Raw genomic sequence first — 143,009 nt, 5'->3', positions numbered from 1 at the left:
CATCAGGGACATGACAAGGAAAACCGTAGTGAGGTGTCGCCTCCTCACCCCTGTTAGAATGGCTGTCACCAAAACCACAAGAGACAGCAAATGCTGGAGCACTGTTGGTGGGAATGTAAGTTGGTGCGATCATTACTGAAAACAGTATGGAAGCTGCTCAAAAAATTAATAAACTAATTAATAGAACTACTATATGATCCAGCAATCCCACTCTGGGTATTACATATGAAGGAAACAAAATCATTATCTTGAAGAGATACCTGTACCCACATATTCACTGCGACATTACTCACAGTAGCCAAGATATGGAAACAACCTAAGTGTTCGCTGAGAGAAGAGCGGATAAAGAAAATGCGGGACACACACACACACATGCAAACACAGGCACAGGGGACTATTATTCCGCCATGAGAGAGAAGGGAGTCCTCCTGCCCGTGGCGATAGGTCGGGGCGGACCTTGACGGCGTTGTGCTAAGTGAGTCAGAGGAAGAAAAACACTGTATGATCTCACATGTGAAATATTAGAAAACCAGACTCATAGGAACAGGAGGACAGCAGGTGCTGGGCGCTGGGTGCTGGGGGAGATGGGATGTTGGTCAGAGGGAACAGACTTTCAGTTACATCAGATAAATAAGCCCTGGGGATGCGCTGTGCAGCGTGGTGACCACCGCTAACAATGCCATGTTGTATTCTTGAAAGCTGCTAAGAGGCTAGACCTTAAATGTTCTCACCGCTCTCACCACAATAAAAAAAAAAAAGGTACTTATGTGAGGTGATATGTTAACAAACCTTATTGTGATAATCATTTTGTAATATAGACGAGTGTCAGATCATCACATTGTACACCTGAAACTCACACAAGGTTGTCTGTCGGTTATAGAGCAACAAATCTCGGGGCAGGGAAAGAGGGGTGCGGTGGTGGCCTGCAGGTTCAGTTATCAGGGGTAGAGGCATTTAAGGAATTTGGGGTTAAGGTGCCTATGGGTGTAGCTGAAAGAAGGGGCAACAGTCGCGCCCCGAGGCCTCGCGGACCAGCGGCGTGTTCAGAAGGTGGAGCAGCTCCAATGCTGGCAGGTGGGGCTCTTGGGGGCTCAGGGGTTTACCCCTCCCAGCAGCAGGAGCGCAGACAGGCCGCCCTGTGGGCCGAACTGTGATCCCTACGTCTCGGTGGGCGGCAAGTTCCAAGCCTGTTGATACAACCCTGACACCAGTGCAGGCCGTAATAAACGGGGCAGGCCAAGCCACGGAGGCAAAGGACCCTACGCCCAGACTTGACAAGCAGATCCTGTGTATATAAACACACAGAACACACATGTTCATAGGCCTGCAAAAGTGACAATCGTTTATCCATTTTTCCCGAGGACTTAAGAAAATAAACTGGATTGCCTTTCCAGCTCGTTGCTTTTGATAAAGTAACATAGATGTGCGCAGATAAATACACAAGCCTTTGCAGCTATCTGAGGTTTGCCACAACAGTTTAACTTTGTAAAACTGACCGTGACCATTGACACCGAGACGGGGTCTCCACAGAAGTGCGTCTGGCAGGGGCCGCACCTTTCAGTAGGAGGACCGCCACCCACTTAGCCCGGCTTAGGTGTGTCCGTTCTCCCGAATTTGGGGAGTTGGGCCAGTGAAGCCCTCCTCCAGGGCAATAAAAGCCCTCACACACACGATGTTCTTAACAGTTACCTTATTTGGAGATGTCATTTAAGAGAGTTATGATTTTCTGCCATATTTCCTTAGGGAAAAAGTAGAAGTCATCCGTAAAGTTATCCATTGAAACCCCCAAACCCTTTAGGACAAAGAGAAGTGATTTTAATGATAGCAAAAGCAATAAGCTCTAAAATGAATGTATAATATGGTGAGTTATGGAAAATTGGGAATTCTACTCTAAGCCAGAGAAAAGGGAACTTGTTTCGATTTGCCCATCTTATTTCCTTGGAACCAAGCTCGCCCTGCGAAGCCTCCACTCGGGCCGAGGGGGCAGGCGCTCCTCATGACGTTGGCCTAGGGAGGGCTAGTTCTCTTTATGGCGCCCGAGCTTCTGTGGCTGCCTGGGGCCCTGTGAGTGTGTGGCTGACTCTGGCTGAAATACAAGACCTCGGTCCACATTCTTCCTAGAACGACCTCTGTCCTTAAGCACTTGCTGGGATTCAGTGTGTCCCCTGGAAACACGTGACCTGCTGCTCGTCCGTTTCTGTTTTTCGGATCCCTGAGTCCGCCCTCCCCTTTTTCATGTGATTCCCATCAGACCACCAAGAAACATTAGCAGAAAGTCTAATAGAGCTGGATTGACCCTATTTTCCAAAAACGGTGGGAGAGTTCCTTGGGATTCATGTGGTCCTGCAGAGAATTAGTTTCTTTTTCTGTTAATTCACTTTTTGCGGACATATCTCCTCTAAAACCGTAAAGAAGTCGTCTCTGACCTTTATCCTCCATCGACATGTTCATTCCCAAGTTAGGTAAACCAAAGTGAAGAATTTGCGGTCAGCTTTATCCCGGAGCTTAGGGTCTGTTGCACCGGTAGACAGGCGGACCAGGGCCTGCGGGGGAGGTTTGGTGTAAATGCCTGATTCTGCTGCTGGAAGCACCGCCCAAAGCGGACAGTGCTCACCCAACGGAGCAGGCCCGGGACGCCGGCTGTGGTCGGAGGGGAGACTGCGGCAGGGACGGGGGCTCCTGCACACAGACATAAGGACAATTTGGATGCTCCTGGCTTTCTTGGAATTTGCCTGGAACCCAAACTCTGCAAGGGGAGGAAGCCCAGGTACCTGAGCAGACGCTCGGTGGTTTTAAGGTGTGGTCCTATCTTTATGCACAGAAATGGAAGGTCTGACAAAGAGAGCTCACCTCTCTGGAGAGACCCAGAACCGCCTTGTCTGATTTCAGCCGTTTAAAAGAGTCACCCCTACAGGGATGATGGACATACCCTGACCTGAACCTCGGATAGAAGGCTCCAGAATACAGCTGGCCCTCATCAGAGTCTCTCTTATGGCAGCTCTTCTCCCTCACCCACTTTGGGAAGCTTTGCTGTCCTCCTTGATTCTGTCTCTGCCGGTCCCCTGCCACAGCCTCTCCTGGACATAGTGCCCTTCAGGGACCAGCTCGCCCAGGGTCACCTGGCTGGTCTGATCAGCTCTTTTGGGTACTTACAACCTAATAGTTTCCAAGTGGGTCAGAACCCACCCTTGGCTGGCAAGGCGTCTGTCATCAGACCAACCAAAAGGAAGAGCTAAAGATTCATGTCCCTTTTCTATACTATCTCTCTCAAGAGCGAACACTGGTTTCTCTATCAGTTAACTTCAAATACATATTATTTCACAGGACTAAGAAATTATTGCTTATTGTGCTATGTAGGAGAACTTATAGATTGCTCATGCTCCTGAAACTTCCTGGATGAAGACATGCCTGAGTGGGAGGCACCCGATATGCCCCTCCCTGGCCTCCCTGGCCTCCTGCCGGTTCGTCCTGCTCCCACGGCGAGCGCTTGTCCCCCAGGAAACACTCGTGCAGGAAATGTCTCCCAACACTAAATTCACCTTGACTTTGTTCTACACGAACACAGCCACCCATGGAGTAGCGAGCTTTCTTCTAAGAAGTTTCTATTTTGTGACGGGGGAAAAAAATGGTACTTGATCACTGCTAGTCTGATTCCTGTGAGGTCTACCCCCATGAACTCAAATATCCTCCTTACCTCACATGGTCTCTTTCTTCTGTTTTGTTATAAAATGAAGACTTGTGTTACCGAACTTCTAATCGTGGGACAATTCCATGAACAGTAGGGGTATAGAAACGGCTTTGGTCCACTTGTTCTTAAGTGACTCCTAAGAGCTTGTATTTATACAGCCCTGGCCTGGTGCTGAAGAATGTAGTTCCCCCCGCACAAGCCTCCGAGGCGTGTTCCGCAGAGGAGCAAACGGAGGCGCAGAGCAGATAACAAAGCCTCGGGGGTTGCAGAGCTGGCACGTGGCAGCCGCTGGGTTTGATTCCGAGTTGGTGCCAGGCCCCGAGCGTATGCCCTCAGCCGTCCCCTGGCAGGGTTAAGCCATCCCTCCCCGCAAGCAACCAAGAAGCAGCCCTGAACCTCACAGCCTGCAGTGTCTTGGGGCCATAGGATCAAGGATTAATGTGGCTAACCTGGGGTGTGCCAGTCCCAAAGCGCTAATCCCAAAGTGACGACCCCGAACTAGGGAGCAGAAGTGTTAAAGCAAGTGCAGCGGCAGAGAGAGGCTGCTCTGCGAAGGTTCCACAGTGACTATCAAGATTCCCGTTTGAAACCCAAGATGCCTGACAGGTGCCCTGGCCTCAGGCCTCTCCCGAGTTTCCACACGGCCGGGGTTATTTACACTGCGATGACAGCTTAGGGGTTTGTCTTGTTCCAAGTGCACTTCATAGTGGGAAGTTTGTGGGACCCTCCCCGCCCCACCGCCCACCCTCATTGCCTTCCTCATTGCCTTCAAGCCCAGCCCAGGACACAGCTGCAGGAATCCCCTGCCACCAGAGCAAAGCAGGACAGACCCAGGTCTGTGTGAGAACTGGGGACACAGGGAACCGCCCGCCCGGCTGCCTCCAGGCGCTCTGCAGGCTTTCTCAGCACTTCAGACCCCTCATTCTCTTCCCCGGGGAGGTCAGTTTACAAATGCAAGGACTGCTCATTTAGCTTGAATGCAAAGATGAAAACAAAGCTTCATTATGCCAACCGGGGTCTGCTTTCTAGCATCTGTGAAGAGAAAATTCTATTCACTAAGGTTTCAGGCTAGAACGTGCCTTCAGGCTAAAGTGTGGATTCCTGGGAGATGTTACAAGGATTTGCTTTTATTGCTAAGACTTTTCTTTGCTCCGAAACTCACCTACTTTGTGAAGTTTCAGTGTTGAGCGTGTGCGTTTACACAAAGCCCGCCTCACCTTTCTCTAAGGCTCGCAGACCATCTTCCGGGTCCCCCTTCACACGCAGTCTCCAGTCGAGCCGTTTCACCTCCGGGTGGGTGAAGCACACATTTTCTTACTGAATCCTTTCAGCTGTTGTTTTCTTCTCATGGTGCCCAAAGACCAAAAACACAATGAGAGAAAAGTGCATTCATTTAATTAAAATTTAAACAAGAAAAAAAAGAATAGATGATCTGACATGTTCAAAGTCTTAGGGCTTTGAGTGGTTTTTCAAAAATGAATATGCTATTCTTGTTATTGTTGTCAAGTTAAGGTAAAAGTCGAGACTCAACTGGTTCCTCCTACACTAATTCGATTGGCATGTATTCAGTGTGTCAGCCTGGGCGTTCTGCCCAGGGGACACAGGGGTGCACCCGCGACACTGGCACTGAGCAGGGAGCACGTATGCGGGTGGAGGAGAAAGGCGTGCACGACAGGCCACTGTAATAAGAGCAAAAGGGCCCCACGGTCGGTGGCCGGCACGATGGGCACCACAGTGATGGCTGCCAGTGGCACCCCGTCCTGCATGAGGTGTGGTCCCTCTGTCATGAGGGGGAATCGGCCTCCCTCTCCTGAGTCAGGGCTGCTCCGGGACCGGCTGGACCGACAGGACTCGGCAGAGGTGATGACCTCTGAGCCTGGACCGCAAGAGGCTCGCCCTTCTGCACCCTCCTCAAAGCCAGCCGCCGGGCTGGGAACTCGGGCTAGACCGTGACTGGTGAGAGGTCACAGGCCACCGGGGACGAGAGGCCACGTGGATGAGAATGGAGCCACCCAACTGGCTTCTCTTCTAAGTCCTGCCCCAACTCAGAGGCACAGTATCGCAGGTAGGGAGCCGGCAGTGGTTGAGAGCCCCCGAGACTTGGGTGGTTCATCATAGAACAAACAATAACTAAGCCACCGCGGTGGCGACCTGCACAAGGGCGTGAAGAGAAAACACGGTCAACTCCACCCGCCTCATCTGAATGCGTCAAAGAGGCTGTGGTGTCACCTGTGACAGAGGACCTCCTCGTTGAGGCGGTAACTGCTGAGCTCCCGGTGCAGGACACAGTGAGCGCCCGCCTACGTGACGTTTACCTGCGCCAGGTGCTCGGCCTTACACTCATCAGCTCACTCAGGCCTCACGACAGACTTCTGAGGCCGGGCTGCCGGTACCGATGGGAAACAGAGGCTCCGAGGGGTTAAGGAACTTGTCCAAAGTCATGCAGCTAGTACCACCCTTGGCCCTCCAGGCCCTCAGGCACCAGTTGAGGCTTTTAGCCTCCACTCGTCTCTCTGCCTAAAGCCGGTGGTCAGGTAGCAGCCCCTGCTCTGTCCCTTAGCTACCAGAACCCTGTTGAGGGAAAGATTTTGCTGATGAAGGCACATTTGGAAACCACAGCCAAGAGGATCAGCCAGGTTCTGGGTTCTGCAACTCGATTGGCTGTGTCCCTGAGGCCCCAAACCACGGGCAGCTGGACGTCCCTGAGCACATGCCTCCCTTTCTGTCCCACCCCCTTTCCCACATCAGTGTGGCCATTTCTAAAGGCTGCAGGCCCAGTGACACGGTCTGATCCCAGCGTGTGTGTGACCCTCACGCAGGGCGGGGACGTGGGGAGGGTCTCTGCCACAGATTTGTTACATTCTGCACCACGCAGAAGACGGCCGTGGCTAGAGTATAGCCCCGTTATTTAGTACTTTGAAGTTTTATTCAGATTTTTCCAGGAAAACCCCTTTTTTTATTTAAAACACCATTTTAAAGTTGTATTATACGCTTATTATCTGGGGACTATATCAAGAACGGCCTGTAAAATTTGGTGACATTTGCATCTGAGGGTCACACTGATTCCACAGGGTGTGGCAGCCCCGCCCACACGTGTGTTCTCTGGACCTTGTACCCAGAAGACATCTCAACTTAGCAGAAGTGCAATCGGCTTAGAAAGTTTTCATTCCTTCTTACGGAAATTGGACGCAATTCTGTCCCCTGGAGGAGGGTCCAGCGGGGAGACTGTCCCCCCTCACGGTGACCAACACTGAGGGGCTCAGGGTTGTCTGCGGCTGCTCAGCAATGACGCAGCCTCTGGCGGTGCTGGGCTCAGGCCTCAGGGTCGCCCTGGGACCTTCCAGGCCTCCTGGAACGAACCCTTGAGATCCCGCCCCCTCCCCCCGGGTCCCGCCTCCTCCCTCTCCCATCCTTCCCCCTGGGTTCCTGTGGCAGCCCGCGGCTGGTCCTGCTCTCCCTTCGGCTGAGCCCCTCACAGCTTTCCGTGCAGGGAACTAAGATAAAGAAACCTCCGGGCTGGCGATGGGCCCGACCCAGGGCCGCGGAGAGCCTGCCTGGCCGCAAACAGACCCGGTGCTGCCCCGGGACCGGGGAGAACCGCGTTCTCCCTCTGGCCTGACACGTCATCACGCAGCTTCTGTTGAGTCACCTTTACCAGGTCAGGATAATCGCACGTGTTCTCTCAACTTCATGGATTAATTATAAAGATTAAATGAGAAACAGCAAGAGTACATGTTGACTATACCGTGCGCAGTGTCGGTATCATCTCTTAAATGGAAACCGCAGGTCATATAGAGCTCATTTGTCTCATGGAGCTGTGGCTTTTTGTGCCTCTGTTCGTGTTATCTCTTTGATAAGCGATGAAGCAGGGTAGGTTTCAAAATATTAATGTCAAGCCAACCTAATTTTTTTTTCTAGTGTACTACTAATAAAAGCCAGTTCAAATTTGTTTTGCTGCCCAGGAAGAAGCAATATGTTAGACGTTGTAATCTTAAAACAGAAGGTCAGTGCCCGTGGATTGTCCTCTGCCTTTCAGCAAACTCCTCGCTGCCAGGTCGCAGAGCGACCCAGCGCGCCAGGGCCCCCCAGCTGGCGGCCGGCGCTCAATGCATCTGCTCGGAGCCCAGGGAAAGCTCCCACCCAGCAGCGGCGACTGAAGCGGGGACTGCGTTTCATGGGGTAAGGAGTGGCCACCAGCCCTGTGGTGGGGACAGCAAGACCCTGGTTTAACCACCGGGTCCGAAGGCAGCAGCCTTCTGTGTCCTGAGTAATGCCGCTGGACCGGAAGGCCCAGGGCCACAGGCCTGCGGCTGCAGAGACGGGAGTGCTCGTCTGGGAGGAGGCAGAGCCGAGGAAGTTTATGTTGGAAGCTGGAGTCGACACGTGTTTCTTGGCTCGGAGCGGCACCCACAGAAGGGCGGCTGCACCAACCGACCCCTGCGGCCGCAGCAGAAGGTGGATCTGAGCCTGCCGCTCGGAGCGCCCCTCCTCCCAGTCAGGCTTCCCTGCTGCTGGAGCGGAAGGTTTCTGCGGCCAGTCCCGGCATTGGCAGGAACGCTGTTTTTCTGCTCCCGTCACGTTGTCTTAAGGGACCAGGGGTCGGCGAGGGCTGCCCGTCTCCGCTGGACCCGGAGCAACTTTCGGGAGAGGCTGGCAGGGAGCTGGGGCCCCAGCAGGGGAGCCCCAAAGCCACGTGGCTCCCTTGAAACTTCTAGAACATTTTAAACCTCCATTTACTGTATCAAAAACTTTTCTTTTTTCTAGTTTGCATTCTGAAATGCTTTACCATTTTAAAGGGGACGTCGTCTGGTTGAGGAAATTCAACAGGCCCACCCTTCGTTCTCTTTGTTGCCCCTGTGCCCTCGGGCTAGTCCTTGCAGCTGCTGGGAGGGAAGTAGGAAGGACGCGCTGCTGTCCTGGGAAGAGAGGTCCCCAGGGTGGAGGGGCAGGGCGGACCACGGTGTGGGCTCAGCAGTAACAGGAAGACCCGTGATGTTTTCCTTGCTCCCTGCATCTTTGCCCATCTCCTCAGCATGTGTTCCAGCTGGGGAACGCCGGCACACGTTGGCACGGACTGCTTGACACTCTTACTTAAAGGTTTCGACATTGGGATGAAGTCAGGTCATGGATTTGGGTAGAGGCGCTCTCTCTCTGAAAATGAGACAGATGCCGCCTGCCCAGCCGAGTGCTACCCCGCGCGAGGCTGGCTACACCTCGCCCAGGGACACCGAGCTCCGCAGGGCGGACCATATCTGATGTCTTTTTCCCGGGCCATCTATTTCTGAGTGAGCTTCAGCAATTTCTGTCTTTCGAGGAATTTGTCCGTCTCATTTAGGTTGCCAGATGTTTCTATCTATAGTTATTGATAATATTCCCTAATTATCCTTTTTTTAATATATGTAGACTCTGTAGTAATATCGTCTTTCTAATTCCTAAACTTTTCATTTCATTGATTTCTCATACAGCTTTTCTGTCTTTTATTTCATGGGTTTCTTCCCAGGTCTTAACTATTCCTGACTTCTGCTTACTTTGAATTTGATTTTCTCTTTTTTCTCCAGTGTCTCAAGGTAAAAGCTGAGATCATTGAGTTGACCCCATTTTTCTTTTCTAATATAGATGTTTAATGCTATCAGTAGTCTTCCAAGTACTGCCTTTTCTGCATGCCCCACAATTTTTGATGTTTCTGTTCTTATTCAGTTAAAAATATTTTCTGTCATTCCTTTTTTATTTCTTCTTTAGCAACTGTTTATTTAGAAGTTATTTATTTTCCAAATATATAATTTTCCAGATGAATTTCTTTATTAATTTCTGATTTAATTCCATATAATCATAGAAATACTTTCTATGACTTTAATCCTTTTAAAGTGATTGAGATTTGCTTTATAAATGAGGAGATAGTCTACCATAACAAATGCCCTTGAAAAGAACGTGTATTCTGGTTTTGGGTGTAACATCCTATAACTGTCAAGTGGGTCAATTTGGTTGATAGTGTTCATGTTTCTTCTTCCTGATTTTTTTTCTCTTGTTCTATATTGTTGAGAGGGGTTTTGAAATCACTGAGTATAATCTTGGATTTGTCTCTTTCTTCTTGCTGCTCTCTTGGTTTCCGCTTCCTGTATTTTGAAGCTCTCTTATTAAGTACATAAACATGTAGGGTTTTATATCACCTTGATTATTTGACTCTTTACCATTACGAAATTACCCTCTTGCCTCTGATATTTTTTCTTCTAAAATGGGCTCTGTTTAATATTAATACAGTCACTCCAGTTTTTTTTTTTCTGATTAGCGTAAGCTTAGTATATCTTCTAGACTTTTACTTCTAATATCATCATGTCTTTATTACTTAAAGTGTGTTTCTTGTGGACAGCACATAGTCTGGCCTTGCCAGCTGCCATTGCATCAGCCCTGACAGCCTTTGCTTTGCATCGAGGCAAGACCCCAAGAACTCGTCGTAGTGCCCCAGAGTGATGGGCTTTCCTAGTCGACTGGTCAAACTGCGTCATGACCCATCCTGTGTCAATTCCAGGTATTCGTTCCTCTAATTTTTTTGGATGTTTCTGTCTTTCTTTTTTTCTTGCATCCTGTATTTTTTTCATGTGTACAGGTTGACCCGTTCTCTGCTGAACACTCGAGTGGACTCTGCGGGCCACTGGCTTCTCTCTCTGTGAAGTCCTCTCCTCTCTAGCACATCGCACTGTGAGCTCTCACAACCTTGGTCTCCTTGAACTGAACTCCGACCTCTTTATTCAGACTCCAAGCTCCACCTGGTTCCTCTCTCTGACCTGCATCCTGGAGACCCCCAGCAGTGAGTTGGGGCAATTATAGGCCTTGCTTCATTTGTTTCCGATTTCTCGGGGATCACTGTCTTTCTTTGCTGGATGCCCAGGGTCTTGAAAAAAAATTTGTTTCCTGCATTGTTTTTGTTTTCTTGGTTGTTTGAGGTGGGCAGGTAAATCTGTCCCTGCTACTCCATCTTGGTTGGAAGTGGACGGTCCAAGAGGGAGAGCCATTCAGTCCAGAGGGAGCAGAGGTTGAGCTCAAAGGGCAGTGGGTGAACCTGGAAGGAACTTGGTGAGTCTCCCACTAGGGAGGTATGAAGAACAGTATGCTTTTATTTTTTTTAACTTGATTTTTATTGCTGACTCTATTACGGATGTCCCCATTTCCCCCCTCCTTTGTCCACCTCCACCCCCCCCGCTCCGGCCTGCACCGCACTGTTGTCTGCGTCTGTGGGTCACGCATCTGTGTTCTTTGGCTCATCCCTTCACCTTCTCTCATCCGGTCCCCTTCTCCCCGCCCTCTGACAGACACCAGTCTATTCCATGTGCCCATCCCTCGGTTTCTGTTTTGTTTGTCAGTTTATTCCGTTCATGAGATCCCACATGTAAGTGAGATCATATTTGTCTTACTCTGACTGGCTTACTTCACTTAGTATAATAATCTCCAGGTCCCTCCGTGCTGTCTCATGCTATTATTTCTGAAACAAGTCCAAAGTATTTATAAGTTGAATTAGGCCACTTGGTTATTAGGTATTTTCATCTTTCCTTAGGCTTTACATGCTCTGTGATTCCCTTTTCTGTGGAATTTAAAGACACTACATTATGGGAAGATAAATTATTTTTTTAATACAACCCCCAACAAACAAACTAATAAATAAAACCCCAAGGGTGTTTGGCCAACATTTGGGCCCCCTCCAAGAGGTACACTCTCACCTTACAATCAGGAGTCCAAACCGCTGCTGCGGACCCGCTGCCACACCCCGCACCAGAGCAAATCGCGTCACCTAATTCCAAACTGAGAGACAGAACTCTGTGGCCAATTTTCTTTATACATAAGGATTATCTCCAAATAGAAAGAAATAGAAAGTTAAATCTTTCTGCAGGAATAATAGATTTGCTGCAGGTTTCCTCCTCTCCCTGTGGAAGAAGAATGAAAAGGCATCATGATTTTGTACTTTAAATCAAGGGACGCCCAACCATGCGCCCTGCTGCTCCTGCAGAAGGTGGCAGGGTCTCTCTGACCAAGGAGGGTCAGGTTACAGCCACTCAGTAACCTTATTCCAGTGAGAGAATTGGGAAGATCAAGGAAGGAGGAGCCCAGGAAATTGGAAATGAGGGCGGTCTGTGTTGGAAGAAGTGACGGGAAACAGGAAAAGGCTCTGAGCTGTCAGAGAACTCTCGAGCATGTTGATGACAAGGAGGGCCAGATCTCCGAGGAAAGAACTCTCTCCCATTTCCTTTGTTGTTAGAAGTTAGACATGTAAACATAGGGTCGGTCTCTAAGGGTGTTTCAACTGCTCCGAGCATTTGTTTGATTTAATGGGACACTGGGATGCAGACATCTTCCAACTCAGCCTTCAGATCACAGGATGCTCATACCTCCAATCTGCGTCATTCGTCCTTCGTTTCAGATCGCACCCAAAGGAAAGATCAAAGAGTGGGCAGGGCCTCAGGGAGGTCCCCCTCTGAGCGGGGAGGAAGTTGTCCCAGCGGGACCTCACTTCCTGTTATCCTGCTGTTTGTCAACATCCCAGGCCACCTTCCTTCCCGGCCCCACAGAGGACATCGACACACATGTGGAGGCCAGTTCTAGATGCGAATGGAATGGAGTTCTGGAAGGATGTTTTACCTTTAAATCTTAAAAAAAAAGAAAAAAGCATGAGTGACTGGAACATTAAAATAATCCCATAATCCCAGGGCATTAAAAACAAGAATCTGTTGGGGGTAGATTTTTCATCGCAGCAGGCTCCTGGAAGTCTCTTTATCTTCCGGTCCCCTGGGAGACCAGCCTGCAGAAGTGGCCTGTGTGTCTCACTCCCTCTGTACTCGCAGCTGGTGACCTCGAGCTGCTCTATGCTGGTACCTTCGGGAAGGCTTCCAGGTACACCTTGCTGTGGCTCGGCTCACCCCCAGCCCCTCCATCTGCTCTCACTCCTGACGGTCTGTGTTTGCAGATGCTGTAATCCATGGGCGACCACCCAGTCAGTACCACACGGGGGCCCAGTGGTGGCTCTCCGCCGAGGCGGCTCCCCAGGATGTCCCGCCCATCAGGGTGACAGTTTAACTCATGTCATTGAACACAGCTGAGCTGACATCAGCAGGCAGAACTATACGCTGAGACTGCTCCTAACTGACCTTTCTTCCTCACTCATACCAGCCCGTACTACTCATTCATGTGACGACTCCAGACATGGCTTGAACTGGTTGGGAGGAGAACGCAGAAAGCAGGACCAGGTAACGTCAGACCTGGTGGGAATCTCAGGGGGGAAAAAAAGTCCTCCTTGGGGTGGTATTGAGAAACCTTGAAGTTCTGAGGGTTTTCCAGAATACTCTGACCACAAGAAGTAGAGCACAATTGGGGATAAGCCCTTTATAGTAAATAATGCCAAAGGAAAGACCCCAGAAGTTCTGAAATTAGTAATAAACACCTAAAAGTATAGGTAACTCAATTTAAACTACAAGCTTTACTCATGTGATTCCCATCCTGGCAGCACAGAACACTATGCAGGGTGTGACGCCCATCCACCCCACCCCCGGGTATGTTTTTATATCCATGGAGTCAGGGAGGGGGCAGTGTCAAAAAGCAACACTTCTGAACTCATTTATAGTTTACTCATCTTAACAGCATCTCATCCATTTGGGGAACGTTACATGCCGCATTTATTGTCCATAGGGTTTTACGGACCCCTTTGCCCTCTACTTATACCGAGGAGGCGCTGCCCAGGGTTTGGACACCCCTAGTCTCTTTGGCACAATATTGATGAGGCTCCAAGATGAATTCTGGGACAACGTGAAGGCTTCGAGGTTCACTTAGCTAGGGCTTCCTGTAATCATGGATCCACTTAGGTTAGATCGCAAGAGAACCTGACTCTCAGAGGTGCACGCTTTCATCCTTGATAAGCAGATTATCTTGACTGACATCCTCACGACGTCCCCTTGAATCAAAGACAGGGGAATTATATTCTCTTTGAGCTGTCACTAAGCCGCCCCTTGGCTTCCAGACAAAACATGAACGGAGGTTACATTTCTAGAAGTGCAGTAGGGAGCTAGGCATGGACAGAGCAGAGACCGCGGGCCGGGTGCAGCGGGTCCCCAGCCCGGAGAGCCCCGGGGGCCTGGTGACAGGCACAACTGCGAGCCCTGGCACGACCACTCCCTTAAGCGTTACCCCCGGAGGCGGCATCTAGGCCTCAGCGGTGATTCAGCTCCAGGCCCAGGGAAGCAGCAAAATCGGACAGAGCGCGGGCGGGCGGGCGGGCGGGCGGGCTGCGTCAGGGCCAGCTGCGCGGGCTCCTGGCCCCTGCCCCGGCGCCGGCGCCGGCCAATCGGTGGAGACCGCGATGAATATTCTATTGAGATCCGCCCCCCCACCTCAGGTGAAAGCCCCCAGGACAGAGCACCCAGCTGGCTTTCTCTATGGAGCGCTCCCAAGTCTTCCCCACCCCCTCCTTTCCCTAGGGCGCTCCCCCCACCCCCCTCCAGGACCTCTCCCTCTTTTGTCTCTCAAGACAGTCTCTCTCTGCACACCCGCCCCCCCCCCCCCCAAGCTCCAAGGGCCTTTCTTTTGCTGAAACTTGTTTCCTGAGTCCATTTCTTCTATGGTGCACTTCTTCTACCTCTGCGATTTCATAAATAAACTTCCTCTTACAGTTTGAGTCTTGGCTCTGAGTTCTCCTCTTAGCCAGAATTTAGGGACGGAGGATGCTGAACCGAGGCTAAGGCCCGGTGCCGTTTTTCTGCCGCTAGCAGAAGGGCTCCGCTTTTTCCAAATCGCAGCCATTCCAAGTTTATATTTGTCTAGACAGCGCTAGGCGCTTTTGCTAGCACTGCCATCAGCATTTTTGCATGCGCACTGCTCTTACGAAATAGACATTGCCAATTATTTAAGTGTTTTTTTAAAAGTTAAGACATTTGTTTTAGTTCTTAAATTTCAATATCTCATTTTAATAAGAAAACATATTTCACATCAAGCACGATTATTCAAATGCCTAGACGTCTATATTTATGAGAAAGTCACAGCACACTTTTGCATTGGTTTGTTTTATGGGTCTTAATAAGCTGACTACTAATGGCCGGTGTTCGCAATAAGCAGCCTTAGGCACCGCGGAGAGACGAGAAGCTTCCCCACCTGTCCACGCTGGTCAGGAAAGCCACCCACACTGCCCAGCCACTTCCTCTGAGATCAAGGGGGTCACCAAATATGGTGTCGGACCATCTCCCCAGGTACAGCAGCCTGACCCGGCCTCCGGCGGGGCGGTGAGCCTGGCTCCCGCAGCCGCGTGGGAAGGAAGCCGGGACCCTCGGTGGGTGGTAAGGGGCCCGTGCAGACGCGCTCTCCTTGGGAGTGCAGCGAAGGGGGCCCCCTGGGGGAGAAAAGCCTGTCATTGTGTTACCTCTCTCCTTAGTCATGGTTTGGGAAGAGCAGGGGAGCAGCAGGTGACCGAAAGGCAAGAACAGACAGTGTCTAGAGCAGAAGGGGCTGACGGTGGAATGAAGGCAAACTCGTGCGGGGGGGCCAGGGGGACAGTGCAACGAGGATGGGGAGGCCAGGTCCACGGGCAGGTGCCACCTGCAGCTCCCCGCTCCTGGGAAGAGGAGGCCACCTGAGGCCCTGAGGTCCTGCAGGAGTGGGAAGTGAGGACCCGGGCCTGAAGGGTTGGCGCTCGGACCCCAGCCAAGGCGAGGCCAGAGCTGCCGGCACGGGATGCCTGTGCTCATCCACCTCGGGGCCGCACAGAAGCGGGCAGCCCGCTCTGTCCCCCGCGGGCTTTCCCAGGCCACACGCCTCTGGTGGAGATCCCCGGGGACCCCCGGGAGCTGCGGAGCCCGACAGAGACGTGCCTGTGAGGCCGCGTCCGCGTGGCAGTGCAATGCAGTCCGGGGAGCTGCACACAATGGCAACGTCCCTAGAGAGCCAATGACGATTGTCTTTCCTGCTTGAGAGCTCGGGGTGCCGGGGGCTGCCGCCCACATGGGCCCCTTGCCAGGGCTCGCCGTGCCGGGCGGGCCGGCCCCTCAGTGGCCCCGTCTCTTTCTTCCTCCCTCCCCAGGCTACCGGCAGGAAGGGGGAAACAAGGTGAACCGGAGAAGGAAGAATCCAGAAAAAGGAGGGGGCACTGAGGCAAAGACTTAAAAAGTAACAACCCCCGCCCTGGCCGGGTAGCTCAGTTGGTTAGAGTGTCGTCCTGCTACGCCAAGGCTGCGGGTTCAATCCGGGTCAGGGCACATGCAAGAATCAACCAATGAGCACATCGATAAGGGGAACAACAAATCAATGTTTCCATTTCTCTCTCTTTCTGAAGACAATAAATAAAAATTTTTAAAAAAACCCAATTTCTCCAAATCATGGGACACACTTTCCCTCACTTTTACATAAGCGCCCCCTAATCGGGTGGTTACGACAGGCACCAGGAGTGGATGCGGCTCCGTCGCCCCGCCTGCGTGGGCAAGAAAACTCTGGGCGATGTGCTCCCTACGGAGAGGACCGAGGAGCACTGCGTTACAGACTCGGAGGCTCCCCGCAGCCACGGGCTGCCCCTCTGCCCCGCAGACAAGCCGCAGGGCAAATTTGGTTTCTCCTCTACTCTCTGCCTGGACAGGAGGTAGCTCCCGCTCCCAAAGCCATTGCAGTCTCTGCCTCTGGGAAGCCCAGCCAGCGTGCAGGGTCCCACCTTCTGCTCCCTGCGCAGCCCGCGTGTCTTTGCCTGCCCGGGCCTGGCGTCCCCATCTGGTCAGTTGCCCAGCAGTGGGCTGCAGGGCAGCCCCCGGCCTCTGAACACGAGCTCCGGGTTTCCCCGCCCCAAGCCGCTTGCAGCCAGCAGCCGGCGGGGCAGCCAGCGAGGGGGCGATGGAAAGTCAGCTGACGCGTGGAGGGCTTCCAACACAAATTTCCCTTTCTCGCCGCAACTTTATAGAGCTTTGCAAAGATTCACATCAGCACTTCTGCAAGCCGAGCTTCCTTCTGAAAAGAATCTAGGCTGTCAAAGCTCTTGACTTTTATGCAGTTATTTTTAATGGTTTGATTGATTACCCAGCACATGATGTTCCGGTAACCCTATCCCAATCCATAAGAAGAGGGTTGAACCCATGCCAGGGTTTCAGAGAAGTCCGTTGGCCACATTGGCCAGAGCTTTGCGTAATTCACCTCCTGTTCAGGGACCCACTTGGTGTATTTTCTCCTGTGTTCTCAGATTCTGACCTCTCTTTTATCCTGACATCTCACTGCTGGTTTTTTACTGCATTGGAGTACGTTTACGTTCTGACTCTCCAAGGCAGCGTTTCCATAAAGCATCTTTCTAGCCTCTGTTCATCAGTGGACCTCCAGCAGTGAGAGCTGCTTGCCTCGGCTGGTGGTAATCCCGCAGGAAAGGACGAAAGTGAGAGTTATTAGCAAAGCGACAGCCCCCTATAAAAGTGCGCCAGGTTCTAGCAAATTCCCGAAATATTTTATAGGCTGCTGACCTCATTGTGCTCTCTTTGGTTTACTGTGCGATTACTTTACTTTTCTGTGTTCCTAGGATAAAAATTCAGAGCTCTTGAGTGGGAAAGGCAATTTCGTTGTCGTGACCTTAACCTTTCAAAGTGAATCAAAACTATCAGACTCAATATTGGGGTTTCCCTGAAATGATAGCGTTTTCTCATGTCTATGCCAAAACAAAAACTTGACGAGGAATTATTTTGATTTAGAGGTATGATTGGTCATATACAATGTGAGCTCTTTGATGGCAAACTGATGCATAATTATCCTTTGGTCTGGACACCTCAGAAAGTACCTTTCGTAACGGAATGGGACCTAACACTAAGGGCTTGGCACCCTCCCAGATCCCAGGAGGCCCGCGGCCGTGGCTCGTGCAGCAGCCTACCTGGGCTCCCCATCTGCCAGGGTGACACCTGCTCCCCTCCCAAGACCCCCTGTGGCCAGGGTCTTCTGTGGGCCCCTTCCGCTCCCTGCCCCCTCCCGGCCCTGTCTCAGTAGACTTGGTCATCCTGTCCAGAATCCCCACTGGGTCCGGTAAAGTCCTGATGCCATGACGCGCCTACCTCTTTATTGCACATGCAGTTTGATACCTGGATTTCACTTTCTCAACCTGGGTTTCCCGATCTCTGTACTATCGACGTTGTGGGCCAGATAACTGCTGGGGGAGCTGTCCCGTGCATTGTGGGATCATCCTTAGCCACTACCCACTAGATGCCACTAGCAACCCATCCCCTGTAGTGACAACCATGTGTTGTCAGACAAATGTCCCTTGGGAGACTAAATTGCCCCTCCTGAGAACGATTGTTCTAGACTCTAAGGTCAGGAAGGGATGACAATGTTGTATTTATTTTTAAATTCCTAGCACCTAGCAGGATCCCTGCTCTATTGTGGGCATTTGGTCGTATTTATTGAATTCTGAGGGTCAGCTGAACCAGTACATGTTACAATTAATAGTCAATAAGTGTTAACCATTCTGCTACTACCTGGAACTGTCTCCCACCTGAGCTCTCATGATGAGTCACACCTCCTTCCTAACTTCATGGTGAGGGCTGTGTGGTGCTGGTGCCTGGCACCAAGGGTACAGCATTGGTTGACTCTGGACTTGGGCTGACCTCTGACATGGGTCATGATTGTTGAAATGCTGGCCTCCAGCGGACAGGTTTGATCCAGACCTCTGGTAGCCCGGCCGCTGGACTTGAGTTACTGGACCTTGCTTCTGGCTTCCGATGGCGGCTCTGGCCCGGATCGCCAGCCTGCAGACCACTCACGTCTCCTGACTTCCAAAAGGGATGGGCTCCTCACCTGCTGTAGACCTGGCCGCCCACCTGTTCCTCCTTGGCTCAGCTGCATCTCATGAGCGAGCCCATGTGCCACCGTGACCATTTTGCCATTTTCTGGGCCCTACAATTAGTTTTTCTTTTTTTGATTATAATTGTGCAAAACCTGCAAGATTTATACATTCACCCTGGCCCTGTGTGTCTCAAACTAAAGAGAGCGAGTTGGAAAATACCGTTTTCTGTTCAATTGAGTTCAGGGCCCTGTACCATGTAAAACATCCTGACGGATATTTTTAGCATCGAACGTCTTTGGTGCTTTATCAACCTCGCTTGTGACTAAATTCAGCAAGCCACACATAACCAAAAGTGGCGACTCGATTGACTATTGCCACGTTAGGAAATTATCACCACAGAACCCTCAGAAACTCTGGTTACTGTGGGCCTGGCTCGCAGCTTGGGAAATACCAGTGTCTGGGTGACACCTGCTTTCCACATTGAGTGGGCAATGTGACAAAGTGATCCCTGAGCAGAGGAGTCCACATGGACCCCTTTTCTCCTTCTCCTAATGTAACAGGGCACAGCCAGGGCCCCCCAAAGGGTATTTGTAACAGGGTCCAGAAAATGGGGTGTCCAAGAAAAAATATATTCTCCCCACCCCAGGGCGGGCCACTATGGGGGATGGGAGCCTTGAGCAGGGCCATTGAGAGTCAGTTTGCATGTCAATAACAGGAGAGCTTCATTCCTCATATGCAAAGAGGGTTATTTTGCATATCACCAAAGCTAATCAGGAAGGTTTAAAAGACTTAATACAGAATGTAACTAGAGAAGAAAGAGGAGAGACAGGGGCCTGCAGGAGAGAAAAAGAGACACAGACTCTGGGGAACAGTGTGAAGACCACCCTGGAAGAAAGAGGGGAGAAGGGACTCTTGCTGGTGGGCCATGAAAAGGTGCCACATTGTTATGGATTAAGAGCTGGAGATCCGCGGTGACGCAGCGGATGGTGCTGGGACCCGCGAGAGGCCTGCCTGGCCGAGCCCCAGACTTCTGTTCTTTTTCTTCTGAAGGACGGTGCCCCTGACTGGCCTGACTGGCCTGACTGGGCAAAGCGGGGAAGGCAGGACGGTGTGTCTGTGCTGGTGATTGTTTTAAAGGGATTTTGAGGTTTAAGGGCAACATTTAGCCATTAATCAAACCTGTATAACTTTTGAATAAATAGTTCCTTTTCCTTTTCACCAAACTCTGCCATTCAGAGCCGTAATTCCAACGGCGACGGGCAAAGGACCCACACCCGAGGGACCCCGAGGAAGGGGGGTGCCCTTTCAGTAATAGCGTCTGGGCACCCCCTGCACGGGTCCATTTGTTCGGGAACACTGACAGGAGAGCAGGCCTCCCGCAGTGAGGAGCATGGTGTGAGCAGAGATCACAGGCTCACTTGTCAACAGGGCTCCTCCGCGCCCAGCATTTCCCGACCTCGGCTGCTCGTCTGCTGGCGTCGTTCGCCCGGCTGTCTGCCCACTCGTTCTCCAGCCGTGCAGCTACGCTGTGTTCAGTGCCCACGGCGGGCCTGGCGCTGTGTGTGTTGAGGCCTGGCATGCAGGCGTTAGTGAGAATGGCACGTCCCCTGCTCTCCTCGAGTTTTGGTCAAGTAGGGAAGACAGATAATAACAAATAATCATGCAAATAAATCTACAATCAGCACTGCGGCCAGCTTTATGGCGAAGGCAGGGAAGGCTCCCCTGAGGAGGCGTCGCTTAAGCTACATTCTGAAGGACAACAGACGTTCACTAAGCGAAGTGTCAGAACATTGGGAGCAGCTTAAAATGCTTCCTTCCCTCTGGGAGTGGCCTTCAAAAATCCTCACTCAGGACATCGGAGAGCAGCCCGGGGGTGTATTTCCTAAAAGCAGGTCTGAGAACTGCCTTAGACCATGCATCGTTAGCAGACGGGAGGCCCCTGGCCACTGAAGGCTCTGTCCAATGAGAAGACAATTAGCGGGGCCCAAGACCCACAAGCACGTCGGTGCGGAGGCCAGACAAAGGGAATGCAGGTTAGAGAATGTCTGACCTACCCCCCCAACTCCAAAACCCTGCTTCCTGAGCTGGGCCCCAACATGCCACCATTCTCTTGGATTCTTCCCCTTCTAAAGATAATTCCCATTTAAAATAATTTCTAATGCTCATCCCCTCTAGTCAGTGTTGGTTCCAGTCCTGCTGGATATTGGTGAAGCTTATTTATCTTTATGTTCTTTGTGCTACTTACTAGTATCTGTGTGGGGCCCTGCTGCCCTGTGAGAGAGCCGGCTTCTCCAGAAACCTAGGGCTTGCAAAATTAGCTGTGAAAGTTCATCCCAGAAGGGGTGTCCCCGAGGTCTCTCTAAATATTTATGAGCGAGCAATCAGAAAGCAGGGTTTTGTTAACTGATTACTTCTTGCTTTCTCCCTTGCGTGGGTTCCACTTCGAAGCCAGCAGGACTGAATCCGTAAGCGGGGAGACTCTGGGCAGCTGGGAAGGCTCTCCCGCTTTGCCCCGGCCGGATCACGGCCCGAACCACTCAAGACCCTGGAATGCATGAACCCCGTCACCGGACACCTGTCATGCTGCCATGAGAGCACAGAGCTTAATAAAATTGTCTTCCTCATGTACATATCAAACTTAAAGAAAGGAGCCGAGCAGTAAGTTTCAGAGGCGCTGACTCTGACCTTGACGACCCACTGAAGCGCAGGATCCAATGAGTCTGTTTGCAGAGTAATAAATACAGCCCTTGGAAGGTCTTTTAATGCATTATTGAACTGGTGGCAAGAAGAAAATGTCAAAATACTAAAAACAGACTGAAGTTAAAAATCTGGCCCCCAGTCCTCCAGAAGTTTATTCATTTCTCTGATTTTATACACACAGAGGTGACCTCACCCTGTCACATGCAGCGGGAGCAGAGTAATATGAAAACAATCAGATGGGCTGCACAGAAGTTCCGAAAGCAGGACCTCAGGAGTGAGGGCCGCGGCGGGGGAGGGGCGGCCCCAGGGGCGCGGCCCCAGGGTCTGCGGAGCCGGTCATGTCCGTCAATGCCCGGGACAGCTGTACTGAATCAGATCTCGCTGACTTATATTCATTAACATTTGTAGAATTGGAAGAGTATTTAAGGGATCTCTTGTTCAGTTTTCAAAATTTGTTCTTCAGTTGCTAACATTCCTTGCAGACTTTCCAGAGGATTCCATAGGATGAGGCTGAGGGGAAGGCAGTGGGGGTCAGGGCCAGGCTCCAAGCCTCCTCTTCAGCCAAACACAGCATGTTTTTATCTGTTATTTATATTAGGGGGCTGAATTCAGATCATTTTTTTTAATGCTTTTAAAAACATTACACTCCCCAACCCCTGGTGAAGCTCAAATGTACGGAAGGGTTGAGAATCGCCCAAGATCACATAATTAATTACTGGAAAAGTACAATGGAATCTTGCTCGTCTGAGTCTCAATACACTTTGCAGATTTTGAAATTTCAACCTCAATTTCAGATTTCAAAACTCTCTTGATTAATCCCTCAAATGCTCCTTTGCAGTCATGTATAAATTCATGCTGTGAGTTGACTGGAAAAAATTCAGTAAAGACTCTTTTTGTTTTAATTCACTCTCTACCAACAGATCCTTGTAATTACCAATCGACTTTATTTTCTTAAGCACAAAGCCTATAGGCACAGACCCAAATAAAATTCTCCAGCTTGGAATCCATCTGAGCATTTATGTAATTTATTCCGGGGAAGGAGAAGAGGCTTAGTTAACATGCGAATGCTGACTGATTGGTAGTGACCGACTGAGAAAGATGCCGGGGCGGGGTGGGGTGGGGGGGGAGCCGGCTGCCGCTGGCCACAGGGATAATGTAGCAACAATTAGCAACGTCTGCCCGTGGGTGTGGAATGAGGTGAGGACTTGGCCCCCTTTGTTGGCCCAGGGCTCTCCTAAGTACCATGCTTTGGCTTATATTATCTTAGAATTATCCCTTCTTCCCAATTAAACTATGTGTTTTCAAATTTAGGGACCGTGACTGAAACGCCTAGCAAATTGATATCTGTAAATATAGATATATTAATAAATATTAATAAGCGTGATGGAACTGAGCGAGTTGAACTAAATCAAATCAAATTAAATCAAATTGAATTAAAGGGTTTATCTCCAAAAGAACATCAAAGGAACACTCAACAGTGAACACACATCTACTTAGAGGCCAAAAATATTTACAGCAATACATTCTGGATTTTGTTTGAGACTATCTCCCAACAAGTTAGTTTAAATTGGCACGGGGTTTCCAAAAAATTTTTGTCTGTAGGTTATCAAAGCATAGCGTCTTGGAACAAAATTAAACTTAAACAAAATTAGATGTATTTTGTAACTGTGCTGTGCTTAGCTGCTGAGTTATCAGTAATCATGAAAAACTGGGAATGTAGATAATGGGAAACCAAACCTCAGACAATTTGAAAAGAATGATTAGAAACAGGAATGACTAAGATTGCAGAACAGAGCTAGCGCCACAGAGATTTGTATGCACCATGAGGACCACAAGGATGGGGTTTGTCTTCCCGAGATGTTAATTTTGAGTCCACGCTCTCTTCCCAGAGGCCTTTGCTCTCCACTCTCCTCAAGAGCTGCCCATTCCCTGCACAAAGCAGAGAGTAGCACATTTCTGAGTCGCTCAGGCTATGCGAGCAGAACACCGCAGGCTGGAGGTTTCGACAGCAAGCCTGGCCTCCCCCAGCGCTGGAGGTTGGAAAGCTCAGATCGGGAGCCGGCACATCAGGTCCTGGTGAGGCCCTTGTCCTGGCTGTGTCCTCACATGGCAGGGGAGGGACAGGGCACAGCCTCTGGTGTCTCCTCCCATTAACATAAGGGCCCCACCCTCATGACCCTTCACCCCCTGACACCCTCGCATTGGGATGAGCATTTCAATACACGGATTCTGGGGCTGCACCAACCTTCAGTCCACTGCAGAGCATGAGGAGAGGGCCGGTCCAGTCTTGCCTGACTCTTTCGAAGAGGGGACATCAGCGAAGGAGCAGAGGAGGGGAGGCAGCAGGGGTGCGAGGCAGCGGGGAGGGTGCGGTGTGCTCCCCTCATCCTTGGGGCAGGGCTGGCCCACCGACCTCCCGGCTGCCCCCTGCCTGGCCCCCTGCCTGGTCCATGGCTGGCCGAGACTCACTGTCTTACTTTGACCTGCAGACCTGTTAAACTGGCTTTGCTGTTTTCTCGCATAGGTTTCCAGTGCAGACTGCCTCTAGGACTGTTATTGGGGCTTATTAGACATAAATCTCAGTCCACCGTGTGGCAAAGGTGTACATGGGATTTTCAGCCTCACTGCCCTGACTGCACTAGGTGGCAAAAGCAGAGTGCCAGTTCTATTCTCTGGGGTGATGGCTAAATTCTAGGGGGTGTACATTAAACCAAGCCATCGTGCATGTGGGAGGGAAGAGGGACACACTAGCCTCAAGGCTGTCTGTCCAAGTAGGTGTCTGCTGAGACCTCTCCTCCCATCGGGTGGTGGATATCTGTCCATGTAAGTCCTGTGGACTGGCCCCCTGCAGACTCAGGGGCTCATCTCTTCCTTCTGTCCCTCCACTGGGTACAGGGACAGTTTTGCTCCTGGCTTGGGAACCTTGACGAGACTTGCCCTATCTGCCTGGTCCATCCCCAAGATCTAGCCACTTGGGCAGGATTCTAGGGGAGCCTGTGCACATGTCCCCCTGATCTCTCTGGTCTACCCTAGGCTTTTTTGCCTTTCCAGGAGGCGGGACACAGGGCCACCGTCCAGGGGAAGGAGAACTAAGGCCAGCCACACTTCTCTCAATGCCCGAGCCATCCAACATCTTGTGGATACTTGAATTCTCTGAGTCCCAACAGAGATGCCGGAAATTCAAGGCCAGAGGAGAGTGTGGGCTCCATTACTCACAGCTTGATCTTTAGAACCAGGATCTGTGTGAGGCACGGAGCCCGAGAAGTATTTGTGAAATAAATTCCTACCTGACTAAACGAATGAACATCTGCTCTTCGCCCTGCCTGAGACAGGGAGCACAGCAGAACCAACCCCGACGTGGAGGGGAAAGGAAGAAATCTTGGCGGGGGAGGTGGGGTGGCGGGGAAGGACCAAGGTTAATATTCCCTAAATATTATCCCACAATGTATACTTTGACCTGACTTTATAAGGAATTCAACAATAAGTCTCTGCAATTTAAGATTATGCTTATAAAATAAATTAGACCTCGCCTAGAAAATTGTTCCCTGTCGACTAGGATTTATGGTGAGTTGGGTGTTAATCCTTTAAGTGGTAAATGTATTAAATACAGAAGACTGGGTAAGAAGAACTTCACTCCCATCCAGCCGTGCGAGCTCCTTGGGCTCAAGCTCCTCATTGATAAGGAGGAGAGTTTGACTTTTCCTTTGTTCATTCAACAAAGGAAATTGGTTGTCTACTTGGAGAAGCTGGCACTGGCCTGGGTACAGAGATGCTGGCTTCCAACCTAGTGAGAACGGCAGCCGTTAACCAAACACCTAACTACAAAATACGCTGAGAGTGGTGAAGACATGCAGAGGACTGTGAGAACCCAGATCCCGCCCAGCCCCAGCGTTGTGTGACCCCACAGTGATCCCCACTGTTGCCCAGCCCGGGGACTGCATGAGCTCAGGGCCGGGAGGCACCGTTACGGGCATGAAGGGACACAGGGGCCCAGTGGCCTGCCCCAAGGACACGTCTCCCAAGGTCACCTTGTCCAGTCCTTTGAAGCCTTAAAAGGAAAGTGAATGTCAGCTGAATTTAAAATATTTTCTTGGATGAGAATGAAACATGTCTCAGAAAAAGTTTTACACCATTAAGTTCTTCCTTTGCTCTAATCTAAGTCTTTCCAGTCACATCGTTAACGCCATCTGTCGATGCTCATCCCTCTCAGGATGGCAAACACCTGCTATCACCACACACCAGCTTCTCAAGGCCAGTCCGTGTCCTTCTTGCACCTGCTCCTCCGCAGACAGAGCTCCTGTTTCTGAGAAACTCACCTTAGACACTTCTCCCCACCCCATGAATTCCTTCCAAGGCCCTGCCAACGGGACAACATCAAAATGAGACCTGATTCTTTGGAAAGGCTTTCGCCAAGAATAAAAAGAGTATTAACGCTTAACTTCCTTTTCTGCTCTTTTTCTTTTTCAGTTCTGGACAACAGCACATCTTGATCCTATGACATCTCAAATAGCAAGTATACTGGTTAGAGAATCGTTCATTTACTCACATATAACCCCCGCCCCCTAGGCACTAGCATACTAAGTTCCGGATGTCAAAATAAGATGACAAAGTAGTAATGACCATCCTGCTGGCAGCCATAACGGTGCCCGCCTGGGGAGCAGATGGCGCTTTGGCAAGGTTTATGTTAAATTTCTGAGATAATCAGCGCATGAGTTAGTTGTCATCTGTCTGTACTGCTAACTAACTTGGGCCTCCAGAAATTTATCCAAATCAGTTCAGACACCAGAAACAAGGGAACTTTTTGTTCAGCATCAATTTCATTATGATGTATTTTTTAAAAGGAGTCTCTGGATAAAAAAGGATCTTTTTCTTGGTCTGTTTTTTAAAATAAAACTATACTGGAAACTTTGCTATTTCTACAGTATCACATTAGTCCTTTTCTAATTCTACTTTATCATTTTTCTAAGAATACTAATACTGGACAAACAACGTTGATAGAGATTTTTTGAAGATTTCTCAAGTCAAAATAAAAGTTATAAACAGAGGAATTAAAACCGAGGAGAAAGAGAGTGTTTTACTTTAAGCAGCCCTACTATGCTATGTAATAGCATACTAACACAAGATTTATAAATAGAGGGCGTAAGAGGCCAGGAACAGGCCAGGAACAGGGCAGCTTCAGGTTCAAGGGGTGGAGATTAAAACCCACTGCAATTAAAAAGGCCCTCCTTCCTGTGCAGCATCTCTTGACGGACATTAACGATCTAAATGCCAGGTCTTAGACTGTGGAGTTGTTCACAGAAGTCCTCCTTGTCTCTCACCCATCCCGGCACTGTTGCTCACGAATTTAGGCCATAAGACATCTGATCCATTCCAATCCCGTGTTGCTCAGCACATACTGTTGCAAGCTACCTTTCTTAATTTGCGCTTAAGAATTGTCTTGGGGGACCCCACGGGGCAGGGAAGCTGTGACTTCTCCTCTTGTTCATGGCCCTCCTAAGTGTAGCAGTCCGGGCTGTTTCAGTGTCACGTCTCCAACCCCGGCTGGAGCTGAGGCGTGCACAGAAGCCAGGCTCATGACTAGTTTAACTGTGACATTACGGAGTAAATTTTTTTAGCCACCGCTGGACCCAGGTGCTCAGATTGCATCTCTGGGAGTCCCTGTCTCTCCATCTCCAGGCTCTGCCTTCTTTTGTGTTGGCTTTGAGATATGTCAGGCTCTCTGTGCCAGCTGGTGGCAAGGTGGCCACGAGCAGGATTAGACTCGTGCCCTAGCAACCGAAATGCCCGGTGGAGAGATGCTTGTCAGCCTACCTGGGCCGTGGGCATTCTGCATCCCAAAGGGCGGAACACTCTCACGGGCCCGACCCTTCTCACTTGCCCACTCCTGGAGCCAGAGGATGGGCAGCTCCACCCAGACCGCACAGGCAGCGGGTGGGATGCTGGTGGGTCCCTTTGAGACAAACAACAGGGAGTTTCTCTGCATAACAGAAAACAGGTGCTGGAGAAGCCAGAATAGCAGGTGGTCGTCAGGATGGGCTAGGCTGATGCATGGTAACCAGTAACCTCCCAGTTCCAGGAGAACACGGCAGAGGATGGTCCCTTGCTCTGGCCACGCACGCAGTGAGCATCAGCGGGAAGCTCTGCTCTCTGTGGCCACCACCGTGTCTAGGATGGTCACGGGTTCATGGCAACACTTTTGCCTTCACAACACCCAAAGCAGGGACAGAGGGGCTGGAGGCCTCACATGCACAGTGACGTGCTTCTGCCTGAGGGTGACGCACATCACTTTTGCTGGTAGGACAGGTGCTTGGACAGCGGAGAACTAGGCCATCGGGAAGAGCCCCAATGATGACTGCTGTCCATTTACAATAAAGGCAATAATGTCCATGACAGGGAAGAGCCTTGGGCCCCACGGACGCCACCTGCAGTGGTCACACCAACCTTACCTCCCCTCGACAGGCTCAGGTGGACTCCTGCGGCCACAGACCCAACTCAGAGCGGACCCAGCTCAGTGGCCCCTCAGCCTGTCTCTCCTTCCTTGCCTTTGTTCAACCACAGCCTCTCACCTCTCTACAAAGATTCTCCTCCCACAAAAGAGAAAAGAAACGTTGGGGTTGATGAGGTGTGTGATTTTCCTCACCATGTCTCCGTTTGGAAGGGCCCCGTGTCCCGCTCAGCTCTCGAGCCAACGGAGCCCCGTGTCCGGCTTAGCTCTCTGGGCAGCACAGACACTGAGAGCAGCCGGAGGCTCTGGGCATTTGAGTAACGCGGTGCCTTTAATAAGCAAAGGGCGTTGTGTCTTCCAGTGTGAGTGAGAGTTCACAGTTCATTTTTGTTTCAAGTTCGGCAACAGATTTTGATTATTTGAAATATGAGGAAATAAATATAAGTAGACTGAGTTCTTAAAAATCCTCTTTTTAAATGGGCCTTTCCACAGCCTGCTCTGTGGGCAGCCTGTCCTCACTGCCACATGCCCGATGAGAGCAGTGCAGCCCACGGGTCCTATGACAGTTTTTACAGACTCGCCCAAGCAGCTGTCATTAAAGGGAAGTGCCCGGGAGGCTCTCCCAGCACGCAGGCCGGGCTGCATGCTGGGTTTACAACGTCAAAAAAAGTTACACCAGCAGCATTCACTCAGGGCTTTCCTCCAAAAGGCACTCTAAAATGAAGTTGGTTTTCCTGTAGAAACAGGCATCTATCACTTTATAATTCCTATCTTATATACATATATTTAATTTCCACATTTAGGAAATCATTTATGATGGTGTCAAAATCTAGGTGGTTTTCTTTAAGGAGGCTCCATCAGCAACATTTGATAAAACATTAGGAAAGGTCTCAGGGTATCTTGGTGGCTTTTGAGGGGAATGCTTGCTTTGCACTGATTATTATAGCAGAAACCAAGGAAGTATGAACCTTTTGTCAGCTGAGAGCTGCCCATATCGGCCCAGAACAGAGGCCATGAAAAATTAGTGAGTTTAGGATTTCAGACTGAATTTAGATTTTTGTTATTCCTCCATTGCAAAAATGTGGCTTTTGCTTTTTTTCACAAGGCAAAGACAGTCTTCTTGGCTCCAAATGAATAGAATTTTAGTCAATGAGATATAGATGGATCATCAACATAGGAATCAAGTTTCTATTAATAGGTGGGTGGAATTCCAATTGCAGAAAGAGGCTGCGTAAACGCACTTGAATTTTAATCAAACCCAAAACATCCGAACAATGGCTCTGAGTGATTAATGAGCCCATCACGATCTAAGGGGTTCATCCACCATAACATGGCAAGTGACACCGGAAACCCGCAAGCATTTATGAACACATGGTTGGCTCTCTGAGTCCAGAGAACTGAGGGTGGATTGCTGTTCGTCAGATAATAGTTGCAATTTATTGACTATTGACTACATCCAAGGCGCTGTCTAAGCACTTGAAACAAATTATCTTGCTCCATTCTCACAGTGGTCTTCTGAGTAATTACCTCAGTTGCACACGCCCTACTGTGTAACTCTGGGGAGTGAGTCAGCCTCCCGTGCCCTGGGTTCAGTGCATGGAAACCGCCTAGCACAGAGTCCAGTATTCACTCACCTACGTGCCGGACACTGTCCTAGGCACTCAGCACCTCAGCACACCACACATCCCTGACCTCTCGGAGGTCCCATGTATGATGGTTAATTTTACATGTCAAGTTGACCAGGACTTTGGCTGACATCGTACTCAGTGGGGAAAGACCAAATGCTTTCCTTCTCGAATCAGGAACATGGCAAAGGCGTCTTTTTTCTCCATTCCTCCTCGTCATTACAGAGGAAGTCCTAGCCAGAGCAACAAGCAAGAAAAAGAAAGAAGATACATTGAGATGGGAGAGGAAGAACTGTCCTTTTACAAGGCATTCTGGACAAGGCAAGGTTACAAGGACAGAAAGCAGGCCACCTGGTGAGAGGGCTGGGAGGGGGAAAGAGGAATTTGGGGGGCTGATGGAACTGTTGCCTGTTTTAATTACAGGAATGCAACATGACTATAAATTTGTCAAAATTCAGAAGTATACACTGGACGTTTTTAAAAAGTGAACAAAAACCTGTGGCATATGCATGCAATGGAATACTATTCAGCCTTTAAAAAGAAGAAAATCCTGTTGATCGTGACAACATGGATGGACCCAGACGACGTTATGCTAAGTAAAATAAGCCAGTCACAGAAGGACAAATATTGCACAATTCCACGTCTCGGTAGAATCGAAAATAAGTTCTTGAAGCAGAGAGCGGAAGGGTGGTTGGCAGGGGTGGAGGAAGGGAAATGGAGAGGTCTTAGTCGAAGGTGCAGAGCCTGTCTGTTACAATATTGATACGAGATGAAGAAGTCCTGGAGCTCCACGGCACAACGTAGTGCCTGCAGTGAACAACGCCGTATTGTAGACTTAACATTTTGCTGTAAGTGTAGATCTCATGTTACGTGTTCGTATCACGCACACGAAATAATAATACATGGAGAAGGTGGGAGGAAACTTCCGCAGGTGATGGGTCTGTTTGTGGTTGCGGCTGCGGTGGTGGTTGCACAGGCGTACCCTTGCACGCAGCACGTTGTGCCCATTAATTCTACGCAGCTTTGTGTATGTCCCTCATGCTTCCACAAGACGGCTTTTAAGAAATTTAAAAAACAAACCCAGGAAGAATGAATCTGACCTCGGAAGGGGCCCTGGCACTTGGAAAGGACTTGTCAGAACTGTCTGCTAAGGACGTATACACGCATGCGCTAATAACAGTCACCTTGGGTGGCAACTCTGATGCAACGCTCAGTAATCACAAATTACTATTTCCCGCTCAGTAATCGCAAATTACTATTTCCCGCTCAGTAATCGCAAATTACTATTTCCCGCTCAGTAATCGCAAATTACTATTTCCCGCTCAGTAATCGCAAATTACTTCAGCGTTATCCCGACTCCAGAGAAAGCCGACTGGTCAGCAAGCTGCGTCCCTCTCTGGCCACCATCTGTTTCTCATTAAAGAACGAGAACATTCTCAAAGGACAAACGGCATCGAAAACGGAATGGAGCTGCGGTCACCAAACAAATATTTCCGATACAAGGCGGTGCAGAAATGTAGGGAATGGGGTTTAGAGAGCCCCAGAGCCCAGCGCCTCAGCGGAGCCAGAACCGCAGAGGAGCCGGCCCGCCCAGCCGCCACCGGGCACGCCGTGGCCCGCGGTGCGGGGTGATTTCCCCGGGCTCCGCAGCAGGCCCGCTTTTCCCGCGTGGTTCGGGCGCAGGCTGGGAACGCCGAGGTGGGCGAGGACCGCTCGCATCGGCCATCCGAGCGCGCCCCCTGCCACACGTGGCCCCTGGGAGTTAGTTGAAGTCAAGAAGGGCCGGGTCAGGGGTGGGCCACGGAGAGAGCGCGGCCTGCGTCCGCACAGCCGGCGTGCGGAGGGCGCCGGCGGGGCTGCTTCGCTCCCCAGCGCCCCCGGGGCGGACGGGGGAGCCCGCCCGGCGCTGAGCCGGGCCGGGCGTGCAGGGCCGGGGCGCCGCGCACACCCCCGGCCCCGGACCGACCGCGGACGTTTTCTGGAGCAGGACTAGTTCCCACGCAGGGCTTTCGGACCCTCCGCGAGTCCCCCACTGAGCTCCGCGACCTCTGCATCCCGAGGCATCCACCCACTTCCACACCCTCCCAGGGGGGCGGGGCGGGGCCGGGCCATCGCGCTCCCGCCGGGCGGGCGGCTGTGAGGGGAGCGTGCCTGGCGCCCCCTGAGGCAGGGACGAGGGAGGTCGCACGAGGTGGCTGCAGGGGGCCCCTGGGACCGTGGCCCTGCGGTTGTCAGGGTGTAAATCTGACTGAACTTGGCGACTAACAACCCCACGGCCTCTCCCTTCGGCCGCAGCAGCAGCAGCGAGCAGCAGCGCGGAGTGCGGAGCAGAGGCTCAGCGAGCCCTTGGTCACCGGACTAGGAGAGGACCCGGCGCTGAAGGGACCCCAGCTGTCACCCCCACCCAAACTGGGTTCCCCGGCGGCGGGGGGAAGCTCCGGTTTCGCGCAGGCCGCCCGCTCTCCCCTGTGCCGACCACAGGGGCCCGGAGAGGGCAAGGCCGGCTCCTGTCCGAACTGGCCCTGAGGAGACATTTGCCCGGAGGGGGCGGAGGAGGCAAAGGGGTTTGAACGCGGCCAGGGCAGGCGCCCTCCGCCCGACAGGTCGGGGTTGGGCGTGAGCTCGCGTCTCATCGGGTTCCCCAGGGAATGGCCTCCAGGGAGGACGACGTCGGCGGGAGAGGAGCGGCCCGGCCTCCCCGCGGGCCTGGCGGGCAGGGGCTGAAACCAGGTGCCTGACTGGCCGCCTATGTCGGGCTTCGGGCCTCCGTTTAATTGTAAGGCGACTTAAACTAAGTGCCCTTTAAAGCGCCCACCTGCCCCGGGACAGAAGGGCGTTTCCAGGCCCTTTCTCTTGAGACGGGCTCTCTGCAAAGGGCCCTTCTCTCGCGCTCGCCCACGCTGCCTGCCGTCTGCGCGGAGAGTAGCAGGCGGCCGTGATAAGGCGCCATTGCTTCCCAGAGCTGGCGGGTGTCTCTCCGGGTTCACTCTGTTCCTTCCTGCGCCTCCCTCTCTGCCGCACGGGCCGACCTGCTTCACCCCCCTCACCTGGCTCCCGGGGGGCTGGGCGATGGCGCCCACCTGCAGGAAAGAGGAGGGAAGGCACAAGGAAGCGGGAGGAGGAGGAAGCCCGGCTCCCTGCCCGCAGGGCTGCGCGGCCCCCGGCGAGGTCCTCGCCCCCGCGCGCTGGACCGGCTCCCAGGGCCCTGGAGTCTGCTCCCTCCTCCCTGCTCTGGCCCCCCAGGCTCCACGAGGAGAGGTGATTGGAGGTAGGGCGGGGGCGGGGGCGGGGGGGCGCTGTGGGGGTTGCTGCCGAGTTCCAGGAAGACACTCCACGCGTGGGCGGTGCAGAGGAGACGCTTTCCCCAGGCAGGCGGATGCCAGTGGGGGTTCTAGGAGGAGCAGGCCCTGCGGCCCTGGGTGCCTGAGACAGGGGGACCCCGCGAGCCGGCGACGAGGCAGGGCCTGGGCGCATGGAGGCTCCCAGCTCGCCCCAACCCGAGCCCGATCCCCCAGCCCACCCCGCCCCCAACACACAAACAGGGCCTGGGGCAAGAAGGTGTTTGCCTTCAGGGGCCCAGATGCCGGGGCCGTGGGTGCAGCACGAGTGACAAGTCACCTCTCCTCTCGTTCACTCAGCAAATGTCAGCTGAATCCAAAATACATGCCAGCCGTTATTCCTGATGCTGCGGTCTCCGGGTGACCCAGGCAGCCTGCTCCCTGCCCACAGCGAGGGGCTGCTCTACTGGGTCTGGGCTTTTGAAAGAGAAGCTGGGGAGAGGGCGGCCGTCAGGTCTGTCCCAGAAACACCAAATCCCTTCCGTGCGGCGTGAGAAGGCCTGGCTACCGCCTGGGAACTGAGGGGGCACCCAGGCAGGAGAGGGGTCCCCAGGGCCCAAGCTGGACATGCTGTCCAGGGCTGCCCAAGGTCAGACAGAAGAAGACTGACCTGTGGCCGCTGGATTTAGCTGCCAGGACAGATGGGGCCTGGAGAGCCAAGTGTGACGCAGAGGTCACAGGTGCCGGGGGCGGGGGTGTGAGGAACACTGGGGGTCGAGGAGGGGGGCGGGGAGGTGGAACAGAGGTGACTAACTCAGGATCTCAGTTCAAAGGAGAGTGTGATGGGAATAGTTGAAGGGGGACCTGGGTGATGAAAACACATTTTTAAATTTAAATTAAAAATAATTTTTTTTTTAGATGAGAAAGACTAGAGTATGTCTGAATATTGGGGAAGAATCTTTCAAAAGGGAGAAAGAGCCGTTGTAGGAAATGAGTCTCTGAGCCATGCAGGGTACCAGGCACTGGTCACCCCAGGTCCCAACAGCCCCTCCCACACATCACTTCCTGTCCTGAGGTGGTGTGGCCGACCGTACTAAACCCTTGACCCTCCGGGCATGGCTCTTCTTGGCCAACAAACAACTTCTGCTTGAGAGGGTACTGTTCTCCCAATTTGGACCCAGAATTTGTGTGTGTGTATGTGTGTGTGTGTGTGTGTGTGTGTGTGTGTGTAATTTGTCACCTTCCATTTCTATATTAATTTTATTTCACTTTTGTCATGAATCCTTGAGTGCTTAGCTCTCATTATGATTTTTAAATGTTGTACATTAATAATCTTACAACTAAGATTGAAAAGCACACCTCCCTTCACAATAGGTGCGCTCTGGGTTCTCACGCAATTTCAATGAGTGGAGCCTAATCGGAGAATTGGGACATGGCAGGATTGGAGAGAGATTTTACTTCTTAAACTCCCCTTTTACCTCCAGTGGCGAAGTCGTTGCCTCTCCAAGAGATGGTTTTAAGGCATCTACAGTGCGTCAGGTGTTACAGAAACATGGGCTGATTCTATGGGTAGAGTTGCTTTACGTTTGTGTGTCGTGGCTCAGACCTGTGTCCCATGCCGACAGACGAAAGCACGTTCTAATTCCATTCACCTGCACAAATTCCCCACCCTGGTGAACTACCCAGACGTGTGGCCTGAATAGGTCAAAAGGAGGAAAAAAATGAGTCAAAACTCATCTGGTGAGACCTGGAAATCATGTTTTCACTGAATGGTGACATTAAATGTGCATGAAGCCGCCTGAAGAGCATGAAGGCCTCTGAGACCACAGTGCAAGCGAAGGGCCTGCCCAGTGGGAACTCAGGCTTCAGAATCCAGCCCAACAGGGAGTTCGGGGTCACTGGTTGGAAAACAAATGAACTCAAGTAAGAGAAAACAAACATCTACTAAGTAGGAGGTGAGAGTTGATACTTTGCTTACGCCTTCTTTGGGCCTCAGGAAAGCTCTAGCCCAAGGCCACACAAACTTTTCCTTATGGGGTAAGGCCATAGATATGTCAGGCCTTGTGAGCCACATGAGGCTTCTGTAGAATATTACTGCATTTCTTGCTTGTCTCTTTGTTTAGTTTACAATCCTTTAAATTCACAGAAATCACTCTGAGCCCACAGGCCATGTGGAAACAGGGCAGGGGCCTCCCCTGGCGATTCCGACATTTCCAGGTGGGTCTCAGGCCCTTTACAGACAAACACCTCACTGTTTTCCAAGGAGACTCGCATGACAGTTGAACAAAAACTCTTCATCATATCGAGTCATTTCTTCCCTTTAATTCCCACTTCTGTCTACTTCTGATCTCCAGAGCTGGTGAATACTCTTCTTCTTTGGAGCCTTTGAAACAGAAGGAGGCTCCTTGAGGAAACCCGTTACTGTCCTCCTAACTGGGTACGAAGCAGTTCTCGGGCCCATGGCGTTCCTAAAGCCTGGCTCCCCAACTTCACATGGTGCTGGCAGCTGGAGGTGACCACTGAGGACTCAGCTGAGCTGGGATGTGACTGCGTTGGGGCAGGATGTTGGTAATGATGCCACCTATGCTTGCTTGGTGTCCATGTTTTTATTTTGGCTGCTCTATCATCTGGGGTTTGTAGTGATTTCCATTAAAACTTGGAAACACTTATTTTTAACAAAAGTTCAGATTTCTATAATCAAATACAGTCCAAGAACCCAAGCAGGGCTTGAAAATAATTTCACAAAAGAATGTCAGTGAGCTCTTTGCACTTCTGTGAAATTAACATGAAATCCTTCAGAGGGAACATGTCCTTTCCTCTCTGAAATGAGCACAGAATGCGCCATGTAGTTAGGAAAAGTGTGAGTTGTACAGGAGAGAGAGCTCACTGCTCCTCTGCGCTGGTCTAATCTCTATCTTTTCCAAAGGAGGCCCGGGACCAAGGGGGTTTGTGGATCAGACCAAACGACTCTCCTCATGCACATGCTAGCGAGTTATTTACACCGAGGAAAGGCATTCAGGACATTGCGCCCTGCTGGCCTCTCCCCCAGGCCTCTCCTCCTGGCCTCTCTTTCTCCTCTCCGACGGCCAACCGGTGGACCCTGAAACCAGAGAGGAGTTTGGAGGAGCAGGTAGGAGAACAAAAGGGAGCAAGTTACGTGCTTATGAGGAAACTTCATTTATATTAAAAGATCTTATCTTTGGCTTGGCATTTTTAAGTATGTTGAGTATTAATAGAGTGAAAAATAAGGTATTCTTTAGATATCCTTTAAAAGAAATGAATAATTCCCCTTTCATGTACAAGAGCTCCAAAAGCTGCTAAAGATTCCTGTCCTACTTTGCAAATGAAAACACGAGTGGCATGTGAACTGGGTGTCCAGTCTGTGCCCTAAGGAATCCTGGTGTTCTCCCAGGTCGTCAGAATGCTCTCATGGTCTTCACTGCTGTTCTCTGCACAAAGTGGGTGGCGGAAGCCGAGGGACCTGCCGGCAGTCACAGCCCCACCACAAAGACCTGCCACGTTGTCCCTTGCTTCCTGGGAAGTTCCGTCCTCAAGTCCACAGGATACATCAGGCTTCACCTCAACACAGCACCAGGCCTGACAATGGCTGACCCCAGGAGCTGGGACTGTGTCCTGCCGTGACTTCCTCTGCATGAGTGGTAACGCCTGTGGGCCCCAGGAAAGCCTTGGCCCCAGCCCCCACCCCATCCTGCTCCTCTCTCATGGAGCCCTTTATGGGAGGAGGCCGAGCCTACCCCTGCAGAGCTGTCGGGTGACACAGAGAAGCCACACACACGAACGGACACTGTGTTTACAAAAGAATTAGGATAACATCTTAAATAAACCCTCCTGTGCTGCAGCGAAGAGGGGTGAGACACTTCTGTTTCGAGGAGTAGATACTGAGATAGGCAGGAAAGGGAAAAGGAGTTGTTTTTTTTTAAAGACTGGATTTTCAAGTCAGGCCTTATAATCTAAAATTAATCTGAGATCATACTGGATCTGTCCCCACAGAGGCAAGTAGCACATTTTTCACACAGGTATGCAAAGGTAGAAGGCACTCGATTTGCAATTGGTCATTTGCAACTGGTCTGCCGTCCATGTGGCAACGTCCCTAGCACCCCACGGTCAGCGGCACACACAGGAAGAAGGCGACACGTCCCATTGCTGTCTGATCGCCCGAGAAAACACATGCTGTGGGCCCTTCAGAAAGACGTTAACAAATAGCACCTCCACTCCAAAAAGTCTGACATACACTTTTCTGGTGAACAGGTACAAATTTAGTGATTTTAATCAACATTCTTGCAGAGAAGTGCGGGTATGTATATGCATATATACATATATATATATCTCAAAATGAGAATTTACAAAGAAGAGTTGATACATTTGGTCTAGCAGTGGGTAAGTCCATGGGATAAATCTTAAGCAGGATATATTTCCTTTGGTGGTGATTTTAGTAATTCAGTTCTATTGCATAGAAAAAGACCCAAAGCTTAAAGTGAGCTAGCCTGGGAGGAGTCCAGTGAGAAAAGAGAAAGCGTGTGGCATTCCATGAAGCCAGCCCCTGCTGATCCCGGGAGATGCGAGGCGTCCGCATGCTGTACCTAAGGAGCGTGGAAATCGCCCAGACTCGGTGGGCATCCCCTGCCGCTGCGGGCTTCGGCGGCCTCTGGGAGGCGCTATCACAAGCAAAACGAGTGGAGAAGCACAGTGAACAGCAATGGTGAATCCTGCGCGCGGTCCAGGCCCAGAAGTGAGGCTGAGGTCCAGACTGAAGATGCCCCAAGTATCCAGTGTCTGTCTTGTGCCCTTGTTGACACCGGGGCAGAGGGGCTTGGGACACAGTCTTCCTTTTCCCGTGTGGTCCCTCGTCCAGGTTCACCAGGGGGGCTGGGCAGGGCAAGCTTTCAGGATGCTCACCCCATGGTTACCACTTTCCTGGGATGGCGACCCCACACTCGTACCAGCCCACGTAGTAATAGGGGGTCCCAAAGCCAATTTTGCCAAAGCTGACAGGCTCCTGGCGATACTGGCGATAGTAGCCTGGACGGATAGAAGGAAAGAGAGGGAGAGACAAATGCATTGGTGATATTAAAATTTATAATAAGAAATAGGTATTTGGTCTTCATCCCCATCCCTGATACAGAGCTCCTAAAATCCTTGGGATTTCCTACGTGACAAGATCAATCAGTACAGGTGTGCTGGTATTCGCAGCAAACCCCTTTTGACCACACCTGAGTTGATGTTAATACGGTGACATTTGAAAAGCCCCCCACCACAGGGGCTGTCACCAGAAGAACTGTATCATAAGAGGGTTGGAACTTGCAGTCTGACCCCCCTCCCCCAAACTCTGGGGAAGGAAGGATGAGTTTAGCCATCAATGACCAATGATTTCATCCATCATGCCTTGGTAACAAAGCCTCCATAACCCCCAAAGGGCAGGGTTCCGAGAGTTCCAGGTTGGCGATCCCATGGAGATTTGGGGGAGCAGCGCGCCTGGAGCAGGCCCGTGAGCTCCATACCCTTTCCCACATACCTCGCCCACGCATCTCTTCCATCTGCCTGCTCCTGAGTTCTATCCTTTTATAACAGACTGGTAATCTGGTAAGTAAAATGTTTCTCTGAGTTCTGTGAGCCCATCTAGCAAGTTAACCAAACCCGAAGAGGAGGTTTCAGGAACCTCGGACCTACAGCCATTGGTCAGAGGCACAGAGGAGAGCCTGGACTGGTGCCCGGCACCCGACGCGGGTGAGGAGAGGCCCTCCTGTGGCCTGAGCCATGACCCCGCGGGGTCTGCTGCTGCTCCAGGGAGATGGTGTGAGAATGGAGTTGAACTGCAGGACACCCAGCTGGTGTCGAAGAATTGCTTGGTGGTGTGCGGGGGAAGCCCCCACTTGGAATTGGCACTAGAATCATAGCATCATAAATGCCCAAACAGACAGGAAAAATCCTCATCCTTACAACCTCCTTCAGACAGAAGACCTCGGACAACTTGGTCTTATGAACCACGTGGCTTCCAAATAAACAACCATTTTTGGGTGGGGTCACAGTGACCTCTGAGGCTTATCCGGAGCATGATTTGTGCGGGTAATCCAGGCCCCGCCCGTGTGGGACACCTGCAGGAAAGCATTCATCGGCACCCTTCCTCCCTCCCTCCCTCTATCTCTCCACAAGAGAAAGTGGCCTCACCCATCACTGTGGAGCTCTCACCACAGGGCACGATACCCACCCTGTCCCCACAGACCTCAGGGCCTTGCGATGTGCCCCAGACCCCAAGGCTCCCCAAGGTTTACTTCATGGAGTCTCTGGAAGACCCTTAGATCTTCTAGAGTGCTGTGGCATTTCTGAGCACCGATCCCTTGGAGTACAGGTGATGTCCCAACCTCCTCATAAAACTATTTTTGGCAACTCAACAACAGCTCTCACCCTTTGGCGCTGTTGACTTGCTGGATGGGAGACCGCCTGCCATTCCTCCAGCAGGTGTACTGACTAACCAGCACCTTCCTTCAGAGCCAAAACCATGACCCCAGTCAGAGAAACACACTAAAACAGATCTGTCTTCTCTTTCTGGTTATGGAAAGTAGGGATAAGGCCTTATACTCCATTGTATCCCTACCTTCCCTAGGCTCACCCAATTCCAGCATGTGGTAGGAGTATTTTTTGATTTTTTATTTTCATGATCTGAAATGCGGCCAACGCGTCTTCAGGTAAGGCAAAGGCATGGAGTTTTCCCCTCGTATCAACCCTGCTCCCTCACCCCCAGAGCAATGTGTCAGATCTTCGTTCTCATTACCTTGAATGGGAGGGAGGGCCTCTGTGTAGGACTGAGGCCCGGTTCTGCCATCCAGGTGCGAATCCACAAACTGGCAGTGGTCTTCGCCTCGTCCCCAGCTGTCCCCAATGCTGTAGAATGTGTCTGCGTGAAGGAGTAAGACAATCAGTGACTGCTCAAAAAAAGCCGCAGCTGGTTTAAGAGCTTGCACAGGCTTTGGGGACTGTGTGAATGGGGTGCACTCCTTAATCTCCATGTCACGCTTTCTACGTTTGAAAAACAGCGGTGATGGCACCAATCTGTTAAGTGTCCGTAGGCCTCAGAGACGTCCTGTGTGCTAAACACTTCACAGGTGTTCATTAAATGAAAACCATTGTACTAACATTACAGGCAGTTTCAGCCCATGAAAGCAGACCTTTCTAGTCCTTGGTTTAAAAAAAAGAACAGATGAAACTAAGCTCGTCAGAGAATGCATTGTGAATAATGAAAGGTGCGAAGGTCTATGAAAAAACGGAAGAACTAGTTTCACGTCTAACTAGTAGAGCGTCCGTCCGGCGGCGGGGACACTGTCCGCGGTGCTGAACCGCAGCTGCACAGTAGGGCAAAGTGGGTTTTCTGAGCAGGGGACGCCGGGGAAGGCTGTGCAACCTCTGTTAGGAATTCCAAGTGGCGGGAGGACAAGGGCAGCGAGGAGGTGGGGGGTGAGCGGAAGAAGAGCAGAAACAAACAGACAGGGGTAGAGGGGGGGCGCTGGGAGAGGCGGAGACAGGGAGAAACCGCCCGAGCGCGGGATGAGGGAGACTGCGTCCCGACATTGTCCTAGAACGATACAGCTGGCAAGGAAAAAACCAAACAACAGCAACAAAACATCCCATGGCAAAGTATAGACCAGCTGAGGGTAAACTGAAAAAAAAATGAAAAGTTGTACAAATTTTGAAACTAAAACAGATCTGTGTAGGTGGGTGAGTCAAAGCCAGGTGGGTCCCAAAGGCATTTTGAAATGTTAGTAGTTCAAAGTGTGTGTATTATTCTTTGTTTAAGTCCACACCCATGATGAAAACAATGTAATTTTTATTTGGACACAGGACAAATAGTACTGCAGATGTACATTTCACCATCCACCTTCTTTTTCCTGTAAAGCTATGCCAATGGCAGGGAATGAAGGGGATGTTTTCCTCAATGCTACCAGCTTATACTCATACCTATTATTGTTGAATTATTGGCAAAAATTATTGTCCTTTAAATTTGTAAAAAGAATTTTGGATTTCATTCCTAAAGTGTAGTAGATTTAAAATATATATTTCTGTGCCAACATGAAAACTAGTCACCCTAAAATAGAGCCTGCAGGACCGGTTTGTAGGTGAGCCAGACCTAAATACATTCTTACACACCTGGTATGTCGAGTTAGTATCTCATAAAATCGAATTTTGGCATCCCCTCCCACAGCCAACCATCCTCAAAGGCCTACCTTTCAAGTTGTCGCTGAGGTAGATCTTATACCGCAGTGAGTTACAAAGAATGACTCCCACAAACTTTTTATACCACGTCCGCTTCACGTACTGCCGGCCGCGGCAGTCCGTGTAGTCAGGCTCATGTTTAAAGGCAAATGGGATCCAGATGGGCTCACCGCCTTAACAAGAAAGAGCACACCAAGTGTTTATTCTCACACAAAGTACCAGAAAATCTGACCTATTTGCTGGGCCTTCCTCTTTTCTCAGGGCTTTTCTGAGCCAAGTTTTCCCGCCTCCCAAAGGGCACCCCTTTCTCTTTCCTCTTCTCTCTCAGGACCAAAACACAATTGGGGAGTTCCTTTTACCGGAACATAGTTAAGGGACTCTCAGAGGAAGAAAAAGGCTTTAAGCTCAAGGAAAATAAGCTATAATGGCAAATTTGATCCCCTACGGTGTTTCGTCCAAACCCCCGCCCCCACCAAACAAAGTCCCTCAGCTTTGGTTCCTGCTGTTCTCTTCACTCACAGGACCTGTCCTCAACTGAAGCAATAGAGCTTTCTCAGGGTTTGCGGTTTTTTTTAAGTAAAAGTTTGTTGTATATTTAATGCATTTTGCTATCTTTTCAGCAATTTAAAATATTCAAAGGGAGTTGAATGCAAGTAAACTTATTCATTCTCATAGATGTTGGCCACCCATAGTGATTCTTATAGATATTGGCTGCTATGGCCATATTAAAACATTCCCAGATCATTCCCTTCCCGGGATTAGGGTGAAGGGTGGAAAGAAACCATACAAGTTGTCATAAAATTACGAAAATGCAAAAATGATCCAGCATGTCTACTTGTAATAAATTCATATTCACTCTTCAACTTCATTGCTAAAATATCAAGTTTATCAAGAGGAAAACATACCCGGTGGCCTCACAACAAGCAGAGGATTGTCTGTAGAATAAAAGAGAAATAATTGACTTCATTATCATACTTCACAATCATGCAATTGTTGAAAGGTTTATTCTAATTCAAAGGCTGAACCACACCAGAGTAGGTAAAGAAAAATGTAAGGTTTATTTGAGAGATGACAACATTTTTCTTTACTTTTCATTTTCTAAGCTTTTCCTTTTGAGAAATACTTCCTTACTTATAGAGCTGCTGTAGGTCTCTGAAAATAATATTTTGACATTAGGTACTACAAAATAATTGAATACTCATTATGTTTTAAAATGTGTCCCTCTTGGGAAAACAGTTTGGTGGATTCTTGGAAAGGTAAACGTGCATCTACTATATAATCCATCCATTGTACTCCTGAGTATTTACCCAAGAGAAATTAAAACATGTCCATACAGACACTTACACATGAATGTTCAAAACAGTTTTCTTGTTCATACTCAAAAAGCAGAAACAACCCAATATCCATCAACAGGTGAATGGATAAACTAATTTTGGCACCACCGTGCAGTGGAATAAGAGAGAATGAACTACATTTGTATCTTCCTACTCTCAGATTTTGGACCTCAGTTTCTTGCTAGATGTTTAAACCTAAATTATGTGGTTTTCTTCCTATAGATTTTTATCCTGTTAATTCCGATAGTTGCCAAAAGTCCATTTTTCTTCAGGAAATGCAACCATAAACATAGACACCTTCCAAGCTTTAGCACAGTAACCACAGATAATGGTTTTCTCTTACTCCTTAATTATCTTAACTACTAATGACAAACACACTTCTTAGATGAAATAGGTGAAAATGCTTTTGAGGTCATTTGCCTCCATTTCCAGTATGAAGCACATGCTCACAAAAGATTTAATTTTGTTCCACATACGTGATTCAATAGATTTCAAGTCATTACACTGAAAAATATCTTCTAATGGCCACTGTCCTAGGATCAAGCTACAGGTAGGAAATAATATAAGCGAACAGAGGCTTGGGTTTCCGCCGCAGTGTGGAGTGGCTCAGCGGGGCTTCCGAAGCTGGCTTGGCTTCGAGCCTCAGCTCCCAGCTCTCCCGCTGGGCTCGCCCCAGGCAGGGGCTGCCCCCTGGGAACTGCCTCAGGGCCAGCTCCGTGTGCTGCCTCAGGCCACGCGCATAGGCATGTGTGCTTAGGGGGCCGTGGAGCGCTGCCCACCAGCACACAGGGCCCTCCTCTGAGCGCTGTTGCCTGTAAGACTGCGTAGTATTTCCATTGAACTCTCCACAGTAAGGAGAGCCATCTCATCTCCTAGTAAAAGCAGCATCTTAGAGACTTAAAGGATTGTTAGAAGCAACTGCCTCTCAGGCCTCAGGACATTTCTGCTCTTCAGCTGTTTGCAATTAAAAAAAAAAAAAATCTCTGCAACTAATTCTCCTCCAGCTAGATTCCAAATTATCTTCCCCACATGGTCAAAAATTAGATTTCCCCCCTCTCATTGGAATTTGACTTTGCCACCTTCCAGGCAATTCCAATAACGACTACTTTCGATATTATTATCCAAGTTTTTCCCTAGCAGAAAGAAAATAATGTTTATTTTATAAAGCGATATCTAATGTGACTTCATTAAATAGAGAAGTGAGGAATTTACTTCTTCAGTTTTTATTCTATTGTAGTCATTCTTCCAAATTATTTGTTTTTGAGAAAAGGAAAAATAAAAAAAAAGAGGCCGAGCCAGCTGTACCTGATTCCGTAACAAAGGAGACGGAGGGGCTAATGGGGCCGTAGCCATGAGGGTTCTTGGCTTGAACCTTAAAATAGTACCTGAAATCGAAAGAAAACACTTTTTGAAAGAGACACTTGTTTACGTTCTATGTCATGAAACCAACTCCCAAACTACCGAGCCCCTACTCTGTGGCAGAATTTGATTCCTTTTTCTTTTTTTAACTAATGTGTACATCACTGCTAATTCTTCCTATTTCTTCCTATATCTTCATATCCTGAACTTTCTCATTTTCTAACAACTTTTCAAAATAATACAACCAACAGCACAGACATGCGGCCAATGGGAGCAGAAGGGGCGTATCGGGCACATAAGTGACTGAGGGAGATTGTGCTCCCTATGGCATCAGGGGGGGTTCTGCCCCATGAGACATGGGGGGTTCTGTCCCTGGATGCAATGCTCCTCTCCTGTCCCAGCTCGAGGTCCACAGCGCAAGAGGGAGAAGCTGCAGCAGCAAAACATGCGCAACAGAAATCACATTTTAACTTCATGCGTCCCCCTGGCCTGCGTGTGAAAAAGCAGGCTGCGTGACCGGGAATGATTGTCGGCAGAGGGAGGGTGACCCCAGCCGGAGGCTGATGTCCTCAGTGAAGGAACATGACCACAACGTCGCGGGTGCACCACACGGGCTAGCATTGACTCTGGAGCTTCAAAGGAGCGCCGAGCGTCTCCGCCTCCAGGACAGAGAAGCCAGCCCAGGACGGGGGCGTGGACAGGCCTGGAGAGGCTGCGCTGGAGGACTAGCCTTTGTCTCGGAAAGGAGAATGTGCTCAAAAGCACGTGGTCTGAATCAGCTTGTCCACTGAGAGGGCGGCTGACAAGTCACCTGGGTTGGCGGTCCTGAGACCTCTTACTTTGCCCTCTGTGGGCAACAGGACACATGCAGGGGCTGGGCAGTGCTGGTGACCAGCTCCACAGGTGTTGACAACTATTTCTCTGCGTAGCTTTGGGGTTTCCTCCTCTCCTGCTCTCCCAGCCCCTGGCTGCTTCCGGGCGCAGAAAGAAGCGGGGAGTCCTGTGCATGGGACTCTCCGCCACTTGGCCGCGTTTGTGCCAGGTCTTTCCCGGTGGCTCTGGCCAGCAGGAGCTATGCTTCGAGGGCACAGACTCTTTAAGGCAGGCATACAGGTTGTATGCACTGATTAAAATGCACATCCCTGACGGTGTGGCTCAGTGGGTTGGGCGTCATCCTGCAAAACACTGGGTTCCCGGTCAGGGCACAGGCTTGGGTGGGAGGGCCAGGCCCCCTCATCAGGGTGCATGCGAGAGGCAGCCGATCGATGTTACTCTCGCACATGGATGTGTCTCTCCTTCTCTTTCTCCCTTCCTTCCCCTCTCTCTAAAAAGAAATAAATAAAATCTTTTTTAAAAAACGCACTGACTTCTCAAAAGGTGAATGATGGACCTTGAGAGAGCAGAGTGTGTGCGGCTGCACCATCCAAGCACAAGGCTCTGAGCGTCTGGGGCCCCCAAGGGGGCCCATGGCCTCGCAGTCACACCAACAGTACGAGATGTTGTGTTTGATTAAACAGAGAGCTGGCTGAAATGGTTGAAATAATTAAGCCACTTGGTAAAATTAGGCTTCTTGTAAGCCTTTCAAGAAAGTCATTCAAGTCTCATTATGGAGAGAATCCTTTTTAAAATTTCATTTTAAAAAAAGGCTCAATTAAGAACATATGAGTTTCCAAATCTCAATTTGCCCAGCAGTTCATGTTTTCCCAATTACACAGACTTTTATTCAGTGGTTGTGGAGTTATTTAAGGCAAAACTCTGCAGGCAACTCAAGCGGTGGGTTTGGCATACGTTAATGATACTGGTTAAACTTTACAGATACTTTTTCTTTTCCTTAAAAGAAAAGGAAGAAGAAGAAATCAAAGACTAAAGGACACATATTCCAAGGCTACCTTCTCATGCTGCCACTGGGACCTCCCTGGACCCCTTTCCTGAGCTCCCAGCTCAGCTGCTACGCAGCTAAGGAGACGGCGAGGGTGGGGCGCAGCGATGAAGGGGACCCGCTCCAGCGTCTCTGTTGCATCCATGCGTTTTACCACTGAAACCTAAGTCCGTGCCAAACCCACCTTCCCTGTCCGCAAAGCCCATGTGGCCCAATTCCAAAGACATATTTCCACTTGAACTTCACCTAATGTGTCAAAGTAAATTTAAATATGCTGAGCTGAGAAGCAGCATGGAATTATGAAAAAAATGAAGTTCCCATTTTCAAAAACCACATTAAGCTTTTTCTATGAGCTAAAATATATATTTCATACTCTGAATAGTCTCTACCTCATCCAAGTAATAGGAGCAACCCATGCCTTGCCTTCTTATATAAGCCTTTGGCCCCTTCCTTTGAATAGACTCCGCCGTGACAAATCTCTGCACTTTAAGTGCGGATTAAAATACGCAGACTCCAGAAAGCGCGCTGGCGCGGGGCCGGGTGAATGGTGCGCACGGAAGGTCAAAAACAAGATTCGGCTCTAAAGAACAGTAGCTGGCTTCTACGCCCTGGCTCCGCGTGAGTCCGTGGACTGCTTGTGTCCCCTGGGCAGGGGACTCTGGAGTCGGTTCCTGAGGAGCCCTGGGGCCTAGGACGACGGTGGGAAAACAGACTCCGTGGAGCAAGCACATGGATTCCTGCAGGGAATCCACCAGAGGCGCTCCGCAGTAGGGTCGCGCGGGGGAATGCCATCCTCCCGTCGTGGGGTTCCTCTCCGGGGCCGGTGGAAGAACCCAGTGTGGGCGGCGCTCCCCATCAGAAGAAGGAAGGTGGGGCGGGGCGACTTCCGGGGAAGGCCACCGTGGCAGCTGCTGTTCCAAGCGTGTCAGCCAGGGGGCAGGCCACGGGCGGAGGGTAGGGCAGGAGCCTCAAGGACCCTGCAGTCCTTCTCCAGGTTACTGGTGGCTTTATCTTTCTTTCCCCGGGAAGCTGATCTGACCGCCCTGTGGTTCCCACGCTCAGAAAACAATCCTCTGACGTACACTCATAGCGCCACGTGCTTCTCCTGCAGAATACTAACGAGTGGAAGCTTATGTTTACGTTGTTTCCGAACAATCTGCTTCCTCCGCCAGACTGTGCACAGCGCCACTGTGCACTTTACCACCCCTACCCCCCACAGTCCCCCTCCGCGACCCTCAGAGCGCGCACATCATGTTGCCTGGCGCAGAGCAAGTGCCAAGTCCTTGCTGAACGAGTCCTGGCTCATCCATACCTGTGGAAAGTGTGAATAAACCACCATCCCGCATAACCATCACTTCACATCATTCAAATCTCAACATCAGCTTGGCAGCAAACACTGTGGAAAGAGCCCTGGGCGCAGAGGTGGGGCACGGAAGCCTGGGCCCCATTCGGCTGCAGGGGCTCGGGGCAGAGCGCCGCGAAGGCCTCTTGCAGTGTTTGGACATTGAGGCTGTGCCGTCAAAGCGCTGTCACGCTGCACGCACAGAGGTTGGGTGCCGCCTGATCTACCTTCCTTCCTTCCTTCCTTCCTTCCTTCCTTCCTTCCTTCCTTCCTTCCTTCCTTCCTTCCTTCCTTCCCTCCTTCCTTCCTTCCTCCCTCCCTCCCTCCCTCCCTCCCTCCCTTCTTTCTTCCTTTAATTAGTTAATTTTTCACCACTATTAGGGAAAAGTAAAGTGTTTTCTCAGTTTCTTGTTTTGCTACTTGCTTTCTATCTGCCAAATCCTGAAATTCCTGATAGTTTTTACAAGCTCAGCTCAGGTGAACCCACGTGGCACATTAAAGTGCCTTGAGGGAAGGTCTCCACCAAGGCAGAGGTCTCTCGGTACTCATGGCTGTGGTCCAGTTTTGATGCCCTTCAGCGCATCTCTGTCTGAGGGCAGGATTTTGTTCCAACCTTCTCCGTGGTCCTCTCACCATGTAGAAAGCAGGAGACCTCGGCCCACAGTCCTGCCACTTAGCGCTCTTTGCTACATGTAAATATGGTGGCTTGACATGACAGCATGTGCTGGAGCCATTTGTACAGGCTTGGGCTTGAGCGAGCTGATGGTTACGTATTTAGGAATTCTGAATGCTCACTGGTAGCTTGGAATTGGCCATGGTGGGAATATTTACACTAAGAAAGTGGCAAACACCAAAAACCAGGGCATTTGGGTTCTTCCCAAAAAACTGGTTTATAAGCCCAGCGCTGCTTGTTTGGTACTCTGCCCATGTTCGCCCACAAGGGAAGCTCTCCTGATGGTCATTGCTATCAAAACCAGATAGCACGGAAGCAGAGAGGCACACTCCCCCACTTGGTACCCCTAGGAACGACTTTTGCACGTTTCCCACTGAGGGCTGTAACCCCTGGCTCCCCAAGGGCCTGCTGGCCAGCCAGGCAGCCACTTGCCCAGTTTTGGAAGACGTGGGTGTAACCTATACTAATGCATAAAATGCATCTTTCTTGAATGATCTAAACTATTACATCATAGAGTTTGAGTACCAGCTAATTAAAATGTTCATCAATTACTGCTCCATTAATGTGACATGTGAAGACTGTGCTTTCTAACACCACCACATGAGTGCCCAGAAATAGACCAATTCCTTTTCAACCCACAGGACAACTTTTCTTACCCCAAGGGTAGGTAGTGTTTAGTCTCTGGAAACTAGGGAACAAAACATCACATGCTAGACTAACGGTCACAGTACATATAGTAATTTCTTCCAAGAAAAATACGTGTCGTACGGCAAGTGTTCACTGATATTCTCTGAGAACTAAAGGAAGAATGCAAAAGGAATCATAAAACCATTGTGACTGAGCCTTCCATTTTCAGCCTCAGGATATCGGTAACCATGGACGCAGGTCTCATTTTCGGTTTTTCAACGACAGACACATCATACCTTGTGTTTGGCTTCAGGTTCTCAATGGGCAAATGAGTTACTGATGAAGCCTGAGTGGACCACTTGTTCCTGATGAAGTCTTCATAGGATGCACTGTAAACCAAGTAACCTGCACGTGGAGAAAAGGAGGAACCCAGTGAGCATCAAGGAATCACATCTTGCAAGAGGTGCAGCCCAGTCGGGGATGGTGGGGAGGAGGCAGCCGCACAGAGCAGCTCTGCAGGAGGGTTCCAGAAGGAGCCAGCTGTGGGCTGGCTGTGGATGGGGTCCAGCATCGGGATCTTCTGGGGAATTCAAATGCAAGTAACAAAACTGAAGGCGCTTCCTGAGACGTGCTAGGTCCCTACTCCTCCTTCTCCTTACCTTCTACCTTCCCCCTCGTCTCAGGACGAATCACCCCTCAGCTCAACTGCGCAGAAGAAAAGAGCAGTGGCTGCCACACAAGTATTTGAGACTTTCCTGGCAGAGACATCTACAGCTGGCCTCCACGCGAAACACAGGAGCTGTGGAACGCCACGTGCACCTGTGTGTCTGAAAGAGCCGAGACTTGTGGGCCTCCTCACCCATTTGGCGAAGGCGCTCCTTGGATTTCCTGTGGCTGACGCCTGCGCTCCCCCTCGCCCTGGATGTCTAATGGCAGCAGCCAGGCAACTCGTCTTTCTGCCTTACCTGCTATTAACAGACCTCAGGGGCGGGCCCTCAGCCTCGACGACGCCTGCGCAGTCTGCCTCCGGAGGCCGAGCGGAGTTCCTGCCTCAGCGGCTCGCCCCCCTCCCGCCGGCCAGCTACGTGCTCACTCACCCCTCATCTGCCCATCCGCTCCTGTCTGTACTTCCCCCCCTAATGCCGATGGGGGCTCTGAGCATCTGAGCCCGGACACACCTGTGACCACATCTCCCGGGGTGGCTTTGTCCCATTCCACAATGACAAAGGAGTGGCAGCCTTCCACGGCGACAATGGTGATGTTGCGGGGGACGTGCTGTGGAGGCTGGTCATTCTTCTTCAGGTCACTCGGGATGATTTCATCCAGGCTCTCCACTTGGAAGTGGTCCAGCGCATCGGTTAGGGAGCAAGGGGCTGCTGGGTCCTTATTGAGGTACGTCACATATGGAGCTGTAAACGGAGACACCCCACCCAGCTGCTGGAGGCTCTCTCTGGAGGCAGACACATAGTGCCACTCCATGGAGTCTGCAAACCATTGGATCTCTCCCCACTAGACAGAGGTGCCAAGGCCACCAGCCCTGGTACCAAGTTAGGAGCACATCCCTGGCTCTCTGTAAAGGATCCACACCATTACACCTGTTCACCTGTGGTTTCAAAAGATCCCATTGCCCCATAAACATGGATGACTACAGCCTCAAAGCAACTCTGAAAGATCCCCAGACCACAGTCTGTGTAGCATAAGTAAGGTCTGCAGCCGCCATTCCCAAGCCGCAAGGTTTGCAAGAGTATGAATCAGACCCGGCTGCAGTTCTCTCAACACAGTTCATTGCCTAGACTATCTTGGGACCAGAAAGAAATACACAGTGATCAAGATATGGACCCTCTAGCCTCAGCCCTGGACGGCCCTCCCCGGGGCTTCAGGGACCCCCAGAACCATCTGGCATGTCTGCCAAGGCCAGGCTGGACCAGCCTTCTACAACATTTCTGCTCAGTACAATTGTAGCTATTCACATTTATGAACAGCTTCAAGGTTTTTCTACACACGTCATCTCAGTGGGTCCGAGGACACTGGCAGTCAGGCCAGCCTTGGATGGATTTCCCGTGCCCCAGCCAAGTCTGTGGACAGAGTGGAGGCCCATGAACAAGGGCCAAACAAGAGACTCTACCTCCAGCCCGCAGGCCTTTTGTGACACATGCTGTATAAGAAGTTACAAATGCCAGGGAATCGGAGTTGAGTTTCATACGCACAAGACTGCCGAGTGCTCTCACGTAACAAATTTCCAATACTTTCTAAATGTTCCATTGCCTCTTTGGTTCAGTTCTCATTCTCAGGGTCCATCAAAACTACAAGGAAATTTTAGCTCCTGTATTTCCCAATAATCTGTATCAAGTTAGACCTTCAGAGTTTGTGCATGGATCTCATCAGGAAGTTTTGGGGAATAATCGTCTATGCTTTATAGAGTTATAGGCATATAAAACTAGCCAGACAATGGTAAGCCTTTCAGCCTTCCGAAGAGTTCTTTGGAACAGCTAATAATAGTGCTAAAAGGATTTCAGATTCTGTCATGGAACTACAGAGAGACAGTCAGGTTTGGCGACTTCAGCCAGGCTGCTGAATGCCACGGGCCAGCATTAGCCCGGCCACAGGAATGCTACCTCACACTAATTATCCTGATTCTTCAAGCTCATGTACGTTAGACACTCACTGCTCCATCTTGGCTGGCAAGAGCTGTTCTCTGCTCATGGCAGAGCATTTGTTTTGGAAACAAAACGTGTGATGTTAGTTTAAGCTGTTGCCAGTCTCTACTTAGTCATATATTATTTTTTTCCACTTAGTACTATACTAATCTGTCTCATTAGTGAAGTTCATTAAGGGCACAGAAAAGAAGACTCCCAAAGGGAGTGAAACACAGTTGAGCAAAACAGAATTTCCTCTCAAAATTGTTTTCGTGACTGACAAAAAAGAGTAAAGCGGATTTCTAGGCCCCCGGTCCCCGAGGCTAATGAAAATGACAGGAAATAACTAGAGAAACAACCCCTGCGGCTCAATTCCGTCACCCGCTCACCTTTGAGGAGGAACATGACACACCACGGGCAGGCAAAGCCCAGAGGACGTCTCGTCTAGAGAAGTTGGCTATGATAAAACTGCCCGTGTCCCCTGGAGCTGACGCTTTCTAAGTGACCCTCACTCTGAGGCGACACCAGACAGTCCTCTCCTCTCCCCTCTCTGTCAAATTCCCATCGCTCCCTGCACGCGCCTGGCTCCTGACTGCGCAGAGCAAGACCACGTGCGACTCCCGGTCGCCCCGAAGAGGAACTTCACTCTGGGAAAGCTCTGCTCCAAACGCGCTGCCTCGGCCGGCCTGGAGATTAGCTACGCTCTTCTTCAAAGGACGAAACTTGAAAACCCGTGTTTCTCTGATTAAGAAAGTTCTATTTACCGACAAATCGTTTCTTTCCAGCCAGATCAAACTCCTCTTCAGGAAAGGAGTTGATGGTGCCTTCGGGCGGAATGACCTCCAGCGTGGCCACAGCCTCAGTGGTGGCGGGCAGGGCGGCGGCCGCGGGCCTCGAGGTCTCCACGGTGTAACCTGAAATGATGTGAAGGTTTGCGATCGGGCGCTTCTGGGAAAGGAGCGCTGTGTGCAATCTTAGGAAGGTACATTCCTAAGACCCAGCTCTCAATTAAAGCGTGCACACACGGACCCTGAACGCAAGTGCCGTGCCCAAACATCATTTGTTTCTAATACAACTGCATTTCTCCCTGTTTCAGTCCCCTCAGAAAGGCAGCTGCAGAGAAAAGGAGGGAAAGGAAAAAAGAAACATGACCAGAAAAAGGAGGTTTTAGCATCCAAGCTGGGGCGAGCCTTCGATTTCATCCAGGTGAGCATGTTCCCGTCACTGGTCCATCGTCATTCTCGACCTACGTAATTTTCCCTTTTAGAGCTATGAAAGATTCACATCAGAAAACAAACTTGGTTTTTTTTTTCCATTTATCATCTTTGGGCTTTTTTTCTGGGGAGAAGGTGGGGTTAATTCTGCCAAGAGAATTCTTTAACATTTATTATTTTTTTATTGTGGTTCTATTACAGTTGTCCCAATTTTCCCCTGTTGCTGAATTCTTTAACATTTAAAAAAGAAAATAAAACGCTGTCTCCTTTTCAACTGCTCAAAGATAATAAGAAAGGTGCATAGTATTTTCAAAGGTGCTACGAAATCTTCCTTTGCTTTCTGACATGGGATGTTTTTCTAAATATGTTTTTGTTGGAAAGACTAAACCAGTATATCAAACTTTATTATGATTCTATCAAAGGTGTAATCATAATAAATTTGTGATTTAAGACCATTGGAGCGACAGATAATAACCGGGAAGGTGACACACAAAAGCGAGGACCTTCTGAGTGGAGAGGCCGGCACCAGGGCGGGACGAGAGGCCTGCATGAATTTCTCCACCTGCAGAGGCAACTTACGGAACACACAGGAGAGTCAGAGGGTCACAAGCACACCGCTGCCACTGGCGACCACCCACTGGGAGGCTGTCCAAGTATGTATTTGTATTCTTCATCTTACAAGCTTACCCTTACTTCTATGAAAAAGATTCTATTATTTAAAAAATTCAACACATCTGTAGCATTGCATTTGTTTAAATCCTCCCTTGGGGATATGTTTTTATTCATTCTGGACAGAGAGAAGGTCAGAAGGAGAGAGAAATATCGATGTGCGAGAAACATTGGTTGCCTCCTGTACACGCCTGACCAGCGATTGAACACACAACCATTTCAGTGGACGGGATGATGCTCCAACCAATTAAGCCACCCAGCCAAGGCATTGCATTGCATGTTTTAATGCAATTAGAAAGAGAGAGAACAGGGGAGAATGAGAAGGGCCAAGAGAGGAAGCTGAGACGTTGGTTAGTTGTACAAAGAGCTGTGAGGGCCAGAGAGGGGACAGCAGCTCACACCTGCTGGCTCCCGAATTTCTGGAGGAAGGAGGGGCTGGAAGGGACAGGCAGGAAGCACAGGGCACCTGTTTGGAAGCTGCGCTATCACCAAGCTCACAGTTTCTTTGGATCAAATATGTACTGGGGGTAATTTTAGAAGCGTGGGGTTCAACCACCCTTCCCTAAGCACGGCCACCCAGCCCGGAGTCCTGAAGGAAACTGCAGTTCAGATCATCCACTTAGTGATTAAAATAGGATCCTCCCATCAGGAAAGAAGTTACCCAAATGATGTGCTTAAAATCAGTGAGTACCTTCATCGTAGACCACATAGGTCTCCTCCGTGGGTACCACCGTGTCTGTCTCCAATCCTGAGAAATCATCTAGAGGAAAAGGAAGGGACAGAGCCATCAATGCTCTGGGCTTTCTGGACTCGGCTGAGAATTGTGCCCAGGCCACGAGGGTCATTCCCAGTGGCCATTTCATGGGAACAAGTCCTCCACACCGGGCCTCCTGCGCTCGCTCAGCAGGAAGAGCAACCGCACCCGGAGGGGCCTGGACCCCTCTCCTTCGAGCCCAGGGTGGGGCCCCCAGATGCCCTCCCGCCACCAAAGGGAAGGCCCTGCCCAGCGTCCTGGCCCCCGGTGCAGCAAGCTCCTTCTGATGGCCCTTCCGGCCACCTCAGCGCCCCTCAGCCCGCCAGCCGGGGGAGGACCCCAGGCTCATCCTGTCACAGGCCCGAGGACGGCCGTGGTCAGGAAGCCGCAAGGAGCCTGCGGAGAGAGTGGGTGGCGGGTTCTCAGGGCAGGGACAGGAGTCCTCCACCGGAGAGCTCAGGACACCCTCACTCTCTCCAGCCCTCGGCCTCTCGCTTGTTCCAGAAGCAGAGTGACTTCCTGCCTCCCTGACAGTCTACCTTTGCAAAGCACACTGACGAGGGTCCCCTGGGCCCTGCGCATCCCTCCCGCCTCTCCCCCTCTCCCCCGACTCAAGAGATAAATCTGTGCTCATCAGGTGGCTTAATCTGTAGGGGAAGTTTGGAAATAATATTCCAATGACTACAATTTCTCTTTACAAACCAGTTGGGCGTTCCTTACACAATTACTGGACCCACAGAATTATCCCTTAAGTACAATTTATAGAATTTCATATGTGGTTTTTTTTTTTGAGTCTTCCAAGAAGCCCTAATTATAAGAACCTAGTTATCCAATATCGTGAGCATGAATAACAACATGGTCAGACAAGGTGAGTGATTTAAACAAAAAAAGAAAAAAAAACCACACACACACAAACAAAACACATTTTTGCCACCATTATCTGGGTATTTTGAACAGAAGTGTTTTTGGAGAAAAATGCAAAATAATCAATGTTTTATTTTTCTACTTGGGGGAAAGTAGATGCAGTTGTAAAAAGGGGAACACGTCTCCGTAGCTGATAAAATTAGGAGGCAAAAATTTTCTAAGTCAAAACAATTCCGAGGTATGGTGCCCTGTGGACCCGAGGCCCACAGCATCCACACAGAACGCTGAACTCAGTGCGCCCTTAAAACGCGGCGGGGGCGGGGCCGGTGGGAAGAAGTAGCTACAATCTACCAGATGCCTTCTGGGCACCGGGCACTTTCCACACTCTATTACTGGAGTTAATCCTCACCTAAGACTCTTACGGTCCAGGCATGGGCTTACACCCACTCTGCAACCAAGGACACCGAGGGTTTATAATGTGCCTGGAGCCCCAGCTGCTGAAGGGCGCTGCTGAAACTGAACTTGGACTTGAAACTCTCCAGCTCCAAAGACTGTGCACTTTATCCTTCATAAAACTGCCTCCACTTTTTAAAAGCTAAGCTAACCAATGGCATTGCTTGTAAACCTGGAGGTGCTGTATTAGAATCATGGTTCCACAGCATAATAAAGGGGAAAATGAAGTAGAAAGTGTGTAAACCCCCTTCGCTAAAAAATTATAGGCACCAATTTGAATTTTTTATTGTTAGAAAACCATTGATCATGCCCCAGAAAGACTCCGATAGGATCATTCTCCTGGCCCGTTTTGAGCCTGGTTTGGATCCCTTCATGCGTGTCACGGAGCCAAAACAAACCCTGCCAGCGAGGACGCTGGCGGCCCAGCGTTGCCTGCCCAGCCCGGCCGGGGACGAAGCGCGGAGCACGGAGCCGCAGGAGGCCTGGGGTGCCCAGCCCCCGCTTCACCATTGTGGTGGTAACGCTGGGCGTGTTCTGAGGGAGCTGATGAATGTCCACAAGAAAGAGACGGTCAACGATCCACCACCCTCAGGGGCCACAGCGGTCACTTCATGAAAAACTATTAAACATAATTTTCCCTGCGGTCAGTCCAATGTCAATATGCCTGGATTCAAAAAGAATGGCTGTTGGGCTGGTTCAAATCAGGCAGTTTTCAAGTTCACGGCCCCTACCAGGTGGGGCTATCCTGCTTTTGTTCCCTGGAACACCATTTTCTTTCTCTCATCAATTTAATGTTTAAGAACATGGTCTTGTTTTTCCTCATTACCAGCTCAGATCCATTGCTTTTCACTGTTATTTTTGGCCAAGTCAGAAATGAATAAGTTGTACATTTTTTTTTGCATCTCAAGAGTGAACAAGAAAGGGGAAGAGCGTAGGGTTTCTGCCAGGAATTCCGGGGTCAACTGCAATTCCTAGAGGGGCTGAGATACTCCAGGGCAGCAGCAGGTCACGGAAATGATTGCCTTTCACCTGCAGACGGGGGTCCCTTCTTAAGGTGAGTGACAGGTAAGTGCTCTGGCAAAAGTAAACATCGTCCTGAGTAATTTTGTGCTTCTTTTTTTAAGACCAAACGGAGTCAGGCATACTTTTCTAAAAGAGCACCATCTGGATTCCAAGGAGAAGTAACTTCCAAGATGTAGTGATGTGTCTTTATGTTTGTTTTTTTAAAAGTTGACCATAAGGATTTGCCTCACCTGGATACCTTTTAAACCATGTGGAACTATGTAAAACCGAATGTTTTATAAGTCAACTCTGCATTAATGTCACAAGTTTCCACTTCTTCATACAAAAGTGACTGCCAGCCACCAACCATGGTGGTACGACTTATTCTCTTAGGCGCAAAACATCACCGAATATTCTAGGGCCTTGGGTCCAGTGATACTTTGAAAAACTATACAAAATATTCTCAGAAGTTGAGAGAGGCGGTGAATGACAGCCATCTGAAACCCAAGGATATTTGCAAAGTGTGCCATTGGTCCAGCCCAGTTGAATTTTTCATTATTCTCTCTGCATTTTTGGTCGTGAGAGCGAGCTGTGGCACGGTGGGACCATTCTCTAGTGACTGATGTTTTCCTGGCACAGGCCCCACGGCCATGGCACAAATTGCTGACGATGTTCCGCTGGTGCCTCACGTTTCCACACACACACGATCTCATCAGATCTGCTGCAGGAATGGAACCTGAAAGGCAAGGACCACTGGCTTTTACCTCCAACTTAGCAGATGGAGCAAACCTAGAGATTCAAGCAGTCTTTAGGTGCCTGAAGATGAAGGGTTAAGTGCCATGAAGAAGAAGACACTCTCTCTCCTGCAAGGACTTTATTATCTACTGGGGATGTCAGAGCAAACAAAAAGTATCCATGTGCCTGGTGCATGTGTGTATAGAGCGAGCAGAGAGAGGAAGGGTGAAAGCAACACCACACAGGAAACACGCATATTCTACGCTTCCATGCCCCCAGGGAGATGCGCGCAGCAGGGCATCCGTAACAAAGGCAGGAGTACATAAACCAGTCGAATTACTGGAATGACCAAATAAATCAAGGTTATTCCTAGAACATTATTTTAAAAGAGCATTTTCAAAGAAAAGGGGGACACGCTCTAACCAGGGGAGCCCAGACTTGGAGATCCAAAAAGATGACTTTAACATTGGAGAGCTGGAAACGGAATTTTAGGACTTTGCCAATGGCATATAATGACAAATGTTGACTAGATGGGGGGGGGGGGTGCGTGGAAGAGCGGATAGTCAGTCACTGATCATTAAGGCTGGTTCTAAATCATAATTACTACAATAACCATTTCGGACTACCAGGCTGCAAAGTGCCACGGCCAGTGTCGCTTGGTAAACACTGGTTGTGCACACGCGGACCCCAGACCTTGAGAGCATGCACTGTGGTCTGAACTATGCTTAATACACCGGAGGGTCAGGGGCATGAGAGAAGACAGGCTCGCAAGCAAAGGTGGGGGCGGAGCCTGAGCCGCACGGTCTGTGGTTCTGCAGGCTGCGGTTGGGGGAGCCCAGGGCTGTCCCTCCACGGACATCAGAGCCTCTTCCCGGCGGCCTCTCTCTGTTCTGAGTGTCACTGCAGCGTTTACAGAACGTGTTGGCACATCGAGGCCACCTCAAGGTGTTCCACCAGGGAACGGCAGGCTGCTGCCTTTCACAAACGAAGCACAAAGGTTTTGAGAGTAATTTTGACTCTAATTTTCACATTGCAGTTGACCTTTAAACAATGTAGAGGTTAGGGAAATCAACCATCCATGGAGTCAAAAATCTGAGTATAACTTTTGACCCCTCCCCCCTAAAAAAACCACTTAACTACTAACAGTCAGCTGTTGACTGAAAGCCTTACCAATAACATAAACGGTCAATTAGCACCTATATTATATGTTATATATGTTATATACTGTATTTTTAAGATAAAGTAAGCTACAGGAAAAAATGTTAAGAAAATCACAAGAAAAATACACTTACAGTTTTTATTGAAAAAAAATCTGCATATATGTGGACCTGTGCATTGAAACCCATGTTGTTCAAAGGTCAACTGTATTTTTTAAATAATGAATTATAGTACATTACAATAGTGTTTAGAGAGGACACAGTTTTTTCCTTTACATTTAATTTCTTCCCAGGACTTTGTAGTTATTCTGAAAATGCTGCCTAGAGGCAAGTTAGTATTAGCACTTGGATGTTAGGGAATCAGAAAGCTGGACATGGGTAAAGGAAAAACATACACACAGCGGTGGGTAACAGTAAGTCTACAGTTGTAGTACAAATAAGTAAGATGATAATTAATAATAACACAATAATAAGAACAAACGCTGTTTTGCGTACTCATGGCTGTAAACCTAATTCTGTCAACCCCTGTATATAGATCATGATTTGCGAAGAGAAGGAGAAACAAAATGCCAAGAATAATATTGGTTTTCATGCCAGATAAAAGGCCAAAAATACAAAGTACATGAAGCCTATATAAAAGCAGACAGAAGAAAATGCAAAATACTAATAATAGTAATTAAAGTGAAATCCAAAATAGTCTTCTGTTTACAGCTGATTATTAAGTAAATATCTATTCTAATTCTAGTTCAGTTTTTAAAAATAAACATGTTAATGTATGCAGAAGAGGTCAAGGAAAGTACATAATATGTCATACCAGAAATCCAAAGGTGAAATCTAATTTGCATCCACTGGGAGAATTCTTCCCAATACTTCTCTTCCTCAGTACGTTTCCTTGTTCTCTGGAGTGGATTTTTTAGATGTGTGAAATATTCCTCTTTATTTGGAACTTGTTTGTGCAATGACTGACTTCAAACAGCATTCCCATCTTGGAACGGTGTTCAAGTTCCCATTGATTGGGCCTATCATGGTCAACGAGGCTGCGTAAGAATTCTAAGCGTGCGAATGATGGCTGAAATGAAGGGTCTTCCCTCTGCGTTGGCTTAAAAAGACATACGCTTTACAGCTGACACTGCAGTTCACTTCAACCTGAGGGGAAGGAGATGAATTTGCCTCCTCCAAGCCCGATGCCAGTGCAGGGTAGCCTCATCCGAAGCCACGTGAACAAGGACTCAGCAGCAAAGACACCGACGTCCCAGCTCCACCATGACCAGACCGAAAGTGTCCTAGCTCTGCTCTTTAGGGGGAGCAGGCCGTTCTCAGGAGGAAGACAGGGCAGGGGCAGAGGACAGCCCCGACTGGGTGCCCTAAAGCAGAGAAATGTGCGGTGCCCACCCCTTGCAGTGGAAAACTCCTACTGCTGATTCAAAAAACACTCTGCTGCCACACATGCTTGGGAAACAAAACTTTTCTTGAAAATGCACAATAAGCCTATCCAATGATCCGATGATCCAATAGCAGGAAACCCATTTAACTTTGTTTAAATCACATAGCTAATCACAGAACCTTTTATGTACACACAGACACAGACACACACACACACACACATGCATGCATACATCTCTATCTCGATCGATCTATCTATTCATAGAATACCCAGTTATACTTGAATTTCAAGTAAGTAGCAAATAATTGATCATGTAAGCATGTCCCGTGCATTATTTCAACCTGTTAAATCTGACAACCCCAGATGGGACACCGTCCTGCCGAACACACCTGGCAGGGTTGGCAGTGCCCCAGGTTTCCGTTCCATCGTGCACCCTACGTCCCCTGCCAGCCTGTGGGACCCCCGACGGGAAGCACCCTGCTACGCAGTTACCTTCCTCAGGGTAGCAGGCCGGGGCCCCGCTGGAGCCCATCAGCAGGTTGCCGTCTTCATCCCGCCGCACCACGGTCCCCGGAGGGCAGGTGGGGGCGGGGGTGGTGGTGCTGGGGGGGGTGGTCTGAGCAGTGGTTCGGACAGTGGTCGTTGGGCGCGTGGTGGTGGGGGTCCAGCGGGTGGTGGCTCTGGCCCGCAGGGTCGTGGTCGGCCGAGGGATGGTGGTGGGTCTCGCGGTTGTGGTGGGGGCATGAGTAGTCGTTTTGACGACCTCCAAGCCCACCAAAGGCTTCCCTCCAAGACTCAAAATGGGCTTATCCTGGGCACTGGCCAGGGGTGTGCCATATCGCCCCTGCCCGAAGAGGGGGAGCCCGTCAGGGCTCACCACGGGGGTCCCTCCCAGATCTGAAACAAAATCAAACACAATCTGTTCAACGCGGGGACACAGGCAGAGGCAGTAAGAAGCAAGCGGAAAGTGTCTTCTCAAAGCGTACGTGTTCTTGTCCTTTAATGAGTAAAAAGGCAAGGAAATAATGAAAAGGATATCAGCTGAGGTAGAAATATCTGCTGTTACACAGAAATTGCTAGACTTACTATATTGCCCATTACTCTTTACTAACTTATCTAAATGAATGAATATTTCATCAGTAGGCCCTGTAATTCTTTCCTCTTTCTCATTCCTACATCTAAGGAGGAAAAATGTTACTTTGGATCAGGGATGGCAAATGTTTTCTGTAAAAAGCCAGAGATGGAACACTTTTAATTTTTATGGGCCCAATAGCGTCCATTGCAATGACTGAGCTCTGCCACTGTCGGGCAAAAACCCATGGGCAAGATAGACAATGAGCGTGTCTGTGTTCCCGTAAGTCTTTGCACATGAACACCCAAATGTGAATTTCGGATAATTTTCACATGTCACAAATACAGTGGTAGCTCGGTACTCGCCCGTTAATCTGTTCCGGACCTCATGACGAGTGCCGAAACTGATGAGTGCCGAGCAAGCCGTGTGTGACGAAGCATGTTCTCTTGCGGGGCGGGGTCATGACTCATACAAGTCCCCAGCAAGTGCCAAATGCTGAAACATTTTTTTCTCATTAAAATGCAAGGAGTACAGGGTTTCATGAGTTCTGGAGCTAATGGTAGCAAGATATTACTGTATCATTATTCTTTGATTTTTTTTTTCTTTTTTACAGTCGTTTAAAAATGAAAAAATGCTTCTGAGCTCACGGGCCATAGAAAACGGGCAGCAGACAGGGTCTAGCCTGTGGGTCATGGGTTGCTGCCTCCCACACCAGGCGGCCCCCTTCCAGAACAGAGGCGAGCGCTGTCTTTTCTAAGAGGGTGGGTTCTGCTGGAAGAATCGCTGACATCTATATCAGGGAAAAAGTGCGTGGCCAAAAGTAACAAGACCAAGGGCACCCATTCAAAATTCGGGAGAGGAGGACAAGAAATTGTTATTCTACAGCTCAGCCAGGACACTTCTGCCCCTTCCAAACCACTCTCGCTTACCCACAATGGTCCGACCATCTCCTCCCAGTTTAACCCGAAGAGGGTTGCCGTGCGAATCCTGGAGGTGCCTTCCTTCTGCATTTAGCACTAACCCGCGGTCAAGGTCCACGACCTAAAGCCACGACACAGGTTAAAGACTGTATAGGACATTGCAAAACGTTCACGTTAATCCAACTGCGTGAATACACGCATGAAACTTCACAGAAGGAAACCCTAAAGTGAGTAGAAACATTATTTTTGTTGGCATCTCTCATAAGGTTTACAAAGAATAAAGTGCAAAGCAGTCATGTTTCATATTACAGTTTCTTAGCCATACAGTAGATAAATTGTTTTAAGTTTCTCAGATGTACAAAAGATGTTCAAAATACTTTTGTTTTTTAGTACATTGTGTGGAATGCTGGAAAGTAAGAAATAACCTAGCTGTCCATTGATGGAGGGCAGGGGTTAAATACATTTGCCACATCCATACCTCTAGGGGAATACTATGTGGCCCATGGGAAGGATTTGGAAATTCTACATATATTTGGCATATACAGATGTGAACTCAGGTCACGGGGCTCATTATTTTTCAAAAATAAAAATATATTCTTTTTTGGGGGGGTCTATAAGTTTAAAGCTTCAGAGAAAAAAATCTAGAAGGACACATCCCAAACTGTTAACAGAGATTATCTTTGAAAAATGGTTTGGAATGCTTATTAACTTTTTCATATATATTTCTGAATTGTTTTAATCTCTTGTGATCAACATGTATTGCTAGTGTATTAAAAATATGAAATGTTTTCATTTACTGTTAATGTTAAAAATCAAAGTTGTGATAACAAAAACAGTTTGTCATTAAATTGCCCCCTTTATATTCTAAGGAATTACAAAACTTGAAATAAAAAGGTGTCTCTGTTAAAGAACAAGCTCATGGTCCACACTGGTGGTTCTCAAAGTGTGGTCTCAGCTTGGCAGACTCCGTGGCACCCGGGAACTTGGCCCCAAGCCAAGAGATCTGGTGCTCACTGATGTTTGAGAACCGTGACCCTGCAGCACCCGACCAGCGAAGGAACCCGGGAGGCAGGCCACTTTGTTGGGTCCTCTCTCAGTAATTAAAATAAGACTCATTACTATAAACCCTGCTTTTGAAACCTACCCATACAGGTCAGTTCAAAATTGTATATATGACATTTGCTTTAATGGGCTTTCTTCGTATAGTAAATTTCTGTTCCTTTGAGAAATTCTTAGATGTATCTTTAGACAACCTGTGACTGAACGCTCCATGAAACCCTTCAACATGTTTTCTGAAACCTAATTGCTACAGAGGGGAAGTGCTGGCTGGGAATTAATTCCACTATGAATAATTTTTTGATTCTTTGAAAAAATACTTTTACCCTCAACCCACCAAAAATCCCTACACATTTCTCTTAAATCCAAGAAGCTGGTCATTTAGCTTAAATGTACATAAAATACTAATACTTGTCTTTTATTTTGGACAAACAACAATTATTGGAAGATTCAAAAGGTGATCTGATAAAAATTGCCTATTTGATCCAGGGTTTTCTTGTTTGTCATTTATTTTTACCCGGCTTCCTTTTACAAAGGATTTACAGAAAATATGTGTACTAATTAATTAAACAATAAACAAAAAATACACTAGACAAACAAAAGTTCATTTGAGAAGCCGCTGCTGTGGTTAGGCCATACCTTTCTTGGTCTGCGCTCCCCAACCAGTCAAGGCAAACGAGAAACAGAGGCCATGCCTTATCAGCTATGAGAAGAAAAACTAGCTACCTAGAAGAATCAAAGATTTTTCTGATTGCCGGAAGAAAGGTACATAGTATAGTATATTGAACAGATAAGTGGTTAAAACTAGAGAAAAGAAAAAAAAAGACCACTTCATTTTTGTTACACAGTGTCCACCATTTTTCTCCTGCAAACGGCACAAGAACTACTTGAGAGGTGTAAAGAAGTTCACCCTACCCACTTTGTTCCTTGAGGGCCATTGATAACTCTTTGTCCGCTCGGCTTTCCGTTACTATCAGGCAGTACTTGCCCTTCTACACTCGGCCTGCCATTATAACCTACACGGTGCAAAAGAGAGAGGGAGAGAACCTGGTCAATGCAACATTCCTGGGAAGCTGGGTTCATACCAGCCTATAAGGAGTAATGCCTCGTTTCAAACAGAAACACTGAACAGAATTTTAAACAGACAGCTGGACTATATGAGACAATGATAGTCAAAACTGTGAGTTCTATGTGACAAATGTGAATGTCAATAGAGAGTACAGTAAAGTCAGTTTCCTGACAGTATTGGAGGAATGGGAGTGTTCAGCATAAAGTATCCAGATGAAGAGTAAAGGCTTTAGTAGCCATAGCTTTTTTTTTTTAAGATTTTTAAAAATTTATTTTTAGAGAGAGGGGAAGGGAGGGAGAGAGAGGGAGAGAGAAACATCAATTTGTGGTTGCCTCTCATGCGCCCCCTACGGAGGACCTGGCCAGCAACCCAGGCATGTGCCCTGACTGGGAACAGAACCGGCAACCCTTTGTTTCGCAGGCCAGCACCCAATCCACCGAGCCGGGGCCATAGCTTCATTTTAACCTGTTGCAAGATGCAGGGAGGGGGGCTGGAAGGATGGAGAAAGCTGTCTCTAAAATGTTCTAGCTGCTGTCCTGATCTCAGCACATTTACTAAACACGATGACTATTTCCTGCAGACTCAGTTGCCATCACCAACCGCCAAGTACAAACGTGCACCGCTGACTCAGCGTCGCCTGAGCTCTGCGGGGCTGTGTGGGGCTGCGTGGGAAGTGTCTGCTCGGAGAGGAAGCGCGCGGCCCACTTAGCAGCCCTTCCGGTTGTTCATCTGTTCCTTCCCCTTGCCCTTCCTCTGTCTCCTGCCACTTCTCAGCGGCAGTTCGTAGGAGGCCCTGGCCGGCGCACCTGAGGTCCAGCCCCTCCGCGGGATACGGTGCTTGGGCTTTCTGACCACAATTTGCAGGTCAGACACTTAGTTCTCTTGCTCAAATAGCTAATGAAAATTAAATATTTACTGAATGCTATGGACAAGGGCGTGTAAGTTTTACGTTTATTGTCAGCATCTTAGGCTTGCTTAAAATAGTCCATTGTAATGGAAAACTGACCTCCACGTGAAGCCTGTGTTCTATGTCCTGACACTGGACTAAACTAACAGCACATTGTACAGATTAACAAATACTAATACATTCATTCAGAAATGTTCTATTAAGCCCTGAGTCCCTGCAAGGAGAGGGCAAGGAGCCACTTAACTGAAAGCAGACTTAGGGGACATACCTTGGGTCCTGCCTTGAGGTCCATGTGGACCCTGGGCCACAGTTCACAGCTGTCTACAACCGCTCCGTCCTCAGTGGAAGTCCCTCATCTGCCTGTTACAACAGTGTGACACTCACCTTCAACACGTATTTTCTACGGGTTTGAAACAACACTCAGCGAGTGCAGTGTCTAAGCGATTCGTAGCCAAGACATCAGAGTTTGCCCCCTCGGGTGTTCGGCTGGGAGCTTTGCGTGCAGAACCAACAAGAACAGGATCAAAGGACACAGGAAGTATCTGATTTCCTACGGCAATTCCTTAAATCTTGCCTGGCACGTGAACAACTAAAACTGACCCAAATACAGGAACCTGAGTTTGGCGTCACGGCTCTGACTCACTTGCACAGGTGAAGGCATAGGCTGAGGAATTCGGGGGGCAGCGTGGGAGGGCAGGGTACCTGGGCCGTGCACCTCAGTTTCGCGTTCAGGGTTCTAGCTCAGCCACTTCCTAGCCGTCCGACCTGGGGCAAGCCGCTCAGAGCCCTCAGCCCCAGTGTCCTCGTCGGAAAACCGGGGGAGGCCTTCAGACCCCACCCGATGGCGAAGAGAACGTGGTCACACCCCGTATCTGCAAAGCTGCTAACGCCGTGCTTGGGCAGAGCAGATGCTGAGGAAAACAGGAGCTTCTTGGGCATTGCTGCGAACACTACTGAAAACAGTAATGAAAACGTGAGAAAAAGCCAAGTACCTTGTCTGAAAGGGGGCCTCCCGGGCTGGCGTGACAAGGGGTTCCGGAACCTTGAGTGCATCATGCGCTGTCGCAGGGACAGCATGGGGGTGGTGGCGGCGGAGGCCGGTGGGGCGCAGGTGGTGTACCGCGGCCGCGCGGGGGTGCCCGCGGGGGCCCGCGGCGCACCGGGGCTGCGAGGGGGGGGCCTGGGCGGCAGGTGCGAGGCTCTCGGGGAGCTGCCTGGGGGCGGGGGGCGCTGCGCTGGAGTGGGGTTCTCATCCTGGGGCGGGCTCCCGCGGGGGGGCGCGGGCGCGAGGGCAGGCTCTGTGTCGCCGCTGTCCCCATCCGCGGATTTGCTGCCCCTGGGGGCCGAGGCGGAGGACCACTTTGAGACAGAGGAAAACAGCGGGTCCTCATCCTTCCCTCCTTTGAAAAACCCCACGTCCTCGTCCTCCTCTTCCTCCGCCGAGACCGACTGCGGAGATTTAGAGGTCAGGGGCTCCTTCTTGGATGGTGTGGCCTGGGCCGCCCCGTCCTTCTTGCCCGCCGCCTGGGGCCCTGCGCGGCCGGGGACCCGGGGGCGGCCGTGGGCGTAGGGCCGTCCGAGCCTCGGGAAGGAGCCCGGGGGTCTGCGGAGGTGGCCGTCGCTCGCGCTTCCTGCCGGGGCCTCCACCTGGCGGTGCTTGGGAAGGGACGGGGTAGCCTCCTTGGCGCCGGCCGCGTGGGCGGGCGCCCGCGCTCCTGGGGTCCCTCCTTCTGTGCCGTCGGGGTTCCCACCGTCTCTACCCTCGGAATCCTCGTTCTGGTTCTGGGGCAACGTCAGGGGCACCCCTCGGGAGCTCGCCGGGAGGGACGACGGACTGCCTCGGGAGGCGAAAGCGTAAGGGTTCAAGGAGGCGCTTCCCTGCGACGTCGGGTGGGGACGCCCGGCCTGCGCAAGCGCGTGCTTCCGTAGGGGCGCACTAGACCCCGCGCGGTGCTGCGACTGCGCTGCGGGCAGCCGAGCAGGAGCCGGCTGCGTCTGGGGAGAATCCCTCTCCGCGTCCGAATCTGTGCTCTGTCGTGCATCCTGCGCCTTGGACGGCAGAGATTGGTCCCAAGTCCCGGCGGATTTGGGGTTCTCTGCCAGGGCTTCCTTCCGCTGAAGGCTGGTCCCCCTCTGGGAGCCTCTCCCTAGATGGTCCCCGCCCCGGGAGGCGGGCTGCTTGGAGGAGGAAGGAACGCGGTCGGTCACCACCGTGGCAGGAAGTGGCTTTTCGTCCTCTGCTTCGCTGTCCTCATCGTGGGTACCCGAGCCATGCCGAAGGTCGGAAGCTGGGTGAGAACTCCCCTTCGCATGAACTCGGGGGGGCACGGTGGACGACGGGGAGCCGGAGGGCTGTAGTCGGGGTCCTCGGCCGTAGCCAAACCTGTTCGGGTATCTACCGTGGACGGCAAAGGGCTTGTTTCTGTGCAAACCGAAGTGGCCAGAGGTAGGGGGACCTGCAGGCATCCGGGAGCGAAGCGTCTGGGTGGTGACCTCGGCCCGCCTCCCTTCTTCTTCTGCATCATCGTCACCACCGCCCTCGGAGGCATCCGCTCTCTCAGGGACCTGTGTCCTTGAGCTGAGGCGTGAAGAGACCAAGGAAGACTTGGTGGGGCGTGAAGGCGCATGGGCCCTAGCGGCTGGGGCGTCGGGTCCGTCCTTCCCGCCCCTGGCGAGCGGAGGCCCAGGGTGCGAATCGGTGGGCGGCTGCCGAGAGGATCCCCCAAGTGCTGGAGAGAACCTCGGGGGGGACGCGGAAGCCCTTGCATTTTCCTCCCCAACCTCAGAATGGGGAGCCCTCCGCGCGGGCAAGGCTGGCCGGGCACCGTGGGGCCCGGGGCCCCTGTCGCGCGGGGCGCTGGAGGCCGCCTGGCGGCCGGGCCACGGCCGCGCGGGGGCCACGCGCTTGGGCGGCAGGTGCTCGGCGGAGGCGTCTTTCAGGTGCGGGGAGCCCGCGGCCGGCTTTCCCTCCTCTTCGTCCAGGGAGTCGTTGTCTGCGGAGCTGGAGGGTAGGTTGGCAGGGCGGCGAGGGCCGCCCTCAGTGGATGTGTGGGGGGCCGAGGAGGCCCCCCACCGAGCGTGGGAAGGCGGCGAGGAGCCCGGCTTCTCCGCGCCTTCCTTTCGGGGCAGCACGGGCGTCCGGACTCTCCCAGGGGTCCTGCCAGAAGCAAGGGCCGGGTGGGCAGGTCTGCTTGGCGGCCGCTGCTGTCGCGTCTCGGGCTGGGTCTCCGAGGGCAACGTTGGTGGGTCCCCTTGGGCGCCCGGTTCCTCCTCCGTGAGTCCTGTCGCCTGATGTTTCCTGGGCGCGCCACCGTTGGCCAATATTTTGTTCTTCAAGTCAAGAAGAGGGTTCTTGGCATTCCTGCCTTGCGGGGAAGCAGACATGTGAGTGTGTTTTGAGGAAGCTGGGGCTTTGGGAGAGGAGGAGAAAGGCTCCGGCTTTTCAGATTTCCATTTATCCTCGTCGTCTGTTTTCTGCTGATCGTCAGACTCGCTGGTCCTGCCTGGAAGACATGTTAAAGGATTTGCCATCAAAGAAGAAACTCAAAAGCTGTGCAACAGAAAGTGCCTATTTAAAGGTGGCTGGGGAGGCGTTTAAAGTTGGTCATTACAACTGACAACTTCTCGATCTGTGGAACCCTGAACAGATTTTCTCAATTATAGCAATCTCTTATAAAGTCTTCTTTTGATTTAGGTAATAGGTAGAGTTCTAGAAAAATATGTGTGAACTAAATGTCTATCAATTGAACTAGGTTATGTCACAGCTTATTATTGGAAAGAATTCTCAAATGAGCACTGTGAAGCAAGCCATTGATTTTACAAAAGCAAGGTCTTTCTTACATAGGAGTTCCTTAATAAAACTAATCTTCAGTATGTTACAAATGCGTTCTAGCAGTTCTTGACCATGTAGGCAACAAAATCACATAAACCTGGTGTAAAATGTTGAATGATCTCTTACTCACAATGATACGGGGACGTGTTGTGTGTGACTGGCAAGTGGCTTTGGTGAGCAACGGATTTGTAATCTTTGAAGCATGACGACAAGTTCCCTATTCCTCCTGACATGTCCTTATTTGCTTTCTCCTTCTCCATGAAAATCTCTTTAACAGTGGATACATTTGTAATTCCAAAATAGGGGCAAAAATAAAAAGACTCCTGATGTAGGCAAAGCATTACCATAGGTAGCCTACGAGCCACCACTTCCCGAAAGCAGAAATGAGAAGGAGACGCTGTGAGGAGGGGAAGCGCCGAGGGAGTCAACCGCATCATTTCAGTTTGTTCCAGGACAGAGCTGTGTGGCGTGGCGCTACACAGGGGACCTTGCAGCATACGATAAAGGAGGGCACTACTTGTGTCTGGTGGGAATGTGGGGGAACAGGAAGGGCATCTCTCCATTTCTGGATTTCATTAACTTGCTTGGCTTTGATACTGATCAGATGAATAAGGTAACTGGTAATTAGCAATTTATTCTTCTGAGTAAAGCTGCGCTCCAAAGCAATGGAATACAAACTGAACATTTCAAACGCTATTTACAAACTGAAGAGAGCTAACACCTGTAAATGTCGCATTGCACTTGTAAAACTCTTCTTTCTTTGTCCTCATAAACTCCAAATTACACAGCGTTTGTAATGTTTTTGTCATAATGTAATAGTGATTACTGTTATTAGCCTTCAATAACATTTCAGTCTTTGGTGAAACTCATTTCTAAAGGGACTGTAAAAATATTTTAGCAATCACCATGCAAACTTAGCCCAAGAAATCATCAGTGGAGCAGTTCTAAGCCCAGGAAACATGATCCACGGTAACACACCGCAATGAGCAAAACGAGAGCAAAGGAAGAGACATACACACACAACACTTACTTGTTGGCATTGCGACAATGAAGGCTTTGGAGTGAGGCCCCATTCCTCTCCTGTTTGCGGCCCGGATTTTGAAAAGATAGCGTTCCCCAGGCTGCAGGCCATCCACGAGGGCAGAAGTGGTCTCTCCGGGGTAGGTGAGGGACTTTGCTCCGAATGGCTTGAGAGCCGGGGCGTAGGAAAGAATGTATTCTGAAATGATTTGGCAGACGGTTGGAAGGAGGAAACTGAAAACAGTCCTGTGTCCAGCAGACAGACTGTATGGGCAGGATGAATTAGAACGTGCATTACTAGGGTGCACACTCCGGCAGTGCACGCCGAGGCAGCGGCCGGAGCGCACGGACACAGGAGAGGGCGGCTAGCGTGCTCTCGGGCTATGATGGGACAGGGCCACCTACTTAATTAGCTGGCAATTGACCGTTCTCAGCAAATTCAACATACAGGGCCCTGGCTCGGCAGCTCGGCTGGTTAGAGTGTCGTCCCAATACACCAAGGTTGCGGGTTCAATCCCCAATCAGGGCACAGACAAGAATCAACTGGCGCATGCATAAATGGGTGGAGAAACAAATTGATGTTTCTCTCTCTCTAATCAATAAATAAAATTAAAAAAAATTAACATATGGAACTCGAGAAGCTAGTCTTCACACAGTTTACCAAAGATAGTCACACCACGTTTGGGTTTTTTCTTCATTGCAGTTATATACTGATTTGTTAGGGCAGAATGAGTAGACTCTGAATGGAAGAAACCATGGAAAAAGAAATGATGACTGATAGGAGCTGGTTCCGAATCGCTGCTGGCATCTTCAGGAATTCCAGTGAATTAGTCTGGGCTATTTTGATTTGCACATTAATCCAATTATATTTCATATTTGGAATATAATCTCACTTTTATAGAAATTATCAAAGTTCTTAATGTATCCAGATAAGGATATTCCACAGTGTTTAAAACTGTGAGGAAAAGTTGCTAAGTAATACATACACTTGTGCAATAACTAATGTTTCTATCTTTAAATGGGTGCCTCTATAAACATCTAATGCCCTTGATTGAAATCACAGCAAATTCAGTCCAAGGATCTAATACATCTCTATGCGTCTATGGAAATACTGTCACATGAGGAAGTCATGTTGGAAAGCACAGTTTCACCCTCAACTGAAAACTGTTCCACCTATTTTCCTACCAACGAAGTCAAGATTTACAAAACTTGTCAAATTAATATGACTAGGACCTAACAAAAAAGAATAATTTAAATGACAGAAAAAACAAGCAATTATCATACTTTCTATGGGAGCAAAGGATCTTTTCTTTTATCTAAGATCTAATCTTTTAAAAGTACATTAATTTGATAATTTTCAACCAAAAATGCTTTTGCAACATTTGAAGGGAAAACGAAAGGTGTTTATTTTCATTGAAAATGAACAAACCAGTCATAAGTCAGAATGAAAAGAATAAACTATGAAATTTTGTAATTGAGAATTTTTATGGATTCAGTTCACTTGGAAAAAAATTAACCCTGTCAAAGTATATTTTTCTATTGTGTTTTCTATTTCTCATACATAAAAAATGTCCCAATGTAATTATGAGTTTTCAATCCTACCACTACCCCTTTATGAAAAAAAACCTAAAGCCGGATTAAGATTTGTGACTCCTTTCATACATAAAATCTCAGTAGCTGTTATTATTTCTGGTAATAGTGAATTGACTACCAGGGAGCTTCTTTCACCAAAGAGGGGTAAATACAAACTAGGATGTGGGAGAGGGAAAGGAAATAAGTAATGTGATAATAACGTCACTAGAGGAACAATGATTGATTTTTTTATAACTGATTTTAGCCTTCAAAAATCAAATGATAAAATGATTTTAAAGAGTAGCCAGCCAAAAACTGTCTTTACTCATTTGTAGAAGCCTTTGCAGCACTATAATACTTAATGCAGAAAGAGCCAATGTTCCAATTTTTATAAAAAGAATTATTAAAAGGGGCCAACTAAATATTTCTTCTCTTCATTTTTTAAAAATGTATTCCACTGGGGAAAAATGAGCAAGAATAGCACAATATCTTCCTCTAAAAACACTGGGACGTGAGAAAGCATTAAGTAGAAAAGACTGTCTCGTGTCTGCCTTCCCTCTGTGGTTCCGTGAACAGGTTCATACAAGTCAGCATAGATAACTCAGAGCTGAACATTAAGACAACCGCTCTTTTTTTTTTTCCAATTAGGAAATTCTCAAAGGAGGTCAGAGGGAATTTTCTGGATTTCTTTAATCTTACGCAAGCTTTTTGTGGTTTCTGGATGCTAAGTTTCATAGTTTCTGAAGACAAAGGTTGTCTTCCAAAATTCTGTAACAATAAAAAGTACCCTTAGAGTCCATTTGGACAAAGCGATGTCAAGGAAAAACCTCGTATGCCCCTTTAAAGTATCTCCAACAGACTTATGAGAGGTTCTCCAATGTTTTCATATTAAAAAGAAAGGTTTGTGCTTTTATTTAGTAGTCTCAACAGACTTTAAAATCTAACTATTTGTGAATATTTTATTCTATTTTTAAACCTACAGTATTGTTATTTTAAGGTCATATTCTCCTCAACTCCCCAAAGGTAATTAATTAAAAAGCTGACAAATAGGGGAAAAAATCCATTTTCCATTTGATTTTCTTACTTGAGTTTTCAACCCCATTAAAAATTTGGTCCCATTCAAGACACTTATGGTCCCATGGGGTACCTGCTCACCCCGCCTCTCTAGGATGTTACTGGCACAGTGAAAAGGCCCGCACCGTGAAAAACAAGGTGTCGCTGGGACAGGTAAATGTTAGACGGTGCACCCATACAATTAAAAACAAAAAACACCCTTCCTGATAGCAGCACCCATCCTTGAGTATATACGAAAGGTGAAAGGAATCGTCGTGACTACCTGGATGTTACTGACAATGAAAAACACCAATCCTGCACAAAACAGCCTTGTCTGTTGGGTTAGCACCTCACAGACGTACGTCGCTTCCCTATTTCTTGCGCGTCACCAGACCTGTGATTAGAACTGGTGTTTATAACAATCAAGGTATGTGGGTCTATCTGAGGGTTTCCCTCCCGTGCACACCTTATACTTTAAGTAACATGGTTCCTACCTTTCACTTTGCCCTCAGTCTCAGGCAGTGCGTCCCAAGCTACAGTGACAGCTGTGGCTTTGCCATTGACTGGCTGGACGTTTAAGTTCTCAGGAGCTGTAGTAGGAGCTACAAAAGGAAGGTCAAGGGTCCAAGCTTTAAAGACGCCCTCGTGCACACTCTAAAAGTAAATGACATGCAGTCCTCATGCGCACAGCTTTATGGAAGAGTTACTGGGTTGGTTAACTTTTATTATAATGAGGGAAAAGTCTGCATTTGCTTTTGTGTAACCTGATTTATATCAGTTCCACCAACTCATAGAGTGAGCTTAGACATATCTAGAGAAATGCTTTTAGGAACCAGGATTACTCTCATTGCTGAATAATGAAATAGACAAACAAGCGTAAAATCCAGGCTTTTGAAAATAAAGACAAAGTTTAAAGGAAAATAACTTTGACTTTAGACACAGAGCAGAATTCTCCCCCAAAATCAAATACAACTTCAGCCTAAGAACAGAAGCCTGCCCTACACCCCAGAGCCATGGGTACTCCATGCACACAGCGGTGATCCATGGATGCTCCACACTGGGATTTAATATGCTGCATATGTCAGAATAGCACACTCATGAAAAGAGCCAGTGAAGGACACACATGGATGTAAGGAAATAGTTCCTTAACTTCTTGTGTTCATACATAGACACGCTACCAAGATTTAGGGTTACAGTTACTTTAAAAGAGCCCAAACTGGCCTTTATCATGACTGGCTTCTTAAACTTTCTTTTAATCTTATTTTAGAGGTATTCCCAAATTGACCGTCCAAAGGCCACTTCAATACAGACCGGATTCTGGAGTTCTCTGGAAGACAGATGTACTCCACTTGCCGTCTCTTTCACCCTGAGAAATGCGGACCGCGAATTCATACATGGTGTCTGGGATCAGGCCCTCGACCAGCACGCGCCTGTTGGAGCTCTGCTTGTAATCCCACCGGGCCAGCTCGCCCTTTTCTCGGTAGCGCACGGTGTACTGTCTGTAAGAACACACAGGGGGCGGTGCGCCCAGCTGCCCATTCTCTGCAGCTGAACGCTGGGCTCCTGGACGTTCTTCCTTCCCCAGAAGCGATGCTTTGGGAGGTAACTAAGGAAGTCAGAGAGGAGAAAATCTGCACTTTGGTATTGTCACAAAGAATCTACTTCGGTTACAGGCGAAGGTGTCCGAAGCAGGCCAGGAAAGATGACTTTTCAAGGCTGAAGCAGACTCAGAAGGGGGTAGAGGAGGGATGGCTTTGATGAGGCAGGTGCCTTTTGAGGGATGTGCGTGCACACGTGTGTGCGTGTTTGTGCACATGTGCGGGGTAGAAAGGGCAATGTGAAGGATCAGAACTGGCCTGCGGTATCTTGGCTTTCCAGAAAAGAAGGACAAAACGACTCACTGCGTGCCAGGTCCGGCACGTTTCCTAGAGACTCGGGGGGGAAGGCAGCATGTGGTTTTGAGTCGACTTGTGACCATGAGAAGGAGCAAAAATGTGTAACAAATGGCGGGACAGGGGAGCTGATAAAAAGAGCCTGAGAGTGAGATTATCAAGAAGAAAACATGGGGTGCCCAAACGTGGCGGTCTTCCACAGCCCCAGACAGAAGACATCCTCAACACCCTGCGCTCTGCAGACGACATCTACTGGGGCCCTTTTCCAAGAAGCTGTATCTGTGGACACTTTGCCGCAGAAAGCACTTGGTGCCTTAAAAATGTGCTGTGCGTGATGACATTCACTAAGTCAGGATAAGGCCTCCGTTACAGACACAGCACACCAGTTAGCACAGGAGTTCTGCTCAGAAAACTCAATCCTGCTTTTGTTTGCACCGAGATGCTGGAAATCAAAGTCCATGGGTAACCAGGGACGCTCGCCCCGAGGGGCCCTCTGGCTGGGGAGGGAGTTGCCATGGGCCTCCTGAGGTCTTTCAAAGGGAGCAGGTGTCTTTTTTTACTAGCAGACAGTGACAGAAACTGTATCTAAATCAAATAACAGTGTGTATACACACACACACACACACACACACGTCTCAGCACTACAGTTCATTTATTTTTTTAAAGTGCATTCACTTTCCCTGGTTGCAGATAGGTTCAAAAATTAATACGTAGTCACTAGGCCACCAAATCTGTGGCCACCTCTTGGCTATATAAACTATTAAGTCACTTAACACAAAATTTTGAAGACTATTTTAATCTACCACTAACTAGAAATGATGTTCACCAGTGGCCTTTTGAACGCAAAAATTATTTTAATCTTATGACTGGTTTTTCTTCACTTGCTATGGCAAACAAATATAAAAACCAGAATAGCACAAGGTCATGGCTTAAGAAAAACTACGATTCATTTGTTACATGCAGTGAAGCTACATATGAAGCCGTCTGGAGCCCAAAGGACGTCTAGAGGGGACCCGCTCTGTGCGAGGCATCAGGCGAATGCCCACCGCTCTGCACAAGGGCCTTCCTCCTTCCAGCCTCACAGCCAGCAGAAGGCAGGCTCAGACCCCTCCTGAGCCAGGCCACGTCCTCTGCATGCAAACAGAGCATCTGTGAGGCCAAGCAAACTCAAATGGGCGATGCAAATGGGCACGAAGAAAGAAACGGGATCGAGGATGTTTGCAGACACAAGATAAGACTGAGCACGTGAGGTGTAAGGTCCCGCTGTCGGCACCGCCCATGAGGCCCTGGGAGCATCTAGTCTGTGAGACCACACTCGGGAGTAGCTGGATCGCAGCTGATAATCTACTGTTCAGCTACCCAAGAAACCGGCATTCACACAAGTCAGAAAATAAAATCATTCCAATAAATGCACGTCTCTTTGGGGCCAGAAAAACCATGTATCACATACATAAAAGAAAGGCAAAGAAGTAAGAAACGTACCTTGATGCGACAGCTTTCTTCTGTTTTTCTATAGCAGGGTCCACCCAGGCTACAAGCACAGACTGGGACGACATAACCCGGACACTGATGTCCTCAGGGACGTCCAGCTCATCCTCCTCTGAAATGACAAGGGGGTGTGTGGAGAGGCTGTCCCAAACCCCAGGCTCCACCCTAGTTGCTCGAGCCTCCAGGGTGTATCAGCCGCCCTGGACAATTTTTCAATTGCTTATGCTTCACGTAGATGAAATAACACAAATAGAAAGTTAAGCCACTGTTTGATTGGTTTGTAGAACAACCTGTCTCCATTCTTGCGCTTCCTAAACACAGTCTAAGATACAGGCCGTGCGCTTGGAAAGCTGCCCAACCCAAGGGACATAACGCACAGCCCGAAAGGGAGGCTTTGCCTTGTCAGACCTACTCTGAGTAACTCGGTGTTTTCTCAATATTCACTGCAAGTTTCTGGGAAACAACAATTTTTTGTGGGAAGCAAAACTTTGGGGGAAGAAAAGCCCAAGCCAGCACGTCCTTGGCGATCATACCATGAAATGAAAATTCTGGTACAAACGACAGCACAAGCTACATTGGGCTCAACGTCCTCCCGCACGGGATCCCAAGACAAAGCAACAGTTATCTTTGGTAGGGAAGAGAATTCAGTTTGCCCATGTCCAGTGGAGTGCATCAAGGCAGTACACAGGGCTTACAGCTTTTGTTCAGTCTCTAACATAAACTCACAAGATGTCTTCAATTTTGCTTTTGAGTCTCTTGGGCTTTTTTGTCTGTTTGTTTTCTTTTCAACTTTAAGGGACTCTGTTTTTGGCTTTAACTACAAGTAGGGAAAGGTGGAAATACTTAGCCTGTAGAAAAATGAGAAAGGAGCGTCTTCTGCAGCAGCAATGAGTGACTCATAAAAGTGACGCACCACGTATGTAGGCCTTCTGTTATACAATGTAAAAATTCTAATACGTCATTATCGTGTAATATAGTAATATAACAATATATTATGTAATATAAAGGTATAATTGACAAATAAATTATAAGTTCATGGAAATAATTATGCTATAGGCTGCCTCTTCAAGGCACACGATCCAGAAAAGGTATATGTAATCTGTTAATAAATAAGTACTCTAAAAAATATCTGTGAATAGAAGTGGAAAAAAGTGTCCCTTAGCATGGGGCCCGTGATCGGGCGATCAGCAAGCCTCTAGTACACCTTTTCTCACTCTTCTCAGGGCCATTTTTACTCAGTTTTGGCTGAAATCAAGTTTGCAATCTTGCAGGCCCCCCCCCACCCCGTCCACTCCTCTGTCCATCATGGGGGGCAAGTTTCTGTGTGGATCACACTGTGCCTTTAAATGGAATAAATGTTTGGCTGCTCTTATGAGGGCAAATCTATCACATGGTGAAGATATGCAATATATACAGAGACACATGTTTTACCACAAGATGCTCAAGCCTCTGCGTGTAAAAGAAACACACTTGTATCCAAGGGCGGCCAAGGCCACCCTGCTGTTGCCTTGACACTGGAGAAAACCCATGGACTTCGTCACCCCACCAGCATCATCTGGAAACAACTCTTTAGTCACCCTGGGCGGTGGTTGACCCGTGCACCCGCATCACATACCTGAGATCTTCCGCTTGGTGAGCGCAGCCCGGTAGACGGGCTGGCTCTGCCCCCGGGAGTTCAGGGACTGCAGCGAGACCACGTACACCGACTCGGAGGCTGTGGATCAAGGGGCACGCGGTGAGGCTCTGCGGCGGGTTTCCCGGAACGCGTCTCTGTGTCCTTGGTCCCCTCCCCTGCCCTCCTTCCCAGCTCATCTTTCCGGGGCGTTCCCTCTTCTTCTGGCCTGATCGGCAGGCTTCCTCAGCCGGGATCCATGGTCCAGTGTCCTAGGATCTCAGACAAGGCTTAGAGAACAAAGCAGTGACAGCAGAGCCAAGATGCGCAAAGCATCGACCTGCGTCCTGACCAGAGACACGGCCCAGCTCGAGGGGCCTGTGCTGCCGGGCCAGGAAGCAGCTGACGGGCGCTGGGAAGGCGGCCTCGTCCTGCGGCCAAGGGGAGGTTAAAAGGGTGGAGGCACAGAGGGAGGACAGAACAGAGAATGTCATTCCAAACAATTGTAATACCTGCAAAGTAAGCATCACAACTAAAATGAAACGTCCGTCATGCACGAGCTTCCACACACCGAAACGATGGGGAAGGTCGCCAGGTCCTGAACACCAGATAACGGGGACTCACCCAGCTTTTTAATTTCGTGCGTGCGCTCGTCTCGTGTCAGTGGGACATAATTCATCTTCCGGCCACTCTCCCCATAGCCCAGAAGAAAACCCCGTGATCTGCGTGGACTCTTGGTTCCAGACAGGCGTGGCGCCTTCCAGGCCACGGACAGCCGGTCGTCTGCGGGTCGGACTCGGACACGCAAGGGCTTGTTGGGCACTTCCTTTTCTTAAAAAGGACATGACACAGAAACTGTTAAACAGTATACCCTTAGAGTCCACTGGAAAGTATGGAAAGTCTGTCCCAAGGCTGAGCCGCAGCCATGAGCAGCTGGGCTTAAAACATGCCTTTTGGTCACCAATTCTAGTGAGAACATTCTCTCCCCAAGAGCACCGGCCCCGTGTGCTCAGCTGCCTCCCACGTTTCAGACCAGGCCATCTCAAGACTTCAAATGAACACATACCCTGTGTGAGGCGGCCAGCCAGGAATCTTAAATGTTTCACAAGTGATCTTTGTCATCTACTCCCTTTTGTCCCCTTTACGTCCAAGACTATATGTTCTCTGGTGAGAGCCAAAGGTCAGCGTGAAAATACAGCAGGCGCACACTATGTGCTATGTATAGCTGCCCTCCCGGCAGCTTTCTCACGGTAAAGCTGAAAAGACAGGCTTTCCCGGCCTCCGCAGTAAATCCCTAGGGCTAAATAGCCACTGATTTCTGGTTTCGATCTCAATTGTTCTAACATCTAACACGTCTAAGTGTGCCCCTCCAGACAAGAGCTGGTCCTGCCCGCCGGCCATCGCTGTTGTCCCTCGGCCGTTTCCTTCTTGCTCGATCAGTCAGTTGCAAGAAATCCTCGTGCTAAAATGATCAGTCTCAAGAAACGCTCTCAGTGTTAGCTTTGCCAAAGCAAAGGTATTTTGGTGGCCAGTACTTCATGTTTCCAGTTTTGCTTTCACATCACGGAAGAGCTGATAAGTTGGGAAACCAGGGCTATAGACCATGTGATGGCAACGTTGGCCGCTTCTGACAGGGGGCCACGTCCTAGCTGCCACCGACGGACCGCACTGGGCGAGTGAGCATCCCTCTCGTTATGCACGCTGGTCGCTGCCTGCCATTCTCCCTCCACTACGCACAGGAACCCCATCACTGACGTGGACCGAGTTTGTTAGACTGGAAAATTCCCAGCCAGGCTAAGGCATAAAAACACACTCAAATGTCATGACTTGGTACGAATTTCAGTGATGCAATAAAATAAATAAATAAATAGCACAGGAGATGGTTATTCTGAAAGCCAGATACCTGGTGCTAGTGCTCTGAATCTAACCAAAAGGAATGTCCATTTTTCCATTAGTTGGAGTCACCTAACATGTTATTAGGCACCCAATTCCTAAAGGCTACCAGAGAATACCATGCAGTGATCCAACAAGTATTTTCCCCCTATGCAAGGTAGTACTTAGTAAGATTTTTTGCCTGGACTTCAATACAGTAGCCAATGGACTAATTATATATAACTTCTCCTCGCACCTGGGGTTGTGAGTGTAACTACTTTCATTGTTGTGCTGAACTGATCTCAGTTTTATTCCAGGTTACCAGGTAAGCTCTCAGTATCAAGGTCTGGCCTCTATAAAAATTGAGGACCACTCTGTGATTATAGAAATGACAGATACGCTAAGTCACGTAGTTCAAGAGAAAACAAATGTCCTGAAGTGTTCAGTGCTAACAGCCCAACTTGCTAATGGCACAGTGTTGAGTCAACGTAGGAGTTCCCATGTAGATCCTGTAACTTGGTAAGTCCTGTGGGTTCCAGCATTAATCCTAAAAGTTTATTGTTCTATGAGCTCCTGTTGGGGGTCACTTGCTTCATACGCATAACAATGTGATGTCCAAGCAGTCACATCATAAGTGTTTGTGTTATCCATGGGTGACTCTGTCACAGGAGAACGCATGAATTTCCTTCATCGGCGTGTGCCACTGCTGAACAGACCTTGCGTGAGGCTAGCGTAAGAATAGTCTTTTTTAAAAAGTCCTGGCTGGGGTGGCTCAGTGGATTGGGTGTCATCCGGCAAACCAAAAAAGTCGCCGGTTCGATTCCTAGTCAGAGCAAGTGCCTGGGTTGTGGGCTCAGTTCCTGGTTGGGGGCGTGTGAGAGTCAATCAATCATCGATGTTTCTCTCCCTCCCTTTCCCTCTCTAAAAATAAGTAAATGAAATCTTTTTGAAAAAAATCCTGGGGAAACTGTCTTGTATAAACTACTTATGAAAAGCAAAATCTGGACAAGGAGCAGCAGTCTTATTTATCAATCATGAAGCTTTAGTTTGTTTTTTAAAGTTAGCAGATTTTTGTTCATGGGAACAAAATACATAAACAAGTTTAATTTATCAGGAATAGTGCTGTGTCCTTTTGAGATTTATGCAACACTATGAAATGGCTCTCTGGGAGCCATGAGCATGGGAATAGCAGTTGAGATAAAAAAAATTTAAAGGAAGCAAAAAACTATGCTTCATTCTCTTTGCCTCTCTTAAGTCATTTTTTCCTCCATGTGCTTCCAGTACAAACTCTTACCACATATTTTAAAAACTCAGTTTTAACAGAAGACTTTCTCGTGAGCAAGGTCACCTACTATCTGTGGTTCTGAGGGTGAACCTGAGGTGGAGGTTTGATTTCACAGGGTGTTTGTTGTGGGGCCGGATCAGGGCTATATTTTTAAATATTCTATGAAGTGAAATGATGTCTGTGAATAAGGTGTGATGCTTATTTTAATTCTGTGAAAAGCTCAGACCGCCAGGGAACCTCAGCGACATGGGAGTGAAAAGCAACTTCTGCACAGGCTGCCTCAGGCCACGTGCACAGCTTGCTCTCCTGGGTAGGAGGGGACTGGCGGGGTCACCACCCAGGCAACATGGCTGCCACGGCCTCTTCCCTCAGGGCAGCGGTGAGTGGGACAGATGTCCACGGTGCTGCCATCGTCCTGGCTGGCCTCGGTGCCGCCCTCCACACCGCTCGGTCTGGAGCCCTCGGCGCCTCTGCTGCAGAAAGAGCCCGTGGGCACAGGGGCTCCGGGTCCTCTCCAGCCAAGGGCAAAGCTACAGGTCACAGGCACATGGGTCTCACAGGAGTCAGCTACAAAATAAATGATTGCACGGAAGCGGCGCCCCCTGCCCAGAGATTCTGCCCCAGTCCTGGGGGCCTTGCGCCATGCGCCGCGCGGGGCGGCCTGCCCGGAGAGCTCGCTGTCGTCACCAGGCCCGGGGGAGTGCTGCAGGTCCCTGCTTCCGTGTCCCCTGACACTCAACAGTGAAATCCTGAATAAAGCAGGCCTAAGGAAAAAGGCCCTTGGAATTCCCTAAAGTGATGGGTCCATCAGCGGGAGGGAGGGCTGAGGTTCCGAGAGCAGGAGCTCGGCTCCAGACGGCACAAGCGTTTGCCTGAGGTGCCCACCTGTGGCCCTGTGCTGACCCAGGCTGGGCCACTACTCAGGAGCCGCGCCACCCCGAGGCAGGGACCGAGCATGGTGGGGGCTGTCCCCCAGCGCCAGCCTGCCGTCTAACCTCTCCATCCGAGGTGAAATGATCTCAGTGAATAAGGTGTGATGCTTATTTTACTTTCATGAAAAGCTCAGACCGCCAGGGAACCTCAGCGACGCAGGGGTGAGAAGCAACTTCTGCCCAGGCTGGCGAGCGAGCCAGGCCTGTCGGCCGCCTGTGAGAACAGGGCTGAGCTGGCCCTGACAACCCACCACAGTGCCCACCTGCCATAGAACCTCACAGTTTGTTATCAGCGCTCATGTGGTTTATTTTAATTGTCCTTAAACGGCTCCCAGGTAAATGGGATAGACGTCATAATCCCTGTGAGAACTGAGGTGCAAAGCAGAGAACGGACTGGCCCAAGGCCACACAGCTACCAAGTGCCAAGCAGGGACCTGAATTCAACCACTCCGGTGCCAAGGCCCATTGACTTATGCCAGCTCGTCACCGCAAGTGCCATCTTGCCAGCCGCCTAAGTCTTCTGCTAATGAACGTGAACCCAGGGCTCTGGGCTGGACAGGCCCCGTTCAGAACGTGGGCACAACGCCTGGCGCAGCGGCCACTGAGCGTGTGTGTAAGGACTGGACAGAGCGCTCAGCAGGGAGCAAGTGAACCAGAGAACACCTGCCACCCACAGCTGCCCCGGAGAACTGGTCCCCGGCGGCACGGCAGCCACTGACCCTGATGGTGATGACACCATCCCTCTAAACACAGTCCTCTGTCTCTCAAGTATTTAAAAAAAGTGTCCCTTCTTTGCCATCCTGGGTGAAACGTACTGTCGAACATCTTGTATAAATCTTTTCTAGATCATCTGGTGACCCTCTCTTAGGCTGATGCGCACACTAAGAAAAACTATCCAGATGGTTCAAATTCACTTGCAATGAAACTTTTAAGTGTTTTTCTAACCCGCACGGGATGGCCTCACAGAAGCATTCTGGAAGTTTTCTAACAAATCCCTGTACGTCTTTTATCTTGAAAACAGGAAATCTCAACTGCTGAGAGACGTCATGTTCACGTCCCCAAGTGCCAAGCGCACTATAACTGGGCAGCGCATGTCGTCGCCTCCCTCGCTCTGGAATTGTCCTCCCGTAGCTCTCAGAGCTGGTGGATAACATTAATCACACACCGTCTGCTCGGCAGCTCAGCAGGGTGAAACATTTCCCATCTCGATTCGACTTTAGAAGGCCAGACAGTCATGTTTCCTGCCTTGAGCGTCAGCTACCCAAGGCAGCAAATATTCTAAAATTGTACAGAATCAGAATCTGTTCTTATCACAAAGAAAAAAAATCCTGAATGCAACATGATGCTCCATCCACGCCCAGTTCAATGCTAGCTCGACGCAGCGGCCCCTGCTGTGGGCTTCCACAGTCACCGGCAAGGTGGCTCTGAGACGCACGCTGAGCCTCATTTTCCCTCCTTTGCAAAGTAGCATGTGGCACATTGTGTTTCGTACCATAAGCCACATCAAGCACCTAGTACCGTGCCTGGTGTATATGAAGCGCATGTGAATTGCTAAGTGTGTTCATGGTTGTGATTCACTGGGTGGGTGGGTAACCCCTCCAGAATGGAACCCCAGGTCCCATGACAGATTTGACTACAATGCTTTGCACACCAGGGGCACTTAAAACATCTATTTCCAAGAACCAGACATGAGAGAAAGAGACAGGCAGACTTATTGTCACAGGTTTTTACACGAAGACCCGTCTCAGATAGGGGGCTGTCTGTGTCCAGGCGACTTGGGTGCAGCCTACCCTGAAAGCACCATTCATGGGCTCCATCAGCACCTGCAGTCGCCCCTCACTCCAAGCGAGTGTCCCCTCTTCGTTGGCATGAAAGAGGCCGCGGCCATCTTCTCCTTGGCTCCGTCTCAGCCAGCAGGACACGCTCGTTGTCCAGCACAGCGTGAGCCGTCATTCAGTCTGCCGCTCTGAAGAGTGAGCAGTTTGTCCCTCTGATGCCCCTGACCCCCCGTGGCCCTGGCCTGCCCCCAGGCTCCGCAAAGGTGGCCTTGAGCTCATTGCCTCCTGCTCGCCCATCCACGGCCCCTGGCGGCTCCCCGGCCACCCCACCAGCTCCAAACGTCAAATCTCAGGGCAACCGGGGACGCTGGCCTGCGGGGCAGGAGGGGTCCCGCCCGTGTGGCTGCAGCGGTGGTCCTCACACTGCAGTGTCAGGCACCTGGAAGACCGCCACCTGTGTCAGGCCAGGTGAGATTCCAGGGCTCAGGTGCACTTTGGGTGAGTCACCATGACAAGGGGGTGCGGGTGGAATATGAGGGGAGAGGGGTAAAGGTGATGCGGCTGGAGCATGACGGGACATGCGCTTTGCTGTCCCCAGTCTGAGTCTGAGTTCCCCGCTCCCATGACGGGCCCAGACACAGCACAGAGTGAGCAGCTGCCCAGGTCAGCCAGCCGACGCCGCTCCGCCGTCTGTCTGCCAAGGGCTCCTTTCTGGGTCAGTTCTGACACAGAGCCCCCCCCGAGACATCTGGGAATGAGTCACGGAACATCTCTCCCACACACCAATGTTTGCAATACGAATTCTGAAATCTGTCTCGCACACCACATTTTTCTCTCCAGTGAACCACCCCGATACGCAACTACTCACTGAGTTCTTGTGCGCGCTTCACAGTATGGAGGAAGGGAGTCTCCTGTCTCTGTTTTGGAGCAGTGAGTCAGAATGTCACCAACCTTCATAATTTGTGGGTCCCTGCCAGCTATAAGGCATTTATTTACAAGCATCCTCACAGTGACACAGTAACACCCATTTATAGACAAAGAAAGGGGGGCTCGCAAAGGTCAGGAGAGAGTCTGGGAGCTGGACGGGTGGGCGCGACGCCGGCCCGGGAGCCAGCCCGGCAGCCCTGGCCCCCTCCACGCCGCTCGTGCTCAGAAGCTCAGGCTGCCTGCAGGGCTGGCGTCCCTGCCACCACCCTGTGGCAGGAGCGTGTGCCTGCTCCGGACAAAGGGACCCCATGGAGCCTGACACACCCCTCTGGCAAAGGATCTGTCTGTCGCCCCCGAATCACTGCCCAAGACTCCTGTGCCACAGGTCCCCCACTTAGAGAAAATGCCAGCTAAGTTCCCAAAGGCCTGGTGCTCTTGAGGGGAAGTCAGCCCCCCTGTCCCCTGAGGCCCCACCCATAGCACTCTTCTCCCCACACGTGTCATGGGCCAGGTCTCCAAGGAGGGACCACGTCGGGAAGAGGCTGGTGGGCCGTAGCGAAAGCCTGGCTGGCCGACCGCAGACCGCAGAGACCAAGAGCAGAGCGGGCTATCCGCGCACCTTTGACAGTCCCAGATGGAGTCACTGGCAGCCACGGCAGTTATGTCCGGGGCTGTGCCGAGACTGAGGCAATGGGGTGCAACAGGAACCCCTTAGGAGGGGCCCAGAACGCCCCAAACCGCAAGCCTGGACACTCGGATAGGGACTCTATCCGGACACCAATATGGGGGGGCCTCCGCCTCTGTGAACCCTAAGAGCTCAGAGCTCTGCGCACCCAGCGCTCGCTCTGGGCTGCACCACGGGCCCTGCTCGGGGCCCTGCTGGACTTCTACTCCACCGGGTGCGTGCGACACTGCGGCCACCTGGCTGGAGACCAACGCCCGCCTCTCCACCCGTGGACGCCGCCAGTGACCGGGCCTTTGGGCCCACCGCTCGCTCTGCTCGCTGCTGTCACATGAGCTTCCCTCTGTGTCTATGACCTGCGCGTGACTCTGCTGGCTTACTGGGCAGGTCCCCCCTAACAAGGATGGCACTGTGGAAAGACACAAGGGTGTGTGAGTGACTCCCTTTGGGGACGCTCAGAACAATGACTCACCCTGTCGGGACCCTAAGGAGAAAATTAGCGAGACATCTCACCGTCCTTCAGAGACGCCAGAACAGCACCCTGAGCCATGGCTGGGAGCCAGTAAGTCCTTGCTGCCTTTTCAGGGACTGGGAGAAGAAAGATGGTCTTAAAAGGGAAAAAAAGAACAAAAAAAAAAAGGAAAGGAAAAAAGAACCTTGATTTCCCCCATGCTAATCAATGTCATTTACTAAAATTGTTACAGAGTGAGAAAGCCGTTATAAAGCATTTAAAACTTTCTTCTAACACAAATAAGCCTAAGAGCCTTCTGTCCACGGTTTCTGCTGCTCGCGGGACCTGTCCGGTGCCTCACAGGGCCTCTTTCTCCTGCTTTCTAGGGTCACGAGGCGAAGTCCACACTGTCACCAGACGGCAAGCCCCAGGGACTCCTACTGGACGTGGAGCATAGACAGGGACGGGGAGGGCAGAGGCCAACCCCACAGGTGGGCACAAGGCGGCCAGCTTTTGTCCTCAGAATCTGGTTCTCAAAAGGCAGCAGGCTGGCCTCAGAAACAAAGCCAGTGTAAAGCCATCCTGCGACCGCTTGATTTCAACCACGTGCTTCTGTTTCTCTATTCATTTCGCGAAAGTGCTGAGTCACTTAACTGGGCCCTTCCAACTCTTCTGTAAAGGTGACCTCAGAGGCCGCGGAAAGGACCCCGACGCCGGGAGCCTGGAGCTCGGCGCTTCGGTCACAATCTCAGTTTCATCTCACAATTGCACTTGACTTTTGCGGACAGCTCCATACTATTTTCAAATAAAAAACCGTATTGCAAGTGACTGGCCATCCGGAAAACACCCCCCCATTGGGTGTGGCCGGGGCGCCCATGTCCCCGCAGACGCCTGCCCCACCGAGCTCCACGAACCCCGTTTGAGAAGCCCCTGAGGACGGCTGGTTTGCTCCAGGATGTCCTCCGAAGTGTCAGCAGCAGCTGCCGCTGACCCCAGCGGTGTTGTGACAATCAGTGACAACTACTTCATGTCCTTGATCGCGCCCACAGGATTCGGGCGGTGTGTGGCTGCGAAAGGCCGCAGCACCTGCAGACCGGGGCTGGCGCTGCTACGTTAGCGACTCTGGAGGACTCGGCACGGATCGGCGATGGCGCCGTGGCCACTGCAGGAGTGAAGGGGCTCTGCAGCTGCTCGCACGGACACGTCCCCGCCACCGTGTTTGCAGGGCAGGAGCCTCCCCTGGGGCGTCTCTCCCTACGCTGAGCCGATGGCCTCCCGCCCCCTGTAGGAGAGCGATGGGCTCTGGGTGCCCCCCACCCCCGCCGTGGCAGCGACTTAGATCCATGCTCCTGGAAGACCAGTGTCCCCTCGGCAGCCTCAGCTGGGGAGGGGCGAGCCATCCCCTGGCCCAGCCCCCGCTTGCTTCCTAGAATTCACTGACAGGAAAATGAATGAGCCAACATTTACGTTCCCCAATGCAGAGGGACCCCCGGGGATGTTGGCTTAGATGCTGGTGCCCGGGAAGGCTGCTCGTGACTGTTGCCTTAGGAGGCAGCTGGTGTTTCCTGCGTCCCTGCCGCAAGTCTCTGTCTAGGCCGCAACTCCTGAGTTCTCTGCTCCTCCCCAAGAACACGTTGCTCAGTGAAGCTCCACACGGAAACCACTGTTCTTCATGATTAAAGAGTGGCCTCTAAGCTGGGGCACTCTAACTGTGTTCCGATGTGAGGGGCGGCTTTGCATCGGGCTCTCAGAAAGCTCAGAGCCCTGGGAAGAAGGTGCCTGTTACCAGGGAGGGAGGGCGTCTCCCTTACAGCAGACAGACCTGACTGGACACACCTCATCCTCTGAGCCCGGTCAGCCTCGAGGAATTCCAAACTGCAAAGGCGCTCCAGGCCATTCCTTAGCCAGGACCCTCCGTGTAACTGGGGGCGACAGTTAGGGTCTCTGATTTGCGGCAGCGCCCCTCTGTGGCCAACAAGCTGGCCTGCCCGGGACCATCTCCAGAATCAGCCAGTGAACTAGGCAGGTGACCCCGACCTTCCAACAGACAGCTCTGCATCGCCCAGCACCCGGCTCCGGCCAGCACACAGTTCCGCCTCCAAATGCGTTTGCCCTAAACGTGTATTGAGCACGTGGCACGTGCTTGTCCCAGGCTCTGAGGAGACAGAGATGAGTAAATCTAAGTGACGTGCCCTTGAGGGGCTCACGAATCAGGCCATGACCAGAAACAGAGTTTTGCCCTGAAAATCATACACTAAATAAAACTTAAAATTGCATGAGGAAATAATGCCACAGACATTAATTCCCCATTGGCCAAAGACCTTAGTTAAACTACCACGTGAAAAGAGGACAGTCTTGGAGCCATCGTTTGGCACGCAGCTGCCCCATGGCCTGGCCCCGGTGTGCGCGGACGCCGCCCTGAGCAGCGTGGCTTCCATGGCTCAGGGGCCCACCGAGGCCAGATCTCCCAGAAAAAGAGCTTGGCGAAAGCAGAGGTACTGCGGAGTCGGGCCTCTGCCTCTCACCCTGATCCCAACACCTGTCTTTGTGCACGACGGAGAAGCCCAGACCCGGGACAGAAAGCGCTACAACAACTTGAGGAAAGAAGTCTGCTGGAAAGGGAAATAATAGGATTCCGGTCTGTGAAAGGACCTGGGACATCTCTGCCATAGGGACAGAACAGAGGGATATGGATTTACTTCTTAGCAGGAGAGATTTTACATTTACATTTACATACAAAGGAAACTTTCCAACGAAAAGAGGAGATGAGCTCCCCAAGAGGAAGCCAAAGGTCCCCTGTGGAGTTGCATGTTCACTGAGTCCTATCTGAGTCCTAAGAGTTTTCATTCTTGGACAAGTGACCCGTCTGAGACCCACTCAAGTCCTCCAGCCTCCGGGACGCGCAGCCTGCTCTTCCTTCTCCTCACATGGCTTTGCTTCACCGCCCGGTCCCCAGGGGCCTGGAGCTGCCACATTACCAGGTCTCTGGACTCCCCACTGCCGGTTGTACATCGCAGAGCTGCGTGCTTTCCGAAGAATTCATGACTGCGTTATGAGCTGAACTCCCCCGCACCCCCCGCCCAGATTCATATGTCGAAGTCCTAACCCTGTCTGTTCAGCATGCGACTCTTTGGAGGCTGGGCGTTTTAAGAGGTGCTTAAGTTAAATGAGGCCATTAGGGTGGGCCCCGATCCAATCTGACAGATGTTCTTATGAGAAGAGGAAATTTGGACACAGAGACACAAAAGGATGCGTGCTCAGGAAGACAGGCCATGTGAGGACACAGAAGGAAAGGAGGCATCGGCAAGGCCCAGAAAGAGACCCCAGGAGAAATCAAACCTACTGACACCTTGATCTTGGACTTTCCAAACTGTGTGAACATGTGTTTCTATGAATGAAGTTGCCCAGGCCGCGGTATTTTGCTGTGACAGCCCTCGCAAGCTAGGACAGACGGCGTGCGCGGCCTCTGGCTTCCACGCTCACTGCCTCTCTTTCACACAAGAACACAGTCTCAGTAAGGCCAGCCCCCCTGCGCCTTGTTCCCGGTGACTCTCCAGCACCGAGGCCGTGCTTGGAAGGCTGCTACCTGTAAGGGAAGACAATGAGGTGGAGAGAGTCCCACCCCCAAAAGGGGGCCTTCCAGAGTAGGAACTGAAACCGCTGTTCCAGAACGGATTTCCTCCAGTTTCAAATAAAACCTTGGAAGACAGTAAAGCGTTAAAAGTCAAAGCACTAAAGCAAACTAAAGCACTAAAGCCTGAGGGCTCACACCAGGTACTGACAGCAAAGTCTCCATTTCAGGGCAAACCTCCCGCCCCCCACCCCTCACCCCTGTGAATGAAGATACGTGGGATGAAGAATCCTTTCCTTGTTTGGCAGGATAATCATAGAGTAACCATTTCTCACAACAATAGCAAAGCATATTGTCCTAGCAACATAAAAGTATACAGATGCATGTCGGTCACTAATTGATCATTTCTCATACATTGTTCTCATTATTTAATTAACGATTAAATGTGGTTTGTTTGTTGTTGTTGTTGTTGTTTTGCTGGAGCACTGTAACCAACTCTATGTAGTCTTTTTTCTTTAAAAAAAAAAATCTGCTTTATATCATATGCTGCAAACGGTCTCAGCTAGCAATTTCTCCCAGTATCTTTTTTTATCATAATGTATGACAAATGTGGTGTCATGTATTACAGCTGACTGCTCTTTGGCAACCAAGGCCTACAAAGGCCCCCGCAGAGAGAGATTAGATGCTTTCATGGTACATATAACCAACACCGAGCTGGAACATGATTGTTTCTGATCCCGACTCCCAGGGTTTTTTTAACACGTGCTTACTCAGAAAGGTCTCATGCACACATGTGCGCGCGCGCGCGCGCACGCACACACACACACCCCTTTCAATTAAAGAAGGCATACAGGATTAATTACTTAAGGAAAAGCAGGAAAATTACTTATTCTAAAACTATCTGTCATTCAAAAAAATTATCAGGATGATTATCAAAATGAAATAGTCCTTTAAAGTACAAAATATAAGATTCAAATGCAAGGGCCAGTACCTCTGTCAGTAAAAGGTTTATACGTCTTTGTGAATGTCTACGTGTGTGTCCTGAGGAATAGACAACCCCTGAAGCAAACCTCTCGTCCGATGTCGCACACTACCTGGGTGTGCTACCTCCTCAACTCTTGCCGTCTCCCAAGGTTTGCTCCTAGCCTTCTGCGAGTCCCTCGTAGTTCTCACCCTCTCATGCGCTCTCTCTACTTCAGCTCTCACTTGGCAGCATGGCTGCTAAATCCACGTCTGCCAGGGCTTCGCCCTTCCACCTTTCCTTCTCTTATCTCCAATCGCCAACAGACACGTCCATCACCACACCCCGTGGTCACCTACGTCCAACATAACTGAACGAGAACACACCACATGTCCTCCAAAGCCAGTTTCCTTTTCTAATGGTTTTGTTCTTCCATCCTTTTTCATATAAAAGGACTCTGAATGCTGCCTACACCCATCAAATCTGATCTGAGCAGATTAGAGTCATTGGTTTCAACATACTCACCTTCCTCTCAACAATAACACAAGATTGATGTATTTAAAAGCATGGTTCATGAAAATAAAACACAGCTCTTCTCCCATTGTCTTGGAATAGCAGCCAGCACAGTCTAAAATAACTGCATTCATTTTGCATTATTTTTTCATCATTAATTAAGTACATTCAAGGAACACACAGAAATGTCAACATTTCTCTCAACAAGTAAAACAACATGATCAGACAACATCAACATCCAAATGATAAAACACACATATATACAAATATGGAGCAGAGATGGAAGGCAGATTATCTAACATATCACCAAATACCCCGTGGTTTTAAGGAAAGAAAGACTTGATGCAGCATATTAGCCAATAAAAGCCCCCGTTTGGCGGGCCCCACTTGTTTATGCCATCCACAGGTGAAAGAGCCGCCAATGTCCGCATCGGGCCAGGACTCCATCTCAGCCGCCATATTTGCCTGTTCACAGCACAACACAATCCCCAGATGTAGACGAGACACTTCCCGGCCCCAGAACGCGAGAGAACAGTGAGGAGTGAGCAACACTGGCTGCAGTCCAGTCCACCAGGTGCATAGCAGATTGACCGACACTGGATGGCATGTGTGTTAGTTTAGCGATGGGAACTGAATGAAGGTTGGTGAGCATATGGGTGTAACAGAAGCACAGCTCTCTTGCGAGATGGTGCTTTAATGAGGACATGAACCGAGTGAGCAAATAGTACCTGTGACGGTTTCATTAAATGGTCCTGGACCCTTAATGGGAAAACCATCAATCTTGATCCATTCACCTCCTAAATTAGGAAAATGCAACCTGGTAGTTAGAAATGAGGACCAGAGGATTTTCCACATTTCAGAGCATCCCTAACATATCACTAAGTGGTCTTTTCAACAAGCTGCAAAGGGATCAGCTCAGGCCACGGTAGTGACTCAGCACTAAGCTGGATGGACAACACATCTTTTTAGTCTCTTGCACATGGCTTACTCTAGCGAGCACTCCAGAATTAAAGACAGAACGCTAACACCCTATAGTCAATGACTTTAAAAGCAGAGCTAAATCTCTCCTAGTTTTCAGTCTCTTAGCTTCCTCTACAAGTCTGAACATTTTTGTTCAGAAACTCCTTACTGATTCTAAACTTGTAGGGACCAGAGAAAGCGAGGAGGATGTTTCTCACGATCTAAGGGACAAAAGCACAGCCTCCGATTCTAGGTGAGACTTACCGGGCAGGCTCTCAGCTCTGTAAACGGGGCGGCTCACTCCGCTGGGGTTTTCTGCGGTAACCAGCACAAAGTACACTACCCCCGGCTCTGAAACATACGGTTCACATCAAGCCACCATGTCACATGTCCAAGAACGACAGTTTGATTTGTGTCTTCCTTGCACCAGTTACAACCAAACATAACAATTTGAATTAAATGACAAATCTAACTATAGCTTTCTCTCTCTCTTTTTTTAATCAAAATGCTAACATTCCTCTCCTGCAACTGAAATACATCTGACCAAAGGACACAAAATTTACTTGGAACAAAGTACATGGATTCATCAGCAGTCAACAAAAAAGCTTTTAAGCTTTTTCATGTGAAACCAGTGTAGGAAATAGGAACGCCCTGTCCACTAAATAAATGTTTTAACCTGCAGTGTCCCTGACTACAGATAATATTTCCCCAGGAAAGGCCCAAATGGAAATCTTCAAAAACCATTAGAAAATGTAACACTTCGTGAAATGTCCTTCTCACAATAAAATGCTCCCTTTACTATGTGTGCGTGTTGTCTTTGACTATTCAACAAATACCTAGAAAAGTATTCCCTGAAATCTTGGAAAACACTAATCTTGCAATGTAACTGGGCTTCCCTTTCGAACTTGAATCTCGGGGTCAAGGTCAAACAGCAGTGGCCTCTTTGGCTGAGCTCCCAAAGCTGCTGGGACACGAAAGGAAACCAAGGCACCAGGCTAGGGCAGGAGCGCACCCTGAACTTGCCGCTTTGAAAAGCAAAGCTCCAGCGGTGCTGGTTTCCCTCAAAATGAATTATTGTCGTAAGAAAGGTGAGTGAAGGCGCCAGTCCCTTGAAGAGAGGAGAGCGGGCAGGCGTTGAGGGGAGATGCTCGGAGGGCCTGGAGGTAGTTCTGCCGGAGGCAATGCTGGTGCGCACATCCCGCACAGCGAAGAGCTCCTGCCCCAACACCAGTTCTCCAGCCAGAGGCCCAGGCACCCGGGGACAAGGCCAGTCCCGTCCGCAACACCTGCTGTGCTCAGCACGGGTGTGGCTTCTGTCTGTCTACGGCAGGGCCTGGTGGCATTGAGGGTTTGGCACGACCTGCCGGCCCAACTGGGAAATGCTTCAGGTTTGGACGGAAGGCAAAACTATGCTTTGCCAGGTACTTTCTCTCATCCTTCTGGGCTTATTTGTGTTTCAGAGAAATTTAATCCACATGTCTCTGATTCCCGTCAACTCATCAGAGTTGCCTGGGAGACACGGCTTTTTAGTGAGTTCTCAGTCCCTCTTTTTGCATGTTTTTCTTCTCTGCAGCTCCCCTAACAGCCTGAGCGTTGAGCAAGGGAATGGGACCCTTCCTAGGTCTTTGGTCCAACAGCACTGCCCTTTAACCCTGCAGCTGAACCCTGTGGGGCCACAGGGATGTGAAGGAGATTCAGAGAAATGTGGGTTTAGCTGGATCCAGGAGGAAGGGAACCTGTCCCCTCTGTCCCTGGTCTGCACCTTCTGCCCTGACGCCCAGGACACCTGGTGTGTTAGCTCAGAGACGGGGAAGGAAGCTGGGGGGGATTGTGGCCAGGAAGCTGAGCGGCGCTGAGGATGCGGACCCACCGCAGGAAGGCGGCGGGGCGTTTGCCGGGGCCAGGAGGCCTGAGGCCGCGCCCGCTGATGCTGTTACTTCCAATGAGCCCCGTGAGGCGGGACCAGGAGGTGAGTGGAGAGTAAGCAGTTTCCGGGATCTAAGTGGCGAAGACAGGGCACCCCGGGAGCTGATCCAAAGCCTAAGTCGGCTCAAAACCTTCTATACCTGCTCTTATAAGACAATATACCTGGGCAAAATTTAAAATACTCCAGACTTCCAGAGTGAAACCGCATGGGGAGAAATGTTTCGTTTTTGGATGGGACATGGCTGAGCATCCGCACACTCGCACCTTTACAGGGACACGCTGCTTGAGTAATCCCTAATGGTAAAGTGGTTCGCCAACGAGAAATCTCCAGATTGGACTACAGAGTTGCCCAGTAGTCAAGTTTCCACGAGACCAAAAAGCACATTCAGAAACTAAAAGTGGTTTCTGACATCAGTTTGGAGAGAGATCCAGGAACAGTGGAGTTCAAGTGTGGGACGGGGACAGCCCACTGGCAGGGCGAAGGCCAGGAAGCCAAAGATTCGTGACCGTGGTGGCTTCCCGTTCCCAAGCAACCATGGGAGCCTGGACACACTGTGTCTCACAAACAGTCACACCCTAAGAATGGGACGGAAAACATAGGGCACAGTTAGTTCCTACTGCGAACAAGACCCACGTGTCACTTACCCACATCCTCAATAAGGTAGGATTGAATCTCCGCATTCACTTTGATGTATTTAAGACTTTTCAGTGACTTCCCGTAGGCAATGTTGTAATACTCCACGGGTCTACTGGTAGCATCTTTGGGTGCGTCCCACGCGACTTTCAGGCCCGTTTTAGTGGACAGCAGCTTCACATGCCTCGGCTTCAGTGGGTGGTCAGCTAAGCAAATAGCGCGACTATCAACTTATGGGAATGGCAGATTGGGGTAAACGGACTCTTTTTCCAGTGTTCTCTGACATTGTTAGCAAACAAGCAAACGGCTTCTAATCTGTCTGATCCTGCGGGCTTTAAGCGCAGTCGTGTGTGGACATCGTTACAGTATGACAGCAAAACAAACACACCAAACCCACAAGCTTTCGTGTCCTTTGCATAACTGTGGGTGGTCAATTTAAACCCAAAGTGAAACAAATCAAAATAAACTCTAGGCTTTCTCTGGCTTGATTATGTTGCCTTGCTAGTGCAAGAATAACGAATTAGTAATTTGACCTATTCTCCGGAGGCAGTCATATATTAAATAAGTTCTTAGTATTTTGCATGATACTGTTAGACAATCTTGAGATTACCTCTGGGAAGAATAACATACAACCCTCATGATCAGGAAGAATATCCATTGTATCCAAAATGAGCTAGCAAAAGTATTCGCTTCCACAAAGACAACAAACCAGAATCATCCACACCTTAAAAGGCAGGCAAACCTCTGGTTTTATCTCCATGTAGCTAATTTATATGTTTTCCTATTGTGTCACAGAAAAAGAAAAACAAGTTATTAAGAAGCACAATTACACTTTTATCTCCAGTTATGAGGTTCTAAAAAGAATTCTTAATTTTCAAAAATAACCAAAATGAAATATAACTTGTAACTGATATTACAATGTAACATGATATAAACATATGCGAAATATTCACACAGAAGTCAAATGTGGGGCAAACTGGGATCTGAAACTCATTATTCAACGACACAAGGCATTCTCGGGGGTGGGAGAGAGTAAAAAAAAACAAAAAAACAAACCCAGAACCCTTTAAACTTGATAACAGTAAGAAAAATGAGTTTGGACACTGTGGCAGAAGACAGGGAAGGGAGAGCATTTCAGGATAACACACAGTTTGGTTAGTACGTGGCCTCAGTCCCAAACGGGAATTCTTCACAGAATAAGTACGACTGAGCCTAACATACATCTCTGATTCTTCCCCAAACTGCCCGACTGCTTCTGGAATAAAACAATTAAAAACAGAGAGAACTTCACTGACCCTGCTGGAGAAACCCAAAGAACTGGGGAAAAAAATAAAATAAAAGGATGAAAACGAAGATTTCAAAGCATGAGGGATAGATAGTCCATTTTGGAGACAAAAGCGCGATGTCAGGCTGGGGCGTGGAAGGAAGCCCACAAAGCGCTCCCTCCCCAGGGTCCGAGCCGAGGTCCCGCAGGCCGTGGTGGGAGAGGTCACAGGCAAGGAAGCCCATAGCCGGTGGGCATTTGGTTAAGGGGACTGCGAGGACAGCACCCTCGTGGGTTCCTGGCACGTGCGCTGGGCAGTGGTGGCTGCTCTGCAGTGGCTCTCCTTCCCCCCCCCGACCCCAGCCCCGTGAGAAACACCACGGCTTTCCTTGTCTGAGGGCTGTGGTTCCCCTTCCCCAGCTCCCTTTGTTTCCCACAAGGCTTCACTACAAAAATCTCCCCTCCCTCCCTGCCACCTGTTGCTCACTTTTTCTGTCACAATCCCTATTCCCCACACGGCAGAGATCGTCCTGGGCGTCCGATGTCCCACACCAGCCCACGGGGAGTGGCGCCAAAGCCAAGCCTCAGAAACCGCAGGGGAATCTCACAGCAGGCGGTTCTCAGGAAGGAGATGAATGGATGGGTGCGTGAATGATGCTCTTCTTCGCGGTCCCATTCCTCATCTCCCTCAGAAAGGGCGGCCCTGGGCACAGGCTGCCAGTGAGGTCCATGAACCCCCACCACCCTCATGTTTCCCACGGGGCGCTTGCGATTCAATCGGTGCCCAACGGCCCGGGCCTGAAAACCATTCCCAGTCATTTCTGACACCGGGAGAGAACATCTGATAAATACACTCAGTGTGCATCTACCTGAATGCTTTGCATCTACCCTTGGACACAACAAACAGTGATTTCTAACCCGCACGAGAACCCACTCAAATGGCCACATCAGCCCAGCGTAAAGAGAGACACCCAAGACCCTCAGGAGCTGCAGTGAGAGGGACAATGAAAAGAAGGACAAGAAGCAGATGTGGTCGGGTTGCCAAAACCTAATGACTGTCAGTTCACTCGGCTTCCCCCTCAGATCTCCGCATGTGTCCATGCAAGGGTTTGTTTGTTCTCTTGCCAGTGATCCAGTACCGTCAAGCCACATCTCAACGCACTGTGAGCCCGCGCCAGCATGTGTACATTGTTAAAAAAAGTCAGATGTGTAAACTACTCTGTGGAAATGGTCGAGTAGAGTGGACAGGAAAAGGGGTCTTACTGAGGGTCCAAACCCTGCCCTCCACTTCTGGGAGCGCTTAGCCTTACACGGCAGAAGGGGACACACGCCCCCTGGAGGCGTGGCCGACTTCCTCCACGGTGCGGGGAGGGGAGAGATCTGGGGTGGAGGGGGTGGCGGCACTGCCCAGAGCCACGCAGCTGCACCTGAAGACTCTGTCCCTGCTCCTGAAAGGCAGGTGACCATGCTCACTGAAAATTAATTAATCCAGGAAGCCATGGCTATCCTAAAACAAACTGCAAAACCTCCACCATTATGGCAGCCATTTCCTCCCCCCGACTCCCCCACCCTCCTGCACGATTTTCCTCTGGGCGGGGGGTGCCCCCGCCCTGCACAGGGTCCGGTCCCTTGTGCCCGGGGTCCTCGCTGCACTCCTCTCAGGGGGACGTGGAGTAAGCGCCTGAAGTGCTCTCTCAGGGAGATCTGCATTGTGACGACAAAACCTTACACAGAGGAATGACTTTCCAATAGTGGCACTTCCAGCTTTACAGATTTACCGAATGAAGGTCAATTTTGAACACAAACGCCTTTGGGGGACGTTGAAATCATACCTTCAAGGTGACTTTAGGGTCAATCTCCTTGTAAGATCGGTTCTGACTTTAAGGTTCTCTAAAGGCCTTAGGCCAATACACCCCCACCCCGTCTTCTACCTTCCCCCCAACACATGCAAGCTGGGGCTTAGGAAGGAGACACCATCATCCCCTGTGTGCCTGCTGACTGCGGTGTTTTGGGTTGATGTCAGTTGGGTGTTTCCTAGTGCACGTTGTCCGTACCTCTCTCAGGAAGAACTGGACGAGGAGAGGATGGCTGGGTAAAAGGCACCTTTGTCGTCCAGCCTCGCCTGGACCCCCGTCCCCGTGCCTGGGCTCTGAGTGAATTCCTCCAACCGGCCTCCACCTAAGGAACCACCGATCCAGGCAGGCACAGGTCAGTGTGCATGAACTCGGATTAGAAGCTTATCTTGGGGTTGATCACATTGCGTAGGTCCCATGACTTCATGCCTTCAAAGTGAGTGAAGGCATAAGGAGCGTGGCATTGGTTCCAGGGTCTGAGGGCTGCATTCTGGGTTCCCTGCTACAGGACCCACATTCTGGGATCTGAAGATGAACTATGGCAAACAGTTCCTTACTTAGGTTTACGTGTTCTTAGAAACTCACTACAGAGCATCCTCTCTGCAGGCAAATGAAGGCCACCACCTTCTCTCATAGCGTTCAGCACTCTCATCTAACAAAGACAATACCGGGTACATTCGTCCAAGCTCATACCCTGTGAACAGCCTCTCTAAAGAGAAAAGAAGACACACCGAGGTGGACACGACAGGAGTTAGGTGGTCTAGTGCAGGGAACGTTGGGAGGTCGCTCACAGAGCGCGCACCACAGGGCAGGGCCGCGGCAGGCAGCGTTTTCACCTCCACGGGGTGCGAAACGAGGCGACGAGCTGCAGCTGCAGCCTAAGGGATTGTAGGTGAAGTAAAAAGAAACTCCTGTCTGTGTCCTTCCCATCTCTCCCTGTTCAAGGCTACCTTTGAATGGAGACAGATGCTGAGGTGCACCAGACGGAAGAAGGAAACCAACGAGTCTGCTATGACCGAAGCCATTCCATATCACGACAAAGCCGTTTCTGTACTTCATACCAGTGACCTTTATCCAGAATCAAGAATATTTTGCCAGGTGCTGAGTAGTAAAATGATATTCTGGTGACCTTTCAGATACCTGGCAGCTGCCAGGCTACTCAGCTCTGTGCCATCGGTCCCATGAGACCCCCCTCCGGTCTGTCCTGGAATGGGACACTCGGGCACAGTCAGCTCATAGAGTTTTCACTTGGACCGAGCTCCAAACTCCAGGTCTTACCCAAGCGGGTCAGTTTGGTTCAAGGGACTAAGTATGAGTCTGCGTCTGCTCCGGGCTGGAAACGAAGATGCCAATGGCTCTATAATGTCTGTCTTTGGAGGGTCTTTGTCTTCTGCAGAGTGGCCTCAGGGGATTCTCCAGGGTAACAACCACCGTCAGAAGCCTGAACCCAGAGCCAGGGCCCCAGGCCAGCCTGGCTGACCAATGCCTTCACGGCCCATTCACCGCGGTAGCCAGGGGTGCAGTACCTCCCCTGCCCCTCCCTCATCTTCCCACTCTGGCATCTCTCTTGGCACCTGGTATGACCACACACCCCATACTCACCTAAAATGTCGATGGATTCAAGAAAAATATGTTAGGAGGATTTAGACTAATGAGGTCAACCATCAGTCTCCAGCTAAAACACCTCCAAGCACCAGGCTGTTCCCTGATGCCTCTGGGCGTGACCATCAACCTGAGGTCAAGGTGCGGCTTCCCTTCAGAGTGAGGATCAGGACCACCCGCCCTGCCTTCCGGAGCCCCCTCATCCCGGCACTAATCACTGACCCGCCGAGTACTCTCCTGGGGTTATGGGTGGGGACTTTCCTCCCCACCCCTGGTTTCCAAAAGGCTCTGAAATGAGCAAGACTCATTATTTAGCCAACGCCAAAGCCAAGTTGACCTCTAGTCTGGGTTGACCTCTAGGCCCTTCCTGGTCTGTCCTAGTCTAATCCCAAACTTGGCCCTGCTCACGCCACCCGCAGCAGCCCACCAGAGTCTCGGCAAGGCGATGAAACGGCAGCACAGAGACAGCCTGATAACCCAATTCCAGCCACATAAAAGTGTTCCGATGTCAGTAGCAGTCCCTCCCTTCACAAAATTCCCAGAGAAAATTGAAGTCCAAGAGTGAGGACTTCTTGGTCCCATGGCTTAATTTCAATCTTAAGAAATGAAAATCCATGTTTCTTTCCCCTGAAACTGATTCTGTTTCGCCTCAGCCAGAGTAGACCCACTGATGGGCCCTCTGGGCTCAGCACGCCCTCAGCAAGTGCGGCCTCCGCTGCCATTCGCTGGGAGTGGTGTAGACCCCTCAGGATTCCCCGAAGCAAAAAGAGTCGAATCCAGTCTCCCACTGGCCTTGGTTCTCACAGCCCCCAGATGCAAAAGTCTCCATGAGGCAGTGAATGTGAAACAAGCTGTGTAGAGACACGTACTCGCTTTGTCTGCCTGGTGAAGCCTGGCTTGAGGCATCCCCAGGGCTGGCTCAACCCCTGACCTTCCCCACATGCAGCTCCACAAACCGAGGGATTCTGGAATTTAAATTCCCGTATTTTGCTGTGTATAATGACCTTCCGTGCATAATGTGCACCCACATTTTTCACCCAAAACTTTTGGGAAAAAAATCTCTCATTTTTATTTTTTAATTTAATTTTTTACTTATATTTAGAAACAAAACCAATTATCATATTCCAGGGCATTATTTTGCATATGGATCTTGTTATTGCTTTCTAGAGTTGTACTTTTAACGCATAAGCATAAATAAAAGAATTGAAAACATTTATATAGATAGGGAATTAGTACTGCCCATGTATAATGCGCATCCTTATTTTTCCCTCAAAAATTTGGGCAAAACCATGTGCATTATACATGGCGAAATACGGTAGTCAAGTTGGGTTTTTGCTATTTGCAGTCAGTCCCTGATGGACAAAGAGACTATTAATCAAGACCTTCTATGAAGGTCAAAAATAACTCTTTGAAGCAACCAATACGTTTGGTCACAAAAAGCTGCCAGCGCAGACACACCCAAAGACATTAAGGCACATACCAGCCAGGGATGGCTGCCAATCCGCGCTGCGCGCCCGCGCGGCCCGGCCTGGCCATCGGCGCAAGGAGAAAGAGAGGGCAGCCTTGGGTAAGGAGAAAACCCTCAAAGGAATGATAAGAGCTTTTGAAATAAGCTAGACCCTTAAAACCCCAAAAATGCAAAAATTTCTTAAGTGTACCAAGATTGCTCTTAAACGCAACAAACGCTCATGTTTATGTAAGTCTCCCTGCTTCATCTTTGTTTGAAATGCAAGTTTTACTTTCCACTGGAAACCGCCAAATACTTCCCAGACCCTGAAATGAAGAAAACACAGCTCTCAGCGAAACGATGAGTGTTCCACCAAAAATCCACCCCAGAAGCCAGAAGGATTAGCATGTGCTAAGCCTGTGGTACTGCCCAGGGACAGGGATTGGCGTGATATGCAACTCCAAGACCACAATTCCAAGGAAAGGTGGGGAAATTCAGATCCTGTCCTTAAGACACCAGACAGCGCAGGAATATTCCAAAATGTAGAAACAGCCAGGTGGCTAGCAACATGTGGCAAAACACTGAAACAATTCAGTTTTAAATAATTTTTTAAACGATGCTGGGATCATATTTGTCAAATAATTATGACTCTTCTCCCACCCCCATCCCCCCAAAAAGCAGAGAAAGTAAGTAGTGGTTGTTTTGTAACCTTGTGAAATAAAAGAGATGCTAGTGAAATTTACAGATGGCTGATTGCTTTTCCCACCTGGAGGGAAGGCTGGGTTGAGCAGACACAAGCTGAGTGTTTAAATAATGGCCTGGCTCCTCTTCTGACCCTTCCCAGTACTCATGGGCTCAATAAAAGAGTTTTATACACTTGGCATGGTTCTCTAGGGGTAACAGTATAAAAAAACTGAAACCAAAATCTAGGTCTTTGGTGTCTTTAAACTTAAAAAACACTCCAGGGAGCTGAAAGAGCTTTGCAAACAAAACCCGTGACCCCGCCGCGGGGTGGCCACGCAGCACTGTCCCCCCATCCGAGAGGTACCAGCGAGCCAAGCATGTGTCCCAGCCCTGCAGAAGATCTGGCACAGCCAGGGTCCTCCAGATTTTTACCCCCAGCCACGTTCCTCAAAACCCAATTTCCCCACATCACGGTGGCTGACTGGATTCCATGCCACGCCCAAAGTATCCTGTCCTGGTTACCCGGTGAGGACATAAGCCAGTAGAGTAAGAAGCCAGAAGACTCCAAATGCCCAGCGCGGCTCTGTGTGGCTGGGCACCAGTCCCTCGCTGCCCTTGGCATTTCCTGATGAACACAGGGGCCAGCTGGGCCGCTGGGCCCAACGCGTCCTCATCCCCACTTCTGCTGCAGCCTCCGCCAAACCTGAGTCCCCCCCCCCCGGTGACCCCCGACCCCTCAGGCATTTTCCAGTATTTTGATAACAACTAAGCATCATTTATTCACACTCAAAGACCAAATCAGCACACATGCGTGCCTGTGTGTTTATAAGGGCACTAGATGGCCACTGAATACAATTGTGAATCACATTTTATCTCCACCAGCTCAAAGAAGCCAGATGGCAGAGCCATCCAAGTCTCAACCTGTTTAAGTGCAGTTTGCCTGGATCCTTTTCTAGTTTCTCCTCCATCTCTGGGCAAGTGTCCTCTACATGGAGAGTTTCAGGGGCCATGTGGCACAGAAAGAGGTGATCCTCCCATCTGGCTTCAGGAAACTGATCTCCCCACCCCCACCACTTGCTGCTCATCAGTGCAAGGTCACCACCAAGTACTCCAGCCGGCAAGTGAGAACTTGCCAAGGAGAGAGCCCCCTGCTGCCTGTACAGCGCTGCCTCTGTGGTGTCCCCTTCTCCCCAGGAGTTGGCCCCCAACCTCCCACCCAAGGCACCCTCAACACAACCACCATCCTGTGATGCTGGTCAACAAAGGCTCTCTCATTACCTGAAGGGTTCATGGCTCCTTATGGACAAAGTTTGCCTAGAATGTTCTAGAGTCTAGGTTGTTTGTTTATTTCCATTTGAGCAAAACAGGTGATGAGAGAAAGGCCAAATCTTTGTTAATATAGTTTATCTGACATTATTCCTTTTCATTATCTTCCTTCTTTCCTTCCCCCACCTCCTAATGTGGGAAAGATCTGCAAAGCAGAAACACCCAAAAATATACAGTAAAATGAAGGACCAACGAATTCTGTTTCAAATTAACAAGTGGCAAAAATAAAATTCTCAGGTCCAAAGGATATTCTTAAAATTAATCTTCCTTCTTCCTCAAGATGTTTTCTGAGATGATTAAAGTTAAGTTTTTAGTAGTCCCATTCAAGTTCAAGTTTCCTAACTAATTCTAACAGTTTAGCAGCTTGCATTGAATTCAGACACTGCCATGGTAGACTCTGCGGGTTAAGTACCCCAGCTCCTTCTTCCTTCCTTGTCTTCTTCTACAGTAGAATCTGGGATGTGAATATTCATGATCCTCAGACTCCCTTGCAGCTAGAGGTGGTCACACGATCAATTCTAGCCAATGACACATATGAGGAAGTTACTGCTGCTGCCACTACTGGGAAAGCATTATAAAGGGGTCAGAATCTGCTCTAAGATGCTTTTGGCCTTTTATATCTTCTACATTTCCCCCTGGGATGTCAGTACAATACCTAGAGATGCAGCAGCCAACTCAGAACATGAAGTAACAAGCCTGAGCATGATGGCCTGGCCTTGGATGGAGGAGCAGAAAAATGGAAAGGCCCTGAGTCCCTGGGTCTCTTCTCCTGGGTTTATTGGTGAGATAAGCAATTCCCTTCCATGTTTGGCCACTGTTATTCAGATATTATATATCTCAGCAGCTCAGTCCATCTTTACCTGGTGTCATCATTTCTGGATCCATAAAATCATCACCCTTTTTTTCTTGCTTTCTAAATGGAGCTGCTTTGTTTTAACTTTAATGTCTTCCTGTGTGTTCTCCCTAAGCAATCTACCCTGGGGATTTAACTTTGACAGTGTCAGTGCTTTCTTTGTCATACACCATGGACTTGAGTAAGCACGTCTGTCCAGACGAGGATGCAGCCAGAAATGAGAGCAAGCTCCCCCCGCAGAGCTGGCAGAATTTGATCATTAGGATTTAAGGTTTTAAAGCTGTTGGCCATTTTCCTCAGGAACCAGTGTAAGCAAAAGCTACTGTTCCAAAGAGAAAACAAGCATGATTCCCATCTAGGCCGTGAGCTTCCCAGAATGGTTTAGGGAAAGGAAGTTGGAGGAACTCCACAGATATAGTTATTTATAATAACAGGAAAACAAGGGACCCTAAAGAGAAAAGGCCGATGATGCAAAGGGAACGCAGGGCTCATGCCTGCTGTTGTCCAGCGTCTGGGGCCCTTCCAGGAACCAGTACTGTCCACGTTTTTGTGGGACCTTTTGCACATTCTTCAAATTCAATTCACAACCGAGAAATAGTTTCTTAAAGAATTACCATTGTTTGCCGGTCCAGCTTAAACTCAGCCTACATATAAACTGCTTGACATGCTTGCCACAAAAACTCCCTAAAAATTCATTCCTTTCCCAAAAATGTGAGAGTCATTGTCTAACTATGTTAAACACTTGGGCATTATTGTCACTAAAATCACCACTCATCTTGCTCAGAAAGCTCCCTGAGAAGTATCCTTGGAAGACCAGCCAAGCAAGCGTTAAGACAAGGTAGGTATGACACAGCGTGAATGAAAGAGACGTGACCGGAAGCCAGCCATCCCAGGGACCTAGTGACAACTCGGATTCCTAACAAATATCACCTTTTGAAATATTTCTGGTAATCGCTGCATGGTTATGAATCGACATTGGAAAATAATCTTTTAATGAAGAAGAAAAATGCATGACACACCTAATGCGCAGAGTTTGTTTTGCAGTAGGGCCATTTGTGGTAAAGAAGAAAATAGAGAGAGAGGTAAAAGAGAAGGCTGGACATTTGTTGTAACCTACTAAGTGCCAGCCATTTAGTTTCCGTCCACAACAGACACTGAGTACCCATGTCAGCTTCTGAGCCAGGCACTGGGGATCCGGAGGTGATTAAAAGGAGGTCCACATTGTCGTAGCTATTAGCTCTTGAATCTCCAAATGTGAGTACTGTGCTTTGGTATTCCACAAGTGGGGACTCTGAGTCTTAGCGAGTTGAGTGACTTGCCAAGAGCACACAGCTATTAAGGGACAGTAGTCAAACCCAGACCTCTCCAAAACCATAGACCATGCTTGCTCTTCCTACTATACTTTGTTGTCTCTCAGCTGTAACGATAACTAAAAGGAGTAAATGCAGACCTGGAGAAAAATCAGAATCACAGGTATAAAACCGAACATCAACAGTTGAAGGTGAGCGTGAGCTCACTGCACTGAACCAGTGCGTGCGAATGTCAAGAAGACTCCATATTGCCACATCCTCATCTCTTGGGCCTTGGCCTACTCTACATCCAAAAGGAACGGCGGGCTCCTCCTCCTAGAAGCACCTCTTCTCCTGTTCTCGCTCATCCCATGGTTCCCTGCCTTCCAGGACTCCCTGCTCCTTGTTTTCTCTTCCGGATCATCAGTCTCCTTCACCAGAACCCCAGACCTCCGAGGGCCCAGAGCCCAGCCTCGGGCCCCTCTCTCCCCGCATGTCTTCTCTCCCTGAGCCAGCACACCTGGTCCTGCGACTGCAAATGCCGTCCGCGTGCCGATGACTCCAGCCCCGGCGTTCCCTCAGAGCCCCAGTGTGCCAACCAACGGCCTCCTCGATGTCTCCAGGGGGACGCAGAGAGCAAAGGTGTCTGAGGCGTGGCTGGGGAGGAGGCATTCTAATCTGAAGTTCTGGTGAGAAAGAGGAGAATCAGGAGACAAGTCGCACCATGGAGGAGCAGAGGGGAGAGCTTTTCAGGAGAAGAGAAGGGCCAGCACCTTCGCATGAAGGCCAAGAGGAACCCATTTTTGCCCGCTTAGAATTAGGACAGTGTCCACCCCTCTCACCGCCCCCAAACAAAGCAGATATGCCACCGAATATCTGCTCTCTGCAAATATCAAATTTAATTAGGCTCTTTTCTACAGCTGCCCTCCAAGGATTCATGTAAAAATAAAATGTGAAAGAAAGCCATAAATCACTCAGCAAATGTTTGATACAGTAGGAGAAAGAAGGGCCACAGAAGAGGGATGTCACCAATGAAAACCCATTCAAGCCCTGGTCAAGTCCTGGCCAGGTAGCTCAGTTGGTTAGAGCATTGTCCTGATACACCAAGGTTGCAGGTTCAATCCCAGGTCAGGGCACATACAAGAATCAACCAATGATGCATAAATAAGTGGAACAACAAACTGATGATCCATTGTCTCTGTCTCTGTCTCTCTCTCTCTGGTCCCCTCTTCTCTCTGTAAATATATACGTGTGTGTATATGTATTTTTATATATAATTATATGTAATGTATAATTATATATCTAAATTAAATGTGTGTGTGTGTGTGTGTGTAAATTAAAAAAACAAACAATCAGAAATGACCAGCATGACTCCCAACCTGGGAGGTCAGCCAATCTCCCTCCTCACATGGCCAGAGCAGGTTTTGGATCCTCATCTTCCTCAATCTTGGGAAATATACTTGGGATTAGAATTTTAAAATCTTTATAGTTGAAAGAAAACTTGGGCAATCGAATCCAACCGACCCTCTTCGATCCACCTCCCAGCTGTAGTCTTCAATACTTTCCGTGACTAGACATTTCTATCCCGACTCCAACGTGCTTTCCCCACCCTCAAAGGTAACATCTAAACACCCACCAAGTGGGTAACACAGAGTTATTAAGACAAGCCACTCAATCACACACACAGCGGAAAGGCAGTGGCCGCCAACCTCCTGAGGGAAGCCTCCGCTGGCACACGCCAAGAAGAGGGAGGGTGTCAGCCACACACCGTCAGCTGTGTGCTGCTAACAGGAAACACCCTCAGGGACCAGGGGAATAGGGGAGGGAAGTCCTCCTCCAGCTCGGACGATCCGAAAGTGCGGCCCTGTGCGGCCCTGGAGGGGCACTGTCTTCCTCGGCTTGAACTCGAAGAGGACACGTGAGCCCTCTCTGTGGCCCTGGCCCAGAACGCTCCGACTGGCTTCCTGTGTGAAAACTGATCACACTCTCAGAGCCTCGGTGGACTTTGTGGACTCATCCCAGAGACCCCAAGTCAAAAAACCCTCACGTTCTATGAGAGAGGCACACATCTATCTGCTCAGGTGACAGCTTGCATCTCACCCCCCAGACCCTTCCGCCCAGGCATTAGAGCCCCGGTGGACTCCCAACGCAGCTGTGACATAAGGTCAGCCCGGGTCTCAGGAAGTTGAAGAGCTTAGTTTTCCCTGTCCCCCCTTTCTCTTCTCTTTGGCTGTGGTTTGTTTGGATTCTGAGAGTCAATAACCACAAGAAGATGCTTCAATTCTCCCAATCAATCAGAAAATAATAGAAGGAAATTGTTGGGTGGGGCAGAAAATGGTCTTTAACATGGAGCGGGGCCAGGACATCTGTTACAGCAGAAGAGAACGCGGTGGCTTCCCACAGCCTAAGAATGTCACAGAGAGCAGGCGTTCGGACGGAGAGCAGGCTGCCCCATCTCTTCCCTGAGAAATCTCGGCGAGAGAATAGAAGCTACAGAAAAGAAAGGCAGAAATTTTACTGAAAAGGAAAAAGAAACATGTAGGTTGAGTCAACATCAAAGTGTGCCCTCCAGGCAAAGTCCTCAGACAAATTTTGTGATTTCTCTTGCTGATCTTATACTTCTCTGTACATCAGTGTAAAAACATTCAGAACTGAACACTGTATCTGGCAAGGAGATGTTAATTACAACACAAGGACCCGATGATCCTATATGGCTACACTTACCACAGCCAAGGTCGTTTTTTATTGTCACACTGATCCCGACTTCTTTATTATTAAGTGTTTGTGAGCTGTGCCTCAGAGCCTAGCGCAGCCGCTTGCCCACAGAAGCTCCGAGTTAATTACTTAATTACTCACTTTATGAATGAAGGCTCTAGCCAGGCTCGAGCTACGGATTAAGCCCATGAATGTGCGGGGGACTTTGGCACTCTCGGGTGACAGTCCAGCACCCAAAATACCACAGTGACTCATGTCTTCTCACATCTCAATTGTGGCCCAGTGTTGGAAGCTCTGTGAATTCTTTCACCTACTCAAGAGGAATTGGGTTGATCAGCATTCCATGGGTTGTGGGTCGTATGGTGTCCCCCAGAAAGATGGGCTGCCTAGTACCTGGGAATGTGACTTGGAAATAGGACTTTTGGAGGTGTAATCGAGTTAAGATAGCATCATGCCTGATTAGGGTTGGCCTTAGTCCAGTATGGCCAGTACACTTAAAAGAAGACTCGGGGAGTCTTCATGTGGGGAGAATACCACGTGAGAACAGAGACAGAATGGAGTGACGTGTCCGCAAACCAAGCAGCATGCAGGATTGCTGGAAACCACCAGAAGCTGAGAAGAGACAGGGGAGGTTTCTTCTCCGGAGCCTTGAGGGAGACCATGATGCTGCCACACAGAGCTCAGATTTCCAACCTCCAGAATTATGACAGAAAGCGTGCCTGTTGTTTCAAACCACCCAGTTTGCAGACCTTGGCGGTGGCGGCCCCAGGAAGCTAGCGTGCTACGTAGATGCGATTCCTCGCTCCTGCCGCAGGCTGGACTTCCAACTCGAGCCTACACCCTTCAAAACTCATGTGCTCACCCCCCGGGGTTAGGGAGAGAGGGGCACAGGGGACTGTCCCACACTCGTCACCCCCACATAGCCTGCTGGTGTCACGTCAACCTACGTAAGTATATTCAATGCCCATCATATGTAATGAATACCAAAGAATGCGGATCCAATCATCCTTCAGATGTTTACGAAGCTTGTACTACCCACCGGAAGCTCGGTGGGCACTGAGGAGACCTCAGTGAACGAAGCCCACAAGATGCCCTGCCCTCGTGGAGGTTCCACTTCAGTGGAGGAAGGCGGCCGTTGTCAGGGGCAACTGAACTCTCAGGTGTGATCAAGGAAGCCAGAATAAGAAGAGCCAGGGAAGGAACAGGGCGACACTGTTAAATGAGAAGATGACGGTGCATGAAGCCCCTGAAGACAGTGAGGGGCCAACCCACAGATAAAGGTTTAAGGAGAGCAGTTCAGGCAAAGGAACAGTGGGCGCAGAGGCCCTGGGGCTGGGCGGCATCTACCACGTTGGAGACCCAGCAAGGAGGCCGGGGGCTGGAGCTGAGAGCGGTGCCGAAGACGACCACGGGCTGCCCTGAAAATCTGTTAGGACTTCGGCTTGTATCTGAGAGGGATGGGGAGCTTCTGGAAGGTTCTGTGACTTTGTGCGTGATGAGAACCCCCCTGGCTACTGTTTTGAGAACGGAGTGAAGGGGTGAGGGCAGAAGCGGGGAGACCGGTGAGGAGGGCCCGGCAATAACCCGGGGAGGTGGCTCGGGCCTGGGCAGGAGCAGGACTTCCCTGCCGTGCCAAGTCGTCCGTGGTGTGACACCCTCGCGCACACAAAATGCCGGGCAAGCTAACTGTCGTGACCTCAAGCAGAGGGGGCAAAAGTAAGTACTCTTTAAAAATAGGCTGTTGCCAATCTCTAAAGGTCACACATTGTACAATTATATTTACATGACATTCTTGAAGTGACAGAACCACAGAGACGGAGAACACGGTGGCCGTTGCCAAGGGCTGAGGCGGAGCAGAAGGAGGAGGGGATGTGGTTGTTAGAGTAACACGGGACCCTCTGCTGGAAGGCTGTGTCTTGACTGTGGCGGTCACACAATCCACACAGAGGACAAAATGACACAGAAACACACACAATGGACGGCACAAGTGCCGGCGTCCTGACTGGGGCGCACGCCCCACTGCTGCTGGGAGCGCCGTTAGCTTTGGGAGAAACTGGTGGGGGGCACATGGAATCCCTGCGTTATTTCTTACAATTCCATGTGAATCTCCAACCACGTCAAGATAAAAACTTTTAAAACCATTTAAAAAACAGCCTTTGACGACTATTGGGAAGTTAAAAGCCCTGAGCCCTCTGGTTGGCAGAAGAGCGCGCCACAGTGGGCGCCGGACAAGCGGCCCCTTCACGTTCTCGGCAACTGAACCGCAGCGAACACAGTAAACCGCCGGCTTCTGTGAAAGGCACGCGCCCACTTCCCACGTCCACGTGGGGGCATCCGTGGACGACCCATGGCTGCACGTGGCTGGGCCGGACAGGCTGAACACATTTTATAAAACACGTGAGGTTGAGGCGGCGCTGCCCTCACGCAACCGTGCCACGAGGCAGCTCCCTTCTGTCACTCCAGACGACCCGCCTGCCGTCACCAGCAGCGCCGGCCGGGTCCTCCAGGGCGCAGCTCACAGAGGCCGGCCTGCCGCACTGCCCAGCCCTCGCCGGGAGAAGGCCGCTCCTCCTGCGCTCCTGGGGACCACACCGGACCACCCGGGGTCCCTGGCCCCTTCCATCCCGCCCAGCCCTGGGGTTACGGTGGCAGGTGACTGTCAGTGGGATTTCATCTCCGGACTAACCTGGCGTCATCTCCAATTAGGAGCCACGATACAACCCCGGTCACACTGTTGACCAGGATGCCAACTAGTTCGAGGCGTGCAGGGGACCCCCTGCCCCCTCTCCTTCCAGGAGCAGCGTGGCTCGCCCCAGTCTGGTCTGTGGCTCTGACCAGGCGTCTGTCCGTGACAAAGTGGCTCCTGAACCCTGAAATGAGTTGATTTTTAGGTGGCCTTCAGAGTGGAGCGTCACTACCTAGACTCTAAAATATCTACATAAATGACAGCCACCTGTTTCCTCTTTGATCCAAGTGACTTACCACTCGGAGGTTCAGTGACTCCTACACTTACTCGCGCGGAGATTTTCCCCTCAGAAACCACACTGAGCCCTATCCACAGGCCCCAGCGCCTTTTGCTGAACCGCTGGGTCCTCCTGAATTGTGCAGTCGGCCAGTCCCCCCACACGTGAGCGTGGGGCTCGGCGCCCCGGCGCCCATTCCAACACGGGACTTTGCTAGAACCTAGCAGCCATTTCAGACAGGACCGACAGTAGAGACAGTCAGCTTGGTCGATATTGTAATGAAGAAACCCCAGCCCTCACCGATCCCAAATAAACAAGCAAACGTAAAAGACCCCCAAGCGCAAGGAACGGAGGCATCGTCTGCCCCCGCCCCCGGCCTGACTCCAGCGCGGCCTCCACTGCACGGCCCACGCAACCTCCCGCCAACCCCATGACGTGTCACGTGGTGGACACTCCTCCAGGGACCACGGCTGCTTTGGATTGTGCTCGAACTCCAGGACCTTCCTGCCCTGGCTGCTGCTGACCCCCCCCCAGCCCCAACGCCACTGCTGCCCCCAGGGCCACCCTGCAGGGGCCGCCCAGAACGCTCATGTTTCCTCAAACACGGGGCGCGGCTTCTGGCCTCTGTGCCTGCCCGCGTGCAGCAGGGTCTGTTCCTCCGCCCGCAACGTCCTCCCTTGCCTTCCATCAAGGTCCAGCCCAAATACGGTTGTCGCGGACCGTCCAGTCTGATCCCCGCCCTCCCCGGGGCTGTCCTAACCTGGGCCACACTGTCCATAGCCCCTTCCCCGCCCTCCACCCCTGATTTAAATGGGCTGCTGGGAACACCCTTGACTCTGAGGAGCCTCCTGGTTAAAATGCAAGGCTGACAGGCTCAGAGTTGTGAATTCCATCCTGAGAGCAACGTTCACCGAGAACCACAGTATGAAATGGTGAAAGGTTGACCTAACAAACTGCGCCCGGGGCAGTGCTCAAGGGCAAGTTGTCCCCGGACCCACTAAGCGAAGGGCACTTCCCCCAGTGAGGATCTTGCTTATATCCAAATACCAAACATACTTTATAACAGGGAACAGGGTTGACAGTCAAACCCTACTCGAGATGAACAGGCTTCCAGGTGCGATACAACCGCGCAGGCAGCCAGCAGCGACGGGAGGGGCATGCAGAGTGAGAAGGGGGCCCTGAGCGAGTCCGAAATGGCGGCGCCCCGCACCCCAACCTCAGGACGGAGAACGAGGAAAGACAGACAGCACCCAAAGCGAGGGGAGGCGACGGGAGCCAGGGGTGTCTGCAGGGGGAGCTGGGGTTCGGGTCCAGAACACTGGGGTCCAAGGCCTGAGGCGGCCCCATGCCAGGCAGCTGACAACCCCAGCAACCTCTCCGAACCGAGAATGTTACCAACGTCACAAGGTCGCTGTGAAAGTTACGTGAAATGACATGCAGGGACAAGGGTGAGCTCTGCGGCGCTTTTAACTGCTGGTTGTTATTAAAGAGACATTAAAATACACCCCCAAGAACTCATAAAAATAAAAATGGAATTAAGTGGCTGGTACGTTCTAGATTGTGATGATGCTGTAGTTTAATCACTCTCTCCCCACACAAGGGCCACAGCAGGGAAACGAGGCGGCGACGTGCACAGCTCTCCGGGGACTCCGCTGTGCTTGCAAAACTGCCTGGGAGTCCCCTCACTCTCCCTGGTACAAAAAAACCCCAAAACCCAAAAACAAACAAAAAACCCACTGAGGGTGGAAGAAGGGAGGGGGTACTTCGAGAGACCGATTAATCAAAAGTCACTCAAAACTGAGATCCAGTGCAAGGAGGCAGCTGCCACCCCTCGGTGTCCCTGGTCCCTCTGAGTCCCCCAGTTGTTGCAGCTTGGGCAGGACCTGCTAAGGCTGCTGACCCAGCTTTAGGTTTAGGCTTCGACTTCTTTCTCACCAACGGTCAGTTGAAAATTACTAACAAGTAGCAAAGTTGGAAAAAGAAAAAAAAAGACAAACACTAAAGGAAAACCAAAGCAGGTAACTGAACGTCCTAATGCTCTTAGCGCCGGGGGTCCCCGGGGCGGTGGCAGTGCGGCCAGAAGGCCAGGAGCGCCCTCTAAGGGCCATGGCGCGCATACACGGTCGCCTGCCAGGGTAGGAGCGGAAAAAGAAGGAACTGGGAGAAAAATCTCTCTTCCACGTGACATCACCTAATACGCAGTGGCACTAACATTCTGTATTCACAATTTCTAAGTCTTAACCATCTGTTCTATACCAGAGAATTTTCCTTAATTAAATAATAATAACACAATTCCCCCAAATTGAATTAATTCATATTCTTTCCAGGCAAGACAAGGATAACTTCTAGAAGGAAGAAAAAGAGGATGTTCGCTTATACACATAACCAATACCTCCCGAATTCCAAATGCTCTAGCACAAGTCTACTGCATTGGTAGGGGAAAGAGTGAAACAATATGCCTCCCCACCCCAGCTACACGGTTCTATCCTGACATAAACATTCTACAGGTTAACAAGGAAATACCTATTTATTCTTTTTTTTCTCCTTTATTTTTATACCTTTCAATGTCTCTATATTTTCTAACTAAAATAAAAGCTCCTGATGAGAGGTTTAATTGTAATTCAAGAAACTCCCAAATTCTATAAGGAACAATGAGAAGCCCAATCCTCCACTGGCAAAGCGTGATGGGGCTTCCCCCTGAAACCCACCTCACGCTGCGATAGCAGAATAATGGCCCCCCAAGATGTGCGTGTCCGAATCTCTGTAACCTGTGAATAGGCAACCTCCCTTAGCAAGAGGGGCTTTGCAGGGGCGGTTAAATTAAGGATCTGGAGATGGGGAGATTGTCCTGTGGGAAGGAGCCATCAGGAAGGTCAGAGCCAGAGAAGGTGATGTGTGCATAGAAGGGGAGACTGCTGATGGGGGTCGTGAGCGGGGGACAGGGGCACCCTTAGAAGCTGGAAAGGGTGAGGCTGGACTCTGCCCGAGAGCCGGCAGAAGAAACGCGACACCGACGTTAACCCCCTGGGGCCTGTTTCTCTCTTTGGACCTCGCGAACTGTAAGGCAATCAATTATATGGTTGTCAGCCACTAAGGCTGTGGTAATTTGTTACTCAGCAATAGGAAACTAAGACACTGATAATGCACTGCCACTGTCTGGTGGTCTTTCCAGGGGTGTGAAGGGTCTCTGCGCAATTCTGTGACCACCTTCCCTGCCACAGTAATGAACTGTATGCTCCGCTGATGAATCAAACAGCCCTTCCATGTGGGTGGGCTCTGATGCACCAAACGCAGGGAACAGGCGCAGTCACGCCCTCCTCGCGAAGAGGGCAGCGGCCGGATGGGCACACCACAGGGCCGGAGGCAGGCTGGGCCACAGCGGAGAGGCAGCGGCCCCTCCTCTTGGTCCACTGTTTTCAGAAAAATGTCTCCGTCATGGAGGGGCGGGGGCGGGGGGGGGCGGGGAGCATCGCTCGCTTATTTCTTTTCACATTTTAATGGACCCAGGTGAAGGGTTGCCCTGCGAATCACCTCTCTTTTAGGGAAAATCCTTCTGAGCTGTGGTGATCTGCTGCTATTCATGTGGCTTTTGGTGATTTCATTACAGAGACCCTGGCCCCAAGGGCGGGGAGGGGTGGCGCAGGGGAGGGTCTGACTGCCTCCGCTCGCTGGGCGCACGCGTGGATGTGGCCAGAGAAGGGGCTGCCGCCTGGCTGTCGAACCCGGACACAAACAGGAAGGCTTCTGGAGGGGCAGACGAAATGAGCTATGTGCCCCACGACCTCTTTCACGGCACGAGGAGCTCTCTGCAGGTTCCGTCTGGGTCTTCCTCCTAGTATTTCATTTAAATGCAGTAAATATCCATTTCAAAATGGGCTTCTCCTCCTCTGTCCATCTCTAGCCCGGTCACCGTCTCACGGTGCACACCCCGCCCATGCACTAGGGAGCCGCACCAGCAGGAGCCCCAGGGCCAGCAGGTCACAGCTCAGTGACGCAGGGGGCAGCAGGCCCGGGGGCGCCGCGAGCAACCCCGCGCCAGGCCAGCTGGAAGGGACCCGAGGCAGGTGGCCGTCGCAACTGACAGCAGTGGAGCTGCCACCACCGTGAAGCCAGTTTGGCTGCCCTTCCACTTCAGTCTGTTTTCTACAACAAAAACGCTTTCAACATTCAGGAAATTTTAATTCAGGGAAGAAAAAAAAAGCCATGGGTTGTATGTGGGGAAGTCGAAAGGCTTTAAAATAGTTTTATTCTTGTTAAATACTGTACAAAATGTTCAGTGACTGCTTTCCTAGAGATGGGTGACAGAGAGGAAAACAAAACCTACAACTAATACTGTCTTTTATGGGTAGGAAAAAGTGGCATTTGGCATCCAAGCGCTCGGTGTAAACCTGAAGCAAGCACTGTGCCTGAGGTACCCACCAAAAAAAAGGATCAGAAGGCAATGTGACCCCCAGTTTTCCCCTTTCCCTAGTAGTAGGAGGGCTACAGAGAGAGAGAAAAAAAATGGCCCTCATTGTAATTGCATCTGAATTTTTATAACCCAGCTGGGACAGAACGATACTGACAAAAATGTTGACTTCTTGGATTCCTGCAAACCGATGACATGAATAAAAGTCACACAATTTCTAGTGTGAAAATGCCTGTACAGGAAGTGGGAACAAGGGCCACCGAAGGCTTAGGGGTTAAAAAACCCCCCACAAACTTGCCTGGTACAAGAAATCTGACAACAGCACGCTGGCATTTTCTGAAAAGCGTCCCTCACATTTCAGCCCCCAAAGAAAACATCCATCCTGTCTCCAGCCTTAGCCTTCGAGGGAAGGGTGAGCTTCTCCCGAACTGACTCTCCAAATTCCCTGTCCCTCGGCTCAGGACAAATGTCATCGCGCAGCTCCTAGGTCCTCACCAAGATGAGCGGCGTCCACGTGAGTGCGACTGCCCTTGGGCGCCACGGTACCAACCTTTCCCCGCCGCCCCCGAAACAGTCCTACCCGTCTGCCACCTACAGTCATTGCCGCCTCGGGGCAGGTGAACCGAAGGGAATAAGGATGTCGCGGGGAAATTCTGGGCAAAGGGAAGCAGCACCCCACCCCGCCGCAGCGCCAAGAAGTCGCTTTTCTCCCCCACCCCACGGTGCCTGAATCTTCCTAGGAAGTTAGACGGCTCAAGTCTCCCGACCCCTGGGCGTTCGCCGTCAAAGTTGAAACTGAGGGCACTGAGGTCCCCAGGCGCCGACGGTGTCCCTGCTCCCTCCTCCGGCGCGCGGGGCTCCCAGCGCCCAGATTCTGCGTCCCCGGCCGCCCCTCGGCGCCCTGACCCGCGAGCGATGAGGACGCACAGGTTAGTGACACGACACGCAGCCAGCACAGAGCGGGGCGGCGGTCCCCGGAGCGACAGACGGGGTGGATGTGCATGGAGGTGGACAGAGAAGTGGTGAGGAGGCGCGGAGAGCGAGGCAGCCCAGCCCGGGCTGCGCGTACCTGAAGCCCCCGCCGCGGAGACGACGGGCAGCAGCGCTGCCAGGAGCAGCAGCGCCGCCCAGGGCAGCAGGCGCCACGCGCGCGGGGGCGCCCCGGCCTCGGGCGCCATCGGGACCCCGAGGTGCGCGGGGGGCTGGGCGGGGGCGAGGGGCTGGTCGGTGGGCGGTGGGCCGGAGTCGGGGAGCACTGAGGCGCCGCCGTCGGGTCCCCGCCGTCCGTGTAGGTGTGTGCGCCCTGCGCTGTGCCCGCCGCGCCCCAGCCCCGCGCTGATCTCTCCCGGCCCGCGTACCAGCCGCCGAGCTCCGCACTGAGGCCGCCCGCCACCGGCAGCGCCTTTTAGCCGCGTGCGGGCGCCCCCTGCCGGTGGCGGGACGTGGGGCGAAGGGGCGGCGAGGCGACGGGGGTGGCTGGGACCGTGGCCCGGGCTCAGGGTGCCGGATCGCCCCGGAGCTCCGCTTGGCATTTCTGAAAATTCGGTGATTGCTGTGTGGGACGAAGTGGCTGGGAAAGTTCCTCCCGCTGTCTGACCTCTCTCGTTTTCTGGCTCGGAAAATCGCCCCAGGCGTCCAGTCGCTGCCAAGCCCACAAATGCCCTGTGTCCCCTTAAATAAATACCTCTGGTCTCAACGTTGGGGACAGCGGCCAGGCCCCTCATCGGCATCTGCATTTCGCGGTCTTTCCTTCGGCTCACCCCGGCAGGCCTTCCCCATACCCCGTGCCCCCAGGAGAGGGGTTTACTGTGCTTAGACGCTGGGGCTCCTGCTGTCTCATCAGTGGAGCGCACCAACTAGGTCGAAAGGTAGCCACCCGTAACTAAGTAGCGAGGAGTCCCGGCCAAGGATTTCACTGGCCTTGCGTCCTCCGATTCCTATGACGCTAACACTGCTTAGAGTCCCCGTGTTCCGGAATCCCACCGTTTGCGGTCGGTTCCCGGCCTTGGAAGCCTCTGGCCCCTCCACCTGGACTGGAGCGCCCCTGGAGGCGACCGGCACGCCTGCGCCAGGAGGGCCCGCGTGCTCCTGTCTGCTGGCCCAGCGTGTCCTCCCAGACTTACCCGGCTGAAGCTGACAACCTAAAAGACCTGAGCAAATTTGCGTCATTCTGCAGCGAGGGAAAGATCGTTAAATAAACTAGATTGATGAAACAGAAATGCAGCATCTCTTTTCTGAAACAAAGCAACAAGCACATCCATGCCAGTAAGCCCTGGCTGGTGCTGATGCCTCGTGCCCAGCAAGAGTCCACAAAAGGCATGGCCCTACAGCCTTCTGTTCTAGAAAACCTTTCTCCTGGTTCTCAGAGGGGGTTCTTCTTCAATCACCTGGCAAGCTCAATGAGCATCGAGAGCCCTCGGAGTTTGCAAGGGTGCTAGTGTTTAAATACACTTTCTTCCATCACTCCCTTCTGTGTGCCCACGTGCCGCCTATGGAGCTCCGGCTTTTGTCTGCCCAGTACCCTCCCCACCCTGCTCTTCTTTCCAGAATAGTGGTCCCACCTCCTTACTCCCACCACATGGCTCTAGCATGCCTCCCAAACACTCTTTCCGCCCCTACCTCCCTGCAGTCGGTCCGAGGATCCCGGTGGGTCTGAGTCAGGATTTTTCCTGACTAGAGCTGGTGGGAATCCTCATCTTTCTCCTGTCAGTCCTGGGTGGTGATGGATGGTGGGTGCGGTAGGCCAAAAGAGGCCCCCCCAAAGGAGTTGTGTCCAAATCCCTGGAACCCATATATGGAGGGGGCGGGTCCTTGCGGATGTGATTAAGAATCTTGAGATGGGGAGATTATCCTGCATCTTCTGGCAGCTCTAAACGCCATCGCCTACATCCTTCTAAGGAAGAGGAGGAGAGGCGGCGTACCAGGAGCCAGGGATGGGAGGGGCGCGGCCACAAGCCAAGGCGGCCGCAGCTGGGAGAAGCCAGAGGAGACGAGGAACGGATAGGTGCTTCCCTGGAGCCTCTGGAGGGAGCAGAGTGCGGCCAGCACGCTGACTTCAGTCCAGTGGAACTAATTTTGAGGTTTTGGCCTCCAGAATTGAAAGAATAAATTCCTATGGTTTTACACCCATGAGCTGGTCGTCGTGACAGCAGCCACAGGAAACGGAGGCAGCAGCCAAGAGGGGCCCGGGTCTCTGGCTGAGCGTTGAGGGGTACCACCCGGAGAGAATGAAGCCAGCACGTGGATGACAACTGAACAGGGAGAAGGGTCGTGCAGGTGTGTGCGTCCAGCTGCCAGCTCGCACTTCCTGAAGACGGTTCTCAGAGACGGACGCTCCCTTTGGCTCAGTTGAGGGTGGATTTCTATCCCTTGAGACCAGTTCACTCCCCATCCAGAAGAGGACAAGAATCAAGATCTACCTTTACTTCCGATCTGCCGCCCAAAGTGGCCATCACCACACCATGCACACGGTGACTTCCAGGAAGTACTTCTAAGTTCGCTGCTACTCACTTGTTCACTCAACAGATATGTATTGTGTATCCATTATGTCCCCGACACCGGGGAGCTGGCTAACAGCAGTAGCGATGACAACTTGGCAGGAAGTAAGTTAAGGCAGATGAGGGGCGGGGTGGTCAGGGCCTTCCAGGCCTCGGTGAGGAGTCAGGCTTTTACTCAGAGAGGGGATCAGGGGCGTGACAGGACAGCGTTTGCACGGTGAGCTGTGGAGGCTGGGGACCGGCAACAGGCTCTCTCAGCCCAGCTGAGTGAAGAGGGCGCTTGGGAGGAAGGACGGCCCGGGCCGAGAGTGAGAACTGAGGAGGCCCCGGGCGGAGCTTGAGGTGCTGGCTGACGATTTCCTGACTAACTGGGTGCAGGCGGGAGAGGAAGAGAATTCGCAACACACCGACTCCCCTGTTCCTGCCCTGGCCAGTCGCACTCCATGAGGACTGTTGTCATTTCGGGATTTCACTCTTCGATTTTGTTGTAATAGAATCAGCACAGGGCAGAGTCTGCAGAGGCTCACAGTGAGGCTCCTCCAGAGCAGTTTCGTTCCTTCCCTGTGAAGTGCACGTGGGCTCGCCTACCTCCCAGCGCATTCATGTTAGAGCGACATTCTCACATGGACATTTCGGAGAGATGTACGATGCGAAATCACCTCTGGCTCTAGAGTTTTGATGTCCAGAGCAGAACAATGACATTGGATACAAAAGGACATTAATAACATTTATGAGTCCAGATTCTGGACTCATAACCTGAGCCCATGAATGATTACAAATGTGAGTGTAATCAAATGCAATTTAAAAGGCCTTAAAAGAAGCTTCAAAAGAATCTGACCTAAAAGTCATAGTCATCTGTCCCGGACATGACCACCTCACAAACATAAGGTCTCTGAAGTTTTCTTCCTTCTGGTCAATTTTTAGTCTATTCTGTTGTCATCATTATCCTCGTAGACTTTACTACTTTCACAAAGCTTCTTAAGCTCCCGGTTGTGGCTTCTGTTTTGCTTATCCAAACCAAACGGAGTGGATGTCATTAGCTATTTCACTGTGATCCTTTACAAACCCGTCTGCAGGTTATTTCTGTGGGTCACCTCCAGCTTTACCTGTCGGTCTGGGAATCACACACACTGTCTCTGGTTCCAGTTGTTTTTGGACAGCCACACACTCCGAGTCCCCGTTGGCGGGGCCCTTCGGTGAGGTGAGGTAGAGCTGAATGCTGTTCTCCTGTTTCGTGTGGATAGATGAGAACCAAGTGCGAGCGACCGTCCAGGAGAAACTCCAGCAGTTTTGAAAGTGCACGTCTCACACCGTCATCTGACATCAAATCTTGTTCTGGCTTCAGATGGGCTCTCGTGGCTCTTCAGTTCCTTTCGAAGCACCGCATTTGAGTCTGTCTATATGCTGTGACAGCAGCAGGACACGCTACGAGACTCACGCGCAATGGTGATGTGCACGCAACTTTGAAAAGACCGCCAGAGGCGGAATGAAAGAGAAGGAGGACCCGCCGTGCCTGGAGTGACGGGAAAATGATTAATTCAGACACAACAGACCGGGAGGAAAACGGCTTCTAGGATTCCATAAACGGGGGGGGGGGGAAAAGAAACAAGAAAATAGACGTTGGCATGTAGACTTCGCCTTGACATGGGACAAAAAAAGAGATTGCTTCTCACCAGCAATAAAATAAAATAATGTTTACCAAACTTTTCTGGAGCAGTATGTATTTTGTTCTGGCTCCCACAACACACTTAGAGGCGCTACTCTGATTTTACAGAGAGAAGAGCAAGGCTCTGAGGGGCAGTGTGGCTTGTCCACCTCACAGTAGGGACCGCTGGGGTGGTGTGTCCATCGCGAACCATCTGACTCCCAGGGCGCGTCCATTTCCACGGCACCGTGGTGCCTCAGATTTTCGATGAAAGCACCAGGGTCCAGGCAGGATGTTTCACGTGCCCTGGTGGCCAGAGTGACACCTCCTTATCCTCCCAGTGGCGAGCGATCCTACTCAGCAAACCATTACACAAGACCTCGGTGTCACATCATACATCTGCTCAGGGTTTGGACGGTGTGGGAAAGAAATGGTGCTCCTCAAGAAAAAAGGTGGGGGACCATAAATCCATCATCGCCCGAAGCACACTTCTTCGGAACAGAAGTTCTAACTTGTTTCACCACAAGGCAGTGCCAAGGCGAGTTCTCTGCTAGAAATACACTGGGAAGCGGTGAAACCTAGAGGATTAAGAAATCAGAAACACAACCCAGCCTGTGAATTGTTCAGGACTCAGACTGAGAGTATTTCCATTCCTATGATGTAAGAGCCCACAGACCTGTGTCCTGGCCCTCTGTCCAACAGCCCGGTCACGAGACAGGCGCACTGCAGTGGAAGCGGCTAGATAGTCCGGTTCTGTCGCCCGCCACGTGTCCTTGGGCACAGGGCTTGAGCTAACCGAGGGGAATCATTCACCCATCTATTCCTTTACATGATCTTTCAGAACACACATTTCTGTGTCGAGTGATGTGTTAGGATGTGGGGATACAAATGCGACCGAGGATCAGGCAACTCTGGCTTCGAAAAGCTCACAGTCGAGGTAAGAAAGAAACCACCCCTCAACCCAATTACAACCTATAGTGCCCTGACAGTGAGGCGTGGAGCTCATGGGAGCTCCTCTAAATGTTGTTCATCTCTTCTCTTATTTTCTTTTTCCCCAGAAAGTTTTTAACCGTGCGTGTACTTCCGCAGGCAGACTTTGGGGTGCGCTCACTCGAATGCTGCAGCATTACAGAGCCCAGTTTGGGGAGGAGGCCTTAATAAATCAGGGTGGGACAAGATCTCAAAGTGTACAGCCTGCAAGCTGCAGTTGGCAGATTTAGAAGTTGGCCCAGGCATTATGCTAGGAAAACACGCATCTGGCTGACTTCCAGCCCGCGTTTGCCTGACCTCCCACCCTTCGGTGGAGAGCAGAGCCCCGCCGCCTGTGGGTGTGTACCCCAGAGGCACCGGGCACGGAGCTGCTGTGCGTGGAGCCGGCCACGCCAGCCACGCACACCGCCGACCATGCGCATTGACAGCTTTGCCACCGCAGCTCGGTGGGCTGCCCCCAGGCAAGCTGCCATGAGGCCCGGAAAGACTCTCCTTTCCCGAAAAACACGCCCTTCTGGTTGTAGTAACACACTGCTTACCGGCACCAGCCCTGCAGCGGGCAATGAAGAAGACAGGTCGTTGGTGGCGACCCCCAGCTCCCCGCCTCCAGGGTGGTATCCCCTCTCATATCACCCCCCCCCCCCAGGCACTGAGCCCCTTGGCATCCCGCCTCCCCCGCCCATCACACATTCCTCCAAGGGAGGATCTGATCGCCCCCTTCCAGCTGAGATGTGAGAGACTGAGAGGGCTTCCCTGTCGAGGTTAGGGGCCCAGCCCACACTCAAGGAGTGCACGGAGTGAGGAAGTGGCGGAGCCGGGAGGAAACCCTGGCACCCCACCAGCAGACTCAGTGGCCCTTTGCATTTCAGGCTGGTGGGAGAGTCATTTTCCAGTGTAGAATTAGCAGCAAAGACCTATCGGCAGGGAGGCATTTTGGATTAATGTTTCTTTATTTACACGTAAGTTGTCCTGACTTTAGAAAAGGCACATTTTGTCCTGGACGGGTGGCTCAGTTGGGTGGAGCAACTTCGTCCCATACACCAAAAGCTTGAGAATTCAATTCTTGGTCAGGGCACATGCCTAGGTTGTGGGTTCGATCCCTGGTTGGGCTGCTTACAGGAGGCAACCAACCGATGTTTCTTTCTCACATTGATGTTTTTTTTCCCTCTCCCTCCCTTCCCCTCTCTCTAAAATCAATAAGAACATCCTCAAGTGAGGATAAAAAAAATTACATGTTGCAATTGTTAGCGAACTCCAAAACAAGGCTAATGAGTCAAGCAGGACACAGCACTCTCTTTAGGTAACTCTTAGCCTGGTTTGTAGAGACTAACATGAAAAAGTCATTGGAATGTTTTGTTTTGTTTTTTAAAAAACAAAATGTCTCGCTGTAACTGTTGGCAAGAAATAAAATATGCAAAGTTTCAAATATCACAAGGAAAACCTGAAGCTGCTTAGCCCCCAAATCAGGTGACTGTTACCCACCAGGCGGCTTTGGGAGAAAGCAGAGTCCTCTGGGAAGCAAGGCCCCGTCGGCGGGACAGCAGGCGTGCGCGCCGCAAGCCGACCCCTGCCTCTGCTCCGACACCTTTCTGAGCCCAGATGCGGCGGCCACTGGTTCGTTTAAGAGGGGACCATACGTTCAAAATGGTGCCTCGGCCTGTTTCCTCTTTGCCATATGAAATACAGATTAGTAAAAAGCCTGTTTAGCCTTTTAGCTCTTAAGCGTGACGTCCCCTGAGAGCGCTGCATGTACCCACCCCCAGTCCCAGCGCCCGTGTTGAACACCTTCGGGGGGCCCCCGGCTGTGAGTCCGCAGCCGGGACGTTTCCGTCTTCCCAGGGCAGCCTCCACCGTCCTCCTCCCTCTAACAGACGCAGGAAGTTACACATACACTTCCCCTTTATGGAGAAGGACTATTAAAGGTGGGGTTGGTTCATCTTTCCTACAATGATGAAAAGGAGCCTGACCTTAATTAAAAAGCAGCTTGAGAGAATCAGGGAAGAGGAAAGGGAACTCAGAGACTAACTACAGGCCGTTTGTTCCTGAGGGATGTGTCTGTGTGTGTGCGTGTGTCTGTGTATAGTTCTCTGCGTCTGTGCTGCATGTGTGCCTCTGGATCTGCATGCTTCTGTCTGTGCTGTGCATGCGTGTGCTGCTTAATGCACAGCAGAGAGAGCATGTTTAGCTCAGGAGGCAAATGAGAAGTGTCTCGAAAGAGTCAGCACTGGAGCCAAACCTTGAAGGAAAGGCAGGGCGAGTGATGGCAGAACATGCTCATCAGAGGGACCCACGAGAAGAAGGAAGAGAAGGTTTGAGAAGTTCCAGGTGGCGGGACTGCAGGACGCATGAAACGGTGAGCGGGTGACACTGTTTTAAAGGTGGGAGGGGGCCAGAGCTAGAAGGACGTCAGGGCAGCACTGAGGGGTATGGGTTTGCTCTGAAGGTGCGAGGAAGCCACTGAAAAGGAAAGTTTATCGGCTGTTTTTCACAAGGCTACTGTGAGGTGCACGTTCGCTAATCTAGCAGCAATACTTTCAAAAAGGTGACCAGTGATACAAACCTGAGGGATTTACACTCTAAACATCAGAATCATGCTCGAGGAAGAGTGATTAGACAGCTGGCTGCAGGACTGATCGGACAGGGAAGAAATCAGGGCAGGGGGCAGCTGGGCTCCTGAAATGAGCAAGATGAGAGGCCGAAGGTCTCGGGGGGTTTGGAGGGGCTCCCACAGACAAGTGCATTCATAGAGCGGTTACTGTGAGGTGGAATCCCCAGAGTGTGGTGCACATGTGATGGCAAAGAGGCTTTTAATGGGCCCCAGCACTCATTTTTGTGCTTCTCAGGTGGCAGAGACTGAATCGGAGCACCTCCAACCCCTACAAGAGCCAGGAGTCCCCAGTGAGCTAAGTCACAGACATCTCCTGTCCTTGGCAGAACACACGAAGCCCCTCCAGATCCCCAGTAGAGGCCCTCAGAATTTCCACAGTTTAACGTCAGTCAAATATGAGCTTGTACACCCCCAAAGAAACAAAAATCATAAAAAGACTCAGAGAAACAAGATTTGGTCTCATAACTGTTTAAGATATTAGAATGGATTCAACTATAAAATAATTATATGTGATATGTTTAAAGAAATAAAGTAGAATAAAAAATAAATAATGGTTTGAACACTAGCCAACATAATATAAAAAGGAAAAATATTACCCTAGGGAATAAAAACTGAGTAGAGTGCTAAACAGTAGGTTAAATATGGTGGAAGAGAAAATTAGAGAACTGGAAGACTCGTCGGAAGACTAGTCATAAGAAATTACCAAGATTGCAGCACAGAGACACAAGGAGATGGAAAATATAAAGAAAGAAAAAGATATGAAAAAATATAATCCCAGAAGAAAAGAATAGAGAGAATAGATAAGAAACAATGTTCAAAGAAATAATGGCTGAAAATGGATGAAATATATAAATCTGTTGATGTAGGGAGCACGACAAATACCAAGGTGGATAAATACAAAAAAATCCACACCTAAGTATATTACAGTGATTCTGAGAACACAGAATGTAGAGAGATGATTAAAAGCAGTGAGAAATAGATGCGAGAATACCTACGAAAGAACCAAGTTAATCAGCAGCCTTCTCAACAACAGGAGGCCGAAAGTGGTGAAGCAGTATTTTCAGATTTTGAGAGGAAATAACTGCCAATCTAGAATTGTGTGCTCAGAAATATTATCTCTCAAGAATTAAATAAAATAAATGCATTTTCAGTTAAATAAAATTTGGGAGTACATACCAGTTACAGACCTTTTACTACAGGACCTTCTAAAAGCACTTCAGGAAGAAAACAGCAACTCAGAATAAAGGCCTGAGAACCAAAGAAGGACAGTGAATGAAGGAGTTTGGAAATGTGTAGGTGAATCTAAAGAAACACTAGTTTGAGTTTAAAAAAGAAAACAACTGAAATACAGATCACATAAGAATGAAATCTTAATTATCATTAAGATTGTTAAAATGAATTTTTACTGTTCAGGAAAAAGGTTGGGAAATTAAATTTGAATTTTTAAAACTAGGTATGGCAAAAATTTTAAGAGTAACAACTGAAAGTAGAGAGTGTATAGCTTCTAAACCAACAGGAGATATTTCCAGTATTTTTTCTCAGTTATAGGTAGATAAACCATATAAAGTAGTAAAGCTGTAGAGATTTAAACCACACAATTATCAAGCTTGATTTAATGATCATATATAGAATATACATTGTTCTTGAGCAAACATAGGACATTTATGAACATTAGCTATGGATTAAGCCATAAAAAAAGTTATATCAAACTAAAAAGTAAAAAGGTACCATACAGATTATGTCTCTTATCATGGTGCAATGAAATAAAAAATCAAAATCAAAAATATAATTTAAAAATTTTTTAATTAAATATTGACAAAATCGTAACAGAAATTTTTAAATATTCAGGACTGAACAATAATAACTCTCTTACAAATAAAACTCAAAGGATGTTGCAAAGGTGAAAAATATATACCCTTACCTATGTATTTATTTATTTATTTATTTTTCCTGAACAGGTTTTATTACACAGAGGGGATGGGGCTCAGTCCTCCTTGGCTGCTGCCTTCCTCATGGCTGCAAGGACATTGCTCAGCTCCTCTCTCTTCCTCTTGGCACGGATGTGTGTCCCCACCCTTTTCTTGATGAATTTCAGGGCTCTCTTGTCCTTACAGACTTCGAGCAGCTCCATGGCGCGCTGTTCATAGCGGGCAAAGCCACACACCTCTCGGATCAGGTCCCGCACGAACTTGGTGTGCTGGGTGAGGCGCCCGCGGCGGCCGCTGTGCCTTGGCTTGCTCACGTTCTTTGTCACTTTGTGGCCTTTGTTGAGGCCCACGGCCGTGGGGTAGCGGAGGGCCCTGGCTGCTGCTCCTCAATGGCTACCGCGGTCCCTTACCTATTTATATACATGAGAAAAACATAAAGACTAAACACTTATATTTAAAATCGTAACATTGAAGATATGCTGAATGTCCAATGAGCAGGTAGGAGAAGAATAAGAGAATAAACTTATTAAAGAAAAAGGATGGAGATTATAAAGACAAGAACAGACATTAATCAAAAGGAATACAAAGTTAGAACTGAGAGAAAAGTTTTTTAAAAACTGGCTTTACAGAAAGATGAATATAATAACCAAATCTTCAGTGGGATTTATCAAAAAAAGGGGGGAAAGGTGGAAATTTAAAAATAATAGGAATAGAGGATGACACAACCACAGAAACAGCAGATATTAAAATGAGAAGGAAATATTATGAAGTATAATTGCACCATCTGTTCAAAATAATTGCTTGATCTGCTCATAAATATTATGTTAATAAATTTGAGAACTTATATGAAATAAGCAAATTCCTGAAAAAGTATAGTGTACTAAACTTGACTCAAGAAGAAAAGAATGCCTGAAATTAAATCAGTAGTTAAAAATCCTCCCCTAAAGAAAATAGCTGGCCTCGTCAATCTTAGGAGCAAATGCTACATACCTTTCACAAAAATTGTTCCAATTTTCTACAAGATGGAAAACGCAGAATTACTCCCTGGTAGCATTCCACGAGGTCAGTTCAGCCTCGATGCAAAAACAAGACAAAAACGACATGATGAAAGAAAGTTTCGCTCTAACTGGTAAACCTTGACACAAAATCCCTAAACAACATTAACAAGCTGAATCCAGCCAAGCATGAAAAAGAAAATATATCCTGTCCAAATTTGCTCCTTCCCAGGAATTCAGGGGAAATGTATCATTAGGATAAGTGTAATCTGCCACATTAATCGAAGAGAGGAGAAAAGCCATATGGTCTTCTTATATGACTCAGAAAAGGATTAGATAAAATCCATCATCCTCTCATGCAAAAAAAAAAAAAGAAAGAAAGAAAGAAACTCAAAGCAGAAGGGAGATCGCATAAACTGACAAATAATATCTGTAAAAAAAACTACATTCGGCAAACCCCATTCTTCACCGTGGGACGGGAGGACCAGTGATGCCCACTCTGCTCAGCCCACCCTATGCAGGAGAACTTGGCAACCAGCCTCGGTCTATTTCAGGCGTTTGGTGATTACTCCGCCTGTCAGTCGTGCTGCTTGGCCCAGGAAAGGCAATCTTTTCCTGGTATCTTAGTAACAAAACAACACAACTTTATTTACTTAAGTAAGCTCCCTTTCTAAGATCCTATAAAACACGTGGTGACAATGAATTTAATTCTGCTTTACATACTAATTTACATGACCACCCTGGCTGTTAAATATTTTAAATGGCACCCCCGCTCTTACATGAGACCTTCGGGAACCCCGTTGCAACCATTATCCTCCTCTCTCCTCTGGACGTTTCCTGCACTTCAAATGTCAACGACAGTCGGTGGAGGGAGCAGAGGAGGTAAAAGTCAAAACTCTGCATTATTTCCGTTATTCCCACTGCAGGGAATGTGTCCAGAAGCTGGGGGCGGCCGTGACCTCATTGCCCCCTATTCTCCCTGGCAGCACAGTTTTTGGTGATGGAGAGCTCACCGTCGCTCGTCTGTATTTACAGTCCCCATTGCTCACAAATCACCTGGACATTTTTCTTTATATGGGGCAGTAAACCCTACATGATTCCTTTTCTTGATGGTATCTTGCCTGGTAGAGAAACTGAATTCTTCTTCGTATGCCTTCAGTTCAGATCACGTTGTTCTGCTTCCACAGCGGGTCTTTTTAATACATTTTTAAAGTAAGAATAAAGTCATGGGCAAACAGGATGTTAAAGGGACTTTGTGTGGCACGCTTCACTGTTCTTTCGCTGGTATTTCAAGATTACATCATTATTTACAGTTGCTAAGGCGATCATGTGAGGATACTCCGTTCCGGAATACTTGGAGTCCAAGTGTGTGGTTCATGTCCTTGGGAAACCGTCCACTAATCAATCAAAAGGATTTGACACTGAGCCAGGTCATCAACGACCTCTGGCAAATTAACACAAACTAGCTACATTCAAACAATAATAAATGAGTTATTTATTGGCCAAGCCCACTGTAGGAGATGACATTTCAGTTATTTAGAAGTAGACAGAACTAGGAGGAAATCAAATAATCAAAAGAAGCCTCATCCATACCACAGAACTGTTTAAAGAAAATCCATTTAAAACGAAGCCCAGAAGCTTCCACCTGTTGGCAGAAGTTTTAAGTGAGGCCTCAGATGGAAGAGCAACTAGAGGTTCCATTTGCCAAAATGTTCAATTCACATATTCTTTATCCTCCTGACAACAGAGGCACACTCAGGCTAGAAGAAGCCAAGAATAAGCAAAACGAAACGAGCGCTAGACCCCCGGATGGAATAAAGGCTGACTCATGAGGTCCGGGGGAGGAGAGCGCGCGGGCGGAGACGCTTGGCCCGCTTCTTGAAGGCACCTCTTTGGAGACAGAGCTCGTCTTCCTTTTCTGTGTTTGTGTCCCTCCGCCCAAAAGGCGAGGTCCGGGAGGGCGCTGTGCGGGGTCACGTGCCTCCGTTTCCCCCGCTAGAGGGCAGGAGTCTGCGCGGGGCAAGCCCAGGCCCCCATTGTGTTTGTTTTTTAAAAAAACAGAAGACAAAAAGGACATGTTTTCCTATGACATCTCCATTTCCCCAAAGGAAAATAAAGGTGCTGCCATCAGTGAAGGTATCCGGAGAGTCCATCATCTCCATCACACAAGGTGGGGGGCCGTGTTTTTGCAATATTATTCTTTTATTTATTTACTTACTTGTATTGTTCATGTGCCATTACAGTGGTTCCTGCTTTTTCTCCTTTCCCGAGCTCTACCCTGTCCCCTACGCAAGTCAATACTATTCTTGCCGGTAAATAGTAAATGTATGAGGAACGCCCATCGGTACGGGACCAGTTAAAGACAGTGTCGCGCATCCAGACTGCGGGGTTCCAGGCAGCCCCTAAAGTCAATGGGGTGAAGTTACACTGACCAGGGATGATCCCATACACAGTGGCAAGTGAAAAAAAAGGAAGTTTCAGGACAGTCTCTCAAGTGTAATGATGGCCATATAAAAACTTAAAAGATGAATGTGAAACAAGGAAGCCTCATCAGGTGTCATAATTATGAAAACTCCCTCATTTTTGTCCCTCTCCCACACCCTCCCCCCAAACCCCAACCCCATTCCCTTAAAATATCCTCAGTGAGCAAATTCCCTTCTCTGCTCTGGGGACAAAACTCCGGCAGCCGCGTGGCTCCTGTGAACTTAGGGGTAATAAACAAATCCTGGGACTGCTTTAAATCATAAACACCGTGTCGATTCAATAACTAAACCTGTCTAATACTGTATAATAAAAACTTCAAACTTGATTTAAATCAGACTTTCTTGATTTAAATCAGACCCTCCAACTGGAGCCTGCTGGGCCTGGTGGCCTGCAGACGGGGAGGCTGCTTGTGCTGGTTTCCTGCCTTGGGCGACTGCAGCCTTCATCTCGCTGGCGCGTGCTGATGCCCCAGGACCCGCGGCAGGGGAGGCGGGGAGGAGGGGGCAGGCGCGTCCGTGCCCACTCGGGGTCTTGCTGGTCGGCACCTCCTTGTCATGGGCTCTTTCTCAGGTTCTGCACAGGCCCCCTGGGGGACTCGTCCACAGCACTTTATGCAGGGGCTGGGGGGGACACAAGAAACCCGGAATTTACTTAATAAAAAAAGGTGTATTTATTCTTACACATTGAAACTTCAGTCACCTTCAGAGTCCTCTCCACTTGATGCCATCCACCTATCAAGACGTTCTTCCCACGACTCCAAACGGTTTTTGAACCCGTTGATTCTCATGCCTTTTAGTGCTTCTGCCATTCTTTGTATCAACTCTTCCACATCAGCAAAACGTTTCCCTTTGAGGACTTTTTTCATCCAGGGAAACAAAATAAAAAGTCTCCCTGGATGAGAGCCGGTGAATAGGGAGGGTGGTACACGGGGCCATGCCGTTTTTGGTCAAAAACTGCTGAACCCTCACCAAGGCATGGGCTGGTGCGCTTGTAAATCACCCATTGTGAAATGGGCACACGTGTTGAAAGACTCTTCAAAAAAATTCACTGAACGCAGCCTCTCACAGCAACGCCAGCTGGCGCACTGATCCAGATGGGTTTCTAGAACACTCACCTAGCGGGGAAAGCCTGAAGTACAAGGTGCCCACCCTCCAGGAGACAATTCTGGTTTGGGGGGGGCTCCCCCTCATGCACGATGCTGGCGATGTTTTGTCAGAGGGCTGATCGCCCGTTGCCTCTCAGGACAGTCCTCTAAGGTGAGATGTTAAATGCCCAGCTCCCTCTTCCCTGTGGTCCACGTCTGGTCCACGAGAAATACTCATGACCCGCCTCCCAGCCTCCAGGCCAGCCGCCTCTGAGTTCCTGACTAGCTGCAGCGCATCCAGGTCCACTCTGCCCAGCGGCCTTGAGCTGAGGGCAAAAGTCTCTTCTTTACGTTCTCAGCTGTGTGTCAGCTGCTTGTGCCCTCCTTCTGAATGGCCCTATCAAAGCTCCTGTTGACTGGAGAGAAAAGGGCACCACCCTGTGCTCCCACCCCTAGGAGGTAGGGCTGGTAACCGCAGCTATGTCTTGCCAAGGCAATCTTCCTGACAAAGGCTCTCTAACCTGCAAAACCTAATTTATCATGCCCTTCGTGGAAGTGAGTCATTCAGCTAGTCCTTGACCGTCCGTTTTTAAATACCTGCCTAGTGGCTCATCTCTAACAGCTCTCTCTGACCTCTAGACTTGTAAGATAATAAATGTGTATTGTGCCAAGCCGTAAGATTGTTGCAGTTTATTACATCAGCAATAGGAAACTCAAACACCAAGCTGTGTGTAACCCCCTGCGTTTCCCAGATTCCTTGCAGTTACATGAGGCGAAGCGACAGAGTCCAGCCCCGCGAGTGTAGAGGAAAGTCACAGGCATGACCTCAGTCTTGCACGTCTTGTTTTTAAAAGGCTGATCTCCCTCGGCTCTGTGAAAACTCCTGGGCTTAGGTCTAACCAGTGGGACTGGGGATTACTGGGCCTTGGGAAAACTTAAAAGCAAAACAAGTCAAAGCAAAGCATAAAATGAGGGTGTGATTTTTGCATAGGGTTTTTCTTCTCTATTGGCTTAACCAACTCCTTGACTTCCTTGACTGTCTAAAATATTAGACACTTTGGACAAGAAGACACTGGCGTGGCAGGGCCTGTCTGACCCCATCAAAGTTTGCCACAGCCGTGAAACAGCACGGCGCTGCCTCCCGCACGCCCGGGGGGCCCCTGCCCCCGGTGGGTAGCAGCTCTGGGTCTGGTTCTTGTTTCCTCTGCCTCAGCGGGATTCCTCTCCATCCTGCCAGCAGGAGGGGAAAGGCAAGCCCGATCCCCTCGGGGTCCCGTCTCCTTTTCTTGAGGGGCATCTACACTTAGGAAGCTTAGAGGGGGCGGAGTCCCTGGGGGGTGCCATCTGGCCCCCCTTACATGTTCACCCGCATCCGCACCGTGGCACCCCATTCTTCATCCTGCTGGGTGTTCCTGTGACTTCTGCGTCACACGCAGAACCACTCAGGCCTCCTGTCGCACGTAGGACCGAGTGTAGAGGAAAGTCACGGGCCTGCCCCAGCGGCCCCAGGAGGGAAGGGGAGGAACGCAGAGCGCCACCGAAGATAAGGACGTGGGCTAGCAGGAATCGGATGACACCCTGCCCCTGCGCACCAAGTTTTACATCCCCCGACGAGATGTGAGTCCCTCCAAAATGCCAACTGGGCCTTCTCTCTCTGCACGTCCTCACTGGCCAGCAGGGTGCCCACCGGTGCATTTTATTGTTGATGAGCATCTTGGGTAGAGTGCACACACTTAAGCAGGTCTGACAGCTGTCCCCTTATGCAGGACACGTGCCTTCTGCCAGAGTCCCCAGAGGTGGACCCTGCGACGCAGGTTCAGGGGGCGGGTTGGTGATGAAAGCAGGGCTCCCCTCCCCGCCTGCCTGGAAGTGAGGACGGCATGACAGGGTCCCAGCAAAGGCTCTGACTCAAGCCAAAGCCCCACAGAGGCAGCCACAGACTCACTGGGCAGAGGGACCTTGGAGGACAAGTTACACCTCAGGGTCGCCCCCACGGGAGGTGAGCTGGACCCTGTGAGCTGCTATCGCCCGAGGGCCGTCCTTTCAGAAGGGTAGGGGGCACGCAGACGTCGTGAGAGAGGGCCCAGGGGATCTGAGCAGAGCGCCCCCCACTGACTGGACAGGGGAATCGCGAACCTTGGAGGGCAGGTCCCGAGGGTAGCGGGCACACCGATTGCACCACAACTCAGTGGCTGCCCAAGTAAGACAAGTGGAGCAAAGAAAAGAACATGTTTAGAGAAACTCCAAATGAGGGTGTGCGCCTCCCTGGCTCACTGAGATCTTCCTGACATATGCCATGTAAGGTCCCCAGTAGGGTGACTTTCCGGGCAACAGCTTCGGGCCAAGGGTTTGTCAAATAGGCAGAACTGCACAACTATCACACAGTGCAAACGGTGGTTGTCAATGTACTGCATGTGAAATGTCCGTTGGCTGGACCAGGACACGCAGCGGAGAGTTCTCTCTGAAACCCAGTTTACAAGCATTTGGAGTCTGCTCTATTTAGAGTATTGACGCGTACAGATGCGTTGCATAGTTGGAGAAAAAAAAAATCGTCTCATAAAAATTCAGGAATTTTTGGATGCGATATTTTTAAAGGAGCACTTATTCCAGGAAATTTGGAAAAGTTGGAAAGAAGGTTGCGACTTGTGACTGTGAAGCACCCTTTTCCTTCCTCTGACTGACGGTTCTGAACGTGGGATGTGCGGCTCGGACCGGCAGTGGCAGCCCCACCTGGGAGCTGGTGAGAAATGCGAGCTCTCAGGCTCCGACCGACCGACCGGCAGGCAGAGTCCGAAGCCCTGGGACAGCCTGCCTCCGGGGGGAGCGGGGGCGGGGTTCTGGTGAGGTGGGAGAACCCCGGATTTGAGGAAACCAAGTCCGTGCGTTCAGTGTTACGGTGCAGAAGGGGAAACGAGCACTCAGGAAAGAGTCCTGTTTGCTAACTTAGAATCACTCATTTCTCAGAAAATGCAACCTTACCGAGGCAATGCATGAAGTGGATTTTACTTTCAACATAGCAATACTTTTCATGATTTTCTGGCTCCTAAAATGTTCGTGTTCATTGTTTTCAGATATATTTTCAATATAGAAAGAAAGAGACTAAGAAGAACGTAGAGTGCGCTCAAGTTCCACCACTTAGGGAAAAAACCCAGCTAACATTTTAGTGCACGTCAGTCGAGAGTTTTTACTTGCATAGATACATATAGTGATACTTTTTGTTGTATTGTTTTTGTTTTTCACAAAATAAGCTCATGCTAGACATGTTTTATAACATTTTGCAAAGTGCTTTTTAATTTAAAAATACATCATGGGTATGTTTTAATGTCAATAGGTAGAGGTCCGCATTTTAATGTCTTATGTTTTCATGTCTGCATAGTATTCCATGGGAAGAAAAACTGCAGTCTGAAACGACTGCTTTGTTATTGAATGAATAGGTGTTCCCAGCATTGGTGTTCTCCACAATGCCACATTTAACATCCTTGTACTGACACCTCCACGTGCTTCGTGGAGCAGGTAGACATATCGCAAACCTCCTTCCTAAATTACACAGCCCTAGTTCCACACGTCACCCACCGTGCTGGCCCAGCACAGCCTCGGAGGCTCTGCCCTGTGCCCGCACCCCGCCCTCCCCGCTCCCTCTCTCCCCTCTCCCTCTCTCCCTCCCTCCCCCCTCCTCTCCCTCTTCCCCTCCCCTCCCCTCCCCCCTTTCCTCTCTCAAACAAACAGAAGCTCTGAGAAGGAGGAAAGGGCCTTACCTCAGCTTTCTCTCTCCCCCTTCGCTCACTCTGGGCCAAACCCGAGAATAGACGCCAGGAACTCAGGCGGGAGGGGGGCAAGAATGAGACAGATTCTATTAAAAACTCTAGTTTCTGAGCCATCTCTTGCATTTTCTCTTGTCTCCTAAGGGAAACTCCTGCCTGCCCCCTTGGAAAAGTAGCCCAGAAGTTGTCCCATCCCCGATGGAACCTCAAGGCAGGTCTGTCCCTACTCCAATCAGAGTTTACAGAAGGGCCTGACCGGGCGCGGGAACAGCCACTTCCTCCCTGAGGGTGAAGGAAGAAGGGGGGAAAGGAGTAGAGAGAGAAATTGAAAGGAGGGGACAGAGGGGAGTTGAGGTGGGGGGCCAGGCCCTTCCCACAGAGGCGTGTCCTTTAAGAGCAGAGCGCCACAGAGACCTGTCACCTGGCTCCTGGCCTGTCCCCTGGAGCGCCCACCCCACCTAACACCGGTCGTGGAGACGCCCACGCGGCCCGTGCCTCCAGAAATCCCCAGCCCTTTTGGCTTTGCTGCCTCAAACAAAATTCCGTTTCCACTGCCGTGGCCGCAGGCCACAATAAATACATCTGCAGCAATCCCAGCTCTCGAGGGTGCCAGGATTCTTGTGCCAGATTGAATCCAAAAAGCTGAAGTTGCAACCGCCTCAGCTCCCAAGTCTGAAGTGTGTTTTTCCTTCGACCGTAGAATTGAGATAAGAAGAGAAACTCCCATGGAAATAGCAACACGCACCTGAAATTGAAAAAGGGTTAAATAAATCACCCCAAGGCTAGTGATATAAATTCACCCACATATTTTTCATTCTACAGTGTCACTTATACCAGTCAATGCCAGGTTTGAAAAAAAAAAAGAGTTTTATAACATTTTGATAAACGTGCTAGGACTGTTGTAAGTAAAATTTCAAGAGTCACCTGAGCAAGAATGGGAGCTGACTAAAAATAATATTGTGCCACCGCGCTTTCAGTAAGAATGTCAAACGAGCCGTGGCTGGTGGCCTTTCTGCCACCTCTCCTTGGAACCGGCCAGGCCCCATCGGGCCCCCATCAGCCCCCCAGCGCAGACCCCTCGCCCTGCGTGCAGCTGGTTCAGTGTTGCAGGCCTGCCCCGCCTCTTGGGTCAGGGCTGGGCTGGCAGAGTCCCCTCCCTGGACCGCCGTGCCCGCCACAGGAGCCTGCCGGGCACTCGGATTTTCTCAGCTCTGACACTGGGCCACGGGCACCCAGACTCTGAATCCTAAGAGGGTGGAGACAGGACTTCATCGCTGCTCTTCGGATGTGGGGAGATTCCCCCAAAGTCCCCAGCCCCTCTACCCATACCCTCTGTCATGTGACTTTGTGGCCCTTTGGTCCCCTGCGCCCCCCGGTGGTATATGTTCCCCCGCCCCCTTGAAGCTGGGCTTAGCACATGGTGCGTCTTGGCCAAGGGGACATCAGCAGAGGTGACGAGTACCTCGTGAAGGAGCCCAGACCAATGGATGACATCACCCCACTGTCGGCCGCTCCCAGCCGGCCTTTCCCCCCCAGAGCAGTAAGAAAAAATAAAAGGCCCCCTTTGGAGATAGTGGATCATTTACACTTGAAATGAAAGGGGACTGTCCTCATTTTCACAAGCTGTGTACCCTTTACTTACACTTCCTCATGTTATAGATACAGGATGTGCATACTTTCAAAGGACACTCGCCTGACCAATAGCTGATTCGCCTGGAATTAGGAGTTTGCCGAAGTTTGGGGATGGCGCTGAAGGTGCTTCATCTCAGAGAGTCCAAACTGAGTCAGGGACACCCCGGTCCTGAACCTCAGGGTCACCCAGCGCCTGAGAAACCTAAACTATCCGCAGAGCTGCTGAGCTCCCAGCCATGGCTGGAAACCAGCAGGCCGCCCATGGACACACAGGCATGCACGCCCACGCAGGCTCACACGCAGTGCACGCTCATGCCCCACACACACTCCCGTGGTAGTGGGGCTTTGGGCACGCGCAGCCCCACTGGTGACAGGCCACTGGCCCGCCACGGGCAGCTTGTGGCCCTTAGCCAGGCGAGCGGCCAAGCTGATGGCAAGGAAACTGTGGGTGGGAGGATTCTCCCTGCGGAGCCGCACTGACAGTAACAGTCACGTGTGTGAGCAGAGGCCACGCTCCCTCTGGGGGGTGCCCGTGCGCCACAGTGCCACGTGGGCCGGGGCGTGTCCCTGGGCCACTTCTGGAGGCCCGGGGCCCTCGGCAGAGACAGCTGCGGTGCTGGGGGAAGCGAGGGGGGTCTGGGGGGGATCCCGTTCTCGGCCTCCAGGGAGACTTGCTGGGGCTGCTGGGGTGCAGGGAAGGAAAGCAGTGTTAAGAGACACCTGGTGGGGGACCAAAGGCGACAGTGGACCACTCGTTTGCAGTGTTACCTTGCTGCACTTAATTCACTATTTTAAAATTCCATATATGTCTTTCCTAAATGTGCCTATAAAGTGTTCTTGGGCAAGAATCCCATGTTATGTTTCACGGTGCTAAGAAACGTGCCACGAGCCATGTGAAAGACATCCCGGGTGAATCAACGTGAAAGGGAGTAACGTACCCCGCACGATTATTTTTAAATGATGACAGCTCAGGTCTCCACTGACCGAGTGAGGCAAAGAGCAGGGTCTATCTATAGCAAAACAGATTTTTTTAAAATCCAGAGAGTTCAGGTGGTACTGCGGGCAGAATGCAGGACCGCGCGTCTAGGAGTCTCGGCTCTTCCGTGCCCTCCAGGCCCTGCCCCCAGCTGCCCGCCTGACGCTGGGAGGGCGGTGTCGCTCGTTGCGGTCTCAGTCGCTCAGTCGCATCAGCTCGGCACCGGCAACATTTGAATCCCCTTCAAAGGGAAAAATCTGCAGCCCTGCACGGTTGGATCACTTCATTTTTACCATAATGCATAAATATACACAATTATAAGATAAGGCATAAACCTTTTAGGCTTACAGCTCTTAAGTATCACCAGGCACGTTAAAAAAAATTTTAAAAATAAACAACTCTGTGAGTCAATAGAACTCAATTGGAAAAAACTAAGTTGAGCAAGAATGTCACGCTTCTGCAGGACACGGCCCCTCCCCCCAGCGCGGTGCTGATGGGCAGGCCTTTTGCACGGGGCTGCTTACCCTGCCGGTGCCGTGTGAGGTTCTCAGCCGGCATGACCTTTCTTGGTACTGGGAGCCCGAGCCTCCCCGGGCCTCCCTTGGCAGTTGTTTCGGTAACACTGGGCACCTGGTGGCCACAAGCACCAACACAAACGAGGAGACAGATGAATTTCAGAGCAGTGTGTATTAGAAAGCGGACATCTACGTAACCCAGAATATGCTTGTATTTTAGATCGTCACCGAAACCCAAACACAGTTTTAATCTTATAGAGAATTCAGAGCCTTTTCAGAATTGGTCCCAATGCTCCAGCTGGAGAAATAATGGCGTCAAGAACCTCTAGGTTCCCTTCAGGCTCTGACAGTCCATCCTGCAACTACCCAATCTTACAGGAGCCTCAGAAATAGCCACAGCAGTGCACAGACCTGCCACCAGGGGGCGATGGAGATCCATCATGGTGAAGAGAAGACAGCACCACCGCCGGCCTCTTCCTTCAGGTCAGCGAAGAAGGTCCCTAGAGTAAAGCATCTCAATCCAGCTGTGCACATGATAGCTCTGCAAACGATACAAGTGCATTCTCCTACTAAAAGGAGAGGGGGTTTCTCTTTTTGTTATGCTTCTCTCACTATTTGTATTTATCAAACAGCCTTTGAGTGCCTACCATGTGCAAGAAAGAGCCATGTGCAAAGGAAAAGTCGACCACAGAATTCTAAATAGTCCTCAAACCTAAGTTGCATTGACGGTTCTCAGAGAGTCTCTTTCTATAGTTCATTGGTTAGGGTCGGCCCGAAGTACATGGACTCCAGCAGGGGAAAAAGGACGCAGTGTTTGAAAATAGCAAGGAGGTGTCCATGTCATGGGGCAGCTGCACCCTGACAGAAGGAACAGCCTTGGGGTCTTCCTGGTGGAAAGTTGCTCTGTTTTCGGAGACATTCATTCAGCTGGACACCCTTGAACCAATGTGTTTACTTCCAGACTTTTGTGTCTGTTACTGAACTAATACAATAAGACCCTTGGAAAGAAAATGTGTCCTTACTAACTAGATTTTTATGAAAAAGTATAACTTCAGATTGAGCCAGACCAGGTGAAATACAAATCCAGGCCCTGTCGATCAGAGCAAGGCATGGAGGATACAGCAATGACCAACGCAGATGTCGCTCTTTCCCCTGGAGTTGCTGGTCTGGGCAGCGCACGGCCTTGGCCTGAGTTTATACGCCCACGTGCTGCACACACTGCGCAGGGTCCGGCAGCCCAGGCTCCCTGATGCTCTCTGGCCCTGCACCTCCCCTCTCTTCCAAGAGCCGTCTTACTCTGGACTCTGTGTCCCTTCAGAACGTGCCCGCCCGTGTCACTTACCTCCTGGCCCTGCTTCCGTTGCCAGCCTATAGCTCTTGCCAAGAACTGACAAACTGGCACAGCAGTCAAACCCCAGCACACGGGAGACAGCCCAGGACTGAATCCCCGTGGTACCACTTGTTCGTAGTGTGGACTCTCCAGGCTCCATGTCCTTCTGGGTAAAACAGGATAATAAATGTACCTGCTGCAAAGGACTGTGGGGAAGATGAGCTAGTCTATATAACATGCCAACAACAGTGCCCCTCAGAGTACGTGATTAATAACTATCAGCTGATATCATCATCATCATCACCAATGTGTTTGTGACTCTTGACTTCTCTACCCTCCAAAGCAACTCGATGCCGTTTAGTTGGGGCCTTCTTACTGGTAGAACTTCGTGTTGCAAGTGCTCAAGGTTGAAATCTCGCTACAGTGTCAGGCAGGTGGGGGGCTTTGGAGACAGGTGTGTTGCTCGGCACGGGTCAGCGCAGCCGTGTGTGTGGCTGTTCTATTTATAACGCCCTCTGGGGTCTTCGCAAACGTTACCTGCTGTTTAGGTGCATTCCGCCTTCCTCTACAGTTGATTCTGCTCACGATTTTGTTTGCACCAACAAACATATGTATTGCTTTCCTCACTCTCCTGAGCCAAAATGTTCAGTGTTTCTAATATAATTTGAAATTCTTAACCCCTTAGTGATCTGGCCCATCTTTACTATCCAGTCTCACCTAGTCCCTCTCCCTTCGGCTTCAAACGGCCTCGCCCAGCAACGGCCCCCCAAACACCCCTGCTCTCCTGCCCGCTTTCTTCGATGCGCTGCTCCCCAGGCAAGCATGTGCCTTCCCCTCCCCCACCGTCTCCATCCTCTCCCCCTCCATCTCCTCCGCCCTCAGCCCGGCTTTTGACGGGCACCCTTCCAGAAGGTTTGCTGTCCTGTCAAGTTTGCATCGCTGCCTCCCCAGGCCTCACTCCACGCCAGAAGTGCCATTTCCTCCTTCTCTCCCCGTAGCGCCCAAAGAGTTCTTCCAGCGCAGCACAACAAACAGTATGTTATGTTTTGTGCCAATCTGACCAAAAAAAAATCGGTATGATTTTTACTCAGTCATACGGAGGGCTGTTGTCACTTTTTAATTTGATAATCTAAGGGAGAAGAGTGCCCCAGACTAAACAGTCAGGTACTGCATGTTTTAAAAATTCTTGCGACACACTGGTTGAAAATGGCTGTTATAGAACATCTGTCCATATTATGATTATTTGAATACATGTCTTATCATCAATACCTCATGTGAGTCACTGTAACTTTGTTACTATGACATTTTCTTTGATTTTGTAGCATCCAGTCAGGGGCTGGCCTGTAGAAGGTATTAGCTTATTGAATCGAACAATTTACACCCTTCAGTGCAACCAAGCTTTCATATTAACTCCTTAAACACCTAGTAACACCATGGTACAAATTTACACCAACAGCACCCCTGGACGCCCTGCGTTCCATCGCTGAGTCGGCTCTGGGGCAGTGACCACGCCTTGGTTGATTCCTGGCTGTGTGAACTTGGGCACTTTCTTGGACAAAATGGGCATAACATTTTATGGGTATAGCCTCATAGGGCTCCGGTGAGGACAAAATAAGCTGGTCCACGTAAGCACCTAGGAAGTGCTCAGTAAATGTTAGCAGTTACTCACCTCAAGGCCAATTTCCATCTGCCTTCTACCCCGATAAAAGCCTGGAAAAGTGGCTATTTAGATGCTGCAGTTACTAACTCTCACCAGTAGGGGGCGCCCAACCCCCGGAGATGTGAGAGCTTATCTTCTAGCTGGAGCCCAGGAGGGGAGAACGCAGTTTGGGGCTGGGGGTAGAAGTGTGTCTATAAATATCAAGAAAATCCCAGGTTATAAATGTCACCACACGGCTTCTGCAAGAGGTTCCCTGGGAGGACATTCAACTGCACCTCCTTCTCTACCCACCACCTGCTTAGGATGGGGCGGGGCGCCGGGGTGTGGCTGTGAGCAGAGGCCCGGCAGAGGGACACCAGGCAAGGAAAGCTGGGTTTGTCGCTGGTGACGCCCGTATTGATTTTGACTCAGATTTCTTTCCAAATAAGCTAAAATGTATTCACTCAGCCAAGCCCCTGTGCCACTTCCTGAAGAAGAGATAAGTCCTGCAAAATCTTCTTCCTCTGGCTCCTTCTCCAGCCGGGGTGTTGATCTGTTTCCTGCACCTGAGCATGCCAAGCCCATTTCCAAGTCGTGCTGTGGCCTATCTTCTCCAATCCTGCTGGTGTTTCTGGGTCCCACTCAATACCCACCTCCTCCAGGAAGCTCTCCTTGATCTCCTGGAGGAGCCCAACAAACCCTCCTCTTCTAAGCCTGTCCCTCTGGCCTTTCCGCAGTGAGGTCCTTTCTCCAGTGCTGCCTGTCAGGAATTTACCTTTTTATGTAGCTCACTGAGGACAGGGGCATGTCTAGTTTGTACACACACACAGACACACACACACACACACACACACACACACACCCCACACCAGGCAGCGCAGGGTCCTGCATGGAGCTAGGGAGATGCTGACGACAGACTGACTGCAGGAGTCCTGCAGGCGTGTGAGAATGAGCGGGCGGCTCCTTAACCCACACCACAGAGAGAGGCAGACTCCACTGGACACAAGTGACCGTGCCCATGGCTTTGACATGGGCCATTTTCTCCTATGCTGCAATGAGAAAATGTCAAGGGAGAGCTGTCACAGCTACGCCCAACGTAGATACTGCACATTGTTATCTGGATCTCGGGTCCCCTCCTCTCGCTCCAGCAGCATTAAATTTTAAATTTAAGAGTTTTCACTTGTGGTTGATTCTATTTAGCATTTGGTGAGTGAACTCATTAGGAGTTAAATTGCTCCCGCCCACCCTGCAGCCGGCCAGGTGCACCAAGCGTGCTAGACCGTGCGGGAGAGCAGACATGGCCACGCCCTCGCCGGTGTCCAGACTGTCATTCAAAAAGAGCTTCTTACACTTCCAGACACCTGGCTGGGTAGGCTCCGGGGATAGAACACAGATTAAGAGGATACTTTTTCTGTCTTAGGGACAGGTCTGCTGGGGGAAACCACATTCAAGTCAGTCAGATCAACAGCTTATCAGAGGATTTGATGAAGGTGTTAGATATGCAGACTTATTCAAATTCTGTTTGTGAGGCAATATTACATTTTTAAGAGTAAAACAATAGGAACATTTTGAGAGCAAAGAAAAGAATAGTAACCATTATCCCTCTCCCCAAAATTTCCTCCCCTACCCCCGGTCTCTGACATTTTCATTTCCCTTTATAAGAAAATAAAAGATTTTATCTCACAAGAGGCAAGGCTTAGAAAACAGACTTAAACTAATATCATATTCCTGATAGATGCAAGGAAAGCAGGGGAAACGTAGGGCGTGCCCATTCTACAGATTCAGAGCCTGAGGCCCCACACAGAAGGTTCAGCACTTTGGCTGGGCTGACAGGTGAGTTAGAGGAGGGGGCGCGGCTCCTGCCCAAGCCTCCTGGTTCTCAGACGTCCTCTCTCCCTGGCCCCTGCCTTCACTCTGTGTGTACAGGGATCCCAGTACAATGGACTGTCATGAAGCCAGGTCAAGAAAGGCTGAAGGGGAAAACCAGCATGCGGTGCTTCAGCAGGGCACCCAGGGCCTGGCCGGCCCGGGGCTGGTGCACGGTGCCAACCTGCGCTCCTGCTAACACAGGCGGCCGGGAGCCAATTCAGTGCGCTGCGATGTCAGGAAGCTCAGCCAGCGCTCCGGGGAGAGCTGGCCTCGCCCACCCGCACACTGTCCCCTGGAGACCTCCCCTGTCACTCCGCATGCCAAGGGTGGCTCGCCCAGGGCAGACCTCTGCAGCCCAGTTTTGCTGCCCACATCCTGGCCATTTACTTGTAAGTTCACCTGAGGCGAGGAACCACACCCCTTCCTTTTCCTGCTTCACCCCACAGGTTCAACAGAGCTGTCAATAATGAACTTCATCTGTTCGACCTTGGAATGAGTTTTTGCATTTTATTGTCAACGGGTCTGACACACAGTGAAATCTGATGCCACCCCTAGAAATGACTGGGCCCTTTGAAGAGCTAGGTGGCTGTGTGGCAAGGATCCCAAACTCGGACGGGGCTGGTCCCCTGTGCTCCGGGAAGACGTCTGGTGGTTGTCTCCGCTCTTGCCCGTCGCGCCTGGACTCTGAGAGAAGGCAGTTGCCCCTCCCTTTCCGGGGATTCCTTGTTGTCTAAAGTAGGAGTTGGCAGAGGGTGTGAGATGCCAAAAAAACACAACGGAATGGTACCCTCCCCGCCCCTGCCCCCGCCCCCAGCCAAAGCAGAGCACGCAGCAGAGGTCCGTAGCCGTTCTCCACAAAATCAAAAACAAGGCTGTTTGAGAAAGACACGGCCGAGCTCCAGCAGATACACTGGTGGTGCGTACTGTGCAGAAATAGAGCCAGACGCTGCCGGCGCGCTGCCCAATCGCTGCCCGTGAGGGGGCCGGAATAGAGCTGCAGGCCAGTGTCGGCCGCTGCCGCCCCGAGACCCGGAAGCCAGGGGCCGGGTTATGCAAGACAGGCCAGGCCAGGCCCGGAGGGCAGCTTCTCTGCTGGGCCCTCTCCGGTCCCTGGTAGTTCCCCGGCCGGGGTGAGCGCGAGGATTGGCACGACCTCTGCTTTCACCGAGCGCCTCAGTGGGCTTATTTTCTAAGCCAAATGCGGTTCAGTCACTGGCGCCTTCAAGGGGCCCAGGGCCCACCCCTCTCAACTGTGTCACATGTCATCCGGCCAGGCCCTCGCCACTCACCACAGGTCCCAGGGCTGGGGCCTCGATGATAATGCGTTTTTTCTGAATCTAGGTGTGACTCCCTTTCAGGAAGTGGAAGGTCACACGGAGGTCGCTTGGTTTCATAGGTTTGGGCTAGAAACATGCTTCACGTTGATGGCCTGGCCCCCAAGGGCCGCATGAGCAACGGTCACAGCGGGACAGCTGCAGGGGCCCCTAGCGGTCTGGGCGCGTCCCCCCAGGGCCTCCGCGCCTTGTACACCGCAGCCCAACAGGGGTCTCCAGAGCGTTCAGTCTAGCCACGTCCCTGTTCTGCTTCCGCGCGTCCTCAGGATAAAAATCAGACAACTCCTGAGCGTGGCCTTGCTCGTGGGCCCTGCCTCCCCATTTTGCCCCATGTCTCCCCCAACCCCAACTTGGGCCCCGTCCCAACTGGTCTTCCCTCCCTCGGCTCCTCTCCCGTGTCCGCTGGCTCCCACCCCGGGGCCTTTGCGCAGGCTTTCCCTCCAATCCCTGCTTTTCCACTCACCCACTTCACTTCTGCTCCTTCTTCAGAGTTCAGTTCAAACGTCACTTCCTCACAGGAGGCCGCTGACCTCCCAGATGGGGGCAGACCCTTCAGCTCCTGCTTCGCAGGCCGTTTACGCTCCCCTCCAGCGCATACACTAGTTGCAGTGAGATCCTGGTGCAATCAGTTGATTTTATCTGTGCCCCTCATGAGACTGTAAATCTACTGGGCAACATGGTGCCTCTTGGCTCACCTCTGTGATCCTCACTCCTCATGATCAGTGCTGGGGTGCATGGCTGTGTACATATCGGGTCGATATTTGTTGCATGACTGAATGAAAGAATAGGACATGCCATGTTATATCCATCAATGGATCTCCTGTTGAGATTCATGCTGTGCTACGAGAAAGGACATGCCCCCGTGCAAATACAAAGCATGTTATCTCCGTGCTGAGAAGGGCCTGGCAGTCCCCTGATACAGCTGTCATCCTGCAGGTGGCAGAGAAGCAACACCTGGCCAATGCCTCGAGGCTCTGGGCCTGCAGCCTCACTCCGTCTACTCTGTTCCCTGTCCAATCCTGGGCCTTCGCGGGGTGGGAAGGAAACCTAACGGTTCTCAAACAACAGTGGTTCCCAAGCTTCATGTTCCGAGCATATGGATGGTGGCATTAAGCAGTGGGCCCTCCGCGGGGATTCAGGGGCTGCACCCAGCACCACTCTGCGGGGGGCCATGGGCGAAGCCCCCTTTCCTGCCCTGCCAGATGCCCGGGCGTGCAGCCGTGTGCCTGCTTCCCTGTCGCTGTCCGTGCCCCCCAGTGCTTCCCGCGAACACAAAGGGGGAGACCCAGATGGGTCCGCCGGGCTCTGTTTCCTTCGGGGAACCCGGCTCTGCCAGGCCTCTCGGCGCCGGTCCCAGGCTGGGCAAGACGCGGGCGAGGCGCGGCCACCCACCAGGCAGTGGCCACCCACTACCGTGCCCCTGCCTCCAGGGCCCTACCGGCCTGCAAGCGCCTCTGCGCGGGGGCGCCCCCGCTGCCACCGGGTGTATGGGCGGCTTCCCGCGGCGCAGCCCAGCGCAGGG

The 143,009-nt window shown here is 50.4% G+C and overlaps 2 protein-coding genes across 2 annotated transcripts; both read right to left on the bottom strand.

The window, feature by feature from the left end:
* Window positions 1–36,757: 36,757 nt before the first annotated feature.
* FNDC1 (fibronectin type III domain containing 1) lies at window positions 36,758–114,572 on the bottom strand. The gene is made up of 23 exons (XM_054570180.1): window positions 114,270–114,572; window positions 92,808–93,002; window positions 90,501–90,587; window positions 90,005–90,073; window positions 76,929–77,135; window positions 76,308–76,406; window positions 74,687–74,804; window positions 72,624–72,811; window positions 71,807–71,914; window positions 68,698–68,886; window positions 64,828–67,338; window positions 62,775–62,875; window positions 60,813–60,924; window positions 59,304–59,708; window positions 53,154–53,222; window positions 51,344–51,493; window positions 49,122–49,352; window positions 48,240–48,348; window positions 43,369–43,448; window positions 41,635–41,664; window positions 40,741–40,902; window positions 39,294–39,416; window positions 36,758–37,543 (listed from the first exon to the last, which is right to left on the bottom strand). The coding sequence occupies exons 1-23, from the start codon at window positions 114,376–114,378 to the stop codon at window positions 37,428–37,430; spliced, it is 5,568 nt and encodes a 1,855-aa protein (XP_054426155.1). The 5' UTR covers window positions 114,379–114,572; the 3' UTR covers window positions 36,758–37,427.
* A 9,352-nt stretch (window positions 114,573–123,924) lies between these two features.
* LOC129066954 (60S ribosomal protein L36-like) lies at window positions 123,925–135,358 on the bottom strand. Its single transcript, XM_054568661.1, has 2 exons — window positions 135,325–135,358; window positions 123,925–124,247 (listed from the first exon to the last, which is right to left on the bottom strand). Exons 1-2 carry the CDS (start codon window positions 135,356–135,358, stop codon window positions 123,925–123,927), a joined length of 357 nt encoding a protein of 118 aa, XP_054424636.1.
* Between the last annotated feature and the right edge of the window lie 7,651 nt (window positions 135,359–143,009).

This window comes from Pteronotus mesoamericanus, unplaced genomic scaffold (assembly GCF_021234165.1).
Source record: "Pteronotus mesoamericanus isolate MK-2021 breed Mesoamerican mustached bat unplaced genomic scaffold, CSHL_Meso_final contig_20, whole genome shotgun sequence".
Taxonomy (NCBI): Eukaryota; Metazoa; Chordata; class Mammalia; order Chiroptera; family Mormoopidae; genus Pteronotus; species Pteronotus mesoamericanus.
Note: the sequence above shows the minus strand (reverse complement) of the source record. Positions and strands in the feature narration are given on the sequence as shown.

Coding starts and splice junctions, on each gene's coding strand:
- FNDC1 (XM_054570180.1), bottom strand. CDS start 114,378: ATGGCGCCCGAGGCCGGGGCGCCCCCGCGCGCGTGGCGCCTGCTGCCC. Junction 43,449..48,239: donor AACCTGAAGCCAAACACAAG/GTATGATGTGTC, acceptor TTTCGATTTCAG/GTACTATTTTAAGGTTCAAG. Junction 41,665..43,368: donor CTCCTTTGTTACGGAATCAG/GTACAGCTGGCT, acceptor TTTATTCTACAG/ACAATCCTCTGCTTGTTGTG.
- LOC129066954 (XM_054568661.1), bottom strand. CDS start 135,358: ATGCCGGCTGAGAACCTCACACGGCACCGGCAGG. Junction 124,248..135,324: donor CCTCACACGGCACCGGCAGG/GTAAGCAGCCCC, acceptor ATTGAGGAGCAG/CAGCCAGGGCCCTCCGCTAC.